We start from the raw sequence: 138,528 nt of genomic DNA on the forward strand, positions 1-138,528 counted from the left end.
AAGCGGGCCCGGAGCTCTGGATGGCTCTGCCAGACCTCGCAGGCGGTCACGGAAAGAGGCCCAACACCACCGCGGGGATTCACATGGTTCAAGGCACAACGTGCCCCAGTGATCACAAAAGGGCTAAGGGGTTGCTCTGTTTCTTTCCAGAGGCAGAGGACTTCTCCAGAGAAGTTTGCGTGGGCTGTGCAGCGCCAGGAAGAGCAAGCTGCCCCGGCGGAGTCCTTCAGGCACTCAGAGATAGCGCGAGGGGAATTCCTGCGAAGGGACCGCAGCCTCGCTGTTCTCCGGGGCTCTAATCTTCGTTTGCCAAGCACAGGAAGAAACAGACACAGATGAGAAAGCACTGGGCTCAGCATTTTAAACAAGGGTACGAACATTGTTCAGTCTGCACTTCCTCGACAGCCGCCTTTGAGGTGGCAGGGTGCGTCCCTGGGGAGCGGGACGGCCTCCGGCTTTCCCGGTGATGTGGGGCACATCTCCCTGGGGTGACAGGGGTGGGGGCAAGCCCTGGTTTCGAGATACTGATAACTAAGAGCCTCTGGCTACAAAACCGGCTCCAGCGCTCCAAAGAGGAACTGCTGTCACACCCCGAATGCAGGTGGCACCAAGGAGAGGTCACGGTTCGTGCGGCACCCGGCTCAGCCACAGTCTCCCTGCTGCAGGGGCTGGTCTACACAGGGCCCCGAGGAGGTTTGGGTTTCTCCTCCACAAACATGCCCACTTGAGGGCTACTGAAGAGAGAGACGCACCCAGCTCAGGAAGACCCTGGCCCACAAGTGGCTGGAAATCAGCAAAACGACTTAGAAAACTGGTGCTGGAGTTACTGGGGTCTTGCATCCTTCCCAGGGGTAGGGGATCCTTTGGTGTAACTCATCACATCCCACTGCATTCTCTTGCTGCTTGCCCGCACAGGAGCAGCCTCGGCATCTGTGTCTTTCTAGCACAAAACCCACCCCGAGTTAACAAAGTTGAGCAGACAAGCTTTGTAACTGGTGTGCTGGTAGCTCAGAGCGAAGGGACATCTTCCCTCTAGCGGCTGTACAGCACAGTGTCTCACGGTTACCCAGGCTACGACCAAAAGATTTATTTCAGCAGCTCTTAGGCTCATCACACACCCTAAGAACAAGTGTCCGACAAACCCTACGCGAGTTTTAGTGGCTTAGACCTGGAGTAGCTGCCATGCACCGAGCTGCAGAGGGGCAGGGGGTCTATGCCTGTGGCCAGCCCCTGCCAAGGCTGCATCAGTGGAAGAGCTGGGAATATCTCCCAGGTCGTGCAACTTTCAGCTCTGTAAGCCTTTGGCAGTCTTCCTACCACTGTACACACATGCACATACAAACCTAGTGAGCTCTTGGCTCTTCTAGTTTGTATAGACACAACGCAACACCAGGTCATCAGCACAAAGTCAGTAATGTCTGTGCCAACTGGTCTCACCCTGACAAAAGGAAGGAACAGGTAATGAGGTACACTCCAAGGCACATGAAAATACCTGAAGAAAAGCACTTGCTCTCTCCATCAGTTAATTCCGTCTCTTCTAGGGCCAGAAAACGCACTCACCCCATTCTCTTCGCAAAATGGGTGCAAGTGGTATGATCAACTTTGCCTTTTCAGGTAGGGTCTTATTCAAAAGTACATCCAGTGCATGCAATGCACAGTGTTTCCTCCTCTATATTGTACCATTTTTGTCTGTCTTAAACCCCTGGAGAAGGTATTAGCTTGTGACTAATCACCCCAAGGCTTGAAAAAAAAAAAAAAACACTCAAATTACAGGTAGTGACTGCTCACAGCCTTATACTGGAGACTTTGGTCTTTTAAGCTCAGAAAGAGGCTCAGGTGTAGATCTGAAGGCCTTGGATTTCACTCCTGTTAGCAATTACTCATCCAGGGATGTTGTATTATAGCTATATTAAAAATGAATACAGCAACTTTGACTTCTTCAAAGCAAGAAGTGAGTAATGAATCAAAACTGCCCTTATTTCAGCCAAAGGAAAATTATAAATGGAGCACGAATGCTGTAAAATAGAAGTAGAAAGGCTCTTTAATAAAGGTGATGGGCTGTTCAGCTTGTAACAGCCCTATCCACACCTCCCCTGATTAGTGCCCTGCTGTGCACACTTTCTCAGACCCAACCCAATCAGAAACAAAGGCAATACCAGAGAACAAAACCATCTCCTTGCAGCACAGCCCCAGAAGATGGACCTCTCCTAGAAACATCTTTTAACGGACAAGAGTTCATACCTAACACACAAAAATCACCGTTAAACAGATCTCATCAATAAAACCTTATTATCTGCCTTTAGTGCTTAGCTGAACATTGTTCATGTCCAAGGAAGGGGCTCAGAAAGTATGGTGTGAGAGTACTACAGCAACAGGGTCCTGCAATTACACTAGCAAACAGATTGTGTAAGGGTACTTTGTAACTAAGCAAACCTGTATCAGGTCACGGTTAAGGATAGCATAAAAATAAAACTATTACCAGGCCTGCCCCCAGGACTGGTCTTTTTCTGACAGACAAGTTGCTTCCCCTTGTCCCTGTTTCTTTGGCAAAGAAGGAAATGCTTACCAGCTTGAGCAGGCTGGTGGAAAGGTGTAACGTGGTCTGGACATGACGGATAACTGGTGCTAACGCCAGGTTTGTGTCAGTGATGTGATGTGGATAGGGAAGGTATTTCAGCATTGCTCCTGGTTGTCTTCTGTTTATTTACCTACTTGGGCAGTGGTGGCACGCTGATGGTCCCTGCACAGCCTGCCCTTGCCCACAGAGGCCTGTTTGCCTCTGCTGGGAAGGAAAACAAGAGGAGCTCAAAGCACAAATTGTTTGGGATTCTTCTGCTGAAAGCAGGTTAAAAAACAAAAAAAACACCCCACTGCAGTCTGTAAAGCCAGGTTCCTACAAACACTGCTACAAAACATGTCAAAGTGGCTGTGCATACTCACACTAATGCATTTTTTCCATGAGTTGTCATTTAGCAATTGAAGAACTGGTCGGTGGCTCTAGCTCTGTTATTAGACCATTTCATCTTGCTTTTATTATAGGTAGTGCTGTTCCTGATACAGAAACAGGAGCTATTTTTGTCCCTTTAAACACCATTTGTAGAACGCTGAGTAGATGCCAGTCTGAGGAAAAAGCATGCTATAAAGCACACAACAACTCCTCTATGCTACTCAAAAATATACAAAAATAAAATCATGTTTATAATACCCTATTCCTCAAGAAAAACAACTCTAAGATAGAAACCCAGCAACAGGATGAAATGGATATATGAATTAAGAAGCACAACATTCCCAGAACAAATCTAAGTCATTCTGTTCTTTAGTCCTGAAAAACCACGCAGGCCACATTATACATCTGCATGCGGAACCTCACACACAAGGTAACAAAGAGGAATCTGTTTTAGACCATCAGACCCATTCTCTTTTCTTGACAGACAAGTCTGTATAAATTCCACACAAATTAAAAAGCACTAGACCATGCAATTATAATGGCAGAGGGCACTTAAAATGCCTTTATTGAGAAGAAACACCGATTGTTATCTCTCTGGTGATGTCAATACACTCCACGACACAGCTCCCATTCTGACATTTTATTTCAGATCTCAAAAACACAGCGTGCAGCAGCTAAGTTACAGGAAGGGAAAACAGCTCCTTCTGACAACGTTACACTGAAGTGCAGTGCTCCAGTTGGGCAACTCGTTACCGCTGCTCAAGTGACCCACGTCCTCAGCTTGTATCGGTGCCAGGCGGGCTTGACAATCACGCTCCCAGGATGTCTCCAGATCCCTCCTGTAGCCAGTCCAACTCCACGGAATGGTAGAGACAGGAACCAGCTAAGAAACCCTTTGCTCCTGGTTTGCTTCACATGCAGTCTCTATGACTTGTCAGAAACCTGACTAGGTCTCAGTGCTTTCCCAAGTCCGCTTTGCTCAAGCTCTGCTATAACTGACATGTATTTAAATTCGTTAGATCTGTGGTTGAAGGTCTCCACTAATTCATAGGTCTCAGAACGATCCGTTGCATAGAAAAGCTGCACCTGATTCGCCAAGCACTGGGCTTCGTGGACCACCTGCAAGTGTAAATAAAGGATTTGTTAACACTGGGTTTTGTTGTTTCCCATTGAAAAAGACTATTTAGGGGCTGAAAGTCAGCCTCGTTTTGCAGATCTCTTCACAAAACCATCTCCCTTTTGTTCCTGACCTACTCAGGCACCTGAGCACCGTGCCTACAAACTATTCTCCTGCTGAGCATACACCTCAGAGGTCAAAGATACCCTATCTGTCATGACTCCTACCCACTCTAAGGCACTGGAGATTTACCAAAGTCACATCTTTCTCCTCCCTCCTATGGAGGACTCGCGTTGCAAAATTTGATTGTCTGCTCCGAGATACAACAGGGCAAATGCATTACCACATAGTTTCGGAAGTGGTGTAAGCGGGTCAATTAGAGGTGGGATGTTTTAATTATCATCTTGTTCCACCGGTATAATCCCCAGTGCCATTAGTCCTAGCACTATACTATTACAGATATGCAAATAACAGTACACCCACACGCAGGGAAAAGAGCAAAGACACACGGAAACTTAACACAAAGCTCTGGATGTCTCTTGCTTTGCCTGTCAGTATTAAGTTTCAAAACACTGTTTCAACTAGTTGGCAGGTAGCAACCACTTTCATTTAAATTTGCTTCCATTAGCAAGAAGACCAGAAGCATTTCTAAATTTTGCTTATGCTTTATAACAATAAACTATAATACAAAGAATAAGAAAAAAAGTATGTACGAGCTGCAAACAGCAGACAGTCAGACTGCTGATTTCCTTCTAGCTTTCCCTAGATTACTAAATAGATTAAATTAAAGAAATCTAACATGATCACTGTTTGGGAAAGCTTCTTCTCGAGACATAGTTTTTAATTCAAAACTATAAGAGGAACTGCAGCATAAAATGAAGGAAGCCAATGATTAGATTTCTCTCACCAAGAACTTGGAGTCCATTTCTGCTGTCATTAGTACTATTCCTTTTTCCTTCTGCAGCTCAGGATAATGGTACAAGACCAGCTGGCTCGGAGCAGATTCACCTTGGGTCTGAAGGACGTAAAGAAATCTGTTGGTATCCCATACAGAACTTCAGCTTTATTGCAGATTTTGAGGCTTAATTATAAAACTTTTCAGTATTAACTGCTACGGAGACAACTATTTTTCAGGGCTTAAGGGTCAGTTCTAATTAATAGTTTGTTATTCCTGGTATTTACAGAAAACAAGTGATTTGCAGGGTCAGGTTGGAGTTCTTAACTAGAATCCATTTTACATTTAAAATAACCTGCAACTTCTAGAAAGAGATTTCATTTCATAGCATCTACTGGTATTCTAAGTAGTTTGTGCAAACAGCTCTAAAACATTTGGCTCTTCTATTTTGAGACTGCTTGAATTCTACCTTATTCTTCTTTAAAGAGACATTTAGTACTCATAAACTTACTGAATGCCCATAATTCAGGGCAGATTTTCACTGAGAATTATTTTCAAGTTAAGCTAGAAAATCTGTTCATTAAATTATTTAGCAATTATATATTGTAACATTCTGACATTATATATTTTTGGATCCTAATCCATTTTCAACTTTTTTATAATTACTTACCTGAACATTTATTAGAGAAGTAAAGTGCAATTCCGCTCCTGACCACTGCCCCACAAAGAACTCATAGCCTTCTTTTCTTGGCAAAGCGTACAGAAACTGCAGAGAAGCGATAAATAATTCTCCTTTTCATAAAATAATGAACAAGAATACCCCTGTCATACTGGCCTCCAGCATAAACTCCTTAGTGAGGAACGCCAACAGAAAAAAGGGTCTCTGCTTTACTAAGAATGATAGGACAGCAGGAACCAGACTTCATGACCCGGGAGAGTGTCTCCAGTCTGATAACCACTGCCCCAAGGCTCAAATTTCACATCAGACCAACACAGAAAAGCCTGCACTGCTGCTTTGTGGATGAGCAGAGGTCATTAATCTTCAGAGCAGGCATTACCTTATTGGCATTATTTCATTAGGAAATCCTCAACGTTGGGACATATTTTTATAGTGTTATATGAAACTAAGGAAAGGACTGTAGAGAATATTCAGACTCTGATCTGTTAGCTCACTTCTAAAATAAATTAACAACAGAAATGGTCAAACGTAAGATGAGGAACATTCAGAGTTTTCAGTCCTGTACAGGACTTGCTCTCACACCATCTTCCCACACCAGGAAGGAGGACAATGTGGGAGCAGAAAAACAAGCAGAACACCTGACTAAATGCCGATGGACTGCACAGAAATGCACTTAAAACTATAAACAACTTCCCAAGCTCCAAGTAGCTTAGGAAGCCAGACATATTTGAGCTTGGCAAATGGAATACCCAGGATCAAGTCATCAATCTGGTGAAGTCTCCCATTTAGATGTAAAAAAAGCACTCCTCAACACCATGACGTCTAGCTACCTTTTGATTTTATAAAGCAGTGAAGGATTTGTCTTAGCAATGTGCAATTTGCACAGAGCCCATGCTTCAGTGCACAAATTACTCTAAAAGCACACTACTTTCAACAAGAAACAATACTAATCCAGCAGCATGTGGAACAAACCAGCAGAAACGTGTTCTTCATCTTGTTAGCTGTTCTTGTCTTTTGCAGTTTAACTTCTTTAAAGCAACAGCATGCTCATTCACACATTTTCTAATTGAAATTCAATTTTCCAATTAAAGTTTACCACAAATCCACCCGAGCCCCATGAGAAACTGTGAACCTCAGCCTTAGGAATCCTCAGTATTTTATGCACTTCAACCGTAAGACAAGAGAACTCACTTTGTCCACACACACGCAACGTAACGCAATGGTGACACATAGCTTATAGCTCACAACGATTCCTCCAGGTTAAAACGAGGATGCTTTAAGCAACAATGAAAGATATACAGGAACATTAGTGAAGCTGGCCTAAAAGGTCTGGCTCTTCACAACGCTGCATGGAAGAGACTTAACCACAAGACATCAATTGAAGGAAACTGGAGGGACGTAGCTAAATCATTCCCTGGGAGATTCCGTGCTCACCTATGTGAGCTCTACACCTCTTATATCTAGATATCTGATCTCTAGATCAACCTGTTCGATACACCTGAATAGCCGTTGCTTTTATCTGAACACTAAGACAAATATTTCAACACTTGCATTTTACTAATTGAGCTGATACAATGCATCTGAACACAGGAGGGTCATAAGTTTATGAATTAGGCTTCAGACAGGAGAAATGCATTACAGCTATACATCAAGGCACCGTGAATCTCCGCCGTACGTACCGATGGACATTTCTGGGCTCTCTTCCATATCAAATCGAACTTCTCTGCCTTTGGGGAAGGAGAGAGAAATTCATGTTTCACAACACAAACGCGGATGCAGTTATTCAGAATTGTCTCATTAACCTTTACAGGGCACAACTTCTCCTTACAGGAGGTCTCACTGTGGGAACAGGCAACAATGAAGGCACAGCAGATTATATTAGTTCTCGGCTACCTAAATGTCATGGGTACCCCATTTTAACAATGCTTTCTCCAGGAGGCAGCAGGAAACTCCTTGGATACAAAGCTTTCCTCGTTGGAGGTGGGGGCCCACACTTCAGGCTTACATTAAAACCTCTTTCAGTAATAGCTCTACTGCATCATTTGGCATCAACAGCTGAATGAGATGACACATCCCTGGCCACAAATTATGGATTTTACATCACAGTCATCTGTTCTTCAGTATTAAAATGCAGTGGGATATTTATCCAAATAACATACTTACTGAATAGTTTTATGTGAAAACCACAAACATATTTAAGTCATCCCTGACGAAACCTGGCGATCTCATTCACATGTCCTCTCCATGTTCCCCTACATCTTTTGCCTGTTCTTTTCTTGCCAGCACCATATATTAATACCTACTCTGTGGTGTTCAGGAAATAAAGCATACGTCATTTACCAACACAAAATTCCTTCATGTATGCTTTTGAGCGTTTGAGAATTATGCAAAGCCTTTCTTCCAGCCAACAAAAAACTTCTGGCTGGAGCCAGCTTTTTCCCCCCTCGATAACACCACAAACTACCTCCCAGCGTGCCTAGAATCTGGTTTGCATTAAAGCTTTAAAAAACTTCCAAAGCTTCCCTAAAACAGCACACCAAAGAACAATGCCAGCCCTGCTAATGAAAGGCCCACACCACCTTAACTCAAAACCCAGTTGTGAAAAGCCAGATCTAAAAATCAGGATCACATAAAGATTCTGAAGAGAAGAATAAAAAGAAATCCCAATCCAGGCTAAGGTTTCATGCAGAATAACAGCAATTAACATCTGGTAAATTTATCAGGGATAAGAAATATGATCTTATCACAGGAAGCACCACGCAACCTCAGTGAAAGAGTGCTGCCAATAATTTTAAATGTAAGGAACTAAATCAAAGAATTAACCAAGTGCAAGCTTGTTAGACAAGCGCTCTCACACTGCCACATTAAACATACAAGTTAGCTGCCTGTACTGCAAGGAAGAGGGCAAAGAAAAGACCAATTTTGAGAAAAAAATCTGAAAATACAAATGCTACATTAACAGATACTAGGCCCCTGCAACAAATATTGGATATTCTAAATAAAAAGTGTCTGGAAATTCAGGGCGGGTGTGCAGAAAGAAGCACTAGCTTTGAGACCAACTGATGGGAGGAAAAAAAAAAAAAAAATGTTAAACATTTTTGGATCAAAAGCCTTTATTCCAGGCACTAAGATCCCTCATCCTGGAAAGAAAGTTTTTTCTTGAACTCCCATTTTCTTTCAACGATTCCTTCATTCAACGATTGTGATCAGAATCGCAATTAGAAATTGTCCTGGTTTTGGCTAGGACAGAGCTGGTGTGGTGCTGTGTTTTGGATTTAGGATGAGAATGCTGATACCACACCGATGCTTCAGTCGTTGCAGAGCAGTGCTTGCACAGAGCCAAGGCCTTCCCAGCTTCTCACAGCGCCCTGCCAGCGAGGGGCTGGGGGTGCCCAAGGAGCTGGGAGGGGACACAGCTGGGACAGCTGGCCCAGGCTGGCCAGAGGGATGTCCCATACCGTGTGTGCCATGTGGAACATTACAAGTGGGGAGGGAACAACTGCTGCTTAGGGACTGGCAGGGCATTGTGTAGTAAGCAACTGCATTGTGCATTACTTGCTTTGTATGTATTATTATGATTTTGCTTCCCTTTCTGTCCTAGTAATCTGTCTTTATCTCAACCCATAAAGCTTTTACTTTTTTTTCCCCTGATTCTCTCCCCCATCCCACTGGGCGGGGGGTGTGAGCAAATGGCTGTGTGGTGCTGAGCTGCCTCCTGCGTTAAACCACAACAGAAAGGAAAGCTTTGCAAGCTGACCTTCAGAGAGTGTAACTACAGAGAAACTACTTACAGGAATAACAGCATAAACTGTATCTTTTGCAGAAAAGTACTGATTCCAAATCTGTAGGAAACAAAGGAAATCTACCATTAAAAATCAAGCATCCACCAGTAACGTTAAATGCTTTAAGAAGAATTCCATTTGCGAACAAATCTTTGTACGCACTTTGAGGGATCATTTTTCAGTTAAGCCTGAGTGACTTTGCTGCTAATGCAACACACTTCTAACATTGCAGAGTACTTGCACCAAATGACAGATTTCAATTAGATAACAGAAAAAAGCAGCGCACTCAGAGGTGGCTCAAGATTTACAAGCTATAAGAACCGCTTCTTATATTCTTCACAACAATCATGCCAACAACGTCTGCAGGTTTTTTGGTTTTCTTTTGAACAAAGAACATGCAAAGCATTTTTAACAGCAGACAGTCTTTCAACACGGCTGGATGGCAATACCTACATAAAAGCTCATATGAAGTCCTGAATAAATTGACTAGTCCTACACGACTAATGAGAATTATCAATAAAATGTTTAAACAATGAAATGGGGAAACTCAAAAGAAATAAGTTATTGAATCCACTCCCTGCTACAACTGGTCCCACGTCATTCCCTGCAGAACACAATCGCTTCTACAATGTTCTCAAGCTATCAGGAAAACATCCAAGGCTTTTGCTCTAAGTCCTGCCAGAAGGCTCCTTTGTATGTGTTGCTGCCCGTAAAGGAGCATGCCTACATAAAGTTTCTTGGCATACAATTTGATTAGGAAAAAACTACCAGACCCAACTCAAGCAACATCAGAACTATGGAACAGAAATTATTTATAACCAGACAAAAGGGAATGCAGTACAAAACAAAAAGATATTAGGGAGAATAACTTGATTCACATCGTCCTTGAAACAAACACACCCACCTCCTCCTAACCCTAACTATCTTTAGTATGAGTACAAAGGCTCCTGAATGACAGATAATACAAACGAAGATAGACTGAAAAAGCATTGTTTTAATTCCTGCAAAATAGACACAGCAAAATCCATGAGAGCTACTGCCAGGATTTCCCTCTACCTGTCTTCAAACCTGACAGGATCTTGCTGACGCCAATTAAACAGCTACACATCAAACGGCAGCAATAAGTTACAGCAGAGAGTTTTTGAGTGATCAAGTACAAATGTAAACTGACTATTATCATGGGGGTACGTTCTAGGTGGACTTCCCTATACAGAGAAAAATACCTTCTACTTTTGACATGCATGTGAATGTGGTTCTTATACTGCCATAGCCATGTTTTATTTTTCAGTCTTATTTTAAGTAAAATTTCTATTCTCCCACATAAATTACTATTAAGCATAGATATAGAACAAAGTTCAGTCTATTTAAATCCGTCACCTGTTTTATTTCCTCTGCTGATTTTTCTTTCACCATCTCCACATTAAGAATCGAATCAAGTGTCTGCAAGAGAGAGCATAAGGAGTCTGGCATGGTGACAGTTCTCTGATTCAAGTGAGAATTCAGAATGAATGGATGGATGCAACTACAGAGAACAAAATCAAGCTAGAGGAACTTAATTCAATTTACAATGCATCTTAGTTCTCTTAATTGCCATAGAAACTAGTAAATAGTTAAGTAGTAACACACTGCAAAGTGGATTCATACATTGAAGCAGAATATAAAAGATTCTGTCAGGACATAGAACACACTTTGCTCCAGTTCTGCAGGTCTCTACTGCAGCTGAAAGATGAGCTGTAAGCTTTTCCTCTTCGACCATCTCAAACACATGTTCTATTGGCAGCTTTACAAAGATTGCTAAAATACAGGAATGTTGAAGAGAATAAAACCATCCTCTTGTCCCTCTACTGGCTGAATGCTGGAAATATATTTAAACATTGCAGAGGCAGCTTAACCCTTTTGATGTATTACTGCAAGCTTTCAGATTCTCTAACTAGCAGGAACTTCCAGTATATCTGAGAGAGTATATCTGAAAGTACTTCATAATAAAAACCCAGAGTGCAAAGAGGTTTAAGACTTGAACGTAATCCCAACAGTAAATGAAAATATTATTATGAAGTGCAGCATAAGAAACATTACTTGTATGTCAAAAAGCTCTTGGGCAAAGTACTGATGGTAACACTACAAATTAACATCCATCCTTTATTTGCTAGCACATCCTCTAACGCTTTGGTTCATTTCCGTTACCTTATCCCGTGTGAATCCTCCCTTTGATGTCTTTGTGCCCAAGCCTTCTGCCTAGAAAAAAACATCCTTCTTTAATTTTTATAGCTGACGCTTTAGTAACATTTATTTGCCTTTCCTGCCACGCATATCATGCCTGCTGACAAAATCTTCCACGTAGAAGCTCAAATTTAAGATACTTAAACATTGCTGCAGTGCATTTTACTATAGTAAGTTATTGATGAGGAAAGGTAAGTAGTAACAATGTGAATTATGAATTACAAGGTCAGAAAGGATTAGTTAAAGGAAATTATTATTCATTTGGGATCTGATATTGTTGAATTTTATTTCTTTTAAATTCACTACAGAATGATAAATGCAAGCTGACGTCACTCCATCTGGCCAAACTAATCTGGAATGAATTAAACACTTAAATAAAGCCCTCAAGCTCCGAGTCTACTGCATGGAAAAATAGCTAAATAACACGCTGGAATACAGAATTATGTTTTTAGCCACTAGAGAGTAAAATTCTGGGGCTCCATACCAGCAAGAATGCTGTATGTTTGTAGCTTTATGCTGATACTACATAAATGACAGAATTATAGCTCCAGTGTGTGCAAATTACAAAGAAAAATTGGCCTTGCCTTTTCTTCCATACATCTGACAAACTCGGCTTGCTTGGAGTATCCCACTGGCTGCTTTTTCACTTCATTTCTTTTTTCCATACGGGATTCAAATACATCTGGACTGGCTCTGAATCAGAGAAGAGACTATTAATAGTGCCAAGTGATTAACGCCATTTGGCCTTTTAAAGCGTTTCCTGTGGTACTGACCATACCGTTAACCTGTTTTAGTTTCTTCTGCTGCCGTGTTAGCAAAATCGTCCCTTAGCAAATTGATTACCTTGCAGTAGGACCCTCTCATCTACTTGGTGGCAACGACGTAAGGGAATTTCAAGGCAGCATTTGGCCTGAAGTTATTTTGTTTAGTTAGCGGGGCACAAGGCTAAACTAAACGACTTTCAGCCTACCCCTACCGCCACACTAAGGGCACGAAGGTGCCCCAAGGCAGACAGACAGCAGCCTCCAGGCATGTAGAGACTGTGGGGCCCGACAAAACACAGGTGACAAGGGGATGGCAGGGCAGGTTCTAACTTAACCTGGCTCTTAGGGCACCGAGCCCCTTCAGGCCAGGCTCCCCCTGCACCCTTCGACGGCCACAACCTCCCTCGCGTCTCCCACCTCCACCCGCAGCCTCCCTCTCCTCACAGACCACGGACCCCAGACCCCCATCCTCCCCCAGCACCTCTATTCTTCCTTTTTCTCCCCCCAAACCCGCCGCCCCCTGCCCCCAGCCACCTGCGCAGCTCCTGGATCTTGTGGCGATACTTCCCGTAGAAGGGGTTCTCCTCCAACGCCGCCTCCCCGGGGCCATCCCGGGGCCCCGTCCCCGCCACGTCCCGGCTCGGCGGAGCCAGCAGCCCGAGGGGCCGGAGGGCAGCACGGCTCCTCAGGGCCGCCCCCCGGCCCAGCCCCAGCCCCCAGGCCTGCAGCAGCGGCCCCGCCATGGCTCCCCGGCCCGGCCCGGTCCGCCCGCCGCACGGCTCCGCCCGCCCCGCCATGCCGCGCCGCGCCGTTCCGGTCCGCCGAGGAGCAGCGCCACAGAAGCCGGGAGAGACACACGCAGGCTAAAAATGAGCTTTTATTGAGGTAAATTAAAGCCGCGGCACACGGTAACGGGTGTGGGGGTTCAGCCAGCTCGCGCGGACCGGTGAAGCCGCTACACGTTTCCGAAACGGGTACAGGGCAGCAGCGAAACTTGGCAAAGTGAAGGTACAAAGTGGTCCCGACACAGGAGTGACCGAAAATATAGAAAGAATACAAGCTGGAAATGAGACCGAACACCACAGAGCGTCTCTGGAGCGTCACCGTGCTCCTGCTGTCACCTGGGAGCAGCCTGTCCCTCAGCACCGCGCCGGCCTCGTCCCTCGCCATGCCCTGTGCCAGGGACAGGGACACGCTTGTCACAGCATCGTGAGCCTCTCAGACCATCCGACACCGAGTCACGTCTCCTGCTCACCCCCCCGAGTCCTAAATTATCCCTAACGTGCCCACTGCCATCACGTCACCTCTTGATTTCAGACCTTGTCCCTCCAGCACTTGCTACCCAAGGGCAGGCCAAAGGTTTTGGGGCTCCTAGGACCACAACGTGAAGCCACAAGCGTCCCACCAGCTCCTCACTGCCAGCACAGATCCAGACAGGTGCGTTCTTTGTCCCTGCCACCTGCAGCACAAACACACGAGAGCAGAGAATCCTGCAGCGAGAAGCATGCGGGATGGAGACTGGAGGGATGGCAGAAAACCTGAAGGGATCACGGCACCACGCTCTGAGGCTGCAACAAAGAGCTGCCGGCTAGTCTAGGTCGAGCAAAAGCTACTGCTGCACTCCCGGATGGTCATGGTTCATTAAACTCAAAGCACAAGTCCACCCTACACTGCAGTGACTACAGCAATTAGCAACTGACCATGCTCTTGACATGCAAGTTAAGCAGCACCACTGAACAGCTGTGCCTGAATGCCAATCGCTTATCAATTGCGACTCAGTTCCCTGGCCACGTACACAAGACACCAGTGTCTGGAGCAGCACACGCTATTCTCAAGACAAGCTCAGCTGACAAATTTCACTATTGCTGTTGAAAAGCCTTCCAAAAGTAAAGCAGACTGTATCAAAACAAAACACTGGTAGATTCGCATGGCAGCACAATAATCCCTTATAATTTAAGGTAGTTTTCATACAAATCAAATTTCCAAAAATATTTTGCAAACTCTGGCATATGGCTATGATACACTATGTACAAATAAAATACCAGAACGGTTACATTTTATTGCTTTTTTTTTTTTATTATTTGGTTAAGGAATTATATATAAGTGTATAAAAGAGTATGGGAAGCTGCAAGAAGCAGATATTAGCTTCTTGTCCTCATAAAGCCAAGGTTGGTTGGTTTTAATTTGTTTTTAAATACTGTGTTTTAAAATGTCACATCAAAAGCATCTCCTTAGCAGGTCACGTCTGCATTACCCAAATAGGACAGAAGAGCAACAGTGAAAGAAGCCTAAGCAATGAATAAAAGGGTTTCATTTTGCGCATTCCTTCACTGATACACACTTCCAGAATACAATTATTAATAAAACTATAAACATCCAATCCAAAGTTACACAAAATTCAACAGTTATCAACTGACTTCCACATAAACTGATGTTTCTGTGAGGTGGGTAATTTCCATTCACTAATCATGCAAAAAAGACTCCCAACAAGATCAGTGATACTGTGAACAAAATCACCTGATGTGGCTCTGACCTGGCCTGCAAAAGAATCCCTTCTCCATTTTATTTTAATTTTTTTTTTTTTACATTCAAGAAGGTTATAAACACAGTGTTTACATCCACTACTATAAACACACCCTGAAATTCCTCTACCCTAGTGAAACCTCATTTAAAAAGCACTCATCAGTAGAGAGCATTGATGTGATTATACAATCCTGTCCTGCCTTGTACATCCTTCTTTGACAAAGACAAAAGTTAGGTACCAAGAAGCAATCTCATGCACGTTAGACAGAAAACAACCCACAAGTTCTACTCCAGGCCACTCCCACCTACTCACAATCCTACTGACAAGGAGCCTTACTCAGGGCTCTTCATCAGTGACCCCACCAACAGGGGGTGGAAGAAGCCAGCAGCACTGGCAACCTCATTCACAAGATCTCTGGTGACCACCAGTCAGCGAGACTCAACACACCTCTGACTGCTCCCTGCACAGCGTGCAGGGGTATGAACTATCCAGGTGCTACTCAGCAGGCTGCATCGCAGACTTTTACCTCTTAGGTATCTGTTATTCAGTAGCTTTTTTTTTAAAAACAAAAAAAGATAGGCTCATCTCACAAAATGTAATCTGGACGCAATACAGCAAAGCTAAAAGAATGCTGAAGTGAAAACCCAAGCACTTGGTAGGCAATTGCTCCTGTAGGCTCATGATAGAAAAACACATTCAACTCTTCCCTCTAAAAGTAAGTCCTGCTATAGATGGACATAGTTTACCACTCCTTCCTTCCTCTGCCTGAGTCCAAACTCATTCATGGATATACTTAGTCAAAACTAGAATTTTAGTTGAAGCTCTCAACTATGCCTTTTAGCCAAATCTCTCATTATAAAGTTTACTACCAACGCAGCCCCTGACGCAAACCTCCCCTTAAATATGCATAATTTACTCTATTTCAAATATTTACAAGCAGAGAAAGCCCATCTTTACAAGACAGATCTCTTTCTGCTTTACATAAAGTGCAACTCTCTAATTTAAGGCAAATTTCAGTGAAATATAAAACCATAGTTTTATTTTTGTATTTTAAATTAAAAACAAGAACTCCCTCAGAAAGAATGACCAAGAAATGCATCTAAACAAGTGTGGGAATTTTCTGGATTTTAACAGTCCCAATATTATGTCCTGTCGACATCTAAACTTGTAATTTGTTTTCAATAAAATAAAAAAAAGGTGGCAATGTGTACAGTAATTTCACTCCAAAGATCAGTAAAACACTGGGAAAGTGCAGACAGTTTTTTCATATCCCGTAGTTTCCTTTAGCTACAGTAGCGTCCATCAATATCACATTTCTAAATATATGTATCTCCTATATACCTAAAGCTAATCTCAGTTCTTGTAATGAGTATTTCTCATCTCCATCTGTGTCAAATTTCTTCAAGATCTCTGAATCCTGGGCTATAGAGCCAAGCAGCTTTTGAAGATCTTCAAAAGACAGTTTTCCATCAGCATCTTCAGGTGCTTTTTCAAACAAATTCTGAAGATCTGCAAAGAGAACAATGATTTAGAAGTAATTCTTTGAAGTACACGGGAATACTGTGCAAGTTACTCTTCAGTTTCACTGCATTGTGTGTTACTACCTAGTAATTGAGTAAAGCATCCCCAAATACACAGCTTGCCTTCTGTATTGTCATAAGCTGTCAGTAACAGTTCAGAAGTAAAAAGCATAAACATCAACATTTCTGAATTAAATTACAATAAGTCTTTAAAAAAAATCCCTATTTCTAGCCACATCTAATAGCCTATTCTACCACTACCCACTGCACAGAGATGCAGTTATCTTCCACAAAAGCAAGTTCTGAATGACTGTTGCTATACCAACAGCACAGATCATATAAAGGGAAAAGTGTCTATTCATTTCCTGAAGCAAAGCAATGCCCTTTCAGTAGCTGAAGAGATTGAACAGCGAGATCCAGAAGCCATTCATTCCACCAGGCAGCATTCTCTTAAAGTGAGGAAAAAAAAAGAATCGAAGAGGAAAGAGAAAACAACGTGCACATTCACACCTACTTCGTTTTCCTTCAGCACCCTAGCTCTGCCCTTGACTACTCTCCCAATCTGTTGGGCACTTGGCACAATACTTTGGCACTCAGAACACATCCCTGACCTTAATGCACGCGCCTGTTTAAATCCCTATTTCTTTTATATGCTATTCTTTTCTCTCTGTTAAATCTGTGGTTTTCAACCTTTTCAACTTGACCGAACTTCTCACAGACTGCCCAGACACTAACATAATTCCAGCTACGCTTAATGTCTCCTGAACATTCGCATGAAACATTTACAAAAAGAAAAGGTCAGCCTAGAAAGGACACACCTTCTATGCTGGAAATTTCTGGCAAGGACAGATGTCTCAGCTGTCCGTTCTTCTCTGTGTTGTCATCAGCTGACCTTGAAGTCAGCCTTGAAAGGTCTGTGGGCTTTGCCGTAGTACTCAAACTACTTTCAACTGTTGCAAAACAATTTCTGTTAGTCTTATTATTTCCACAGAATTAGTCAGCAGAAACAAACAGGAACAAGCCAGTAGAACTAATTCAAAGATTTTTTACATCACACATGCTATATGGGCTAAGAATAGTGCAAAATTGTTTCAGGATATAGTAGTGTTATCCACTTTTACCAAAAGTGGAAGAACAGAAGGAATGAAGGCTTATTTTTGGACAGTTATACAGCTTTAACCTTTCACGCTGTACTTGTGGATGTATATTTGTAAACCTCAAACACAGAATGACTGGTTGGCAAGTGCTTTCTACTTCCTATTCTGAAAGCAATGAACAAACTTCAGTAATTTAATCTATATCAGCCCACCTGAGCTGCTTTTACCATCTCCTCCCTTCTCTGGGGATGTATCATTGTCTACTTCCATAATAGCAACCGCTGGAAAGTTGCTAAGGAAACTTTTGTATTCACGTGTCATTTTCTACGTCTTAGACCCGTTTTCTGCCCGACTGAACTCATCTTCAACAAAAATCTTAAGAAAGCTGTATAACTTATTCACCTTCATTACTTATTCTTTTAATTACACTGGGAACCTTAACCTTTATGGATTACTCTTGCACAACATTCTTACCATTCTTTGATGCCTCAATGGGACGGTCATCTTCTGGTTTGCTTGTGAGAGCACTGATCAGCTGAAGCTTCTCTCTTAGTTTTAATACCTGAGAATCTCTGGTTCCTGGTTCCTGCACATGTTGAAAATAATTTTCTTAAGAAGCACCCTCTTCAATAGACAGAGGAGATCAGAACAAGAATTCACCTAAAATATCCAAGTACTTTTGAATGACCTAATCATTTAAAAACTTGATCGCTATCATTTTCAAAAAAAGCCGTGGAAAAATTTCAGGAGTAAATTCACAAGTTCTATAAAAAGAAATAGACTCAGTACCCCAACCCAAAAAGTAGGCAAGTATTTTGCAGACAGCAATTTCAAAATAATGTCACATTTCTATATTTCTTATACAGATGAGTAAGATACTCACAAATGATAATATGGAAAGTCAACAAATGTACTTGGAATGAACATTTATACATTAATTGAATTACATAATTGTTTCAAATGTTTGTTTGCAGCATTGACTACTTTCAGGTAGGGATTACTATATCACTGTCAACCATCGCATTTTTTAGTCTGGATCTCTTCTGCTCTTTTACAATAAAATTCCAGATTACAGGTTGCGTTCACATCAGTCCAAGCCTGACATGACAGCGTAGTCAGTTCACTCATCTGCCTTCTTGCCAGAATGTGGAAAGTAACTTTAGCACTACCCTTCATCCCTAACCCACAACTTGGCCGTTCAGTTAAGTCTGTTAAACTTGCTCACAGTCAGTTATTCAATCATCACTGAGAGAAGACTTTCATCAATATGTGGACTCCACTAGTACAAAGTTTCTCTAAGTCAAATTTTGGCTGTTAGCTCCTGAGGCTACAGCTCTGAAGTCAGAGGACAAACAGGGACTATGCAGGCCTGGGCAGCACTGCACTGTCTTCTTGAGTTCCGTCCTCTCACCCTTTCATGATTTCCCCTATGATGCACTATGTTTATTAAGGATAAACATAGCCCAAGAAAGTTTTTACGGGTGGAAAAATGTCATAACACCATTTACAGAGTGAACCTAGAATAGCTGGGACAGCTTTGCTGAGGGCATGACAATGGGAACTCAAACTGAGCCAGCTGCCAGAGTCCCTCACTGCACTGGACCATGGTCTGAAAGACTTTCAGCTGCACGAAAGGATATTACAGCAGCTCTGCTGTGTTATCCCATAGTCAGAACAACAAAACTTTATCACAATTTTTCTTCCATCCTAATTCACTTCCTGTCCCCAAAATGGGGTGGGTAAACTGTCCTTCTACACTGCACTTTTAAAAGAAACTGGGTCAGATAAGCCTACTTGCAGATCTTTTCTCAAGTCTCATTTAAAACATGATTTTAAGACAATGACAGGGTCTACTAACCCAGTATAGTTTGCGTTTCCTTACTTTACCTTCAGTTCTTTATTTGAATGTGTTTCATTATCTAGTTGATCTTCATTTTCCACTTTTAGAGAGGTAGTTGTATCATTCCCCTAGAGTGAAAATGGAGGAGAGCTGAGTGTACGCACGTACTTATTTTTAATTTACATTAATTTTCTATAATAAAGTTTCTTTCCTTCAAATATGCCAGGCACAAAGCAGGATAAAAACAGGACAAGTACAAGCTAGAATAAATATCAAGACAGTGAATTGTATAAATTTACCACAGCAGTGTCAGCATGTTTCTTGCTGTTCAGTATACAAAACATGTTCATAGAGTCTGGACTCGGCACAGCCTACAGAAAGGACTGGAAAGATCTGTGAACATATTTAAATGCTTTTTTGAGCATTTAAGTACTGCTGAACAATCCAGAAGCCCACCTAACTTCCTGGTGGTCTTGACAGATGCCCTATATGCCGGAGAGGCTTGCCCAAACATCGTTAAAGAGGTTTGGAAACCCCATCCCATTAAGCAACTAATTCTTAAACATCACAATGTTTAGGACATTCTTCTGCAGATTCTGAAGGGAAGAAGATAGGAGTTTCTTTGAAGCGGTCATTAAGTTACATATTTCTGATCAGATAATCAAATTCCAGCTTTTTTAAATGAAATCCTAAGCCTCTCAAGTTTTACTCTCGCTTCTTTAGTTGGGTCATAAAAAGCTACAAATGCACTGTGTAGAAAGAACTGAAATTAGCAGACGCCCCCAGTCACGCTTACCGCACTGGTAGACAAGTTGTCTCTTTTGTCCAGTTTATTCACAGCAACGGGAGAGTTTTCCAACAGCGTAACCCTCCGGCTGAGGTTACCAATGGCTGAATCCACATTTAGAAGCTTGATATCATTCAACTTCTGGTACGCCACTACAGAATTATTTAGCTCCTCCAAAGCTGCATGGAGTGACTGGCTTTCCTGAAATATAAAAAAGCCAGAACATGGCAGTTTACTTCGCTTCTGCAGCGCTCTTGCTATTAACAACATGGTGACTGACCCAGTTTAACCGGGAAGGCTTCAGACTGGCTCTCCACAGAAATGCTGAAAACATTCAACTGGAAGCTTCCAGAAAGTTATTCCAGCTTTCAAAGTTTGAAACTGAGATTTTCCTCAGGGCTAACCGCTTTGTTGCTAATGTAATCAATTCAGCTGTGCCAGCAAACACACAAAGCCTATTCATCCAGTTTTCCAGAGCAAGCCTGGTAACTACACCAATTATTTCTGGATATGCTCTGGGTAGCCAGAGGGTCACTCTAAGAAGCTGGTATTTATACATAAGATTCAGTTTGAGGAATATAATAATTGTATTAAATACAAATAAATGCACTAATTCCATTACAGGCCATTTTGGCTAATCACCTTTTTATTTTTTTAATCCCCACTTTCCACACTTCATTACATTGAGGGTGACTCAACACGTGCCACTCCCAGATTTGCTCAGATTGGCAAGTACCTGCCATAAAATCCATTCAATAAAAAGCCTTTAAATCATTTAAATTTACATGAGCAAAGTACACAGTAACTTGTTTGATATTCCATTTCAGACGTTCTACTCCTCACCCAGTTAAAACACACCAAAAGAAAAAAAAGGTACTCTCAGGCTAGAATACTTTCATGTTTGCACATGCACAGGAACAAACTACAGTAAAATTATCTTACGCTTGGTTTTGAATTATGCCATCTGTATTTTGCCTTCATAAAGCCATACTTTTTTACATTATAATATTGTAAAACACACAAAAAAGTTAAGTACCACTTGTACCAATACCCAATACGCAAGGGAGAAAAATACCTGTTTGCAATTTTCTGTCTGATTTCTCTCAGTCCTTGGCAGAACAGTGGAAGGAAATGAAGTTAGCTGTTTCAGTTCCTTCTAAGGAAAGGAGCAGAAAATTATGTTACCAAAAGCTCATCGAAAATACAAAGCTTTTAAGAACTGGCAGAATGTAGGTAAGGATGTTTTATTATAATTAGTGTCACTCATGCAAGCAGTATCTTAACCAGACTAATACAGTTTTCTCTTTCAAACACTGAGGATCCAAGTATGGGTTTGGGGTTGTTTTTGTTTGTTATTAAATACTCCAATTAGGTATTCTCCTTTAACACAGTCTTATGATACACATTTCACCACTTCTACACAGGCTACACCTATAAAGTTTCTGCAGTACCCACTAACTAAATTAAGTTTCAAAAGGTGTCTAATGAGAGTATTTGCAGGAGAAAAAGAAATTATTCAAAGTAATGCTGTATTGCATTCTAACTGAAAAAATATTTGTTGACTCTTTTTCCACTAGATTAACCCCAAGCAAGAGAGGTCAGTGTAAATACAGCGAACAGTTTCTGGTAAAGATGGTCAGTAATTTTATTCTAACACACATCCTTAATTCAATTGTCTCGACACTTTCACCATACCATTCTTAAGACATGGTGCAGAGAGTTACACCATAAGCAGTACTCTGTATCACACAGCAGGAAAGATTCCCAAGGCTCCACATTTGTGTAGCAGCAAGTAAAAATCTGCAGGACAGAAAATACAGTAGGAAGCAACTATTCTGGCTCTAGAAAAACACATACTTGGGACCACATAGGAGATGCTACGCAGGATAACAAGGTCAGTATATTAATGTATCAGGCTGCACCTACTGAGACCTAGAAAGTGTTTCAAAGATGTAGAACAAGAACTTAGAGTTCTTAGGCCTGTTTTATATTAGGCAGGTAAACTTTACACAGAGATAAATCAGTGCATTTTCTTACCACTTCATTCTGGAGTATTTCTATGGATTTCTTGTATTCTTCAATAGCTGTCTGTATGTTTTCAACATCATGAGAAACGCTGGTAAGAGTGCTACCTATGTTCGCCACAGTCTGGAAGAAAAGAGTATGACAAAAATCTCAGCCTGCCTCAACTGCATTGTTCCAACGTTTCCATTTGCTAAACACAGTGTTTTGTTAATGAAACAGCAGGCAGGCTGCCACAAAAACAGGCAGTCGATTTTGGAGGATGCAGAACTTCCTTCCCAGGCAAAACAGCAAACCATACCCAGGGCATCTCAGGGCCAATAAAATGCACACACCCCCCTATACCGTGACAGCTTAAGCTAGACGACCAAAATTACAGGCTTACTACTCCCAGAGCAATGCAAAAGTTCTGGCATTAAAAAAGTCCCGAGATGAAGAAATCTGTCTTCCTCTCGGCATGGAGTATTTGTATTAAACACAAGGATGCTGACATCATCTATTTACCCTACCTTAATTGACTTTGAGGCCTACCTGTCAGACACTTCATGCGCTGCAAAACTGGTCTGCCAAAGGCTGTTGTCTAGATTTCCAAGTATTGCTTTTTTTAAAATGAAAGAACAGCTCTGAAGCATCAGGAAAGCCCCCATGAATTTCACAGGTACAGCCAGTGTGCTGTGACAGCCACCTCTGCTTCTGACTACTGCACTCTCATTCCCCGTCACCTATTTGCACTCCCCCTACATCCAGACTTCAGAAACTATTCTGAAAAGCTGCACTGGCGTTTTACTAGCTGATGGCATAGCTCCATAGCAGAGTCAAAGTGTCAGATAGGACACAAACACTGATGTAATAGGACAGAGCTCTCCCCTATGCTTCTCATTCCATTTTGAATACTTTCTTCAATGATCAAAACAAGTAAAACGCATCTAAAAATCCCCTCTCCCTACGAGCCCATCACATTCACAAGTTCTTATGGCACATGAGTGACACCACGGCTACCCAGAGTATATCCAAATGATATCCACACAAACCATCCTCCACTTCTTTCTTTTTGCAAGTCTGAACAATCTCCCTGCCTTGGAGGACCTCAGAACACTCTTAGCACCTTTCTTCAGCCAGAACACAAGCCCCTGCGCAAGAGCAACTCCCTCAGTAACCCTTCAGGACTAACTCAGCAGGCAGCTCCCTGTTTGCAGGATGATTTGATGAAAGAGGGCTTAAAAAAATAAATTCAATTCCAATAGCAGCCCTTCCTTCAAAAAAAAAAAAAAGGCAGGTGATTCCAAATACAGTGGATTGCAACAGATAGTTGAGCAAGACATTTTCTCTAGACCTATCAAAAACCAGGCCACCCACCTATACCCACTGAAGTTCTCCTGTCTGACAGAAGGTACTGCAGCACGCACACAGCCAGAGGTCTAAAAGAAGCCTGAGCTTTGAAAATTATTGCTCTTCATTAACATGACACTGAAAAAAAAACATTAAAATTCCTGTATTTAAACTTCAGAATAGTTTTTCTATGCTCAAAACCATACTTCCTAGAAGGATTCCAGCTCTGTTTTTATAACATCAACCTTCTGAAATGTACATGCAAGCAAAGATGGCACCAAGAGAGAAGAGAAAACAGATGCCACATCTAGCACCTTACTTCAACTCAACAGAAGAGACTGAAACAAACCCTGAAAGTTCTTTGATTTTCCACAAAGTGTGACCAAACGCGGGCTTATTTCAACAAGAAGCCCTGCTGTTCGGCAGCTCACTGCAAGCTGAAACTTGTTGGCCCTAACAGTTTGTCCTGACAGTACTGTAGTAAAGGCAGCAAGATCACACCAAGGTTATTACATAAATAAATTAGGTGTGGGTTCTAGACTCTAAGTACTTCTTTACGACTTCTGACATAACGCAGTGAAAATCCAGCATGCTCCTACCAGTAGGTTAGAAACAGCTTTATATTCCCCCCAGAAAAAGAACTCCTAGCAGATCTGACCAGCCAAACCACACTAATTATTTTGCATATGACCAGCTTGTTGATTATGCATGAATTTTGTAGGGATAGGAAATGAGGAGAAGTGGAAACCCGTAAAAGCTACAAGGAGAACTGGACTGACATTAGGCGTTAGCCCGATATAAATATTTATTTCTAAATAACAGAACTGCCATGGAAGACCTGGGAAAGTTTCAACAAACCTTTCTTTTTACCAAAATGAACAGGCCAGTTCTTTGGAAAAGAGGGCTCAGCTAAGGCAGACAGTAAGACACTGTATTAACGAAGTCACTCCATAAGTAAGCCTGTGCCACCCATTTGGGCACATCTTCCAAGGAATTGTCAAAAAAAACCATCTCAGTACAATGTATGTTTTACTGCGCAAGCACTGAACTGCTGAACACCAAGACAGCTTCCACACTACTGTTCCAGGCACACTGCTCCCTTCTGCCTGCCTCAGGACCACAAACACAGAGACAGATGTAGTACTGTATTGCTCATTATCAGGATTGTTTCCAGAAAGCAATGAATTTCTATTTCTTATTTAAAAAAAAAAGTCAAACTAACTTCCTATTTGCAACCACCACCGTAAAGCTGCAGACAGACTTTTTGCAAGCGTCTTAAACAAGATTAGGAAGATTAGCAACCTGAAGGAAAGCAACCTCCAAGGTAAAGAAATGAGAACATAACACAACCAGAAACACGTGAATCTCCAAAAAGGGAGAGCCAAATCCTTCTTTATTTAAAAAATAACAATAAAAAAGTCTGCCATACATTACCTTAACACCATACTCTCTCTAAAGTATGCGAACCACAATTTAAAAACAACAGAGAAGCCACTATTTCACACACGCAATTCACGTAGCTCCCGTTGTTACCGCTGTCCCCAGCAGCCCTGCTGCAGCACAGCACTACACAACGCATTCAGCGATAGCCAGATGTACAGTACTTGCCTTCTGAAGTTTCTCTACCGTGACAGGAAGATAAATCAGATCAGAAGCGGACTTTATGTTGGTTTTGAGATGATTTACTGTTGAGGTCAATAGGGAAATCTAAAAACAAAGAGGAATATTTACAATCAGCCAACATAATCCTGATTCTGACCTTTCCCAATACTAATGGCTTAATTTGTAACACCAAAACATAAGACAAGAAAAAGATACGTACACATACACACACAAAAACACCCTTGTCTCTAGGATAGAGGTCCTGCTTAGGCTATATTAAAAAAGTCTCCTGCCTCTTGCAACAGAAGCAATTTTTTTTAAACTGAATGAAAAACACAGGGTACCGCCTGCCCATTTTATACTCATCCCCTTATGGACAGGTTGTTGCCCACGGAAGTTTTTTTGTTGTTGTTATCTTGCACAAGAAACCTTTACGCAGAGGAAGCAGACATCTAGTTCTGCATTTAGCAATCACAAACCCGCCCAGCAAAACCCAGTAAAGCCATGCAACTTCTCCAAATGAGCGACAGGCAAAGAATTTGCACGTATCACTCAAACCTTCTGCTGCAGAAGTGGTTTCTGTCAACTCTCTTACCCAAATTACAAGTGATTTTACAAGTCTTAATTTTTCATCCCACACAAGAGGCTGTCAAATTACGAACACCTACAAGCCGGTCATTAATTACTAATAGCACTTTAAGATCAGTTTGCAGCCAACAATAGTTGAAACAAATGAAGAATCATTCTTCCCTTACTTGACAATGAGAAAGTAGAACAGATAAAACACACTTTCTTCTAGTTAAAAATTAAAGTTGTCTTGCAAGCTGAGAAAAGGGGCAAGATCCTAGTTTTATAACAGGCCAACCTTGACCAGCTGGCCTACAGAGTCTCTAGCTCCACAGCTGTGAATATTGGCTGAAATAATTCCCAGCAGTGTATCCCAACAATTCACGGAAAAAACAATAACTGAGTTCTGGCTGAGACTGGAACCAGACCCTGAAGTAACTTGAGGGCCAGCAGGAACCATGTCCCGAGTGGTTTTAACATCCAGGTGCAGATAATAATTGCCTTTTTGAAAGTCCAATGAGGCACCTAAACAACTGTGAGTAACATATATTGTGCTAAAGAAAGCAAGTCAAGTTTTCAAATGTATTTAAGGGCACTCAACATAAGCACTCAACCACTGCATGGGACTGCAAATAAACCAATCCAAGCAGGCACCTCAACCGTCTTTAAAACTTAATCCAAAGTCCCAACATCAGAGAGGGCCACCCCACACGTATCTCTGGATACCACTAACTGTGAGCAGGTATGAATTTTTACCCTCCAAGACAAGAATTTCAGTAAGAGCCTTGCTGCATGCTTTGTTTGAAGCATGAGCTAATACATCAGCTGAGGAAACAGCTTTCCATTAAGCGGCTTAGTTCTATCACAGTAAACAGAGCTAAGATTTACACCAGCTCAGGTTCCAAGTGTATATTAGCAGATTTTACATTCACGAGACATCAGTACTTCCTTTGTAGCAGCATGAACTCGCACTGATTCGGGCTAACTTCACTCCGTGCACATGAAACGTTTGCAGATACTCTCCTTAGATTTGAAGTGTCAAATCTCTCTTCGTAAACATCACGGTTATTTGGCAAGAAAATAAGAACTGCACAGTTCTTAGGTTTCCTGAAATTCCTCCTCAAGCCTTCCCACCAGTTGCATAATTCTTCCTTTTTGCAACAAGTCTCCAGTCCAACTGGATGTTCTACCTTCTTTTGTTTAAGAAGAATACGTTATTTTGACTTTCAAAACAACATTTGGCATCTGGTCACAGAAGTCCTTGGAGAACGGCTCACCGCTGCACTTAGTAACATAGGCACCCAAGCTTTTTTTCTGCTTGCAGGTTTACTTTTTCTGTAAAGATGAAATTGAAGTGATTCTTCTCACCTGTTTATTGATCTCCGTGATATTTATCCAAATTTTACTTAGCCCCAGTTCTCCAGTCTCAATTTGTTCTAGCTGCTTTTGCTTCTGCACCAAATCTTCATTGAGTTTAGGAATTTCTTGGAATGACGTCTTTTGATTAGATTCCACTAAACAAAGAAAAAGAATTAAATTTAATCAACAGAAGTCCAGGGAAACAATGTTGAATAAGCAAGAAGCAAATTACAAGCAACAAGGTCTAAAACAGCCAAAGGCAGCATTAACAGTTTCTGCAGGAGCTTATTGCCACTTCTGATTTCAGCATTTGTTGGGAACAACTCATTTTTGTTTTTAGGAGTACAAACGTCTGCAGACAGAATCCAGAAAGACCGTACTAAATTTAACACTTTGCAAGAGCACCGTCACTCTAGCAAGCCTCAGCAGGTCTTTTTTTAGTGCAGTTACTTTGCATTACTTTCACAGGGGGGACACAAGGTAGTAACAGAAACGTAAATAAGAAGTGCCAAAAGTACCAGGGCAAATTGGGCATGCGAAACGAACCTCGATGCCCTTTTCAAGCTTACAAAGAGGCTGCTGACGATGAAGTGAAGTCCAAAGAGATTAACGTGATTACAGTTCTTCCATGTGACAGAAAGACAACTGAAAGAAATGCGTATGCTCACACGCTAACATCTGTTGGTAAACAAATCGATAAACAAGTGCCTTGGAAATAAAGTCAGTTCTTACTGCACTTGGTACTACAGAAGGGGGAAAACGTGGCTCTCCCCAGCTCCCGTGAGCCTGAGAAATGCAGCTCTTCCAGGTCTGCAGTGACTAAGCTGTTCAGCTGCAAGTGCTATTAAGCAATCCTAAATCCCTAGGTGTGAGGAACAGGTGAGCAAAGGTTTTGAGATGGAGGTGACAGGGCTCTCCAAAGCCCGCACCTCTGCTCTGCGAAGGAACGCTGCAGTGCTCCCCAACAAACTGCCGACTTTCAGACCCCACGCTGCCGAGAGCAGCGCTACCTACATGGTGTGCATCCGGCAGCTCCAACAATCAATTCCCACGTATGACCCACGGGGCCAGAGGAGTTGCCCTTCAGAAGTGCTTTTGGCCCATGCAGGAGTTGACTAAAGGGACACAACTGGAAACCCATGTGTTTTCTAAAAGCCACTTCACTTAAAACAAATTCTAAAGTCACTTACAGGTATGCAGTAATCTGTACCGATCACTCAAGACCCAAGTAACACTTCTGGTTAAATAAGACCCTAAAAAGTACATTTCATCCAAAACAGACTCAGAGCTGATCATGCATTTGCATACCTTCACGTATGCACTCGGTCTGATGCCTTCTCCCCAGACTTCAGAGCCTCCCGCAGACAGATTACTGCCTGTTTTGCCACTCACGGCGTACAGCAAGACTCCACTTAAGAGTTTTCTACAGTGCTAGAGGGTTACATACTAGGTGCGTTCTCAGCACCCTTACTAAGTGGCAACACTACAATGACTTCTCCCCGCCCCGAACGTACTAGAGACACACCTAAGTCTTGTTTTTAAAAATGCTCTCATACCATAGTTGGTTCAAAGGATGGCAGAACAAGTACCACCACGGGAATCTGCTCTTCCAGGGAAAAAAAGACAAAAAACAATGAACCTTCAGAGGAGGAAGACTTTTTCCAGAGCAGCCGAAGGACTGATCCTTGTACGTTTGTTCCTCCTTCCACCCACCTGTTCCACCAAAGTAGAATTTACCTTTTGGGACCAGGTTATCCTTGCTGTCTGTTTTTGGTTGCTGTCGATACTGTTTTTAAAGCTGTCTCTCGCAACGTGACTCTCGTCCAGCTCCTAGGCATGCCATTGCAGTAACAAGGAAGGAGGGGACTATTTTATCATTTTATATTTATTTAATCAGAGGATTAGACGCACTGGTTTTCTATCACAGCTAGTAAGGAGACAACAAGTCCATCTGTGGTTGTCAGAGAGCGCGCTCCAAGCAAACAACTCTTTAACAAAGAAGTCTGTAGAACAGGAGTGATGAAACTTAACTGCACCAAAGCCAACAAGTGTCATCACACCGGACTTTTCAGTGCCAGTAGATACTATTGCTTAAATTAGATCAGTCCATGAAGAGCAGCAGGTGGCTTGCCCAGAACAAGACGAAAACAGGCACTGCAGAGCTGTTCAGCAAGTTCAGAGCCACATCGCAGCGCCTGTTAACTGGGCACTCCAGTTAAGCCTAGTTTTAGGGGTTCGGTGTCAGTCAATCTAAAAAGCTCACCTAACAAGCAGCGCCTTCTCTTGTAGCCTGCCAGAAGGTTTCAACTCAGCAGACAGCTGGTTAGCAGCTCCTCCCCACCTGGCAGCAACGTTACACACCCTAACAGGAAGCCCAGGACACCAACAGCAGAGAGCTCCTCAAAGAGGAGCAAACACTTCCTCAGTGTCTCCTTCCACTATTAGCGGATCAAGCCCTCTGCCTACCTCCAGCCCTAGCACCCTCATACTTTTCAAATCAATTTCAAGAACTCTCTGGCCTTATTTTTAATGTCTTTTTCACGTCCTAAGCAAAAAAAAAAAGATATATATATATATATATATCTCTCCAAAATTAAGGCCAAAGCCACAAGACAAAATCTGCAGTCAACAACGATGCTCTTCAAGCAAACCATACCTACTTAACCCACCTGAAGTGTCCACAGATTACAGGAAAGTTCAGGATTCACTATCATCTGTTCCCTTCACACAGCTCCTCAGCTTATCCTTGCCTTTTTCAATATACAGGATTTTAAACACTGCTAAAATAAGTCACCAAAATGTACCCTGTATCCAGAGGTATGCTATAGAGACCCAAAAGCACGTTACACGCGAGTCCTATTATTTGTCACACCTCTGCACTGCAGCAGTTGTTTTAGGACTAAAATCTTACATGCACAGAGGAAACCTGAGACCTCCAAGCAAAATGCTTCACGCTAACTCTGTATTTCAAAGTATTCAACGTGATACAACCCCACGCCACATCCAACAAGACAAAAAAGTTGAACAAAGCTTGGCCAATGAAAGCCAGATAAACATTCCAAAGATATACAAGAAAAAACATAATACCTAAAAAACATTTAAATCGCAGTAGCACAACCGCAAGTATTAGAGGCTTTTAAACAAGCTCAGGACGGGAATATCACTTTCCATTAATATTATTTGGAAAGAAGCATCAAAACTCCCCAGACTACTTTTACAGGGCTTTTCAGAACTTTGTATTTCTTTTTAAACTGCGGCTTTGGAAGGGAGCACTCCCAAGCCCAAAGTCTAGAATTTCAGAAGTGTACGTACAAGCAAAGTCCCTCCGAATCCAGCATTCCTGCTCCTCAGGAGGTCCTGAACAGGCAGGAATACATAATGCCTGCCTTAGATTTGCTCAGCCTCGTTATTTTTGGTTCAGAGGACTCTTCAAAGTCACAGAGGGTTTGTCTTAGTGCCTTCCCGCTCTGAATAAGCGGGCAGGCGACTACAGCTCTTCCTACTGCCCAAAGCAAATGTGAGATAGCATACGAACGCATACTTACTAGTTCGAAATTTCTCTTTTATCACATCCAGATCCTCCTTGAGAGCTACCTGCATCCAGACCAAGCCAACACAAGCCACCACGCAGGCAGCAAGAATGACAAAAGCGCATAACGGGTAACAGAGTTTGCAGCATCGCAGATAGTCTCCCCTGGGTAAGAGAAAGAAAACAGACGGTGAGTATTCAAGAGTGCCTAGAAAAGTTTTACTTAAAATGCTGACCTGTCAGAGGAGGGGAAGGGTACACAGGCTTTGCCTGACAGGAGTTAAGGGGGAGATTTTCTAAGTGAGGGTGCAGAGGGAGACAGGCAGCACCCCCAGCGCATTTAACTTCACCAACCTCGCTGAAACGCCCCCCCTGCTGCCACCCCTCACACCACACACCCCGACCCCACAAGGGCAGACCGGGGAGAGCCCCCCACCCCCCCAGCCCTCACTTGGCGAAGCGGCCCCGCGCCCCCCCCAGCTCCTCCTCCTCCTCCTCCTCGGGGGAGCTCGACTCCGAGTCGGAAGCGGGGGGCTCGGTGCGCAGCAGCCGGTGCCCGGAGCCCTTCTTGGCGGCCTTCTTGCGGCGCCCGTCGGCGGCCAGCCCCAGCAGGGCGTTCAGCTCCTTGCGCTTCTTCATCCTCTTGGGCGGCGGGGCGGCCACCGCCTGCTGAGCCCCCCCGCCGCCGCCGCCGCCGCCTGCCGCCGCCGAGCCCCGGCTCGCCAGCTCCGCGGGGCCCCCGCCGCGGCTACAGGAGCTGTGCGGGGCGGCTGGTGGCGGTGCTACTGGCGCTACTGGTGCTACTGGTGCCGCCGGGGCTGCCCCGCCGCGCCGCCGCCGCCCGCCCCGCCCGCGCCATGGCTGCTCGCTCTGCCGCCCCGCCGCGCCCCCCACCCGCCAGCAAGACGCGCTCCCATTGGGCGGCGCGGGGCCGCCCCGCCCGCCGCTCAGAGGGGAGCCCGCTGAGGGAGGGACGCGGGTTCGAGACCCGCCGCTGACAGGGCGGCGCTGCTGAGGGAGGCCGCCTCTTCTTTCCCCTACGAGTGGGGGCTCCCGTACATGTGGGGGTCTCCCTATAAGTGGGGGATCCCCTACATGCGTGACATCCTCTGCAAGTGGGGCTTGTGGTCACCCTTAAGTGTTGACCCGGTTCAACGGAAAACCTCTGCCCTCTGCAGGAGCGGGTCTGAGAAACAGTTGAGGTGAATAGAAGTGGTTTAATCGAAGGGCACGGTTGAGGAGATGATTAAAAGTGGTTTCATCGAGGAGCACAAAGCAGGTGGCGTCTCCATGGCTCCTCCTGCAGCTCGCACCCGGCCTCAGCCCCAGTTTCAAGGTCACACGTGCTAAACCCGTCTGCAGCCCCAGTCTGACAGTAACACCTGCCATAGAAACATTAAGGTTGGAAAAGACCTCCAAGATCATCTGGTCCAACCATCCCTCTACCACCAATATAACCCACTAAACCATGTCCCTAAGCACCAGGTCCAACCTTTCCTTGAATACCCCCAGGGACGGTGCCTTCACCACTACCCCAGGCAACCCGTCCCAATGCCTGACTACTCTTTCTGAGAAGAAATTTCTCCAAATTTCCAACCTAAACCTCATCCCTGCACAGTAGGGAGGCAAAGAGATGTCTGAGAACCCCAGGGCAGAACGAGGAAGGACCTCATGTCCCCAGAGTGTGTGCTGGCTTCCTTGAGCCTGCCCCTACAAGCCCTCAGGAGCAGCCCCGTGGTCTTCACCATGCCCAACACTGTGCAGCTGCATGGCACAGGAGAGCCTGGGGCTCCCCAAACACCTCCTGTGCAGCCATCGGCCAGCACCCGGTGCCATGGATTTGTCCCCATGAAGGGACACACTTTCTGTCCCCACAGCCTGGTTGCACCAGTCCCCCTGCCCCTCGCTTCGGGGAACACCCAGCCACCCAGCCTCGCACATCCCACAAGCTGAGGCTTTTGGGGCTGTTTTATGCCCAGTACCAGTCCCATGGCCGGACTCCCGGCTTGCTGTGGAGGCCGCATCTTCAAATTTTGTCCCAGCCAGCTTTAGGCTGTACCTTCATAGCGTGCCTCTGCTCACACAGCACTCAAGCGCATCTCCGCGGAGCGAAACCCTGAATCCCACCCCCCACCCCCCCCCCGCCTCAATTTTTGCCAGACACACCCCCTGCATTTCCCTGGCACAAACCCGACTGCGCGTGGACGTTTAGCCCCACATCCCTTTATTTTATGCCCCCACATCCCAGCGGCTCCCCGCAGCAGCGCGGCACCTGCGGGCACCCCCCAGCCCCGCTCCCTCCCAGCCCAGCCCGGGGCTCGCCGCCGGTACCGGCGGGTGGGGGGGCTCGGGGCGGGCGGCATCTCCCGGGGCTGGCAGCATCTCCCGGGGCTGGCAGCTCCGTTCCCAACAAGCTGTGCCGTGATTTGGCCTCCACTCGGCCTCCCGGCCCTGCCTCCCCGCCCTGCATTGGCTGCCGGCGGGGACGAGCACTCCGGTACCCTCCCGGAGCCGCGGCGAGCGGCTTGCGTGGGTTTCGGGGCGGCGGGGGATGAAGGCGACCTGGCTGGGCGTGGATGTGGCCCGGGTGCTGCACTTGGCCGCCGTTTTCTGCCTGACCTGCGTGCTGCTGAAGGCCATCCAGCTCTACCACCGGCGGAGGGAGCTGCTCCGGGCTCTGGCCGCCTTCCCCGGGCACCCCACGCACTGGCTGCTCGGGCACGTCCACGAGGTGGGGGGAAAACGCGGGTGGGCGCCGGCCCCCCGGGGGAACGGGGGGAGGCAGGGGGCCGCGGGAGGAACGGGGGGCAGCCGGGAGGTGACCCCGCGTGGGGACGGGGGGGACGCGCGTGGGGAGCGCAGGGAGAGGCGCCCGGGGAGAGCCGCACGCTGCGGTGCCTGCAAAACGCGGGGGGAAGGAGGCAGTAACGCCAGGTGTCCTCGTAAGGGAGAGTTAAACCCACGGCTGGACACGCCCGTGGGCACAAAAAGTGCCGTTATAAGCGCCTGTGGCGTGCGCGAGTGATCCCAAGATGCGAGCTTCCTGCACGGATCAGCGCGCGAGCACGGTGCAGCTTCCCGGCAGCTCCGCGACGTGCGGCGGGGCTGCCCAATATGAAAAGGTTTTTAATTCATGATAAGGTGGAAGAGCTTTTTAATTCTTGCCGGAAGTCTTCAGGGCCAGGCTGGACGAGGCTTTGGGCAAGTGGATCTGGTGGGTGGCATCCCTGCCCGCGGCAGGGGGCTGGAAGCAGGGGGTCTTTAAGGTCCCTTCCACCCCAACCCGTTCTGTGATTCTGTAATTGATTCTGCATTTCTACAATCACCTTGACCTCTCCTGGCCTCTGCCGATTCCCCACCCTGACCCAATCTATGGCACGTTAAATAACTGACACCCCAAAAAAATAGTTGGAAAATGTGGCGAAGTTCTGCCGGAGGCAGGACCTCCGAGAGACCACGTCCGCGCCGCGGCAGCCCCAGTTTTGCTGTGCTGGACAGGACAGTTAGGCTTTTGGCAACGTGAATGTGAAGACAGGCCAGTTCGGGGTTTTGTTGTGCTGCCAATTAGACTTTAAAACTGCAGTTAATGAAGTGTGTTCACCAGTTTCTCAGCTGTGCCAATTTATACTGAGATGGGACTTGACTCCCTTGTGCTGATCACTCTCTCCTGTCATTGCTAGGTTGTTCACAGTTCAACTTTACCTTGGACTAAAGTAACCTTTTACCTTTGACAAGCTTCTACTTTGTTGAGGAAGAATTCCTGTTAGTTTTACTGATTAAGTGCCGCTAAATTCACTAAAAACCAACAGTTCACTGAGCCAGTGAGGAAGCTGTAAATGCCCTAGGCACATGCTGAGTACAAAATCTACAGACACCTAGAGGAGGAGCTAACGGTATGTCTGGCAGTTGCATTCAGGGAGAACACTGAAATTTCCTATTCCATCGATTTAAAGTAATGAAGTGCCAGTTTTGGTTCAGTTTAGTATCTCAAATATACTTACGGTGCCTCAGGTAGTTCTCCTGGGAATGCATCGCTGTTTGTTTTGAAGCATTCTCAGGTGTTAGCCTCTGCTTATCCAAGTCACTTGGTAGAAATTAGTGTCAGGAGAGGTGGCGCAGAGCCCTTCTGTCTCGCTGAAGTGGCATGACCTGGTGAAAACCCAGAGTACCAGGGCCTGGCTGCACTTCCCCATGGTCACAATTTTTGGGAACCGCAGGGGAGCTGCCCACGGTCCAGGAGGGCTGTCAGTCCCTCGGCAGCCTTCTGTGTGCATCTCGCCTGTTTTAGCACCCGCTGGAGGAGAGCAAGCCTATTTTTGATTAAGCTGTGTTAGTGCAGCTTAGTGGTCAGATTTCAGCTCCTGTATTTCCTGTGCTTCATTCGCTATCAGCATGTGGTCATTAAAAATGCCTTTAGGCGCCTCTTCCCAGATGCTTTTAACGTTGGATCCGTTCCAAATCTTGCATTTCGGCGTGAGATCGGGCTATTACCTTTCTTCCTTAGAACCAAGCAGGGTTTATACTTGTCTTTTAAAGCACCCAAGGGAGGAAGAAATAGAAGTGCTGTTGCGTTTTGTTTTTTGTTGTTTTTTTTTTTTTTTTTTTTAAAAGCACACCAAACATGCATGCCTCATATCTGGTTAAGAAGCAGGAGCTGACGGTTGACGTTCCTCTGCAACCTGCAGGACTTTAACCCCCTCTGCACGGCCGGCAGAGGTGGTTCACCTTGGGGGCAATCTCTCCTTTCACAGAACTTGCTCCACTCTCTGCCAGCGCAAGGATTTGTCGCAGTAGCGTGGATCAAACAGGGTGCTGACGCCCCAGACAGTAGGCTAGGTGCAAAGACTTGCGGCGTTAGGACTTCTGCCACCCCTGGAAAGCTGAGCACAGTGAGGCTTACTGCTGTCCCGGTTACTGCCAGCATGTTTATGCTTTCTCTGATTGCACGACAGGAGGAAACCCAAGCAGCTGTGTCCAAGGGACTGTCACTTGCTCAGGTGTCTGAAGGCACCGTGCCAAGTCCCCTTGCTGATGTTGCCTAAGGTATAGGCTGGCGGGTGGGTGCTGGGGAGGACTGCTGCCTTTAGGAGGAAAACTGGCCCCCTGAAACAGGAGAAATGTACGATTCTCTTTAATAAGTCCTAAATCTTGAGCTGGGGTTTGGCTGGGGGTGAGCTGGGACTGGCCCCATAGAGCAGACGCCCGCTGTGTCTCCCCGGGACGAGGCTGGGTGGGCGGCTAACCGAGCACCAACCACCACGGCCTGAGAAATGCTCGTTGAACAAAAAGCTGAGCCAAGATAAGTCAGCACTAAAGTAATTGAGCAAACATTCCCTTGACTCAGTAAATAAGGTGACATTGTGGCTAATTTCTACACCAGATCAAATTCTTTGCACGGCAGGTGTAAGTAAACTTTCAGCTTGGTCAACGCAGCAGCTGCTGTTTCAGCCCTAGCTCACCAAAACCCTTCCCTCTGCATAGCGTCACAGCCGGACTAGGTCTGTGGGTGGACTGACAAGATTGTCAGAGCAGCTTTTGTTTAAAGAAACTTGTGCATGTTTTTGCTTCTTTGATCTTTTTCTTCCCTGCCTGCGACTCTGGACATTTCCACCAAGCCATCTAACCAGTTCATTGGTTGTTGCCTGTTCAATGTACAACACAACCGGCTGTAAAAAGCAATAAAACAATGATCACTTCGAAAGAATGAACCGTCCAGTGCCACTGCTATAGGTGATAGTGTTCACGTGTTGCTCATCAGAGTCTTTTCTGGGAGCACTGGCTTTCCATTGCAGATTAAATTAAATCCGTGGTAATCAATGAAATCTTGATTGGACATTAACGACCAGCATCCCCTCCTTTACACACTCCCTTGTTGACTTTGGACTCATTCTTTGGGTTTTACCTGGACACTGGCCTTCTCCCCGTGACTGGCTGGGGGAAGCAGAATGCAGCTTTCCCGGTGAGAAGGCATTGCTGCCCCAGAGCAGGCACAGCAGCAATGCAGTTGGCTGCCGTAAAAGTGCTGCTGTATTTTCTCATTACTCCTGGGTGCTAATTGCTCAGCGATATGCAAGCAAGAATGTCCTTTCCTGCCACAAAACCCAGGTGCTGTCTGGGGTAAATCTTTGGAGCGGCCATGGAAAAAGCGCACTGAACATGCATGTGCAGATAGGCAGCGCGCACCTGCCCATAAGGGTGTTCCCCGTGGCTAGGATTAATTGATAAGGAAGAATTACTTTATAAGATGTTTGAAAGTAACAAGCACGACTGCTTCTCATGCTGGGCAAGCCTGGAGGGAGAACCACCCCTTGCTGGTGATAGTTTTGTGGTGCAGGAAAACCTTGAGCTTTTTAAGACGGTGGCTTAGGAGATTTTATTTTTTTCACCGAATCTGGGCATTCTTTCTCTTTTCACTTTTCCACAACTGCAGTTTCTCAAAGAGGAAGAGGCGCTGGACAAGGTAGAGGTCTGGTCACAGAAGTACCTGTATGCCCACCCTCTCTGGTTTGGGAGCTTCTCGGCATTCCTGGTTGTCACCGATCCCGACTATGCCAAGGCCCTGTTTGCCAGAGGAGGTAAGAGGCGATGCACCCAGCTGTGGGGCAGCAGTCACGGACTGCAGCTGTCCCGTGCCAGGATGACAATTCACAGCAAGGCAGGATTTCACAAATAAGTTGCTTTGCAGAAATCATCCAAAGGCACGGAGATATTTGGCTCCTGCGTGCCCTGTCCTGCATGCTCCAGGCACACAGCTATGTGTCCCACCAAGGGCTGCAAGGGACCAGGGGCCCTCAAAACCACCTGAAACATGCCAACAAATCTAACTTCCTCAAGTGCTCCTTAAAAAGTCATCTTCTTGGTGCCTGATCACAGCAAGGAGAGGACAACTCGGAGCTTTGGTGTTGGCTCAGACCCACGGTCAGCCTGCGGAGCCGTTGGTTTGGTGCATCTGGAGAGAGAGAGGTGCTAGACAGCGCTGTCTGGGAGGGTTAATCATTTATCCTACAGCGTAACTGTTTGACTTTGGACTACCAATATTCTTGTTTATTCCACTCCGAGCATCTGCTTTTGTACAGTTTTTCATAACTGGGCCCAACAGTGTTGTTTTGCCATGAAACAGCGATCAGTTCTGCAAGGCTGCCACCAGTTCTGTCTCACACCCAACCAGAAGTGGTACCCCAGGGCCAGCCTTCAGGTGCGAACTGGTAGATTGATGCTGGTGAAATGCTTACCATTTTCTTTCCTCTTTCTTTCCTTTTTCTCTCTTTTTTTTACAGATCCCAAGGATAACATCAGCTATAAACACCTTATCCCATGGATTGGTAAGTATTCCCAGGGCTTTGCCTTCCAGGAATGATCCTGAAGTTAGTTGAGAACACATTATAAATCAGCAGCACTGCACTTGTTCCTTGATGCAGTTATGGCAAAAAGCTTTCTGAAATTATTACTTTTTAGCACGTTTAGCTGGGCTGTGTCCATAGACAGGTGAAACCGTTCTGTTTGTGCCTATGGAAACATGTGCTGCCTGTGTTTCCCCAGGGGAAGGGTTGCTGATCCTACATGGGCCAAAATGGCATCAACATCGAAAGCTCCTGACACCGGGGTTTCATTACGACGTCCTGAAGCCTTACGTAGTCCTGATGGCAGAGTCTACCGACGTGATGCTGGTAGGGATGATGTCGAAGGCACTTTTGTAAATGAAAAACCAAAGTAAATAAAGTTTCACAACAAATCCCTAAAATATAATGGTTGAGGCATAGCTACACTGTGACCTGAGGTTAAAGGCTGTGATTTGTTGTCATCCTACCCTCGGCCAGACTGCAGTCCCTGGCTTGCCCAATGCACAGCGATGCAGTGTCCTTTCATCCCTCAGTGCTGGGCACGATAGAAACCAGGGTGAGTTAGAGGTGAGGGGTTGGAGGCTTTGTGCGCAGCTGCCCCTGGACAGGCAGGATCTGGTGCAGCTCTGCTCCTTCTCCTCGTCCCCCTCCACCCAGCCTCCCCAGAGCAGCTCACGGGGCTTTGCCCAGGCTCTCCCCCAGCAGCTCAGTGCGGCTCCCTGCTGTCCTCCCTCCTGCCAGCCCAGGGAACAGCCAGGGCTCGGGGGCTGCAGAGCCAGGAAAGCTTTTGCAACCCACTGTGGTGCAGTTCGTGCAGTTTTTGCACTTGCAGGCAGTGCAAAGTGCCGTCTCAGGCCACGCCACCAGGTGGCAATCTTTACCAAAGACATAAAACTATATGCAAGCCCTATTGCCCAGCCTGGTTTCACACTGAGAGCTCAAGTGCATCTGTGCTCCCCTCTCTCCTCCTTTTCTCAGCTTTTGGGTCCATCAGATCCGTGGGTAGCAGCTTGAGATAAATCAGGCCAGGTGCTGTCTTCCCCTTGCTGGGATTTTGACAGCAGTTTTTCTCTTTTCCATTCCTCTGGGACATACCCAAGGCCAAGCACTCGCCTAATGGGAGGGTGCGTGCAGACCTTGCAGGACTGCCCCTTGTCTTCTCATTCTTGTCTCCTTTGCACCCTAGGATAAATGGGAAAAGCTGGTCACAGATGGGAAACCAGTGGAGCTCTTCGAGCATGTCAGCTTGATGACTCTTGATAGCATCATGAAATGTGCCTTCAGCTATCACAGCAACTGCCAGACCAACAGGTCAGTGCTGGCTGCCCCGAGCCCTGGCGGAAAGTCTGCAGCTCAAAGGGGAAGCAGGCAAATTCCTTGTTCTGATTCTCCCAGATCCACTTTGACCACTCAGACTCAAGTCACTTGGGCAAGCACTTGCAAAGTAGAAGTGCAGCAGCCTTCTGGGCTTCAAGAAGTCTTTCTGATGCCATTATCCCTTGAATACTTGGTTAGTCACTGCTCATGAACCCCGGGGAGGCTGCGGATGGCGAGGGCTTCAGGCTGGTATTATTGCCCATCCCAGTACATGCAGCAGTGTAATTCTCTTCCCCTCTTCCCAGGAAAAACACCTACATCCAGGCCGTCTACGACCTGTGCCAGATGGTGCACCAGCGACTCCGCATCTTCCCCTACCACAACGACTTCATTTACTGGCTCAGCCCCCACGGATTCCGGTTCAGGAAGGTCTGCCAGCTCGCTCATGACCACACAGGTATGCCCCGTCTTTATCAGCTCCCAAAGCTTTTGTGCAGGGCAGGTGGTGGCTGGAAGAGCTTTCCAGGTAGCAGGCATGGCACAGGCTCTGCATCTGCCACATCTACTGGCACTGCTCCGGCCTCTGGCCCAAAAAACCCGTGCAGAGCTGAGAATTAGGTACCCCCATGAGTCCCTGGGTGAGTTACCTCCTTGCCCATGCAGTGATCCTGTGAGCATCCACTGAGAGCAGCAGCTTGCAGCAATGGCTTGTGTTCAGCATGAAGCAAGGGGTCTGACAGCTCCTGGGTTATTAAACTGGGCTAAGAGAGGGCTCCGAGGGATTCTCCTCTGGGAACACTCCTGTTACATGACCAGAGACTGGCGAGATGGAGGGATGAGCACTGCAGGCAACACTGCTGGCAGGAATGATTTTCCTCTCCAGGCCAGGCATGATTTCAGTGCAGGAGGGGTGGGTAGGACAGACCAAGGGGTCTGTGGTGGGCAAAGAATTGTGCAGAAAAGGATCTGCTGCTGTGGCTGATGGCAATGTGCATGTCATTTGTTGTCATGCTCCTGAAAAAGCAAAACAATGTGGGATGCAGAAATACATGTGTCAAATGCATCAGGAACTGGGAGGAGACATCCCCTCGGGCGAGCTTTGCGTTCAGGAGGTGATTTCCAGGCTCGGCATCTCCTGCCCCTGCTGAATCTTCCACTCTTCCTTGCTCAGACAAGGTGATCCACGAGCGGAAGGAGTCCCTTAAAGATGAACGGGAATTTGAGAAGATCCAGAAGAAGAGGCATTTGGACTTCCTGGACATTCTGCTCTGTGCCAAGGTGAGTGGTGATGGCTGCACAGCTCATCTTGGCTGAGGAGGACATGCAGCAGCAGGCAGGGCCACAGAGTGCAAAATCCAGTCCCTGTGGGGGTGCCACAAACCCCCAGAGGTACTCAGGGCCACATGAGCCATTAGATCAGCTGAAAACACCATACCTGGTCCTGCCCAGCTGAGGAGGGGCTGAGGTGACCCGGCACTCAGCCACTGAGATGTTGGCAGTGCCTGCTGGGGAGCTCAACCCCAAGAGGGATTTCACAGTCTTAATATAAGGGGGACAAAGGGATTTACAGATGAAAAGGGGCCCTGATTCAGTCTAAACAGAGATTTATTTGGGCATGCGTATCCCAAAGCCATCATCACTCATGCATCAACAGCTGAAAGATTGCAATGTCCCCTCCTGGGGGGCCACTGAAGCTCTCTCTGGGCTGCTAGGACGAGAATGGAGCTAGCCTGTCTGATGAGGACCTGCGTGCTGAGGTGGACACGTTCATGTTCGAGGGGCATGACACGACGGCCAGCGGGATCTCCTGGCTCTTGTACTGCATGGCACTGCACCCCGAGCACCAGGCGCGCTGCAGGGAGGAGATCCAGGGCATCCTGGGTGACCGGGAGACACTTCAGTGGTAAGGCTGAACATTTCCCCATCTGGTGACATTTTCCCCATTACGGTCATTCTTACATCCCTGGAATGCAAAGGGACTGATTTTTCATGTTCCTGAATGCCCGTTGCAGTCATGGCTTTTTGTGTCTCACTGTCATGTTGTGCTTAAGCTTGTTGAAAGCTTAAAGTTGTTCAGAGGTGGTGAGGTCCCCAGCTTGCAGCAGCCCGTGGCTGGATGCTGTGCACCCCATCCATTGCAAGGGGGCAGTGGGAGGGAGCAAGCGGCTCTAATTACCCTGTCTCTGCAGGGAGGACCTGGGGAAGATGACTTACAGCACCATGTGCATCAAGGAGAGCCTTCGCCTTTACCCGCCGGTCCCCGGCGTGTCCCGGCAGCTCAACAAACCCATCACCTTCCACGACGGACGCACCTTGCCAGAAGGTTTGTGTGTCCCATGTCCGCTTGACATCACAGCAGTAAAATCATTTGGCCTTTGCCACTGAGCCCTTTTCTCCTCCTCGACTGCTTTACAGGCTGCGTCGTCGCGATTAGCATTTATGCCATTCACCGAAACCCCATGGTATGGAAAGATCCTTTGGTAAGTCTTGGAGTGCCTTTCTAATAACTTTTCCACCGTATGCTGCACGTCTTTGAACTCCCGCTCTTTGTGTTAGGACAGCAGGGCACTCTTGCTGCTGCACGTCTTTGCTCAGCACCTTTGGGATGCTGAGAAGCAGCTGCCATGTTTCAGGCTCTGGTGGTCGTCGCACGGCGTGGTCACACAGCAGCGTTAGCACCTCTTCACAGGGTGCAGCACCACCAGGAAGATGGAAGTGCTCCAGAAAGCTTCTCGCGTTAACAGACAAAAAGATGGTTTTGCTCGGCTTGTAGGTGGTGAATTGAATCACACCCATGCATCACAGCTCCTTGGCTGTAATCATTGCTGTGTGTGATTGGTCTCGGCAACACCATTGCACAGCTCTGTGGAAACCATGGGGGTCTGGTGTATGAGTGTCAGTCCATCTTGAAATGCATCCTCTCTCCAATGGGGTTGTTCAGAAATTATGGGGTGTAGCATTTCCAAGGATACCAGTCAGTACGTTTGCTCCTTAAATAACTGATTTTTTCTTGCTGTCAATACTTCACATCCAGGTGTTTGACCCTTTGCGGTTTTCTCCGGAGAACACGTCTGGCAGGCACTCTCATGCCTTTCTGCCTTTTGCTGCTGGAATCAGGTAAAGTACTGGACTTTGGAAGAGAAGTGGGGAGAGGAAGCGTGCATCCCTGGGGGTGGCTCAGCCCAACGGAGCCTGTGCCAGGGGCCCCTCTCTCCGGTCCCCCCAGCTGTCCCCTGCTCACGTCCCCTGGGTGCTTGCTGTGCCCGGAGGCTGAGCTGCACCGCTTTATCCCAGGAACTGCATCGGGCAGCAGTTTGCCATGAACGAGTTGAAAGTGGCCCTGGCCCTGACCCTGCTCCGCTTCGAGCTGTCCCCTGACCCAGCCAATCCCCCCGTGAAGATACCTCAGATCATCCTTCGCTCCAAGAACGGCATTCACCTGCACTTAAAGAAAATCCACTGATGCTGGGAAATGGCCTGAGAGGCAGCAGGAGGGACCGAGTGGAGAAGAAAACAATGCTTCCCTGGGACAAAAGGTGCACAGCAGGCTTTGGGGATGAGGATTCCTCATTCCTGCGCTGCTGCCAGCAGCTGAACGTGTCCCCATGGTCACCTCGGTGCCCGCACCTCCCCAGTGCCTGCAGGTCAGCTTGGGGCAGACCTCGCCTCTCTTTTCCTGCTCAGTGCCTGATTACACTCAATGCACTGATTATAGTTTGGGCCCCGAACTTCTGCTCAAACTGCAAAATAGGCTGTAATTTTTGCATTAATAAACCAGTAATTCCTGTACCAGCCACTGCATTGGTTTGTATTGCTGATGCTCACCAGCTCGGTCACACCAGCCGCCCCACAATCTCCTCCCATGGGCCCCACAGAATAAACCACCTCTGGTGCGAAAACTGCCAAAGTGACTAAAACAAGATTTTTCCCAGTAGTTCAGAAAACAGATGTGGTATTAGGATTCAGAATTATCTTGATAAATTGGAAAAACTGCTCAAATGATCAGGATGTGGCTCTGTAAGGACACACAAAGCAGAAGAGCAGGCATAGCTACTGCACAAAACCATGAAGGGAAACAACTGATGGGGCTGCAGCCTCTCCAAAAAGGTATTTTGAAGACATAGAAGACTATAAAGGTAACATGAATCAATAATATCCAGCTGTTGCAATCAACACAGACATCAAACTTGGATACATAAATACAAATATTTCTCTAAAAATTTTCCCTTGCGCCTCCTTTCACTAGATGAAATAAGACACTGTCCTTCAACTCTATTCAAGCATAAAGGCAACTACATTTACTCCAAAATATACCTTGCCTTCATATTCTAAAGTGTAATATGAGAAAATTTTTTTTATCAAAATAGGTCACCAGAAGCAAACAACATACATCTCTTTATTGGATTCAGTTTTGTTTCATGATAAGATCTTTTAAAAATATCATCACGTGGAAGAACCTTGGCATGCAGAAGTGAAAAATGAAAGCAAGAACATCAGATTAGCAAGAGCATGAGGCTGAACTCACAGTGCACCCGCTGAATGGGAGTAGGTAAATGGGGATCAATTAGGAGACGTTGTCACAGTGGTCCTCACGTAAATAAATGTCCTCTGCTAAATTGCATTTGGTTACACACACATTACATATCACAAAGCAATCTCTGAAGTTTCTTGAGCACTGACATAGGTTGCCTGGAAATCCCCATTTTCAGAGCTTTTAAGAGCAGGTCACCATTTTTGCAGCAGTCTGAATGCCCAAAGAGAGCAATGGATGTGATGTGGTGTAGGGCCGCAGCAGGACAACTCTGGTCTGCCTGTCTTTTGGGCGTGGGCTGAACTGGGGGTAGAGGAAAGGCTGCTCTGCTGCGTTCCCAGCTGACATACATGTTCGTGGCCAGCCTGCTCCTGCCTTCGCCCTGTTCAGTCACTCGGGACTTTTAGGACTCACTAGAAATCTGCCTCTCCCTATCTGAAGAGGAAGAGGAAAGGTGTTATGCAGCATTGCCGCCTTTCTCCCTGCCTTGTGCCCATAGCTTCTTGGCATGGTGTCCTGGTTTCAGCTGGGCTAGAGTAAATTTTCCTCCTAGTAGTTGGTATGGTGCTGTGTTTTGGATTTAGCATGAGAATAATGTTGACAGCACACTGATGTTTCAGTAGTTGCAGAGTTGTGCTTGCACAGAACCAAGGCCTTTCCAGCTTCTCACACTGCCCTGCATCCCACATCCCTCATCCCACATCCCATATCCTGCATCCGACATCTTCAGTGGCTGCCCTGCTTTGGAACTGGAGACTCGGGCTGAGGCTGCTGGGACAACTCGGTCCTGGTGCCAGATCTTTCCCGAATGCCATTTCTGAGGGTGTCTCTCCTCCCAGTTACCTTTTCTCTGCTAGGTATTAAGACACTTTAGAGTAAAGAAAAAAACTGGTCACATGGGATGTGCAACCCAGACCGATAAAGACAGTTAAGTACTAGATGCAGAGAGGTTACTTCATTTTTTAATCCTTCTCTACTTGCTGCCAAAAGGGTAATTGCAAAGATGATGGACCTGGGCCACCTGATTCAGACCTTCAGATAACTAATTTATCAAGAGTTCATAAAGGGGCTCTGCTGGGTGCAGCAGGGTAAGTATTCATTTTGGTTAAAAAGATCTTGGATTTCTTTCATTGCCACAGCTAAACAGGAGCAGTCCCGGCTTTTCAATAACTCACAGCAGTCTGGTGGTGTCACCTTCTCGCTCCCTGCCAAGCACACCAGGGCTGGCAGATCCAGCAGTGACAGTGGCTTGCTTACATCGCTGGGGAACACAATCCCTGCACAGGACACATGCTGCTCACTGGGCAAACCCATTATCAGGTGCTACCAGCAATCAACATCTAAACCCCACTGGGATATTGCACTGGGAGCAACCTGTAAATTAAATAAGTATTGCAACATACTGGTAAGACAGCTGCATTAAATGCTTCCAGATATAAATTCACTCTGTAGATGTGTGTGGTCAGATGGGATCCAGGCAGCTCACATTACTCTGCGGCACTTGCTGGGCTCTTGCCATGATTTCCTCATATATCATGTGTTAGGAAGCCTGAAACATTATTTTTTTGGCATTACAACCACATTTCATCTCTCAGCACTAAGCGTTGCAGGAACACACAGGGACAGATGGCTTGGACTCTTCTTCCTTCCCAAATAAACACAGGCACACCCAGGAAAGCAGCTGCTGCAAGGTCGAGCTCTGGAGCAAAGTACCAATTTGCCACCTAAATTTCATCTGCTTGGCAAACCAGTCCTTCTGCAATGACTGCTAACAGTATGTGTCCAGCCCTTGAGAAAGACTCTCTCTTTCCTCTCTTTAGGTGTCTAAATTAAGTGGGCAGACTCCCAAGACCCTGAAAACAACTTTTTGATGTGTCAATGGCCGTGGTACAGGATGGTATATCCTTGGTGTAACATTATTTTTTTAAGTTTATGGCATGACCTGTCTTGGTATACACTGCCATTAAGCAGGCATACACAGCACAAAGCTAAAAGTAGAGAGGCTCTTTGCAAATGCTTGACAACCTCCCAAGCACCCTTTAGCAACCAGCTGTAGCTTTGCTAGCCTCAGATGCCCAGAAGGTGAAGCCAAGCCCCTGTTCACCTTGCCAACCCACCCAGACCTCTCGGGCTATCAGGAGGCTCCTGCAGGTGCTTTTCCAGCTGAGATTTTCTTTCTGAGGTCCCTCACTTCAGCTGGGACGTGTGGCAGCAGCAGGGCTGTAGGCCGTGCTGGTGTTAAGCAGGCCATGGCTGGCCTTGCCTCAGTCCTTGACGATGACCAGGCCTGCGCTGTCCCCTTTCACTTCTCTCTGCCTGTTGCTCCTTGGCCACCTCACTTTCCCTTTTGAACTTCCACAGTTTCTTACCCTGCAAAAACTCCCTGTGTTATCTTCCCCAGGATGTGCTGAAGAGTATCAGACCAAACATTCAAAGCAGGCCCCAAACCTCTGAAGTCTGTGATGAAAGTGTTTTACACGCCTCCACTGGTGAAACAAAAAATGCAGAGGCTGGGTTAGGCCAGCCCCCTGCAGAGGTGGGCTTTTGCTGTCACCCAAGCTCAGATTCTTCTTCCTAATCCCCCCAAATGTGGCTTTAGCCACTCTTCTCCCAGGCCCTTTATTCCTTCCCTATCAGCTCAAAGCACTACATCTCACTTGACCAACCCATATATCCTTGACTCCATGCCCAGAAGTTGATACTAGTTATTAAATAACTACCGGGGAGCCAGATGGGTAAAAATCCACCCTGCCTGGCAACCCATAATGAAACCTATTGTCCGGGGACTTTGTCAGCAATGAGAATGTCTGTGAAGTTATACAAGTGTAGAGACTCTCCAGCCAGGCCCCTCCACCTGTGGGTCTTGGGGGATTTCTGCTCCATTTTGTGGGTGATTGCTGAAATCTGCCGGGCAGGTCCAGATCTGTCAGTCTGGTAATGGGGTAGGGCACCCCAAAACAGCTCCATTGGTGCGAGCCAAAAGCTCAGCCCCCATCTCTCCCTCTGTCCTTTATGTGGCCCTGGCAAGGCACCCAGCTTATATGAGCAGTATATGAGCGTGTTGAGGTCTTCAGTACAAAAGACCCACAGAAGCCACTGTCCCCAAGTCCTCAGCCCCATGGAGCTCTCCTTCTCCTCCCTCCTATCCATAGTCACAGGCAAGGCCAGAGGAGAGGCTCATTGGTGGTGGACTGTTCCCTAGAGGGGCTCTCTGAACAAATATGAAAACCTTTTTAGGGCTCGGTGAGAGTTTAAAACATCTGGAGGAAAGAAGGACAGCTGTCAAACAGAGTGCATAACACAGTGTACATTGGCAATGGGGTCTCTTGCAGCATGCACCACTTGAACTTCAAGGTTAATCCCAAGCATGATGACAGACCTGTCTTCACCTCTCTGTGATCCCATCTGATAATGCGAGAAGCTCATGGTAACATTACTCTCCTCACATCCTTCAGACCCACATTTGAAGGCAGCTTGCAGAGCCATTGATGTGGCTCAGACATCCCAAAAGTGACTCCACGTGCTGCCTTTTCCTCCTTTTTCACCTCCTTGGTAGTCAAGAAGCATCAGCAGGAGCCCCCAATGAACTGCAACCTGCCTGCTTCCCAGCCAGCTGGACAACCAGCCCATGCTGCCTCCTCACCTAATTGCCTATTAATCACACCACTGCAGATGGTGGAGGATGATCATAGGAAGAACTAGGGGTGCTGTGCAGAAAAGGGAAGAAGATGTGTCTCCTACATCTTCCATAGCCATGAGGTCCCTGGAGTCGGGAAATCCTGCTCAGGAGTGTAAAGTTGTCAAGGCAAACTGGGTCTCTCCTGCTAGGGCTGCAGACAAATCATTCCCTAAGGAATCCTTCCCTAATGCTTGGTCTGACAGACTCCAATCTCCTGCCTCCTGAACAACTTTTCACTCTGCTCTGAACTTTTGCATGGATTCAGCCAGCTTGGCATAACAAGATGCACTCAGCATCAGGAAGCTGGCCAAGTATGTGAAAAATTAACTCTATTCTGTGCCTGCCAGGGGAGTTCTCCAAGACAATAGCTTAATCCACAGCTTTGCCTTACAAGGAGTCCCTGTGTCGTCTTTAAATTTCAAAATTGTTGGCTGATGTGGTTCTAATGATTTACTAGGCTCTGGGCCAAACGATGCAGCATGTTAGCAATGGTGTGGGAAAGAAGTCAGGGTGACAAAAGCCAGCCAGGGGATATACCCCCATCTTCCTCTTCCTCCTAGCCTGAACAACCAGAGGCACCATCTTAGTGTGGGTTATGGGGGTCCAGTTCAGGGGGACGGTCACAGTGGGGGGCTGAAGCAATGTGGTAGGACAGTGCTCAAGCAGTAGAAGCACCCAAGTCTGCAGAGGTACAAAAGATTATCAGCTGTTATCATCGTCTCTTTGCAACGCATCTTCCTGCCGTGCTAACAAAAGCCCAGTGCCATGTGGAGAGCTGTAATGTTGGCTTGGTCATCCTATCCCAGCTGAGGAACTCACGCCATCAATTTTTCTACAAAGACCAGCAGGGAGTTAGGCTGAGTCTTCCTGCTCTGTGCACTAGTTTACCCGTCCATGAAAAGAAAAGAAAGAAAAAAAAAAAAAGGATCATCACATAGGATGAGTCCAGCTTTCATGGCCGGGCACTTTCCCATGCTACACCCAAACGAGCACATGGTGAACTTCAGCCTGCTTTCATGTGCAACAGCCGAGCAACATACCCACCAGCCCTCGCTTGGGTTCACAGCTGCTGGACACTTCAAATCTGCCCAGGACTGTAATATAAAAGCCTGTACCCAGGGCTCTGTCTTTGCAATCATTAATTAACAAATATGCCACAAGCCAGCTGAGTTTCTCAGTTCACTAACCTTTAGTCACTGTCACAGGGTCAGGTAATTCATGGGTCTTGTAAGGTATTTCCATATAAACTTTCCATCTAAAGAGTTTAAATGTTTTCACTGGGGTTGTGCAGATTCATTTCAGCCAATGATCTCCAGGTCTCTGCCACTATAAAAAGGACACGTCTGGACAATGAACACCGGACAAACAGGAGTTTTTTTGCAGTAAAAACACTCTACCAGCAGAAAACACGGGCTTCAATTGGCTGTGGTCTAATTTAGACTGAAAGCTAAAGGAAAGTGTCCACGCTTCAGAAGACCCTGGTCTTTAGAGATCCAGGCACCCAAGTGGGAAATGATTTCAGCCCATCTTGGGATCCTTCTCTTTGCAATATGCCTGAAAACCAGCCACACGTGGTGGGCTTCCAGCCCAAGTCCCCCACCTGCCCTGCAGACAGAAGGAGGACCCACCAGGACAGGAGTGAACATCACCATACCATCACCCCTTCCTATCAGGTTAGATGTCCCTCAGTCTCGCTGCAGCCCTTTTCACTGCTCTGCTGCTCTCTAACTCCTTGTCTTACCTATTGAGTGATAATTCTTCTGAGCAATAATTTTGTATCCTGGCTTCTCTGTGACTGGGCCCCTTGGAGAACAGGGCCACGAAGCCTTGTGTGCTGGTCGGGTTTTGCCCATTCCCCTGCCTATAGTCCAGCAGTGCTGTGTGATGTTACAGTCACTAAGGGCACTGTTTTTACAGCTGAATGTGGCTGGATCAGTCCAGCATGTGTGTGTTGGACAGAAGTGGCCTGTTTGCTCCTCACTTCATGTAGTCAGAGGAAGGGCTATCAGACCTGAACGTGGCTTTGGCCAACTGGGCGTGGGCAAACGCAGCAGAGGTGGAGCCCTGTGCTGGCTGCAAGCACTTTCACTCACTGCTGGGATGTAACAGACTTCAGAAAAAGTAAATATTTATGGGATGTTTGCTAGCAAGCCACAGGTTGTTGGAAGCAGGTAAAAGGGTGAATAGGAAAAGCAGGAAGTTTGGTTATGGGCCAAGATGACGCATCACTTACCAGGACACTTCTGATGCTATAAATCTCACCCAGACTTCACACCAGCAGCACTTTGCCAGGCTCAGCTCCAGCAGAGGCAGAGGGAGAGGGCTTTTCCTGCACCTAGCCCCCCATGAGGCCCAGGCACAGGAGGAGCAGAAGAATAGGGAGAGGAGGGCAGTGTCAACACCTTGGATGCTGAGCCAGCATGGTGTCTCTGCTGGACAGCATAGCCAGACCTTCTGCTGTTGTTTTGCAGCTGCTTGTGGTGTTAGGTGTCATCTTCGTGCTACCGAAGGTGCTCAGGATCTACCGGGAGAGGAAGAAGCTCATCAAAGCCCTGGAGGCATTCCCTGGTCCCCCCAGACACTGGCTATATGGCCACAACCATCTGGTAAGGACAGAGCTGGGCTCAGCCGGGGTGGCTTTGTCCCAAAAACTGCACAAGGCATCTGTTAGGATGCGAGTGGGGGTGAAGGTGGCGTGTGCCATGTCCCCTGCTCACACCCCTTCCTAAGGAGAGGACCTCTTTGTACAGGGAGTGACAAGACTTTTGCAGGGCAGGCAGAAAATGTGACTAGATGTGAAATATGCATTATTATTATTCAAAAAAAAAACAAAGAGAGAGAGAGACATGTTGGTTTTGATCACGTACTTAAACATGTCATTAGATGATGTCTGGGACTTCCAAGAAGTTACTTAAGAGTGAGCAACCATGTCTCTTTTCTGCATTAAATCTTCTACCAACAAGAGTTTCGCCCCCCATACCCACTTAAGAGGAAATGGCCGTGTGAGCAGGGCATTTTATCACAGCCACTTTCATCCTTCTGAGGAGGTTTCTGCTTTCACCTTGCATGCCCAGCTTGCACAGCCAGATTGAGGAACAGGTCTGTAGCAGTAGCAGCGTTGGGCCCCCTGAACAGACACTGGGCACCCTCGCATTGCCCATGCCAGCTGTAGCTCCCCAGCGTGACACCAAGTCACTCCAACACCAGGCTGTCCTAACACAGCTCGGCTACAGCTGGGTCCCACCTTGGCACCATGGAGCGTGGCCATCTCAACACTTCCCCTTGCCACAGCCAACCTCTCCTCCACCTGCAGCGCGGAAAGCCCCCATGTCACGTCCACCACTCTCTGCTTCCCAGGAGAGGACACCTGGCATGTGCTTTCTGTGGGAGGGCAGGTTTTGCCTCTGCTCTCCCAGGCATGCCCCTCTTTTTCTGCCTAATTAACTGTCATTGCAGATAAACGGCAAAAAAATATTACCTTTGATGGTGTCATGGAGACAACAATACCCCTACGCCTTTCCCAGATGGTTTGGAATGGTGCTGCCTATCCTGGTAATCCACCATCCTGAATATGCCAAGAACATACTCGTCCGAGGGGGTAAGTGTCTTCACCTGGTTTGGGGAAGTCCTGTCCCATCCTTCACACTTCCCTACCAACAAAATCATGGGAAACTTGCCGGGAGCCATCCCTTCTGCTGGCTTCCTTCACAGCTATTGGAATTCCTTCTTTGCTCACCTTCTCAAACCACCAGCCCATCCCAGGTTTCTACATTGTGACTAAGAGGAGGGACTCTAGTGGCAATTTATCCTGAAATTATTTTTGTTATAATGCATTCATTAGATGCTTATACTGCTCTGGTCTTTATTTTGTTTCACAGATCCAAAGTCTAATATACTCTATAAATACTTAGCTGCCTGGATTTGTAAGTAATTTTCTTCCATTATCCCTTTCAACCAAGCTGCTCCTTTCATTATTCTCCTTCATCTTCCTTCATTTCACTTTCTTCCATCCTAAAACCAGAGCTCCCAAACGGGAGGGTTGGTTTGTGCAAGCACTAGCACCGGAGTTGCCCGCATTGCATATCGTCTGGCTTTGCCTCAGATCATACACCCTGGCCTGTGCAAGCCCGTGTGTCCAGCAAAATCTGGGGCAGAAAAACCAAGCGAGCAAGCCCTGTGCCTTCGCTACCACGGCTTTGGCAGAGAGCCAGTTTCAGAGCAAATTGGGCGTGCACAGCTGTTGGTGCAGGACACACGGACACGCTTCTCCTCCATCCAAAGAGCTCACAGCCTCAGGGAGGCTGTAGAAAAGGTTCCACCACCAAATCCTTCTCCTTCCGGACTCTTCATGTTAGCCTGCTCCTCAAACAAAAGAGTCACGTTCGAAGTCTGGAGTAGCTGACTGACACTTTTGGTGTCTCCAGGGCAGGGGCTGTTGACCCTGAATGGAACCAAGTGGTCTCAGCATCAGAAGCTGCTCGCTCCTGCGTTTCATTATGACATGCTGAAATCTTACGTGGCCCTGAGGTCCAACTCAGTCAAAGTGATGCTGGTGAGAATCATCATTCCTGACACTTTTAGCTTCTAACTGTACACCAGTGAAAATAATCAGGTGTGGGAATGAAGGAAGGAAAGAGACTGGACTTCGATTGTTCCTAGAATTTTGTTGAATTTTGGGGGGATTTTTGAAGTTCTGAAATTCCTCCCTCCACCTTCCTCTGGCAGTTGCACTTATTCTCTCTTTCATCTGCTTTCCAGTAAAATCAACTGCTAGAATATCCCTTCCTAGCCCAGGAACAGTAAACTTGGAAAAAGAAACGCACAGAATAGCTTGATTAAATTCACAGAATATGCATTGAACTAGGCCCTTTGTTGGAGAAAATAAAGTAATTAGCTTAGCAGTGTGGATCTGGGAAGAGGCAGGGATAGTGAAATATGACCTGATCGTACTGTGGCTGAGTCCGCTGTGGAAGTCCGTCCCTCTGTGTGCTTTCTCCACCACTAGGATAAATGGGAAAAGACCGGCACACAGAGGAAGTCAGTGGAGCTCTTTCAAGACATCAGCTTGATGACGCTAGACAACATCATGAAGTGTGCCTTCAGCTCTAACACCGACTGCCAGACTCAGAGGTCAGTGCATGAACCTCCAAATTCTGGGAGAACAAGTGCTCCTGTTTGCCCCACTCAATTGCCAACACCAACTTTAACTTTGGTCTCTCACAGCAACTCAGACTATTATATCAGAGCTGTTTATGAACTGAGCTGCCTCGTAAGCAAGAGAATACAGGCTTTACCTTACAGAGATGCCTTCTATGGCTGGACTCGCCAAGGCCGCAAGTTTCAGCATGCCTGCAAGCTGGCCTATGCCCACACAGGTATTTCTCCCTCTTTCTCTCCCAGCTAAACTTCTCACCCACTTGCAGCTGGAGCTCAGAGGGGGCCTTAGGCAGGCACTCACCAGAGAGTTAGGCATTAAACAGGGTCTAAGCCACTGACCCAGTATGGTACATGCTCTCTCCGGACGGCAGGATGCATCTAATGGATTGCTCATTCTTCTGTGCAGATAAAGTAATAAAAGAAAGAAAGTTACTGCTCTCCAGTGACAAGGAACTTCACAACATCCAGAAGAAGAGACACCTGGATTTTCTGGACATTCTTCTTTGTACCAAGGTGAATGTTTGAAATAATCCTGTCAGACACCAAGGACCTCATTTCTGCGGCACCAGGGATGCATCAGCAGGGAGCTCACCAGTTTGGGCTGGAGTTACTGGCAACAGCTCCCCCGCTCCCCATTTCCTAGCTTGGGAAAAGTCAGATTGAAAGGAAAGGTAACACCAATGTGTGAGGTGCGGTGACTGAGCATAAATAGCTCAGAATTTCATCTTCATTCTTCATTGTCATTGAGCACACTAACATTTTAAATGATGTGGGCTGTCAGAAACCTGAGAAGAGAGATCTTTGGAAAGGTTACAGGAAGGCCACCTTGGCTGTAGTCCTCTCAAGAGGTTTTGTTTGTTGCCATCTGTAGTTATGCCTCCACAGACATCTTCAGGTGCTCTGGACGGGAGCTGCCATTTGGTGTCCAGGAGACCCACTCTGTGCTCACTCTTCTTTCTGGAGCTACTGCTTTCTCTTGTGCTTAAACTAAAGTCAAACAAAGCAAATTACTGAAAAATGTAGCAGGGACCCTGGCAGGAGAACAAATATGGCATCCTGAAGGGCTGGGATCTGGTATCCCACCAAAGTCCAGCACTGTTGCTCTAATGATTGCAGAGTTGGCAGCCAGCAGCTCTGTTCTCACATTTATGGGATATATTTTCTGCTGGTTTAGTTCTTGATGTACAGGGAGATACAGGAGAAGCCAAATCAGGCCCTTCTTCATCAACATCCAGGATTGTTTCTATATCCAAATGAGCAAGTCCAATTAATGAGAGCTTGAGGATGATATATTCTTCTCTTTGTTAGGACGTGAATGGCGTTGGGCTATCCGATGAGGACCTGCGTGCCGAGGTGGACACGTTCATGTTTGAGGGTCATGACACCACAGCCAGTGGGATCTCCTGGCTCTTGTACTGCCTGGCGTTGCATCCGCAGTACCAGCAACAGTGCCGGGAGGAGATCCAGGGGATCCTGGGGGACCGAGACACCATTGAGTGGTGAGCTAGTACTCCTGGTTTCTTTGCTCTGAGCTCTTTCCACTTATTCTGAGAAGAAATCTCACTAATATCCACGTTATACTGTATCTGCACTGGCGCATTCTGCTTCCCACATAGCAAAGCTGGCAGCAAATGGAGGAATAGGGAAAGGAGAAATTCCAGTGGGAGATGGAAGACACAAAAGTCCAGACCACCCGGTGTGCAGGACAAGCCACGGCCACTGGTGTCCCCAGTGGTGCCACCCAAACACAGCCTGACCCCGTGGTTTGCTTGCAGGGAGGACCTGGGGAAGATGACATACACCACGATGTGCATCAAGGAGAGCCTGTGCCTCTTCCCACCGGTTCCTGTCTTGTCCCGACAGCTCTCTACACCTGTCACATTCTCTGATGGGCGCAGCTTACCTGCAGGTCCGCTGGATTTGTTCATCCTTCATGCTGCTGTCTATCACAAGAGGCTTCCAGCCTCTCTTCTCTCTCCAGGAGGCCTTGCAGGGCCACCACAGCTCACAGCCACAGTGAGCCTGGAAGGGTGGCTGGAAAAGGTCCGAGCACCTGCTCCAGGGAGTTCACAGAGTTCCAGGGGACGTGCAGAGTGCTGATCCTGGCCAAGAGTAAAAGTAAATCCACTGGTACCAGAGTGGGGCTCAGCTTTGAGGCCATTATTTCTTCCATGGGAGGGTTTCAGGGTTTGATCCACCTGAACGGGCTGGGAAATGTCTCTGCCAGATCTCCTGCCACAGCCCCTGCAGAGTCCGGGAAGGGAGGGAATCTCACAAACACTTCCCTGTGTCTTTGCTCTGAGGTGGTGAGAGTTTTTTATCGCTTCCAGGCTGCCAAGTTGTGTTGGACATATTTGCTATTCACAGGAACCAGGACGTGTGGGAAGACCCTGAGGTATGTTACCTTTATAGCAGGAAGAGGAGGTGATCTCTGAGCCCAGACATCCACTCCTCTTGAACAAGGCAGCCTGTGCCTTCCTGCCAATTGTAGTTGTTGTTTTGTTGGGGTTTTTGTTTTGTTTTGTTTGCCTCTAATTCCAACAGTCCATATCTAAATGCAAAGTTGGGGACCAGGGAGAACTTGGTGCTGCTCGTGCTAGGGCCAATGCTGACCACGCGGCCCTTGTTGCTCCCGCAGGTGTACGATCCCCTGAGGTTTTCTCCTGAGAACTCAGCACAGAGGCACTCCCACGCCTTCCTGCCCTTCTCTGCTGGATACAGGTGTGAAAACCTCAACCTTCATCCCGCTCCTTCCCCACAGGCTGCTTTGTATGGGACACCTCACCCAGAGCTCTGCCCCTCAGGCTAATCCCCCAGCACCCATGAGCCAGGTCAGCTTGGCCAACTCCGTAACAGTATCTCCACCAAGCTCCACCAGTTCCAGAGCATTTCCCACACCTGAGGCTCTGTGGTCACTGTAGGGCTTCACACACTTCTGTGGATTTGTGGAGGTATTTACAGTTCCTGTTGTCTGCACTGGGAAGAGGGGCTCTTAGGGGTTTAGGGGTAAATACCCAGCACACATCAAAGCCAAGCTGGATCTCCAAGTCGTTGTGGTTCCCCTGCCATTTCAAGAGATAGGTCTCCGTAACTTGCAAGAGGAGATACTTCACACAGAGCCAAAAATGACCTGTCTGAGGTCTCTGGGTTTTGAGCTGGATCCATACAGCTCTTTCTAGTAGAGAAAGCCCCAATTCTCTAATCTCATAACTTTTTCAATGCTTATTAATAAAAACCAGCAATACCCCACCCCAGAGCTGGATGCATTTTGGTGTGGCACAAGGGGGTTCCTAGATAAGATGTGTCACTGGACCCTCAGCAGATGGATACCCCAAAGGCACCACCCCAAGAACCTCACACCGGGGATGAGCCCAGTTCGGGGCTGGTCAGGGATGAAGGCCTCACCCGGAGCCTTTGTCGTCCTCTCCCCAGGAACTGCATCGGGCAGCAGTTTGCCATGAGCGAGATGAAGGTGGCCCTGGCCCTGACCCTGCTCTGCTTCGAGCTGCTCCCCAACCTGTCCAGGCCTCCTGTACTGAAAGCACAGCTCGTCCTCAAGTCCAGCAGTGGCATCCACCTGCACCTGAAGAAGATTCGCTGACCCTCTGGGGTACCACCAGCAGTTTCTTAAGGACCACCCTCCACCTGGAGACGTCCCCTGGCCGACCATGCCACCCTGCGGCCTTCCTGACCCCCAGGGACCCCCCCCACAGACCCTCCCTGGCCACCGTGTTCCTCACCCACACCGACCCCAACACTTAACCCCTTGCACCCAGCGGGTTCAGGTCCTCTCTTTGCACGGGGAACAGCGCTGCTGAGGGGGTTTTGCATCATGGCTGAGTTAGCCTTCATCTCCCCAAGGATCCTCTGTGTCCTCCTCATTTCCTTGCCTTCTCCTTGCGGTTTCCATCACCCACCCACGTGTCTGCACTGTTGCCTGCTACCCACTGGAACGGGGTGGATGCTCACGTCCCTAAAGCCTGCCTGCTGCCCCAGCACCATGTCCTCCCCCAGCCTGGGTGTGCTGGGAAGCAGAGCTCCTCCCTGCAGCCCAGGATCACTCCAGATGAAGCTCAGGGAGAAACCATCCCCTGACGGGCTGCGGGCTGGCGTTGTGCCGGGCACCGCAGACACGCAGGCCAGCAGGTTTTTCTGACCGCACGCTGAACTTCCTGGAGCTGAGGGTGCTCAGGAGCCGGATAACCTGGAGAAAACACTCAAATCTGTGTGTGCTTAGCCTTGTCCGCCCCCAAACGAGAAGAAAGCCGTGCGGAGGTGCTCCCTTTACACCTGGGGGTAGGACGAGGCCGGCAGACAGAGGCGGGGCTGTGCCCCTTGCTCTGCCCCTGCCCCACAGCCCGGGAGGGTGCAGCCCTGCCATTGTGTTTTCCCAAGCCACAAAGGCTGCCGAGGAGGTTTCTCGTCCCCGAGAAGGCCGCTCACACCCATCCCACACCACGGGTCACCAAGCCCTCGCCCTGGAGCATGTCAGTGTCTTGCGGTAAGGAAATAACCGCAACAACCTGGCTTTGAATGCAGCTGAACGAAAATTCCCCCCCAAACAGTGATGGCGATGACCAAATGGGCTTGCAAAATCCATCCCAGGTGGGAGAAGGGTCGGTCCCAAACCCTTTCCTGCAGAGGCTGAGAACTGGCGGCTGGGCGCACGAGTGAAAGACAAAAAGGTGGCACCAGGGAGCCGTGCTGCTGAGCCCGGAGGGGTGGAGGTGGTGGCGAGCTGGAGCAAGGGGACAGACGGATGTCCCCGCCGTGGGGACACGGGGCAGCGGCTGGGCAGGGGCCGTGCCCAGCTCCTGGGGAGCTGCGGGGCCGCGCTGCATCGCTAGGTGGCAGTGGGAGATGCGGAAACCCCAAATCCTCCTTTTTTCTTCCACCTTGGCTTCGGATGCGCCGCCTGTGCCCTCTGGGGGCTCGGGGGGGTGGGGGTGGGGGGCGGAGGATTAGGGCTGGGGGTCAGGGAGAGCTGCCACTGCCCCACACTCAGCAGGCAGTGGGGGAAACTGAGGCACGGGGGGGCTCAAGGGCAGGATCCGGACCTTCGTTGGGACATCGTCTGAAGGGCTGGGATGCTGCGCATCCCCTCGCAAGGAGTGGCTGGTATTTATTGTGCAAGGCAGCTGGAGGCAGGGTTCCTCTCCCCTACTAGATGCCCTACTAAGCAGCTGTTTGAAAGGATAAAATCCCCTGATCCTCGAGGGTCTGACTGCTGGAGCTGGGCGGTTGTTTGCAGGGCACACATGGTTTGTTTGCATGGGAACAATTTGCTGGTTTTGCTCTGCCACCTTCCTTGCACGTCAGACAATTCAGTCACAGATGAGGGAACAAGAAATGTGCCTCGCAGCTCTGCTGGCCTGCTGGCAATCCAGGCAGTGAGCCTGGGGAGCAGCTGGCCAGAGAGACCCGGCCCAGCCTCCTTGGTTGGGAAGGAAACTAGCTGGCACTCCAGGATGTCCCTGCAGCACCCCTACAAAGGTGACGAGCTGCCCAGGATCACCCCACTGACCGCCTGTTTGGCTTGCCAGGCTCCTTCTGGCTCTTCTGAACGGCTGAACCCCAACCACGTCCATCAGACGCCTTCCCTGGAAGAAAAGCTGTAGGAAATCTGCTCAGGAAAGAGGCAGAATTAATTCAACTTTTGATGCAAAACCCAAGTCATTGCTCCAGGCGGTGCTGACAATAATTGAAGGAGCCAGAACCACACATTTCAGAGTCCCAGCCTGGACAGAAGCACGCTTAACCTAGGTGTGCTATTTGACCCAGGCTCTGGGGGAAGGTGTCACCCTGCCACCACATCACAGGGCTGTCACAACCGGCAGGAAATCCTAAATTTCAGCTTATCCCGATCAAACCAGGTGACTCAAACATCCCTCCTGCCCTTAAATGCTCGCAGCATCTGGACAGCAGTGTGTCAAGCAGTGTGAGATAACCTCCGCTGCGGAGCCTGAACGGCTCCGAGGGCACCAAAAGCACCACGAGGAGCCGGCAGCGCTGGGTGATGGGGACCTCATCACCAAGCCTTGGCCCCAAAACACCTCCCTGCCAGGCAGTGACATTTCTGCACTGCCTCATCTCGCTCCCTCCATCACCATAGCTACAGCAGCCGCCAATGGCCGGGCGATTCCTTGCAGGGTACTACAAACCCTTGGGGAGATGCCTCCAGAGCCAGCCCCTTTGGCACGGAGACGATTCGGAGACCCCAGGCTGCGCACGCAGCACCTAAAATCCCTCTTTTCTTCTTTCCCTTTTTCTTTCTTTTTTTTTTTTTTTCTCTTTTTTTTTTTTCTTGAAGAACAAACAATGGAGCTAAAAGGTTGGGTATCAGGCCGATAATCATGAATGACGTGTCGTTATTACACGCCGCACATTCATTATCTCCCACTCCAGCCATGTCACAGACGGCTGGAGGAGGGCAGATAACGGGGTGCCTTCATGCAGATGGCTTATTATCAGGATGTTCCAGGAGGGGCTTTAAGACAGTTAGTGATGCTGTTTGCCAGTTAAAGATTAGAGACCCCAGAGAATAATTAACAATCCTAAAACCCGGTTTTTCTGCTGGATTCTTCTGCTTTCTCCCCCCTCCCCCGTCCTCTTTAATCTATTCACTCTAGCAGGTGTAATAAAGTGATAAGGACCGGCTCCGGGGATGTTTGTTTGGCTACTACGGGTGTATAAACCAACAATGGATGGTATTTTACTTCTGGCTTTCAGGGGCTTGAATCGAGACCAAAAACTTCGCAGCCCCCTTGCCCACACACATCCATCCTGCTCTCCCAGCTCCACCTGGACCAGCCACTCCGGTGCCACTGGGCTCCATCCCAAGGGGCCGTGACAGTCCCCTCCGCATGCCCACAGCCTCTGCCAGCATCCCCCCACTCCCCTGGGGGGTGCTAGGCTCCCTTTTTGCTTCTGCAGGTCCGAATCCCATCGCCTGGGTGCTGGGGAGCCCAGTAGCAGCATGTAAGCCCCAGGCTGTGCTGCATGGGGTCAGGGCTGGAGCTGACCTTCCTTCCAGCAGCCGTTCACCTGCACACAGCAAGTCCTTAATGAAACCACCTTGGAATAATTTGCATATCCTCCGGATTAAGCAAAACTAACCTTCCTTTGCGGGTGGTTTCGTGCATCTCTCCCCATCGGGCTGTGCGTGGGCATCAAGGGACGGGGTGGGTCTCCACCTGCCCACGCTGCTCCAGGGTTGTGGTCACTGCTGGAGCAGAAACATCTTAAACCTGTGCAGGCGGAGAGCCTCGCTAACCTCAGGGAGATCAGGGAATCACCTGGGGCACGTCGGGTGCTGCTGGTGGCCCTGGAGGGCAGCCCCAGCTCACGGGGTCAATGGGGTGGGTGCTGGGACACCTGGAGAAGTTGTCTTCCCAAACATGCTCTTCCGCCGGGGAGGGACGAGGCAGCGTTGCGCTTTAAGCAGCATCCCCTGCCCTATCAGCGAGAGATGAGATATCCTAATTATGGCAGTACAGGCGAGGATCCAGGCCGTATCAGCCAGCACAGAAAGGTAAACAAGAAATCCAACAATAGACCCTTAACACTCATTAGCAGTGTCAGATAATACCTCACTTTTCTACCTTTGGGGCTTAAAATCTAATTAAGATTTTTCCAACAATAAATTTCATTTCTGCTCATTCCCTTTTTGTTCTTTTGAGGCTGCTCGGCCTTGTTCGAAAGCCCCATCCCTCTCCTGGAGCACCCACGGCCACGAGGGGCAGGGGATGCTGAGCAGCTGAGCACCAGCCCCGCATCACCTGCCCCAAACCGGGGGATGGCTCATTCAGGGTGTGCACGAGGCAGGGAATGAGCTCGTTACTCATTATAAGGATGCTGTTTATAACTTCTTTTGCAACCAGGAGGTAAAAATTAATGGGTGCCCATCTTCTCGCCACACCCCCCAGCCGCAAGCCGGAGTGCTGACGCAGCGGGCAGGCAAAATGACTAATCCTCGGCAAATTCTGCTGAGCAAATCATTACCGGTGAACCCTGGGGATCTTGTTTGTCAAAGCCACGCAGTTTGGCACCCATGAATGAAAAGCCAGGGGAGCAGCCTTGACCAGGGGGCGAGCTGGGGGGGCTCACTTCCAGCCCCGTATCTGTTCCCCCAGGCAAGTCCCTAGGCACGGGGCAGTGCCTGGTTTTTCAATGCCCAGAGCCTTCCCCAGCCCCTGGGACATGAAAGCAGTGGGTCTGGCACACCCCAAAATCCCAGGACCCAGCCCCTAGCTGCCACCAGAAGGCTGCACCGTGGGGTTTGCCCCCCTGCAGCTCATCTGCCCGATTTTCCACCCCGCGTCGTTTCTTAATGCGAGCTGTGATTTCTCAACGCCGGCTCCGGAGGGCATTTTTCGAAAGGTTTCTCTGCATGATGTTCTGCGGGGAGATTCCTCTAGGGGTGGGCCTGTCACGAGGGTGCTCCCGGTTTGTACCATGCCTGGATTTCTGTGTCCCCACCCAGCAGGGACATCAAGTGTCACCTGTGGGAAGCCTCGGCCATAGGGCAGGAGCTTGCAGTGCTCAGCAGCACACGCATGGCATCACCAGCTCCAGCCCTGCTCCATCCCATGGTGCTCCCAGGGGACCTTTCTGGGCTGAGCTCCCCATTGGGACTCTTCAGGTTCGCTTTGGGGAAGAGCCAGCAGGTTTTGGTGCTGCAGGAAAACAGGGCGTTTTGCAAGCCCCTGCCTAGCAGGGAAACCTGCCTGTGCTGAAGGGCAGCTGCACCGGGAGGGTTTGGGGCTGTTAAGGTCACCAGCAGGTGTGGAGGAGCAGGGGACAGCCCTCGGAGCAGGACAGCCTGGCTGGCCTTAAGGACAGAGCCTCTTAACCCTTTCCCCATTGATCAGAGGGAGCATCCTGCAAGCTGCTGGCACAAGTGATTTCCCATTGAAGGCCAAGATGTTAACGGGTCCCGGCATCAACCTGTAAATGCCAACGCCTGGAAGCGATGGCACCCCCGTGAGCGCTTCCCAGACGCCATCCCTTCGGCAGAAAACCCCATCCCTTCGGCAGGAGGGAGCCAGGTTAATGAACAAACAGCCCCCGGGGGGAGAGGCTGGGTAGCCCAGAGCAGCCCCACAGCCACTGCCTGGCAACGCAGGGGAAGCGATTGCTTTGTGCTCAGCCTTCAGCCCTGGAAATGGCTCCCAGTTTGCTGCAGGTCTGCACCCTGTGGACGGTGGGATTCAGGGAGTGCTGCTCTCCTCCTGCCAAGCAGCGTTGGGAAGTGCGGGGCTGGAGCCGTGCCTCAGTTTCCCCACCTAGGGAATAACGGGGTGATGCTTGCCTCCCCTGCAGCCCTTCTCCACTTGGGGTGGCACAAACACCGAGCAAAATAAAAGTCCATCTCCTTTTTCTCTCCTCTGTTGACACATCAGCACAGGAAAAAGCGTTTTTGGCTTCATCTCAGCTAGGATATAAGGAACAGATCCTACCTGGGGGATCACGGGGGTGCTGACCCCTGTCTGAGCACCCTTCCCACCCTGCACCTCCTTCCCCGAACTGCCCGAAGGCTGGGAGCGCTGCGAGATGCCAGAAAGTCCTCCGGGTGATCAGGGAAATGACCCCGTATGCACAGCAATCCTCTTTATTGCTGGCAGGGAAGATATGTACAGGGGAAGAGATTTGTTCTGAAATGAAAACGCGTGCTGTAGGGCCTTTGCTCGTATAAAGGAGGGTGAGATGGTGAGATGAGAGCGGGTTTTCGATCAGCAACTTCCCAGAGGGCAGCTGGGGATGTGCGGGGGGAAAAAGGGGGGTCCCACACATCCCACAAGGACCCCCCGCGCATGTCCGGATCAGGTCAGCGTCCCCGTGGTGCAGGGGATGGGGGACATCAGCCTGGCCGAGCAGGGCTGGGGAGGCGACAGCCCCGCAGCGCTCCGGTGGGGCTGGCAGGGGGGCAGAGCAGCAGGTCCTGCAGCCGGGACGGGGGGGACGAGAAAGGCCTGGAGATGGCGGGGCTGGGGCAGGCTCCGTGCGGGGGGACGTCGGGGCGGAGGGTCCCGGTCACACCAGCGGGAGGCAGGGCGAGGGGTGGAGAAAGGAGGGGACAGAGGGACAGCCGGTGCTACATGGCGGTGGTCACCACCCTCTCCTCCGGCTCCAGCGTGTTCTCGTAGGCGTGCTTGCTCTCCTTGGACCTGGGTTGGGGGGAGAAGCACAGGCTGTTAGCTCGCCCCAGGGCTATGGCCAGCACCTCCAAAACCATGGCTGGGTGAGGCTGTGCTGCAGCAGCCCCAGGAGATGGTGCCCAGGACGTGCACTGCTGTCCTTCACCACCTTCTGCTTCCCCCTGCAGAGGATAAAAGCCCCAACAACCAGGTGCATGGGGCGGGAGACCCGGAGCAGGACAGAGGCCGTGGCTCTGTGTGAGCCCACGAGCCACAGCGAGGGGTCCCGAGCACGTCCCTCACCTGAAGTCGTTTGCGGTGCTCACGTATCTCCCGTCGTGGCTGTTGGATGTGACAGCCTCCTCCTTGCCCCCTGTGGTCACCCCTGACTCAACGTTATCCCTGCAGGGGGAGAGGAAAGAGCCTGTTAGCAGGGCAAGGGGAGAGCGGCTCGTAGTGGCGATGGCAGAGAGGAGGGCACAACTGTGACCCCCTTTCTCTTGCAGCTCAGAGGCCATGGGGATGTGGGACCTTCAGCCAAACCCATGGCCCTGGGTGGCTCTGACGGCATCCCAGAAGGATGTGGGACAGCAGAGGCTGAGCCACCCAGGTGGATTTGCAGGGCTGTGCCTATACCCTGAGTGCCAAGAGATGCTGCTCACGTTTGCCTCTCGGGGTGGAAGCACTGCTGGGGAACCCCAGCCACAAGCCCTACTGGGTGCTCCCAGCACCGGGGTCACAGTATCTGACACACGGGGTTGTTTTCTCCTGCCGACTGGTTTTTCCAGTTGCCTTCTGTGTAATCCGTTGCAAAATAATCACCCGCGGTCAGAAGCGACACAGGCAGATAAGCGGGGGCCGTGCCTCCGCCCGAGCCCTGGCGCAGAAGGGCGTGTGCATGCGTGCGTGCACGTCCCCGTGTGTGCACGTCCCCGTGTGTGCACGTCCCCGTGTGTGCACGGCTGAGCGTCTTCCTCCTGGCTGTGAGGCTGCACGGCTCCCTGAAGGAGCCATCCCACAGCAAATGGGTGCTCAACCTCAGCCTGGAGGCTGCGGGTTCACCCCTTGCTGCCTCCCTGGTGCCTGCCCATGGGCGATTCCCCAGCCTTTCCCAAGGAACAGCCTTGAGCAGGCGGTAGCTCGAGCCCGTAGCTGCTGCCAAGGCGGCAGTGCAGAGCTGGCAGCGCACCCAGCCACTGCGTTGCTGCTGTCCCTTCGGAAGAGAGGCCGGATTCAAGAATCTGCCACCCCCAGCTGTCCCCAGCCCTGCCACTGGGCCCTCCAGGCTGGGAAGGAGCAGCCTGGCGTGGGCTGACGGGCACAGGGGGGACGCAGGGCGGCAGGGACTGGTGCCAAGTCCACTGAGACGCAGGCTGCAGGGCACGTTCAGTCCTTGTCCCTTGTCGACTTTGGGCTCGGGTTCAAGATCGAGTTCCTGCAGCCGAGCAAGGCACGGGGCAGCTGAGCGAGCTCAGCATGCAGCGAGCAAGAGGTGCCAGCCCCGCGCCGCCGGCTCCACCACGGGTCAAGTCCACATCGCTGCCCCGGGGCTGGGGCTGCTCGGCCGCCTCGCTCTGCTGCCGGCTCCTCTCCTGCCTTGGCTCAGTCTGCTTCACTAATTGAAATGTTTTGGGCTTGTTTTCACCCCCAAAAATGCTTGGCTTTGTGCCATGATCACAGTGCTGCCAGCACCAGCACTGTGTGACAGAGGCGCTGGGTGCATCCCCTGCCAGCCCGAGCATCCCTGGCCCCAGCACTCACCTCTTCTTATTACACCAGAACCTGTTGACCACAAAGACGATCGCCACCAGGACCAGGAACACCACCACTGCGATGACACCTTGCGCCCACGGCTGGAGTTTACCCCTGGCTGCAGGGAAAAAAAAAAAAAAAAAGGACAAAAGTGATAAGAAATGTATTCGTGTGCTTTGCCTTCTGAGCTGAGCTTCTCCATCAATGTCCAGCCATGAGTTCAGCCCTACAAAGCTGAGCAGAGCACGTTGCTGCTTACGTGTCTGCCTGTGCTGACATGACGCACACAGATCTGGGAGCTGCTGTGTGTGCCCATGCGTGTACAGAGAGCAAAGGGGGGATGCAGATGCCCCTGGGACTGGTGGCACAGCGCAGTAGGAGGGTATTCGCCCAAAATAGTGGGGGAAAGCGGGCAGAGGGGTTCCAACAAACGGCTCAGAGCACACATGCCGCAGGCATTGCTCCCGGCTTGTTTTCCAAACGCCGCACAGGGTGATAAGTGACAGCAGTGAGGTTGTAAAATTCCGCTGTCACTCTCGCAGCAAACCGCTGCCACCGTGGATTTGGGTAAAATCCGCCCTTCAGCAAGTTTCCAGAGCAGCAAACTGATTTACGACGGGAAATTGAAGGCCGAGCGGTTCAGAGCAACAGCCAACGGCACAAAAGCCAGGCGGGGCTGGCGGCGGGGAGCTGCGGCATCCCTGTCACCCTGGGGGACATAGCCGAGCCCCCCTGCCTCCAGTCTCTTTCATGGGGTAACGCTGCCTTTGCCCGAGCTGCCTGCGGGCACACGGAGCTCCTGGAGGAGGACCAGGAGCAGCTGAAGTGCTGACCTGCAGCGCCTCGTCTCACGCTGGTGCTGCTCACGTGGAGTCTGGCTCAACACGTGTGCTCGCAGGAGCGTCGGGAGAACAAGGGCTCATTTTTCTGTAGCCATGCCCGAGCGGTGACTTGGCCGCGGGTGGGACGGCTGTGAGACGTGTTCCTGCAAACAGGAGAAACTCCAGGGCAGGACAGAAAGAGGAGGAACCCTTGTCTCAGCGCTTCCTGGGACGGCTGCTCCTTGCTTCTCCACAACGGAGCACCCAGACATTCCCGAACCCGCCCTGAGCACCGTCCTGGGTATCAGCACCACCACCAAAAGCAGAGCTCGTCAGCGCAGACACATCCCTTGAGGACTTAATTACTGCTTCAATCAAGCAAGGCTTTCCTTCTTCCTCAGCTCCTTGCCCACGAAGGAAGCCCTGGCATGTGCGGATGGGGCTGCTGGAGGCAGCCAGCCCCAAGCGCTCCCCCCAGGTCACAGCCTCTGCCACCGCGTCCCCAGCCCCAGCACAGCCGCTTCAGCCTGACACCGGAGCTTCATGCTGGCTGAACACTTTGTCCAGACAAATCTCTGCTCTAAGCTGCAAACAGCCCTCACCAGAGGCAATAAAGGCGCACTGTGCAACCTGTGTTTGCAAACCAATCATCCAGGCAGCTACACGCCGCCTCTGCTGCCGGCTGCCATCTCACCTGCCGGCTCTGCTCTGGGGGAGACGGTGACAAAGACCCCCACCTCCTTGAATACTTATCACAAGGGGCTTTTATTTAAATAAGAAAAGTAATATAAATACAGACCCAAACTCTCCCGCCTCTCCTGTGTTTCGGGAGGCCGCTGGCTCACCGCCGGCAGGTTTTGGGGAGCGGTGACCCCGCGGCGGAGCAGGAGGTGACAGCAGCCCCAGCAGCGGCTCTCGGCCGCCTCCCTCCCCGCACAGCCACCGCAGCGTGTTTACTGCAAGGTCCCGGGGCCAAAACTCAGCTGGGAGGAATTCAGGCGGAAATTCCCTCTTGTGTCAGCAGCATGCTTTGCCTGCAGCCCCCTCAAATCCCTGGGCTGCTGGTGCCAGTGGCGTGGGGATGGCGGCGGGGGGAAGGGCAGGGCTCAGTCCTCACCTGCATGGTCTGGTGGGCAGGAGATGCTCCTGCCCTGTCAAACAGCCCCAAAGATACCTTTTACCCCCACCCCGAGGCCTGACCAGCTTTGTTTCCTCCCTCGCTCTGTCCTTGGCTGTTTTCTCGGCCAGATTTATTTATTATTTGTGTTTTATTTTTCCTGCTGAGGCCATGGTTTCCAGTCCGAGCCCAGGAAGGGAGGTCCAGGTCCAGCCCAGGATGAGTTTGCTGCTGGGGTTAAGGAAGTTCAAGGTCAGCCTGGGTTTGAATTTCCATCTGACCATCAAGAAACTCTTCTGTGCTGGGCAGGTGAGGCTGCCCAGAGAGGTCGTGGGGTCTCCTCCTTGGCGATCTTCAAACCTGGACCTGGTCCTGGGCACCCTGCTCTGGGTGGCCCTGCCTGAGCAGGGGTTGGAGCAGGTGACCCCCAGAGGCCTCTTCCCACCTCAGCTATTCTGAGATTTTATGAATTCAGCAGTGACCCAGATCTCCAAGTTTCCTTCTCACAGTCTTCTAGCAGAGAAGGTGAGAAGATAAAACATTGGAAACATCTTCCAATCAGCTATGTTCAGGAATTAGAGCTTTTCCAAGCAAAATCTCACTCAGACAGCTGTTTCCGTGAGATTTCAGAGCATCCAAAGCTGAAGGGACAAACAGCAAACCAAAATCAAACTATTCTGGCTTCGAGCAGCCTGGTGGAGCCCGGCTGCCAGGGGAGGTGAGGAGCCAGGGCGTAAACCTGAGCAGGGGATGCACAGAGCTGGGGCAACAGAGGCTGGGACGGGCCCCTGACCTTGCTCCTTCTTGAGCCTAAACCAAAGCAGAGGCAGAGAGCCCGGCAATGTGGGTGAGCCCTGGGGCCATGCAGCACGTGCTGCTCGCCTGTGGCCCCTCCAAGGGGACCAAAACCAAGCAGGGCTGGCAGTGGGAAGGGCAGGCACCGCTGCTGCAGGCTGAAATATCCCCGTGGGACAGGGGCTGCACTCATCCATACAGAAGAAGGGTTGGGAATAGGGCAGAGACAAGTGTCTGCACCCAGGGGTTGGTGAGATCTTATCAGGGAGTGAGTGCATAGACGGCAGCCCTGCCTGGCACCGCCACGGGCTGGAGCACACACTTTGGCCTGGGAGGGATGGCAGGCAGGGCGGGTGACTCTCACTTGTCTTCCCTGACAATTTTTTAAGAGGGACATCCCTCCCAGAACAGCCACACAGCCTCCTCTCTCTTCTGCCCTGTGGCAATGGTGGGTTGTCCCGCAGTGAGCAAGAACTCCCCAGCCAACTAACCAACGTGGGGCGCAGCCTCTGCGCTCCCTGACAGGCGTGTGCCCATCCCTCTGCAGCTCCAGCTGAGATCGAGGAAAGCATCGATGCCAAAATAAGCCCTGGTGCACACTGTAACTCCATTTCCATTCTCAAAGTCTCGTCTTTAGACACACAGACAACTTCTGGTGCATCTTCCCTGAGTGCTTGGAAAGCATCGGCTGTTCTCCGAGTTTTGCTATGTCTGAGAAAGTTGTGCCAGGCTCTGAGTCCTCATTAAAGGCTTTTTTTCCTCTCAAAGCAACAGCAAAACTTTCAATCCTGCTGACGGTGGAGACCCCACGCTGTTAAATCCTTCGCAAGTTGGTAAACAAATACAGGAAGAGCGGTCAAGGCTGGGGCATCAGGAGGAGAAAGGGGGACGGAATTTTCCAGCGCTTTGGCGGGGCCAGATGGGTTTTAATTACTCCTGATTATTTGTAGTGTCAGACAAGTCCTTCCCTGCATTTCATGAAAATAATGTCATAGCAATAGGAAGTTTCTCTCTAAAGCCTTCAGGAAGGGAACGGAAGCCCAATTTGCGGAGGGAAATATCTCCCCCCTGCCACCTCACCAGCGATCAAAAGTACAGGAAAACCTGCGAGCCCTCGGAATGAGAAGGAAAAGCAACCCAGCGCAATGCTTTCCTGGGGCCGAGAGCGAGAAGAAAGGAAAAATAAATAAATAAATAAAATAAGCCTTAAGGCAACACGCTGCTCGTCTCAGAGCGCACGGTGCTGCGGGGATAAATCAGAGCCGCTCTATCGCCGCCTAACCCTGCGAGCTGAGCTCCTATCGGCACCTCCAGAGACAGGTGAAGCGAGCAGCGAGCCCATGAACCCTCTAAAGGGATTTTTCCTATTCCTGAGGCGCTTTTCCCATTCCCAGGAAGCTCTCCCGGGGCTGCCCCCTGCCCCGGAACCTCCCCAGCGCGCCCCCCGCTCCCCGTGCCTCAGTTTCCCCGGGCGCGGGGCAGCAGCGGGGGCTGCCGGCTCTTACCTTCCTGGCAGCTTGCGGGCTCCAGCGCCAGGAGGAGCCCGAGGGCGACGAGCCCCAGGGCCGGCATGGTGCGGGGACGGTGCGGGGACGGTGCGGGGCTGCGGTGCGGGGCGGTGCGGAGCGGCCCCTGCTCGCCGGGGAAGAGCCGCGCTGCGCTCGGCGCCCTCCCTCCCGCAGGAATGAGCCGGGTAAATTATCAAACTCATTAACAGGGAGGCTGATGCTCACACCTGGCTATTCAAACCCCTGCCCCGGGAAGGGGAGGGCTGGGGGGGGGGCGGAGGAGGTGGCTCCTTTTTTTTTTTTTTTTTTTTTTTCGCTGCCAAGGCTGCCGGGGAATCTGGGGGCAAGGCGACTTGAACCTGACGTTCCCTTCGGGGCTTGGAAGGGAGCCGAGCCTCCCAGCTGACATTTGCATGGGCGCAGGAGGAAGCAGCACCTCCCCGAGCCGCGCAAATCTCTGCCGATCACGCCTGGGGCATGCGGGCTGAGAGCTGCAAGCTGGGAGCTGGGACCCCCCCACACCCAGCTCCCCTCTCCCCCAGCGCCCCCTTCCCACCCTGCCACCGAGCAGGGCCCTGCCTGGGACCCCCAACCACCCTCCTGGGGCTGGGAGGCCGGGGGAGCCACCGCATCCCGACGTGGACCCCCGCGTTTTGCTGCTCAGCCCGAGAAAGAGGGGTGCAAAGAGAGAGAAACGCTTCTGTTCTTTTCATCAAGCGCCATAAACAACCTAGGAAAACACATTTACAGTTTAGAAACCTCCCTTTATTAAAGCAGCTGATTGCTGCCTCCCCTATCCCACGCCTTGTTAAACGGGGAGGCTGTCAAACACCACGAACACAGCGCTCGTTTTATTGAGCCTTTGGGACTCTTCCCAAATTTCTTCTGACACCAGAAGAGAGAGAAACACCCAATGAAGCGCGGCATGGCTGCTGCTGCGGGTGGGAAGGCGTGGTGCTGGGGCTGGGGCTGGGGCTGGGGCAGGAGCCCAGCAGCTCCCCAGCACATCAGGCTTTGGACAGCTGACGGGTCAGCGTGCAGAAGAGCTGAAGCTGCTTGGCTTCGTGGCTGCTCAACCTCGGTTACACCCCAAGGGAATTTTGGAACTGGGAGCCAGCGGTGTCGTCGTCGTTCCCCTCGCTGCATCTCCCAGCCCTCCCACGAGCAGGGTGTGAGCATCCCGCTCCGTGCCTGCACACCTCCCCGTGCAGGATTTCCCCTCTCCATTCCTCCTCTTCCCCCTGGACCTAAAATCAACGTTATTTATGCTGGAAATGGGCCGGAGCTGGCCTGCAGGCCAGCTCCCAGCTCTCTCACCGTTCCTTTGGGCACCTTGCCATGCCCCGATCCCCGCGTGCAGCGTGGGTGAGCCTCCTCCTAACCCCGCTGACTATTCTTGCAACCAGCAAGGGAGGGACTCCCCGAGGCGGGGACCGTCCCCGCGCACCTGGGAAGGACGTGGGATAACCGGGACCTGCCCATAGCAAGGTCCTGCGAAAACAATCCTGCTGTGAAGCGAAAGGGATGAGTTGGCTTACAAAGAAATAATAACGAGAGTGAACTTTGGTTTCCCAAGGACTCGCTGGTGTGTCTCCCATTCCGGGGAAACGTGCAGAGACTGTGATCACTGCTGACTGCTTGTCACTTGTCTCTTAGCAAAACCCGGGGGGGGGGGGGGGGAGGGGAAAAAAGGCTTCTCCAGGCTTCTGTCTGGAGCAGAAGCCCTTACCAGCAGAAGCCCTAGAGCACCCAGTCCTGCCGCTGCCTTTAGAAAATTCAGTGCCTGAGACACCCCCTGCTAATTGCTACCCACCCTGCAGTCACAGCAGAGCTGGTGGGGTTTCCCTATCCCTCCTCCACCCTTACTCCAGGACATCTTCTCATCACCCCTGCCCAGCCCAGCCCCAGGGATTTCAGGGGGATTTTCCAAGGGTAGGGATGTCTCCTAAGCTGGGGGGCATGGCAGACCAAGAGGTGAAGGCAGGGCTGCTAGGCAGGGGTCTTGCTATCAGCTCCCTCCTTAGGAGCAAAACCCACTTTACCATCACACGTTCCCCCATGTATAAGAAACTTAAGGAAGTGTTCTTGTTCTGTCCTTGGTCATGAGGCCAGGGAATCATTCCTTTGCTTATCTCAAAGCTTACCTATGCTCCAAGGCATCTGCTTAACCCATGGCAGCCATTAGGGAGGTATGCACTATTGTGGCCAGAGGTGCACGATTGTGGCTCAAAGCACCGTGGCACCTGCGGGGTTGCATATCGCTCAGTCTGCCCCGGGGGGATGAGAAACTGCAAGCAGCTTTAGCGGTGGTGGGCTTAGTGCAGGGGCCAAGTCAGAAATTTCAGCAAATAATTTCCCACCTGCTTTGTCCCTCTATGATTCTGGCAGTGGAAGCACACGATGTGCAGAGACAAGGAGCTGCGAGTTCCCACGGCAGCACTTTGGGAATCTCACCAGCCCTCACATTTATGCTCTCGGCAGCACATAGATGTGGTTGGTCAAACCCCTATGGGCCCATTTTACAGATGGGGGAAACTGAGGCACAGAAGGAGCAATCCCTTCGGCAGTGCTCAGCCAAAGCCTGGCTGGAGCCAGCCCCAGCCCAGCTCTCTCCGAGGGCCTCCTGTGAGCCGCTGCCCATACAACAAGCCTCCTGCAAAGCCAGGTCTTGGTGTCTCGGGATTTGTGCTGACATCCTCCAAAATTTGATTTTTTTTTTTTTCCCCAAAGAAATAACGTCTTTTTTTTAAGCCAAAATTAACATTTGCTCAGAGCGCATTCCTGAGCCTAAAACGTGTTCCTGGGTGATATGGCTCAGAGCGCAGATGCCAGTTCCTCTTCAAAAACGTTTGTGGGGCTCCGCGTTTGGATGGAGGTTATTTGTCTTTCTCCTTCACTTCCTTCCTCCCTCCCTCCTTCCTTCCCTCCTTCATCCTCCCCATCTCCTCCCACTTCATCAGAAAGAGACAAACAAATTAAGAAACAAAATAGGTAAGAGCAAGCCTGAACAGCCCCTTTTCTTTAGAAAAGACCCCTTTTTCCTTTAAAAAACAAAACAATAAATTTATGCTTAAGTGGTTGCTCCAAAAAGAAAAGGAAAACAAGCAAACAAACAAACCCCCAATTTTTTAATTGTTTGGTAATTTTTTGACATTTTCCATCAAAAAATATTCCCAGCCTGCCCCAGAACTCCCCCATTTCCCATCGCCACTGACTTCCAGATCTCAGGTGGAGCACCTGGTGCAAACCCTGCTGCAGACGGCATGGCTCCAAGTGCAAGCCTTCAGTGAGGGGGGGCGAGACCGACGCTTGCATGGGGGTTTTGTGGATTTCCCCCCCTCCTTCTGTGCTGCCTGGCCTCCTGGGCAGGGTCAGGCAAGGCGCTGTTGGCAGGACTCGCCTCCCGCAATGAGTGAGCTATTTCATCGGCCGGTTACTCAGTGGCGGACCAACCTGGCGGCCAGCTTGTGCAAGCAGAGCCAGGCAGACCCCGATGTCTGCCCTTAAAGCCCATCCACTCCTCCCCACTGCCATGGGCAGGGATGTCTCCCACCACACCAGGGTGCTCCAAGCCCCATCCGACCCAGCGCTGAACACTTCTTGTGATGGGGCATCCGCAGCTTCTCTGGGCAGCTGTTCCAGTGCCTCGCCACCCTCATCATGAAAAATTTCTCCCTTATATCCAATACAAATCTGGCTCCCTCCTCTCCCCAGCTGCCTGTTTGCACACAGCTGCCAGGATTTGCCCTCTGAGAGCTCCTGGACCCACAGAGTAAAGGAGGCTCAGTGCCTGCTGGGGCTCTGAAAACACATCCCCAGTAAACTCATCCCTTCAAGCTGGAGACATTAGGCTAAGAAAACAACCGCCCAATCCACCCCTCCGTGCCTCTGGTCTTCCATACTGCTGCTGGAAGGGCCCACATTATCGATTCCCCCTCGTCTTTGTGCACCCCTGATAATTTCAGAGCGCGGCTGCCGCGCTGCCGGGGCAGCAGATAGCCGGGATCCCGCCACGAGGTGCTCAGGGAGGGAGAAGGGAGCTGGGTCGTGCTTGGATATTCCCTCCTGCCCAGCGATATCAAGTGGAATGAATAATTCACTATCTGATCATCTCTAATCTTCGTCCCATAAAATCAGCAGCAAGCTGGGAGGGTTTTTGAAGCCTCCAGCTGCATTGGCTGATAAGGCATGAGGCAGGAAAGATTGGAAACCCATAAAAATGATAATCTCGGGCTCCAGTGTAACTTGGTGGAAGGGTTTTCTCCTGTCCTTTCATTAAGGATGGATTTCATGATCTTCCTTAAATAACAACAAGCCTCCTCACGAGGAATCTCCCATCTGAAAGCTGATTGCATCATCATTAGGAAACGGGAGGCCAATCGGCCAGAAAAAAGGAGCAGGACCATGGCTTATTGCAAGGGCCAAGTCCCGCAGACCAAACGGCACCTGCCTTTGTAAGCTGGGGAGAAATTGGATGATCAGAGGCATTTTCTGAGTGCAGAAATGTATCCCTCAAAGGACACCTTCCCTCTTTATTTGCCAGATGAAGAGGGGAGGGTGTGAACCTGTGCTCCCTCCCCAGGGTTCCCCATAAGCTTTCCAAGTCACACCATTTTGCAGCCGGGAGTGCCAGGCCCCAGCCCCATGCCATGCTGCTGGCCACCATCCTCCCCATTGAGCAAAGCCCCATCCTCCGTGTCCTGCACCTCCTCAGCGTGAAGAGGAACATCGTATCTCCTTCCAGCCTGGCTTGCACAGCAGCCCCCCTCCATCCCCGAATTCCAGGAGTCCGGCCATTGACTGGGAGAAGAGCAGAAAGAGAAAACCCAACTCCTCAGCCATTCCCATGTCACTCGCAACCAAGACGACCACGAGGAGGAGAAGGAAAGAGTTGGCTGGCTTGGTGGGTGCGGGTGGCTTCAGGAAATAATTATCCCAGATGCCAGACTGGGAGAAAATTAGAAGTGTAAACTATAATCAGATGTTAAGTTGCTTTTCTTCTGCTAATTGAAATAATGTTTTCTCTGCTACCCACCACTCTACCCCTTTCAGATGCTAATCCCTATCAAACACGGACTTACAATTACAAATTCCAAGGCATCTTTCCTGGGAGCAGAAATTGCTTTGCCCTGTAACCTCTAAGATGAGGTCTTAATAGGAATTCACGAGCAGTCTCTGGTAAAGCTTCATTAGCCGGAGAGAATAGACAAGGGCAAGTTGCAGTGCTCCCTAACCACTCTAGGGAAAAATTAATTTAAATTACTTTGTAAAGTAACAAGGCCAGATAATGTGTTTCCTTCTTGGATTATTGTTTTCTGACACCCTAATGCACTCGTAGATTAGGTTGCTTCTCCTGTTTTGATGGTGGTCCATACTAAGTTGTGGTGCCTGGCGAGCAGCACCCTTCGGAAGGAGATCACCGGCCCCCGTGGCCAGAGCTGGGAGGAGACGAGGTGAAGGTCTGGCTGCTCCTCACCATGATCGGTGGCTAGGAGGCTGCTGGGAACACTGGGGCAGGCGGAAACCATCCCCAGCAAATCTTCAGTGCAGCCTAAGAGAGAGACCTGCCTGTTGAAGGGGACACTTCAGCATTTCTCTGGTTGAGAACCAGTCCAAGCTGGTGGAAGGAGTGCTCCTGGGTTTGGACAGAGCTCTGTTTGCTTCCAGGAGGCCAGATCCTGAGCAGCACTGAGCCCCACGCTCCCAAGGGCTGGGCCAGCACAGGAAACCTCTGCCAAAAGCCAGCATTCCTCAGCAGAGATACCACCTGGGTACCCAGGATGTCTGGGTCCTTTTCAGCTAAAAATGACAATGCACTAAAATGCTCTGAAGATGATCCCTGCATCCAGGGGGACTTGTTGTGATTTTTCCCACCCCACCCCCTGTTGAGGCTCCCCAAAAGTTTTACTTTTCTTCTCCCGGCACCAGGCAGGCCTTTCCCCGGGATGCCCTTCGTGCTGGCTCCAAGCCCTCCTCGCTGGCCGTGCCATTTTGTGTCTTTTCATGGAAATGTGCAGCGCGTGGGAGCGCCCAGCCAGGAGGCATGGGAAGATGCGGCGATAAGCGGCTTGGCAGAGGGGCAGCGATGCTCCCCATCCCTCTGCGCTTGCAGTGAGACTTTGGTGGGTTATTAACCCGGGAGGCAGCGTGCAGAATAGGCCAGCCTGGTTAAATCGTCAGGGGATGCGGGGATAATTCAATAAAGACACAAAGGGTTCAAAGGGCCTTTCGGCAATCGGAGAGCGACAAACCGCGCTGATCGTCCAGGCTGATTAAATAGGTTCCCGACTGCCCCAGGAGTCCTAGGAGACCGGGCTGAAGCTGGGAAGATTTATGAGGAGCTACCTGAATTGGGGAGAGAAGATATTTGTTTTATTCCTCGCTTCTGAAGGGGATCGCTGCCTTTTTTCAGACCAGAGGGAGGGGGCTGGAGAGATGTGCATCGAGACAGAGAGGGAGATAGTGGGGCAGATAGTGGGATGGATGGACAGACACACAACCCATCTGATCATTTTCCTGTCCTCAGTTACCCTGGGGAAGATAGAGCATCCTTGAAACATGGGGTCCGAGCTGCCAGAGCCCTGCCAGCTGCCACCAGCCCAATTTATTTCCCCCATTATCTTCAAAAGAAGCACGTTTTCAGGTGGCATCTCTCTCCTCCTCCTTCCCAGCACCAGAGCCTCCTCCTGGCATCCGAAGGGAAAAAATAACGGGGCCATCGGCAGCGAGCGAAACGCATCTAATAACCTCCACTTCTTTTCAACGAGCTCCAGTTGTTGCTCGACAAGTGTACTCCAACCCCGGCAAGTGCCAGACAAAAGCTCCCCTCTCCTCCTCCGTGTCTGCTGAACAGCCTTATTATTTCAGCAGCCCGCATCTGCTGGGTGGCAGCCGCGATTACCATAACACAGGGGCAGGATTTGGCCTGGCTGATCCACCCTGGGTTCTGCAGCAGGCAGGAGCATTTGGCTGGCTGCAAAATCAAGCAAAAAAAAAAAAAAAATCAAACATATGAAGTCAGTTTTCTGGCTGCGACCCAAGCAAACAGGTGCAGGTAGTGGAGATGGGGAAAATCACGTCACCTTCTGCTCCCAGTGCTGGGAACAGCCCTGCCCTCTAACGCAGCCCCAAAGAGGCTCAAGGACAAAAGGTGAAGGCTCCTGGGAGATGCCTTCGCCTGGGATGGAGGAGAAGAGGCCATTTCCACGGCTGGGAGGGAGATTAATTAAAGTGGGTTAATAGCAGGGCATTGACACAGCCACTGCAGCTTCCACCTGGAAGCACGACAAGCCTTCACAAGGTGCTGCCAAAAGCACAGTGGAGAGGAGAGGAGGGAAAGGGAAGGGAAGAGAGAATAGGGAAGGAAAAAGGGAGGGGAAAATGGAAAAGGGAAAGGGAAGGGAAAAGGGAAAGGAAAAGGGAAAGGAAAAGGGAATGGAAGGGAAGGGAAAATGGGGGGAAAAAAGGAAGGGAAAAAGGGAATGGAAATGGGAAAGGGGAGAACAGGGGAAATAGGAAAAAGGGAGAACAGTGGAAATAGGAAAAAAGGAAAATAGGTTAAATAGGTAAAAGGGAAAAGGGAAAACAGAAAAGGGAAAATAAGAAAAATGGAAAATAAGGTAAATAGGGAAAAGGGAAAATAGGGAAAAGGGAAAATAAGAACAAGGGAAAATAAGGTAAATAGGTAAAAGGGAAAAGGAAAAATAGGGTAAATAGGAAAAAGGTAAAGGGGAAAATAGGGAAAATGGAAAATAGGCGGAAAGGGATGAGGAGATATAGGAAAAGGGAAAATAATAGGGAAATGAGGAAAGGGAAAATAGGGGAAAAGATCAAGGGAAAAGAAAAGGGGGGAAAGAAGGCGGCAATGGCAAAAGGGGAAGGGGCAGGGGCCGGGAGGAGGCAGCCCGCAGGAGGAGCCCGGCAGCCCCGTGCCGGCCCCGCAGCGCTCCCTGCCGGCGGGCGGGGGGGGGGGTCCGCGGGCAGCGCCGTGCGGCCGGGTCCGTCCCCTTGCTCGCGTGGTGCGACGTGGTGAGGGCTTGGCTGCTCCCTCTGGTTAATTACAGAGGCTCTAGATCTGGTTTCGGGGGCCTTCAGGCCAGCCCCGAGCAGCTTGGTGCCCCCCAGCCCCTCTGCAGCCATGACACGGGGCAGCCGGGGCAGTTTTGAGGCACCCACCCGCCCAGCCCACCTCAGGGTGCTGCGTTTTGGTGGCTCCCAGCTCGGCTGCACCATGCACGTGGCCTCATTGCCTCCACGTCTCACACAGCACCATCAGGGATGCTCAGCACCAGCAGCCCCGTCCCCGTGCCTCGTGCCTCTGCCACGGCCTTCCTGGCAAAGCCCCGCGCCTCTCGCAGGCCCGTCTGGAAGTAACCTCCTCCCATTGTTCCAGCAGCCACCTCACAAGGCGATGCCATGCTCCTTTCGCTTTCCACCGCTCACGCGCTGTCCGCCCACCACCACTTCTCCGGCCTCTTTCTGCCAAAACCCCTCCGTGGCACGGCCTGGGCCCATCTCCCGTAGCGCCGCCACTGCTCCCAACGCCGTGCGGGGCCGGACAGAGGGAGGGGAGCAAAACCCTCTTGGGGTCTCGCAGCCCCGGCTCGGGTCTAACCCTGGTCCCGGCACTTCAAAGGGCCCGAGCAGATTTCCCTGCGCTCCAGACGCTCCCTCCCATTTCCTGCTGGATTCCCGTCTCGCTCCCTTCGCCCGCATCAGCAAAACAGAGTGTAAAAATAGAGGCCGGGCTTCACCCAAACACAATAGTAAATTGTTCCCCGGAAAGGTCACTGGGGCGTCTCAGAATAGCTCCGGGAGCAGGGGAAAATGAATGTGTGCAAGGGGGGATGAATCTGAAGGTGACGGCTGGACCCCTGCTGCAAGGTCCCCCCTGTGTGTCTTGGAGCATCCCCACCTATCCCCAGCCACCTCCAGCCCTTTTGGGGTTGGCCATCACCCTGAGCCTTGTCCTACGTGGGGGAAACTCAGCAAACACAAAGCAATATTTAGGTGTAAAAGTGGAAAAACTGGGAAGCAAGCAGCAGGAGGAGAGGCAGGACAACCGGGGATGCAGAAAAGGGATGGGAGGAGGACGAACACCCTCGCCGCATATGCCGGGCTCATCTCCGAGCCACCCGTGACAGCACCGTGTCCCCTGGGCACCTGCAGCCTTTGTGCAGTGGTGGGAATGCCGGGCCCGAGCCGGTCGCCGGTGGGGCCGAGCCCTGGCAGCCCCACGGGAGGAGCAGCGCATTGAGCAGCCCCGCCGGCCATAAATTACTGCCTCCTCTTGTCGATGCCCGCAGTGATGAAGGGGCGAAGCTTTCTCATCGCCTGCACGGGTGGGAACATGTGGGTCCCGGCGTTCCTGTGAGCATATTTTAATTGACTAACGTGGGAAGCCACTTCATAAAGCAGGTGCTTGCTCTTTTTTTGGCGGTGCTGTTCCCTTTTCGGGCTGCCCTGGTGCATGGCTTTTCCAAAAAAGGCTGTAATTAAAACCAGATAACGAGGCTGGAAAATAAAAGCTCAAATTTTTGGTGACAAAAGGCACAAATTTTCATGTCTCACTGGCTGTAAAAAGCATGACTCTCCCACCTTCTCTCTCTCTTTCTCTCAATTTTAATTCGATTTTATCTAAGTGGTGCCACTTTCCCATCCTTTCTCTCTCCCCAGTTTCATCTGTGCCCCAGCCACCTCATGAGCGCAGTGTCAGGGGGATTTTCTGCCACTGGGAGCTCACACATCACGTTAGAAATGTGCCTGAGCACAATGTCTTCAAATGCACTTGCTTCTGGTTTATGAGGAAACCACTTTTTGCCTGAAAATTCCCCACGGCATGAGGCAGACCAAAATCCCCATCACTTCTGAAGCAGTGTGTAACCAGCTAGCTGCATCTGGTGGCCAAAGCAATGAGCCCCAGGCTCGTCCACATGCCCCAACCAGCTGGGGGCAGTCACCCACAAAATCACCCCCATCTCTGCAGACATCATTTTTGTGCAAGACTTGGCCCTAAAACCAAAAACAAACAAAGAACAACAACAAAAAAAAAAACAGAGGATAAAACCAGGTTGTTTTCTTTTTCCTTATATTTGAACACGCGGGACTGTGCGGTTCCAACACCAAACCCATGCAGGGGGTGGGGAGACCCAGGTCATTTTGGAAAATATTGGAGGCAGGGCAGTGCTCATCACCACTTGCAAAACAACACCTTTGTAAAACAAAAATTACCGATTGATGGAAAAAGAATTACATTTTCCATCAGAAGACAGGAGCAAAAGCGGCTTTCAGAGGGGGTCCATCAGGAGCAACACACGTTGGTGAGTGGGTGGCATCACCCCCCCCCCCCCCCAGCCCTTTTTGTAGAGCCCTATATTAAATGTATGTGTGCAAGGGGTGGTTTTAAACCCTCACCTTGAGTGTGTGCATCCCGAGCTAAACAGCATGCTGCCGGCAAGGGCTGCGTGACCCAGCAGGCTGTTTTCATTTAAAAAAATAAGCAGAAGGCAGAGGTGGAGGGAGACCTGTCCTGGCGGCAGAAGGGAGGGAGCAGGCTGGGACGTGGGAGGGAGAGATAAACGGCGTGAGGGCTATCGGCTCCTTGTGGGATGGGGGTTAACACATCTGTGCAGCAGTGATGGGACGACAGCAGATAAACACCCTGCTGCAGCCCAACGCCCGTCCCCGTGCCCACCAAGGGGCTGTGCTGAGCCTGCCGGGCTTTGTAGCAGCTCGGCTCTGGGGGATGCTTTGAAAAAGTGAAGGATGCTCTAAAAGAGCACGTGGAAATAGTTCATGACTCCAGAAGTCATGGAAGTTAAAGCCAAGAAATACCAGCACTGGTTTTGTTCACCTGCTCCTTGTCACAGGAGCTGTGTTGGCCACGGCGTGCTGCAGCTGCACATGCATCTTCAATGCACCAGGTAGCCCTATAAATATTATATATATATATATATGATTAATGTCACCAGCTCACCAGTTTTTTAGCATTTCTGCACATGGCCGTGACAAGCACTTCTTGTTTTCTGTTTTGTTTTTGTTTGTTTCTTTGAAAAAGAGGAATTGCTGTCACCACCTATTAAGACATGGCCAAACACTGCTGGGGGCTGAAAAATCAGCATTGCCCCCAGCAGCCCCAGCCCCAAAAGAGGGACAAGGCCACCAGCTGGGGACCTTTGGGGACCTGCAAATAACTCGCAGCAGTCCCAGTGCGCCCGCTCGGCCCACGGCAGGGGATTGCTCCACAGTGCGTCTTCCTTCCTGCCGCCCGCCCCGGCCTCCCGCCCTGTTGGGACGGGTAAATTGTTTTGCAAGGGCTTTGCTGGCCACAGATGGCTTTTGGTGGCCGGGCATGGGCTGTCCTGTAACGCACAGAGCTGAAGTACTGGTGGGTGAGAGCAAGGAGCAGGGAGAGAGGAGAGCAAGTGGAGGCTGCTTTGTAAAACTTTATTTAGAAATATTCTCGATATATTCATTATATATATATATTTATATATACAGACACATTACAACAAATGTGTTTTCTAAATAGCACATCCACAGTGGGTTGAGAATCAGGGTACCAGGTCTGGTCACTTCGTTTCTGCAGAAAAAATGCAGAAACCCAAGGGGAGGGTGGCAGAGAGAGGGACGGGGCTGGAAGAAAAATCATGGTAAGGAGAGAATTCAATCACACGGTACGACATTGACCGAAAGTGCTGTCTCAAACAGAAACGTGGCGATGTTCCACACACCAAGACATGAAGCAGGCAGGAGGGGAGATGGGTGGAGGAAATGTACCATTCAAATCACAATTAAAGTACGACTGTACATAACCCGATTGGACTACGGCGCGCCCTGCTATGAGGCTGGAGGCAGGCGTGCGTGCGGGTGTCAAGGAGGTTGTACCATTTTGTCAACTGTTCGGCTACCGAAAAGGGAAAAAAAATAAAATAAAATTGTGGGGAATGAAGAATTTCGGTGCGTTGGTGATTTTTCTTGTAACAGTTCAAGAAAAAGTAAGACCCAGGGTTATTTTAAAGGCTGAAAACTGAGAACAACTGCTTGACCCGTGTGACAGCATCCCTCTCCCTTCCCAGGGGGCTGGTGCTGGTGGCAGTGTCCCAGGGGACCTTTGCCAGCCCCTGGGCCCCCTGTCCATCCCCGCTGCCCTCCTCTCCTGCCCCAGTACCAGGGACACTGGTAACTGCTCAGCATTGCTCCAGCACCCCCTGGCATGGGTGGTCTGGACACAGGAGGGCATTTTCCTCCTTTTCCCCAATATAAGAGGTGGGAAACTGCCAGTTTCTGAGGATTTGGGGCTATGCTGGAAACCTCTTTTTGAGCTTGGAGCCCTTGGTGGGGAACACATCCCACCTAATGTGCTTGCCCCACGCTGGGAAAAGTCAGCCTGATGCTTATTATTTACAAAGAGACCCTAAAAACAAGCAGGGATAGAAACAACCAGGCTACGATGTGAGCATGCTGGCAAGCACACGCACAAATCCTGTGTTCCCTTGTACCTCAGCACCTCTGAGAAGGAATTAGTGTGATGGAAAGCATCCCTGCTCAAAGGGCTGTTTCCCGTACAGAGGATGTGTGTGTTTGTTTTACTGTAACGTGGCAGCTTCTGGGCCTTGGAGCACAGGGAGAGATTGGGCTGAGAGGGGGGCACCCCGCAGCACCGGTGCCTGGCCTCTGCTTCCCAAGTACCCACCCGGGGCAGGGATCAGAGGATCGGGTCCATCACGACCCACAGTTCTGCAGCCACCCAAGCTTGGGATGTAGCCTAACCCCAACGGTGCTGTTAGCACTCACCCTATGCAAGGAAATTCGGGGAGGCTGCGGCCTCCTAACAGCCTCACCCAGGCAAAGGCCTCCTAATGCCTCCTTGCGCCCAGCCTGCGGGCACCAGCACGGGCGCACGACCATCACTTTCACACAACAAAACCAAAAAATTCAAAGCATACCATACCACCAAAACCCTTTTACAACCCTATGTACATGCACGCTGCTGGTGCATCATTGATTCCCTTGGCTTTTTTCAATTCAGAAAAGTCCCTGGTTCAATGGGATGTTTTCTCTCCTTACCAATCCTGAAATTCATCTTCCTCGAGAGGAGCTCTGCCCTACAAAAAGCGCCGGGGAAGCTCAAGGAGACCACCTTGGGACCTCGCCTGCTGCGTTACCAGCACAGGGATCGGGGACGCGGAGGGCGGTGGAAAGCAGAGAACACCTATGTACCTTTTGTTCAGTGGATACTGCATGGCGGCATTAAACAGAAGTAATCCCACGTCATAAATACAACACCCCAAACAATCCAGAGTTGGGCAGAAGGGAAAGGAAGAGGAAAAAAAATAAAAAGAAGAAGAAGAGGAGAAAAATAAAAAGTCTCAATCCTTTTAATAGTTCTTTTGCTGAGGGCATTTTTCACCTCTAAAAAGGTACAGTCAAAGCTCTCGGACAAGAGGCCCCCGTGGCCCCGGCTCCGAGAAGCCGCACGCGCTCCTGGGGAAAGGCGGCAGTGCCCACAGCTCCCTGTGGCCTCCAGAGCCACGTCCGTGGCCTCGGCTGGAGAGAAAGAGGAGTTCGGTGTCTCCTGTCCCAGCTGGGTGACTGCTTAAGTGGCCACCAAGCGGTCTGAAAAACCCTCGAAGTGCTGGAGAGGCACTGGCCGCGTCACCCTCCCCTCCTGAGTCACGCCGTGAGCGATATGTACAACGAAGACGACTTCAATGCTTTGCTTCTTCGTACGGTCCCGTACCTAAACGCCGAGCGTCCGTCCCGTTGGGTCTTGCTCTCGGCCAACGCGCCGCCCACCCCGTCCTGGGCCGGGAGGACGGGGAGCCCGAGCCCCGGGGCAGAGCGTCCCGAATCCCACCCGCCTGGGTCTCGCCTCCCCCTTCGCTCTCGGGGAACGCCGTGGGGGTCATCACCGCTGCGCGTTGCCTTCTACGGGGAGGATGGCGTGGTGCAGGCCCCGCGCGTGCTTCGAGTCCAGCGCCTCGTGCTCTTCCGTGAAGCTGTCCGGGCTCGCCGCGCCATCTAAAGAACTTCCGCAGCTGGAGTTAGGAGACAACATATCCTGCAGGAGGTCTTCCTGGACTATCCCCGAGTCTTTGTTCCCTTTGCCCCTTTGGTTTCCTTCTTCCTCCTGGTCGTTGAGCAGCTTGGCCAGGAAGTTGATGTATTTCATGGCCAGGCGCAGAATCTCGTTCTTGCTCAGTTTTTTGTCGGGCGGGTGAGTGGGGATGAGCTTGCGAAGCTCGGCGAAGGCTCCGTTCACGTTCTGCTGTCTCCACCTCTCCCGGCTGTTGGTAAAGATGCGGCGAACCACTTTCGTGTGAGGACCTGCAATCGCAGCGGTGCAGAATTAGGACTGACCCTTACCAAGTCATTAAATACTTCAGTGAATAAGTTGCTGTTTCCCAAATTAACCAATTTATTTTAGTCACATCGGCAAGGCAGCAAGGCAGGAGTTTCCAGCTAACTGGCAGCCACCTGAGGAGGCACAATAGCCATAACTTTGTTTGGTCCAGTGGAAGGGAAAAGTTGAGTCGCATCTTTTTAGATGCCTTCTGAGAAGCCTAAATTTAGCTCTCCAAGGAGAAAGGCTCAGGCCATGACCTGCGCAGAAAGCTGGTGTATTTTTAGGGTATTTCAGCAACAAAAGCCCTATTAAAAGGCTAAGTCACCAGATGGTTTTATTTTCCATCTCAAAAGTCTCTTAAGGACATGCTGGTGGGACAGAGGGATCAGCAGGAGCAGGGGCTTTAACAGGACTAAGATCCAGAGATTTCCCTCCTGCCCCTGATACCACCAGGACCCAGGGCTGGCAGAGACCATGGAGATGCCACCAGCCCTCCGCCTGGTTCGTGCAGTGGGGTGGCAGGATTCGACCCAATGTCACACAGTGAAAGCAGTGCCCTTGCTGCAAGGGTGATGCGAAGGTGGAAGACGAAGAGTTTTACAGTGGACCCGAGGACCACCTGCTGTCTCAGCACAGCTGCACCGCAGGGTGAGGGCTCCCTATCAGACACTAATTGGAGAAGGGACCCTCGATTGCCAGGGGTGACCATTTGGCTCGGTTACATATGAATTTCACTGCCATATTCCTGAAGGAACATGTAACACAGGATGGATGCACAAAACGTCAATTCTCCTTTCAGCTCAGGGGGGTAATTCCTGCTGGCATGACCTAGGCATTGCCTCCACGCTAGGGGAAACCCAAAGCCAAAATCAGCCCAACAGTATGGTGCTACAGGAGTAGCAATGCCATAACTCAGGACTGCAGATCCTTGGGTCCACATAAACCAGCACATGTAAGAGAAACTACCATAATCCATCTCCATCCTCACCTCCAGGGCACGCTGACAGTGGAAGGACACAGCAATCTCTACAAACTACAGAAGAAAGACCAAGGCAGAAGCCACCGTAGGAGTAGGAAGCATGACAGACAAAGAAAATCATCCCAAAGTATGAAGCAAAGGCTTGCAAACAACCAATTGACGGCCGTGCCCTAAGGTCTCTGCCCTGTAGCCCTTTGAGACACTTGTCCAGCTGCTCCCCTCCAGTCACACGAAATGCTCCTGGCCATAGGGTTTGCATGGGGACACTCATCCAAGAAGGCTAAAGCTGTCAGCTTCTCCAGCATGCAGGCACCCAAAGGACTCCCTTCTCCTTGCTGCCTGCTCAGGAGGAGCAGGGAAGTCCCCACGGACTGCAGAGGCAGGCGGCAGGGAGAAACTCGTCTCCAGCCGCTAGGATTCCAGTCTCATGCCTTAGTAAAGCCAGTTTTCCCCTCTCAAGCAGCACGCAAATGTCTTTCAAATGAATTAACGTGCAAGAGCTCAAGGAAGGGAGAAGTCTCTTGCCCTCTGTGCCCCAGGGTGATGGGGAAGGTGATGGGGAGCGAGGGGACCTTGACCACCTGCAGCACCCAGCTCGACTTGCTGCCATCTCCTACTGTGATGCAACAATGCCTACACTTCAACGTTCTTCCCAGACAAAACCAAGCAAACAGCCTTGGATCTAGAAGGAGATGCAGCTTAAAATATTTTTAGGCACATAGAATATAAGAAAAAAAATGTGGTATTGTTAATTTTCTAAAAATCTCAGTCTTCGCAGGCATCAAACCTGCATCTCATTCACTGAAAGCTGCCTGCTAAGAGGCTTCTGTTAATAAAATTTTGAAGTGAGGCAGAAGACCTGTTCATTTTCATCCGGGGGCACTCAGAACAAGCTCGAGACTCTAACAGAAATTCCGACACCACCTCCATTTTTGATCCCACATCAAGGCCAATAACTGAATTAAACATGTATTTTAAAAAGAGCCCAGACTTTGGTCAAAGCATGTCAAGCAGTGCAGAAATTTAAAATGCCCCATAGCTGTAATAATATGGAAGAGATTCATTTCTCATGAAGGAGCTTGCCTCATAATTAATCCAAGCAGTTGGCTGAGAATTTCTGCTTGGATTTTGTTCCAATTGATTGATCGATCGATGCTTTTTTAATTGCAATTACAAATCTGAGAAAAATAGCAGAAAGATGAGCTTCCAAAGCTACAGAATATTCTTGCAAATAGGGTTTTTTTTTTTTTTTTATGCCTCTGCATAGATCCATTTTGTAAGAGTGGCACAGTCACTGCACACTGTCCCCATTCCCCACATGCTCAGCACCAAAACCTCCTCGCTGCAAATCCACGAGCCAGAATCTGCAGGATTGGGCCCAAACTATAGACCTACATTACCTGGTGAGCACAGAGGCAACAACTCGGTTACAACCAAACATCTCCGCAGTACTTAACACCTTATTTAATAACGGCACCGAAGGGCGAAACAGGCACCGGGATTTGAGGGACCTCACCGCAAGCACTCAGCCTCTGCCCAAACCCAGACAAAACGAGGTTGTGGTGCGGGGCTGAGCGCCCACCTGGGGACACAGCCCCTGCCCTGGGATGGGTGGACTGTGTTCCTGACAGATGGAAGAGGGAGGAAGGCGGGAAGGGGACAGAAGCAGCGACGAATGCAGATAACGCAATGAGCCCATCATTCCACACCATGTTATTTTCGAGCGACGTGGATTGTATGTCTGATTTGGGATTGGGAAGAAGGGGACAGGGAGCTGGAGGGAAGGACAGGGAGTTGTCTGGCTGCCGACACGCAGCATTTACATTTGCTAGAGAGAAGGCGACCCGCAGGCAGGTGGACGTGTCAGCCTCCCACGCTCAGCCCGTTTGTGCAAGCACCCTGGTGTGCGTGCATCCTCCCGCTCCGCGTGGGCTACTGCAAGCCCCGCTGGCTGCCCAGCCCAGACGGCCAGATCCTGCCCTGCCTTTCCCCTGCTGCCTTCCCCCCAGCACAAAGGGGATCCCCACTCCTTGGGACCACCCAGGACCGGGCAGGGGAGCGCAGCGGGCTGCAGCACGGTGCCGGCAGCTACGGGACAGACGCGGTGCTGACCCTGCGCCCCTTACCCCTCTGCTCCCCGGCAGTTTCGGGGCGGCTCAGACCTCGCTGAGCTCTGCCTTTTGAAGGCTGGTGGCTGCAAGGCTTTGCAAGCAGAGCCCGGCGCTGCGATGGCCTGATCCAGCCCCCGCACTCCAACAAAGACAAGCGCAGCGGCTCCCTTCGGATTTGAGCCTCAAAGCGATCTGCGGGGCAGGGGGGTAATTAACCAGGGTAATTAACCACAGGCTGGACCTCTTTGCTGAATGAAACCCCCGCGGCACGCGCTGCTGCCGGGTCGCCGCCCCCCGGGCTCTGCGCGGAGCCTTACCCGGGGTAGGGGGCACCCTGCGGGGTCCCCCCCCCCCGGTCCAGCCGCTGCCCCCCAGCCAGGAGCGGCCCCCCCCCGGTGCTCACCGTCGGTGATCTCCATCTCGTAGGGCGAGGGCCTCCTCTTCACCCGGTTGCTGCCGTACATGGAGAAGGAGTCCGGCTCGCCGAAAAACCCGCTGCAAACGAGAGGCAGAGAAGGCGGTGGAGAAACCAGCAGCCCCCTGTCCCCGGGGGATGCCCGAGGCTCACGAAGCCCAGCCCGGGGCGTGAGGAGCCAGGAGGGGGCTGCACGGAGCCGCACGGCCCCGGGACACGCAGCCGGGCAGGGGGCTCGCTGCTCAGAGCCCCCCAGCAGCCGGGGCCGTAAGCCCCGTCGGGGCGCACCCGCGTGTCGCCGGGTGGCGGGGGGGGGAAAAGGGGGCTCCCCTGTGACCCCATACCCCTGGGACAAGTCTCTGTGCCCCGCATTTATCCCCGGGGGGCACCCCAGTTCTTGAAAGCAGCGGCAGACCCCTTTCCTCCCGCCCCCCCGAATATCTGCTCTGCCTGCGGTATTTCTGCCGTGGGTTTTTTTTTTTTTTTTTCTTTTCTAGGAACGACAGTTTTTCGTTTAGATTTTTTTTTCCCCCCTTTCTTGCGAAGTTACCAGCATGCAAACCCGCGATGACTAAGCCGAGCCCCCCCCCTTCCCTTTCTCCATCCCTCCCTCCCCAGCCCCACGGCCCTGGGGGGGTTCCCCTCGGGGAACCGCTGCGTGGGACCCCCCCAGAGGGGAAACAGGGGTGCAAGCAGGGGGGGGGGGCACGGACCTGCCGATGGCTCCCAGCGGCTGCCCCAGGTTGTAGAGCATGGCCCTGCCGGGGGGCTGCAGCGGGAGCGCGGGGGGGCTCAGCTGCACCATGCGGGCTTCGCAGGCGGCTTCGGCGGCTCGGCACGGCTCGGAGCCCGGCGCTCTCTGCATCGCCTCCCCCGCCGCCTCCCGGCTTTTTATGTCCAGGGAGCCCCCCCGGCGCACCAGCTCGATGACGGGCACGGCGGCGGCGGCGGGGGGCCCGGGGGAGGGCCGGCCCGCCTCCTTGGCCGCCCCGTTGAGCAGCAGCTGGGGCTCCGGCGGCGCCTCCATGCCCCCCCGGCTGCCGTCGGGCTCGGTCGTGGGCTCCGCTTCCGAGTCGTGCCGCCGGGGGGGGCGGGCATCGCGGGGGTCACTGGGGGGCGGCGGCGGGGCGGGCGGCCTGTCCATCGTCCTGCGGGGAGAGGCGGCGGTGAGAGCGGCCCCGAGGGGGGGGGCAAGGGGAAAAGGGGGGGGGGGGGGGACTTGGGGAAAAAGGAGGGGCAAGGGGAAAGGGGGGGGGTCAAGGGAAAAAGGGAGGGAGGCAAGGGAAAAAAAAGGAGGGCGGCAAGGGGAAAGGGGAGCACAAGGGGAAAAGGGAAGGGAAAAAAGGGGGGAGGATAGGGGAAAAAGGGGGGTACCCCAATCCCGCCCCGACGGCGCGCAAGGATGCTGTGCTCTGACGTCACGGAGCGCCCCGGCCCCACGCAGCGATGCACGGCTCTGACGTCACGGAGCGCCCCGGCCCCGCACGCACCCCAAGACCCCCCCTTTGCCCCCTAAAAACCCCATAATCGGGTCCCGTCACCCCCCCCCCCCCGCCTCGCAGATCCGCGCCGCTCCGCGCAGAGGGGGCCCCGCCCGGGGGGGGGGGGGGGTGCGGGGCTGGGGAGCTGCGCGGCCAAACCGGGCGGTGGGAGGCTCGGCCCCTCCGTTTTGGGGGGATTTCTGCCTTTTTGGGGGATTTCTGCCCGCAGGCTCTGCCTCTAGGGCCGGACAAACCGCGGCCCGGCCTGCGCGGCGGCATCTCCTTATTTATTTTTTTTCCCCGTCTCTCTTTATTATTATTATTATTATTTTAAATAATCGTTCATTTTGAAGACGGAAACAAAGCTGGCGTGGCGATTTGGGGGGGGGAGCGAATCCCCCCTGGCCGGGGAGGCAGGAAGGAGGAAGGGGCCAGGCGCCCTGCGAGGCGCTGCCTTCCCCCCCCGGCATTGTCTGCTGCCGCCCCTCCAACGACTCCTATCGCGACAGGGCACCCCGAGCCGAGGGCGGGGAGCCATATCGCGACCGGTTCCGCGCTGCTCCCCCCCCCCCCCCCCCCCGTTGCCTTTTTCCCCCATAAATAACGGGCTTCGCCGGGCTGCGGCACCGCGCGTCCCGTCCCCGACCTCCCTGCAGCTTTGGCGTGGGGCATTATTATTTTTTCGTTTCTTTTGGGCTGATTCAACCCCAATTGAGAGAGAAAGCCTTATTATTTCCCCCCCCCCCCCCTCCATCTCTCTCCATCTCCAAAAAAATAAATAGCAACCCAAAGCACGAGCTTTCTGCCTTCCCTCCAGCCCCCTCCCCGCCAGCCCTCTCGAAAGAAAATCTAATTGCCTATTCCGATATTGTATGGGAAGAGATTACTCACATGTGTCATATTTAAGTAGGGACACCGCAAGTCTCTCCTGTTTCAACAAAAGCGCTCTCGGTGTCAGGCTGAATTTACTCCTCCCACCTCAAGGTACTTACGACTTTACAGAGAGGAAGGACACCCGCATCGGGATAAAACTGCTAAATCCTGGGAGGAAGAGAAAGGAAGGGGGGGGGGGGGGGGGAGAAAAAGAGGAGAGGGTGGATCTCGTGGGGTCGGGGGAGCGCCGGAGCCCGGCGGGGAGAGGGGTGTAGGGAGGGGACGGCACCCCCGGGCGGGCACCCGCACCCGGCCTCGGCGGGGAAAAATAAGAAGTAAAATTAAGAAAAATAAAACACATATAATGTAAAAAGGGAGGAAAAATAAGCACGATATTTGGGATGAACTGGGTGGGTTTTTGGACACGTTGAGAGCCCGCTTTCCCCAGGAGGAAATCCCAAAGGGGGCCGGGGGTGGTTTTATGCCGGTGGGCTCGCAAGGAGCGGCGGGTGGCAGGTGCCGGGACCGGGACCGCGATAAGGACCGGGATAAGGACCGGGAGCGGCCGCGCTCCCCGCCCGGCCCGGCCCCGTTCCCCGCTGCGGATCAACAGGAAGGCGAGCGCCGTTCCCCCCCCCCCCCGGCACCGGGATGGCGAGCAGAGAGCTTTGCCTTTCGTTAAGCAACGAAATAAAACAAGCCCGGTGGCCTCTCCTCCCGTTTTCGTTAAAAACGAAATCGGAAAAAAAAGCAAAAAATAAATAAAAGATAAAAATAACGGTAAAAAAATCCAGTGTTTTGCGTTCGTTTGGGTGGAATTGCATCGAGAAAATGGAGCCGGGCGGGGGGGGGGGGGGGCATTAATTCCCCGCCCGCTCGTTTCTGCTCTTCAAACTCCTTTTGTTTTCCAGCCGCGGATCGGCAGGAAATTTCCAGCCCCGCGACGCACCTCTCCCTCTGCCCTTTGGGGGAAATCACCCCAAAACGGAGGGGAAAAGGGAACGGGGTGGGGGGGGGGGAAGGGAAAGGCCCCATCCGTCGGCCGGGCCCCCCCGAGAGGCCGGGGGCAGCGGGCCCGGGGGGTGCGGAGCCCCCGCTCCCTGTTGCGACACCCGGGGGGGCGCGGGGGGGCTCGCACCCCAATTTCACAGGGACGGCGTGCTGCTCTCCTCACCCACCCGCATCAAAGAAGAACAAAACGATAAAAAAAAAAAAATACAACCGCGGAAAAGCCGAGCTTTTCTTTTTTTTTTTTCCTCCCCCCTCGCCTGTCCTCGGCGCAGTGCAGAAGCCCCCAAGCACCCCAAAAAATAAATCCCCCCAAAACCCCAACCCTTCCCAACCGGCCCCAGCCCCGCTGTAGGGCCGGATCCCTCCCCACTCACCATTTGCTTTTCATTGGGAAAAGTGAGTGGAGCCATTTTGTGGCCTACGCGTCGCGGCTATATTTGTAGTAAGTGTTGGGTGGCTTCAGCTGGGTAGGCTCTAATTCCACATCACGTCCAGTTTCCTATTTAGTATGGAGAGCGGAACACTACTGCAATGTGGCCGAGAGAGATAAAACCCCAGCAGTGGCCCGCCTGCCCTGATAAGCTTCTAAACCCATTATTTATGAAATGATTCATTATTATTTGGCAATTTTATCGAAGGAAAGCGGAAAATTATTGCAGGGATATGCATAGGAATAACTCCGGAATGCATGCCTTCTAGCTTTTTATGTGTGTGTGCTTAGATGCTCTTAAAAAGACACTGGGAAAAAAAAAAAAAAAAGGAGTAATAAAAAATTGCACTGTGCCTGCCCGCATCTGAATAGCAATTCTTTATTTTAGTCCTCTTGGAGGTTATTATGCCCCTGCATATTTTTTTTTTTGATTAAATATGGAACACCTACTCCGTTCTTAATTAAATTTAATGAGCCAAAATAAATTGTTGGAGATGCTGAGAGAGAGAGGGAAGGGGTGTGGGCTGCTCTGGGACAAGAGGAGGTAAATAAAGCACGCGGAGAGGAGATGTTTTGGAGAGCAGTGGCCCCGTCCCCACCTTCCTCCCCTCGGTGTCTTCGCAAAAATTGGGGCCGGCTCCTTCTTAATGCTGGGGAGGAGGGGACGGGGAAGCCGGGGGGAGCTCGGCCTTGGGAAATTTGGGATGTGAGCGGCGGGAGCTGTGCCAAGCCCGGAGGAGAAGGGCTCGGGCAAGGGGGAAAGGAGCCCTGGGGGCGCGCCGGGCTCGGCACCGGCAGCGCGCCCCGTCGGGGACGGGCGGCTCTCGATGCGCCGGGGGAGGCGGGCGGCGGAAAATCAACGAAATCGCTGAAAATGAGAAACGGGGGGGCCGGGACCGGGGACTGAGGCGTAACGGGAAGGGTCCCGATCCCTTCTGCGGGGACCCCGGGGCCGGAGCCCGGAGCGGCCGCACCTGCCGGCGGCCGGCGAAGGGGGCGGCGGGGCCGGGGGCGGCGGGGCCGCTATTGTGTGCCCGCCACCTGCACGGCCCCGGCCGGGGGGGTGCGGGAAATCGCGGGGCTGTTTTTCTTCCTTTCACTCCTTCCCCTCAGCCTCCCGCTCTGGATGCGGCCGTGGGAGAGGTTTCGCCCCGGCACCCCCCCTTGGGAAGAGCTCGGGTAGCGGCCCCCGGGGGCAGCCGTCACGATATGTGGGGGGGGGGGGGGGGGGGGAGCTGTCACGATATACGGGGGAGCCGGCACGCTGCCGGCACGGTGCGTGAGGCGGCCGGGCAGGGTCGGTCACGACAGCCGGGGAGCCCGCCGTGCCTCCAGCCAGGAAACACGAGCATTTGCAAGCCGGCTCCTCTAACCAACAGGAAGTGTTAAAGATAGAACAGCCGGGGCTGGGCCGCGCAGATTAGGAAGCCGAGCATCTTCTGGGCCCCCAGACCCGGGGGGCCATCCCCTCCTCCGGCCCGGCTGCGAGCGGAGCCCCCCCCGGATCCCCCCCCGAGCCCCCCGGCACCTGCCGAGCTCCGAGCAGGGCCAGGAGCCGTGGAGCGAGAGCTGGAGAGGTTTTGCTTTCGTTGTGATGAAGGGGAGCTGGAAACAACAGGGAAAAGGCCGGCGAGGCAGCTATAAGGGGCTGCCCCCTCCCCGCTGCATCTCCCAAGGCTCAGAGCAAACCCAGACCCGACTCTCCAGGTATTTACCCCCGGAGCTGCAGCGGGTGCTTTGGGAAGAAGGCATCAGGCATCCCCAAATCTCCCAGCCCTACACCACGAAAGGCAAAGCAGTTTTAGGGAAGGGTGGTTTATTTTTTTTCGGTCAGTAGCTGAACGTTTCAATGGCTCGGCTCGCTGTCCAGGATCACACATGATTTGCGTAACTTCATTTAACACCACACCCTCGTCCCGAGCTGCGTGCAAGCAGTTAGGCTTTTGTTTTCAAATTGCTCCTAGCCCGCAAGCATTTGAAGAAAGTCTTCAAAATATTAACCAATACAACTGTCATCTTCCTGTGTTTCCAGACATTTTACAATAGGAAACAAAGAACAAAACCCTACAACAATAGCTCAGAGGTATGAATTGCCTCATTCATCCCAGTGGAATGTCCAAAAACATTAACTATTTTTTGGCTACTTCAGCAGAAACCAGGCTGCCAGATTGTAAGCTCGTGCCCGACCCGCTAGCACTTCGGAGTGGGAAAGTCTCTCTTCTTCCCGGCACGGAAAAGCAGTAGCAGCTTTCCTGAAAGGAAGCGAATATTCTTGGTGATGGAAGAGGCTGCTGTGAGGAGAGAAATTCTGACACAGCGTGAAGCTGCCGCCTTCCTCTAGACCCAGGCAGCTCAGCTTTGCTCCAAAAAAAAAAAAAAAAAAAATAGTAGCTTAATTCAAGCCTGATTCTTAGCCCACAAAGGCCCATGAGGTGGTAGATGCCGGAACTCTTACTGTAATAAATTAATTAGCAGTTAGTCTATAATCAAACATACCGTAAGCTAACAGAGCCACCCCAGTCCTTCAGCTCTGAAAGGGAAAAGCCTGGGACTTTGGCGGGGGTTGCTTTAACTTCTGCTTTAACACCCTTTGAGCAGGAAAGACGAGGTCAGCACCGTAGGCTGAACTTGTGTTGAGACAATGCCATCATTAAAACAAAGTTTGTTCAGACTCCCATTAAGCCCGAAGCGTGTTGATGCACCGCAGCCAGGGAGAAAACAGATGGCACTATGTCATTCGGCTCCGTCCTCCCCGTTACGGATGGTGGGAACTGGAATAAATTGCAACTTCCACCGCCAGGGCCTCATTTCCAAGACCAGGAGGTCAGAAGGGAGCCGCGTTTCGCTGCAGTGACGCTGGTGGAGCCACGTCCTTAGGACTTGCCAGAGGAAGCCGAGCTGTCAAAGCCAGCGCTGGGCACCTGGGGCTTCCTGCACCAGTAGGAACGCAACCGACACCACAATCCCAGAAGCATCTACTACACCTAAAAATTTGTACAAAAGGCCAAGTCTGAACAGAAAATCAATAGCTGAACTCCTCAGTTTCCATCGTCCCATAACAGCAATCCCAATAATACACTGTAAAGCTTTCAGACTAATCTGTGTGTTAATGAGGAACAATTTATTTATTTATTTGCTTACCCTCCCATCTAATATTGGGATTCCTGAAGAGTTATTGCCAGGTGACATCCTCATACTTTGTTAGTCATTCTGAACAGTGACTAAGAATTAGCAAATGTCTTAAATGAAGGCTGCACCAAATAACTGGAGATTTTTTATTTTTTTAATGAAATCTTTGACCTTTACGAACAATACATAGTTATTAAATAAATAGAAAACATTCATTCAGAAAAAAAAAACACAAAAGTTATGAAAGTGCTAGTTTTTCCCCGATTTCCTTATAAGATTTCATGATACAGAGCCTGTTACATGTGCCTCCCTGCCTGAATTCAAAAGAACTTTATGCAAAGTAAAACCATGGTTATATTTCCCTTCCCACCCAGCGCAACCCCCACACAGTAATCCGAACGTTTCAGCAGACTTCTAGAAGTTAGTGCTTTAGCCCTGCTGCCCCTGCTCTGCCATACCATAGCGATGGCTCACAGTCGGCACAAACACGTAGAAGTCAGTATTTAAAAAATTCAACAAAAGAGCATTTAAATAAGCATCATTATTAAAGCTTCCTTAAGGCTTCAAGTCGATTCACCTCCTGGATACTTTAAAATTATGCTTAACTGTAAGCAGGAGTGCAAACACACTTCAATGCTGACTGGCACTGACTCGCCCAGGCATCTAGAGGTGGCTCTCAAACTGGACCGAAAGCTCAGTTCTGCACATTTTAATGTTGCTACAACAAAGCGACCTCATAAAAGATAGCTTAATCCTTGGTTTCCTGTAGTCTTTTACAGAGGGTTCCCACTTAAGATTTGAAACAGCATCTGCCAGCTATCTCTGGAGATGTTCAGAACAACTTTGGCAGTTGCCTGAGTTGTTTTACATCAAGAATGGTGCCAACAGAGTTCATGCTGTGCGACTGGTTTAATGTTCCAAGGGCTGAAGTATGCAGATTTCCAGGGAAAACTTTAATATCTCCTTCATATTTCCTGCCAGGTCGTTCAGTGAATTCAACCTTCCCAGGTAACAATTTGTGGTTTGATTTTAATTCCTTCAAAATCTCAACTGAGTTTTCATTTGCTTGTTCTGCTCTAGGAGGAAAAAAATCGTTTGTAACGTTTCTTAACATAGGACTGTTTAATTCTGGCAGAGGAGCATTAGCAGTCAACTCTCTGCTGCGGCTTCTCAGATGAGCAGGGAGTCCTTCATCTATTCTTTTGGATAATTCAGCCCAGTGGTTGAAGCCATCCAACACAGGGGTACAGTTGTTGTGCAGCACGTTTTCACTTTTGTCAGTGCCACAGCTGCCACCTTGAACGTGCAATTCCTCTTCATCTTCACTACTGTCATTGCCCTGTATCAGTCCGTATCGTTTCATGTACTTCTTGGTCGCAAAGGACATGTTGTTTGGTGAAATTAGGCTAAGGCCCACCATGCTCTTGTCCGTATTTGAATGCGAGAGGTCTTGGAAAGAGAAATCAGCAGGAGGATTTGGGCCTGAGCGACTGAGAGAAAGTCTAGACAACTGATTTTCACTGAGATACTTGAGTGCTATAGCGTTTGCTTCCATGCTCAGATCAACCACGTTAGGAGTTAAGCCATACATGCTGACGTTGGCAAATGACATGTAATTTAGTCCAGGAATCACCGCTTCGGGATTTATGCATGCTAGGATGCTGAAATAAAGCAGCAAAAAGTTAGTTTAGTGTTACAGGGAAAGAAGTATGCATTTCACAGTACAACCTGGTAATTTCATTTTGCTCTCTGCCTTGATTTCTCCTTCCTCCTGGGCAACACAGCTTGAGCAGACTGCTCAGCGCTGAGGCCAGACATTCTGCACGTCCTGCAGAGCAGCTCTCCAGCCAGTCACGCTGACAGCGCTCAGACACCGTCTTGGAGAACTGATGATATTCCCTTCTGATTCAATACCGACCACAACCCTGCTACCAGGAAGAACCAACCTCTAGCTGATTTCAGAGCTGATTTTGTTTTTTAAAGCAGATTTGAGCTATTGTCAACTTTCATCAGTGAATGAGAAATTACAAGCCTCTGACCCTAAGACTACATGCTACCATCTAACCCCAAATTTTTATCTCAATATAAGATAAGCCCAGTACCAGAGACACCAAGGACATCTTGTCTTTTCCAAAGCACGACAAGGTTCTAGCTTTTGAAGACGTCCTTCAGTAAGAGACATGTTCATTCATCCCCTTGCTTCGATAATTCCTTATACGCATTAAGTGTTTAGTTTAAAGACAGGACAGGCTCTAGCACACTGGTAGTGGTTATAAACTAGTCCATTTAGTACATGCTTCATAGAGGAAGTTAATATATCCACATTTCTCACATTAAGAATCTTGCTATTTCACTGAGCACTAATTATGAAGTTTGCTTAGGGAGAGTAAATTCTTGACCCAAATGCACCACCACAAATCTGGCTATGGAGTTTCACTGTTGTTTCTTTCTCTGTTGAGCTGGAGACCTTTCCTCAGAATTATCAGCCATGAACATGGCAGAAAGAAGAATCCCACTCCCTGCCCCAGCTTTGAAAAAAAAATATCAAGAATTCTCATTTTGTCTTACAGGTTCACTTCTCAGCATATTATTGACATTAAAAGGACACCAACAGACTCTGCAGCCAAGAAGGTTGCACAGAAATTCTGGAGAAGCATCTGATGAAATTAAAGTGATAATGAGAGAAAAGCGCTCAGAAACTGTATGACTGGAAATAGCTTTTGATACACAGCTGAAGAGAAGATTAATTAGGAGAGAGTTTTGGTTTACCTAACACTTGTATACTAGTATCAAGAAGACAATAAGGATGAAACTGAAGGCGTATCAGGCAGTCAGCCCTATCCATAAACAGCTACATGAACAAGATCCATGCCTCAAACACACTTCAGAAATAATGTTCTTAATGACGTTTTAACTTTGGGTCAGCCCTGACGTAACCTGACAGTTGGATTCAATCTTGGAAGGTCTGTTCTAACTAAAACTATTCTGTTCTGTTCTATTTTGTTCCTCCTTCTGTTTCACGAAGGCTGTTTCCCCGGCCAGCCACAGCAGCCTCCCTGTGTTTCAATTCAAAGTGCTTACAAAAGTGATTAGGACAGAACCAGTTTTGATTATATAAGGAAGTGAAATTGCTATCATAACTTATAATGGTGAAATGCAAGACAAGGGTTAAGAAGTAGTGACAAAAAATAACTATAGCTGCTAACCATTCCGCCTCCCAAGTTTAACCTCCCAATGTCTCTCTGTAATACTCTAGTGTGTGCTACTGCATGCACGGCTAGAGCTACTTGAGTTACACGTAGCTAAACTGAATTTGCTAACAGACCTCTTAAAGCTATCCGAAATACCCATAGCATGAGTTAGTGTTTCATCTTTGTGCAGGAAATGCAGATCAAGCTTGCAAACAAATCCCCATTGGCAGTGAACACAGTCCCTTCTTCACTCACTAAGCCAATCTTCATTTGTGGTTGGATCTAGAAGCCACTACTCAAAATAACCGGTATTTTACCTGGCATTCTCCACTTTGTGTGTGTTTTTCTTCATTTTGCTGGGTGATTCAATTGTCACTCCAAGACTCCTCAGTTGCTTGAGCGTAGCACTAATCACGCTCTCTTTATCCACCACTCCCATGTCAGCCTCGGAGTCCTGTTCTGTTGCATCATCAACACTCTGATACTTAGGACCATCACTAACAAATCCTGTTTTTACTGGCAAGTGATCTTGCTCTTCTGAGGACTTTAAGAGATGGTTTACTTGGCCCTAGAGAAAAAAGGGAGCAAGGAAGGGACCACATTGCCAAAATTATCATGACATGCTGGAGCTGTCACGAAAGAAAATTGTTTTGTTCTTTTGTAACTTACCATACAACTAGATGGGTTAACAGCTTGTTCTGACAGACAAGCCAAACTCAGATTCAGTTCAGATGCAATCACGTAAACCCACATCGGTGTACAGGAACACTGTGCTACCTTACATTTCAAGCTTTCTGTGAGAGTCTGTACTGAATTTAAACACGACATTCTGCTTCAAGATTAAAGCCTCCATCCTTTAAGAGACTTGTAGGTAAAGTGCTGTGCTATTTTAAAGGGTGCTAATTGGGGAAAGTTAACTGATACCATCTTACAACTACAGAATTATTTATTAGGCAGTAGACAGTACTCCATGTATGCACAGAAGAATGAGAAATAGCCATTTAGGTCTTAAAAGGAAGACCTGCAAACTTGGAACTTTTCTGTAGAGCATATCATATGAACTTGAAAACTGCATGTGGTTTTCAGTCATGCCAATACCACGTCGTGACTTCAGCAGTGTGTTGTTGCAACTGTTGCATTCAGATCTGAATATGAAATTTAAATGAATTACCAGCAAGTCCTGGTAGAGCTTCTGATCCTCTGATGGATGCCGGGGCAACAAGGAGGTGGGTGGCTCTAGGTTTTGCTCACTTGTTACCACCACATGGTTGCTGGCTCCCTCTGTTGGCTCTTCCTGTAAGCACACGCCAGCACTTTCTTGTAAGGATGAATTGTGAACAAGTGCTTGGGAAACATTTTCGTTTCTGAAAGAGACCATTGACAGAAGTAGATATATTTATTTGAAAAGAAAAACAAAAGGCATCGCTACTGGTGCCTATCCATGAATAGCAGAAAAGGAGAAAACAGACCACTGGAGATTGAGTCTAACATTTCTTGGTTGTCTTCTGCCTGAGACTCTGAAATAAAATGACTGCAGAAAGGAGCAGAGGCCTTTTGAGGACTGAAGAAACACAGCCTGCAGGGTAAGACTACAACAGCCTCAATAGTTTTTCAAATGATGATTTTGCAGACAGCATTGGCTTCTCTGGATTTGTTAAAACTCAATGACACTCTGACTTAACCTTAAAGCAGATAAAATAAGTCACTAAAATTTTGGCGTTAGTCTTACATTTTCAATATCTTTGTGGACACTTAAAGCCGTTATGAGTCATATTTTCCATATGTTCTGAAACATGACTTATTCAGAAGGTATCTTTTGTTACCATTTACTCACCTTGGTTTTAAAAAGAAGCCCTGTTGAAGTTTAAAGACCACATTGGAAGAACTTCTCAAAGACAGTTACAAGTACACACATACAGAATGCAGACCAAATATCACAAACTGAAAACAACCCCCTAGTTGAAATGTTTCTCTATAACAAATGTGAAAGAAATCATAATCTGCCCCGAAGTTTTCAGATAAAAAGGGTAAATATTCTAAAATGAGTTAAACGATGCTCTGCATCCTCTGCTATCTGGTGTGTACGTTGCGTAAAGCTTTGGAGACCAGACACATCAATAGTACTATCATCCCAAAGAGATCGTTAAGTGATCCTCCTTCCCCTTCCCGTCCCTCCTCAAGAGACAAGTGTAAGATAATGGAATTTCAGAACCCGAACAATCAATTGCCTGTGTTGAAAGCGATAAGATTTAAATCACGTGACATACCAGATAGTCAATGTAGGTTATCAGTTACTGTTATACTAACAATTATTTGTCAGTCCCCAAAATGTCCCCCTCCTCTTCAGAGAGATCTGAGTGATACTTTGTGTTCTTACTATAAGACACTTACACAACAATTTCCCAGGTTTATGTAGCGAAGTTGAAGAGAAACGTCAGATGGCATTTCTTTAAAATATGATATTCAAAAGAGCGATTCGAATCAGTAACATTACTGGTAGTGTTACATATTTGTAGATAATATTGTATTCAAGGACTACAAATATTTAAATTTTGGCCTAATTATCATCCATCTTTCCCAATACGATTATTTTAGAAACCTAATTTAACTGGAAGGATATTCCCCCTCCCTTGACTTTTTATACTCAGGGAACGTTAGATTATTAAGTGTCAAATTGTTGAGCTGTTCCCTGTGTAAAAATAACATCCGTATAGATAACCAAAAATATTTCTAAAATCTCTTTCCAAATTAGACTGAGATTAGTTATTGCTACTTGAAGAATCTGACCTTAAAAATAATGTAGTTAATATCAATGAACGTGGCACTTGCATACGCAATGTAATTAGCTGCACAACGTAGAAAAATTCAGAGGACATATCGTAATCAGTCATATAATCATAAGCCCCTCAGAACTGAAGTGGTTCTGAATGCTGAAAAGGAAAAGTCACTGTAGGAAAGCAAATAACTACAGCAGTGTCCGCTTTCTGCTCAGGAGTTAAGGTAAGAAAGGGAACGCTGCCAGCACCGTACGTGCTTTTCCAAGCTAAAGGCTTTTGCCATCAGCTCCTGCTGACAGGTAAGCCAGCTAAATGTGTATGACTGATAAATGCAAACTCTAAAGACAACTGTTTTGGCAAGCTGTACAATTCCAAGCATAATTAAAAAAACAAAGAAGGTAAAGAACACAACTGAAGTCAGGTGACCATTTTCATAATCCTCACAAAAGAATTATGAAAAATTATAAAAAGTAGTAACTTCTGCAAGGTAGTTCAGCTTACGTGAACATGAGATATTTCTGGTTACTTACTGGAGAGTATTCTGATTAGCTCCTTCTTCCACGAGATGAATACTGTCTACAAAGCTGGGCATGTCAACTACCTTTAAAGAAGAAGCAATACTTGTGTTACTTGCATCTTGCTCAGCATTAATTGAAATATTTATGTCTTCCTTAGAAATCTCTGCATCCTCTTTCTTTCCTTGTGGTATGGAGTCATCCTGTTTTTCTGAGGGTGCATCCCAAAATAAGCTAGCACCTAGAAGAGAAGAATAAGATTTTTACCCATTTAGGAAAGTCATTACTATCTCTTGAAACCGTTTGGTTTTGTAAAGCTAGAGGAATCATTTGCTCACATTGAGTTTTTTTCGCCATTTTAAAAGTGATTTAAGGTTTAGAACAGCTAGGAGTTGCCAAAGCATTGTTCAAGTGCTACGTTACAACGTATGCTCCTAAAGCATACCTGAAGAAAATAAATGGTTGTATTAAAGTGTTTTAATGTACTGCCCTTGAACCTGTTTGAAAATTTACCAAATTACCACAATAACCGATTTTTTTTCTATGGATTAAACTGGAACCAATACATTAATATGGAACCTTACAGTTACACCTGCGTAATTTGCTAAAATTAAAAAGAATGCAGTCTCCCTTCCATGCGTAGACCTGCATGAGTTACAGAAAGCATGGTATCAATACTATATTTAATAGAACAGCAGATAGGATAATAGTTACTACTTTTCAGAATACTGTATTAATATTAAAAAAAAAGACGCGGATATTTTCTTACAAGTCATAATTAAAAATACAAGACCTTGCTAAAGCTGTTGGAAAAATAACTCCTCCAGTGATGGAAATCACTGCCTTTGCAGCCCAAAGACTAAAGTAACTCCAGCCTAAACTCACAAACACAAACAAAACAAAACAAACTCGGCTGGCTTTGGTATCTAGGTGTATGTTTGCCAACGTTCAACATTTCTGCAATACGTTCCCTTCTCTGTACAGAGAAAAATCACAGAAACATCCAGAAAGCAACGCCAGTCTGTTCTTAAGGAATAAAGTGTTACCTGTGCTCACAGCAATGCTCACACTTTTTCTCATGGGCAAACCTGGTGAGGGCTGAGTTTCCATAGTAACAAGTTCCCCTTGCTTCTCAGGCTGCTGAGCATTGCTAGACGCGGCTGTTTCGGAGGAACAAGCCTGACGAGCCTGTGCTTCCAATAAGCGTTGGATCTGTAACAGTTATCAGAATGGTATCATTTGTACAGGAAAATATAATAAAGTGGCAGAAATGAATTATTAAACCTGGATCCTCTAAGGTCTGGATTCAAATCCAGGCTGCGTTGCCACAGAAGTCTGATTAACATCCCAGTTCTCAGCCGTGCATGCAGCATAAATCAAAACATCATTTTTGACACTGGCAGCGCTAGCAAATAAGAGGTTTTATGCATGCTGGCAGACCTACACCAAGAAAACTTGAGGAAAGCTTATTTACAGCACACTTGTTGGAAGTATTTTCAGTCCCCTTCATTCATATACAAAGCCTATTACTCACTTAGCAGCCAAGCTTTTAATATGCCAACTGTCCCTATACTGGGTTAAACCAGCTTTGTATTAAATCACAAATACGAGCACTTAAATGATAAAATTAGGGTTGCCCAGGCAATCTTTACTCTAGTATTTCTATCCACCCTGTTGATTAATTCACAGCTCCAAGGTATTTATACCATATGGAGTGTTTTCCCTCCTTCACGCACAATCCATGCTTTGAGAGCTTGATTTTACAAGCAGGAACTATACCTATAGCAGATTTCAGTTTCAATTTTCTAGTTTAAGCAGGAAAAATGCATATTGCCTAGAATTGTACTATTCCCATCATTCATCACCAGCAGAATTCAAATATTGGCTCTTCAGTCCTAAATCACACCCCGCAGAAGTGTAACTCGAGGTAGGTACTTTCAAGGAACTTGACCTGGTATCAAAACAAAACTTAGTGAGTCCAGTAAAACCCAATTTTCCAGCCCAGCAACAAACACCTGATGAATCCTGCCAGTTTGCTGCAAACAGACTATTAAAGTTTTCTAATCAAGGGCCTCAACAACTCAGGAAGCTGTAGGCTTGAAAGGTGGGTAAAGTAACACATGACAATGTTCTCTGTTTCACCTGTATGCTTACATTCATGCCAAAGTCTACAGTCTGTCTCTAGCCTGGATACACACACATATATACACAAATTTTTAATATAGAAAAGCGTATATATATATATAAAAATAAAAGTATTTATATAGAAGTCATATCCATTTGCATCGTAAAAGTCTGCTGAAAGGGAAACAAACCTTCGTGTTTTGGAATTATGATAAAAATAAATACAAAGCTTAATTAGCAAAGTCAAAAGTTTCCATTGTTTTAAGTGACATCAATTAGCAGAGCTAATTCCACCCCCAAACTGGACATGGTATGACAAGCTTTCTCGTCCTCACGAGGACATTTAGTTTAATTCCTCTGGCAGGGGAACTATCAAAGCATAACCACTCAAAGGGCAGAGGAGAAGGCAGCCATTTCAACAAACCTGAGCTTGAAGTAATTTGAGTTGTCTGTCTTGTTCTGTAAGAACCCGGTAAGCATCTGGAGATAATCCCATCATCCCATTATCTGATCCTGCTTTAGAAGCAGGCACGTGTAGGCATGGTGAGTGGGCTCCACAAAACTGTGGACTGGAGGGGCTTGCACTTGAAGGCGGTCTTATCCCATGTGACAAGCTATTCTCAAGAGAACAGTTCCCCATTTTCCCATGATATCCCATGCTTATGGGGTTACTTGTGGTATATCCTGGATTGCAGCAAATATTTGGACAAATGATATTTTGATGGAGCACTGTACATGGATTTTGCTGAGCCATTTCCGACGGGACTTCTGCTCCATGCTTGGGGCTCATTTTACCAATTCCTTGCCATGAGTTTATTGGATTATATTGGACAGAAGCAGGAAACTGACAGTTGCATGCGCTGGTCGGACAGCAAGGTGGAACTTGAACTGGCATCTGCAGTTCTGGTGGTCTTCTGCAGCTCTGCGGTGGAAAAACAGAGTTGTAGAGGACTGGCTGTGTAATAGCAGGAAGTTGCCTGGAACTGGACACCGAGGTTCTTCGAACTGGAGGCTCTCCCTGTTGTGCAACTCCATCGGGATTTAATGCAAGCCTTTGTGGTGGCCTTCTGGGTTGGTGCTCAGATGCATCTGGGGAAGGCCCACTACAAGGAGTCGAAGGAGAAGATCCAGAACTTTTTCTTGATTGAGGACAGGCACTCTTACAGTGCAACTGCTGCTGTAGCTGAGCTTGCTTTCCCCTGGAAGGCCTTGAAGGTGGAATTTTCTGATTTAAATGGTTTGGTAATTGTCTCGAAGAGGGATCTCCTATATTATCAGGCAAGTTTTGTTTGTCATCAGAGTACTGGGTGGGGTAATACATAGATCCCAAGCACCATTTCTTTTTAATAGGCTGATGTAGCGCTCGAGGTAGACTTTTAGCACTTGAAGTCCCCGCAGGCTTAGGCAACTGTCCTGATTCCATGAAGCTCCCATCCAAAACAAGGGACAGTTCAGGAACTGAAGGAAAGATCCTGGTAACCTGAAGACAATTACACAGGCAAGTTTAAGACAGCATTTTAAAGTGAGCTTCCTGCTCTTCGCTTGCAGAATTTTCCTAGTGTTTCTCCAAGATGGTGTTTCCATTTAGAACCAGCATTTGACTGTTACTAGCTCCAAATCAACTACATATGAAATACCTTTTTAAAGATTAGAGAATCCAGATATAGAAAAAAGAAAGATATCCAGGATCATTCTCATACAACAGTATTGCTTTCATATGGCATAACAGCCGTGTCTACGAAACAAAAGCTCTGTATCAATCTGGAGTATGAATCCTTCCCCTTCCAGAGACAGGCTACATATTCCCTCTTATTATTGTTAGACTCAGTATATAACAGCCCCCACTAGGAGGTCAAGAAGGACATGGCAGTTGTGGATTACCAGATATGTTCTGTTGCAGGTATTTCATTATATTTGTACACACTCGAGTTAATTTTTTTTGTATGTGTTTTTTTACCCAGAAATATACAAGAAAGGGAGTTTGCAGCACCCTTCTTTACCTCAGACACCATGGCTATTCCATATAATATTAGAGAGACTCCTTGAGTAGAACCTACTATCTTTGTTCCCAAATGCTAGCATATGCAGGAATTGGTGTCTCTAGCCCTGGCACAAAGGCAGGTTGACTACAGCCAGAGCTAAGACTCTCAGTCCACTTCTTCAGTTCTGTTTTCCCCCTGCTAGCAATCTGAGGCAGAAGCTTTACATTCTCTGACCCCCTTACAACTAGCTTCAGTGCTTAAAGTATCACATCTTCTAAAATCTGAGAAGCCTAGATAAATTGTTTACTTAGTTACCTGTTGACTCACTGGGTGTGGACTTGGAATGGGTCTCGGGGATAAATCCTCATCTTCTACACCGGAGTCGTGATCGCTTGCTGACAGCTTACTGGGTGAACAACCGTGGGGAGGACTAACAAACACCATTAGTCAAACAGAAAACCTTTGCTTGTCTGATATGGCAGCGCTAATATGAATCTTCATATTTGTTATTGTGCAGTCTACAGTGAAATATCAGCATCATTTTTTCCTAGAAATAGTTATACGCCTCCCTGGTTAGCCAGGGAGTTCATATGGAAAACAGAAAACAGCTCTGGGACCAAGCAATGAAAATACATTTGCTGCTTTTGGGCAATTAAAAAAAAAAAAAAAGATACTAATCCTCTCTCTCCACATCTCTCCACAGTATTTAAGTGACATTCTAACAGTGAAGCACTGATTTATGTTAGAAAGACAGAAAGTGCTAAAGCAAAGATTGTTTAAAGGAGATTGAAGGCTGTCTTACAGCCACAGATAACCAAAAATTTGATGGATAAGTCAGGTTCCCAAAAATCTAAGTTTCAACCTATCTAGGTTTCAGCTCTGAAAAGTCAGAAGCAAAACCAAATTTTTACCAACTTAAGTAGATTTCAGCTAGAGATTTGGATCAAAGGACACAGAAAACTTAACACAGTGAAAATACTAAGCTCCATCAGTAAAGAAACATTTGTAGAAATATCCACTGTATTAATTACAACCTCTAGTAAGAAGAGTAGCACTATTAGTATTTTTCTCTGGCTATAGGGTCAGCTTAACCATCTTACTTGAAGATGAACTCTAGGAATAAACACAAGCCTATTCAGATTTTAATGCAAGATGATCACTGTAGTCAGAGCTAGCCTGCCATCCTGCACAGCAGAGATCAAAAAATCTCATCTGAAAAATACCTCATTTTTGTGCATAGCTGCCATCTGAAAGATTTACCTTCTAACAGGAAGTTTCTTGCAGATTCTGCTGAAGAACTCAGTTTCTGCATTTTGGTTTTCTGCACTCAACTCAAACTGGATAGGGATCTTGTCCGAAGGTTCAACACTCTGAAATGGAATTTTATGTATTTGTGAAGCATGCAAATTTCAACTTTTGATTACTGAGGTACTGCTCCCAAAGACGTAGTTTTAAGGAAGTTTATATCTGATTATTTGTTGCTTGGCCTTTACTTTCATTTCTCAATTCTTTTACCACTACAAGGAGGCAGGCAGCTTCCCTTCCTGTTTAACACTGTTCCCCCTGCTACTCTGTAAAGTAGTTGGCCTAATTATAGCCATGAGCAGATGCTTCCTTGCTGTAACTGCTTAGATGCTCTTCCACAGGCCTTCACCATCATAAGAAACAGTAACTGTTCTATGCTTATTCACATACAGCTAGGAAAATCCTGGAGACAACTGAAGCAAGGCTCTGTTACTAAAGCTTTGCCATCTGCAGAAAGCTTTTTCTGGAGAAAGCACACAGTAGAACAGCACAGGACACGTTACATTAACAGCTTCTCTACCAGAGCCCAGGAGCACATACTGAGCAAATGAACAACTCAGCTTCAGGTTCTGCACGCACCCAGGAAAACATTTAAAGAAATGAGATTCCTAGGATTTCTGCAAACCTTTTAAATATCCCCCAGGCTCTGTATCACATTCTTTCAAACAGTTACTTTGCAAAAAGATGGAATTGCTTCTGCTTTGTTACTGCATCACAGGAAGAGCTCTGCAGGTTAGCAGCCACTGAACTCCATTTTGCATTCCTAGCTTTGCTCTCCAGAAAGGAAATACAAATATGCATCACCCATAGCAGTCAGTGGAAGCATCCAGCACAGCGTACCAGATTAACAAATGCTATAGGAAATCAGAATCATAATAAGAAAGAACACTAGCAAATTCCAACACAGCATGCTATATTTTAAAAGACAGACTCTTAAATGCCACTGGAAAAGTGAGCAGTCCCTGACTTGGGTGGTGCTTTCACTCTGAGACACAAATTACAATAAATCATTGAAAAAAAAAAAAAACCCACATCTAACTTTAAACAGCTACATCATTTTTAAACACTGCAGTTTCATTTGGGTCACATTATAGTGACTCCTCCTTTAAGTACTTACACTAAAGTTGATTTTTTTTAAACTACCATGATGCAGTAAGAAGCCAAGCCACTTACTTTAAAGAGGTGTACGGTTTCACTGCAAGTTAAGAGCTGAAACCCTAATTCAGTCTGTCCACGGCATGGAACACACTCATAAAACTCTGGGTCTTTGTGTGTCAATGAATAAAGCACAACAAGAAACCTCCCAGATTCTGAGAAAACCCTAAAACAGAAAAAAGTACATATTTAAAAAAAACAAACCGGAAGATGACCATTAGTTTCTCAATATATTGGGCAAATAATTGAACAATTAACCAGTGTGGTGACTTACTGTATTTTGGGTGGTACTGAGCCACAGACAGAACAGCGGGACTTACGACTGATGCCGTATGCAAGAATTAAAGCAAAGTACAGAAATAGTGGGAATAATTTTTCTACTTTCTAGTTCAACCCTTCAGGATCACTTAGTACTTTAAATGAACTCCTAGAAGACTTCAATAATAGTATAGAAAAAAAACATAAAAATTATAGTAATTTTTTTTCATAATTCCATAGAAGAGATTATAAAGACATATAGCATGCATTATTCCTCAGAATTCCAAAAATGCTCATTAATATTAAAAACAGATTTTTTTGAAGAAAAGGTATACTGAAGGTGTTTTTTTTGTTTTTGTTTTTATATAGATAGGGAACAGTGAGACACAACAGTCAATATTAGCATAGAAGTAAGATTAAGGATAAAGAAAACAATGTGCATTTCCAGGAAAAGGAACTACTGCTTTCAGAACAATTTTTTTTTCCTTTTATCTGGGATAGAGAAAGCAGTAAGAACAAGATGCTCAAAAAGCACATTCACATACAACTTTAAAACGATTCTTTTAACTTAAGAGTTAAAAATATATGACGTACAGATTGAACAGTTAGCCTACAGAGGTTAATTCTCTTTGCATGGTTCATCAAATCAACCTAATCCACTTCCAAGATAGAATCAGTGAAAGTTAATGAGAGTCAAGTATCTAACTTGACTACCAAATCTAATAATCTAATTGGGGTCTTATCTGCATTTGTGTGTATTTAGATTGCTTAAGGAAAAAAAGTCTATTCTGTAATTACAAACATCTGTTCACCAAACGTGTTTTCATTTTGTAATTTAAAAGCAACTATGAATAAAAGCATAAGAAATTCTTACACATATACTGCTTGTTCCAAAGTTTTATTTACCAGAAGAGCATTTTAAAACTATAAAGACCTGAACTCCCTCCTTCCAGCTTCCATATAAATAGAACTTGGCGAATATTACAGGTGAGAAGATTTAGAAAATGAGGGATGATTATTTACTAACATGACACTGGAAAAAATTAGAATGCAAAAAACTACAAAAATAGACTACTTAGCAGGAAGTCATTACAAGACAGAACTAGCTGCAAATCTGTGTGCTTCAATGTGTTGGTTAGATACAAGCGGGGAGAAACCACATGCCAAAAAGCACCCATAAGAAAAGTTCAAAAACAACCCAACGACTAAACACACCACTCCTTATGTAAGTGTTTCCTGCTTGCCAGATCTTATTTAAACTGAAAAATGCAGTGACCTTAATGACAGTAAATATTTACCTTCTTCTTTCTTGGGGATATTGGCCCAGCTCACTAACGCTTCAGTTATAGCTTTCAAGAGATTTGAGGCAGAAGTCAAAACCAGGAAGAACAACTAAAGCAGACAGACCCACCTCCTATACAACACACACATCACAGAATTCCCCATCACAGAATTCCCCCAAATATCCTTGAGCCCATTTACCACACATTTCTGGGGGATACATTTTTAGGCAGCCCATAGTTTCCATGTTTTGCAGACAAGTGACTTGCCTTTCTTGAATTGAAGAACTGAATAAATATCGCAGGCAGCATGCCCAAACTTGAGGACTACCGATATGAGTAACTCCACTCAGCCAACTAAAAGTAAGAAGAAATATCCGATTAGAGACTGCTACACTAGCAAGTTTCCGCTGTGTATTCCCTCAAATACCTCCCAAACTATTATGTGTATTAATATATTAATAGATGCGTATATATTTATTAACACACATCTATGCTTATTAATCAACACTTACACTCCAACTAATGGCAGAGCGTATGCCTTCGGATCAGACTCAAGCAGCAAAAGTAGTTTTCTTGTCTGGTCCATAGTAAGGTAGCTGAAACAAAGCAGAAGTTGTGTTTGTCGTTGTTGTTTGTTTTATTATCATCACCATTAGTAGTATTAATACTGTGCAAGTCAGTCTTTCAGAAAAATCCTGAAAAGAACGATGAAAGTTTAGAAAGTGTTGCAAGAAGGAAGTCTGAGAAAAAAATAAAGAAATAAACCCACTCTTTCTCCATACATACTGCTTTTTACTAATTCCCCGCGTCAATCAAAAAGTTATCAAGCACATTTACTTAATATTCTGGTAATGAATCTAGAAGTGCAAGTCATGTTAAATCTGAGCAACTTTCAGAAAGGCATTCATAAGGTCTCTCACCAAATAAAACGGCATTCAGTTGCTTCAGATTATTTTCCTGTTCTGTGCTTAGTTCATCCTATTAAAGCAGTTACCAGTCAGAACGACAATTCCCCAACACCATCTTTACAAGCATGGTTAACAGAAAGAGCTTTTGTTCACATTCATCTGATGTGCATTCTAGGGCCAGCACTGATATCGTTCCACAAGCTGGATGCTGTTTGTAGCTGGTTTGTTGACTGGACATGCCTCAGCCTGCCTCAGCAGGAAGGTGCTACTACTGAGGTCCAAAGCAAGAACTCCTACTTGGACGACTTAAGGTTTTTACCCGATCCCATTCCCTGCTTGTTTTTAATGTACTGTTTTTCTAGGTACCAGAAATCGTGTTCTTTTCACATCAGTTACTTTATTAAAATGCAAAGCACTAAGATGTCTCCTACCTCCCTGTTTTAAGGCATACAACAACCAGGCAGGCCACTTAAGGAGTTTGAGCATCACCCTTCACTTACCCGCATTTGTAAGTTCCTTGCACTTGTGCAATATTCATAGGACCATTCAAATTTCTTGCTAGGGCTGTGGGAATAATTGGGACAGACTTCACAGGGGTGTATTCCAAGATATTTGCTGCGGTAATAGAAGCCCAGTGAAAACTAAAATTTAGATCATCCAGGTTTTCCGTGAAAACAATGTGAGCTCTAATAGTGAGCAGTTTAGACAGATCCAGTGAATCTTTACTGCACAGGCTGTGCTGCAGCTCCTACAAATAGGGGAAAGAAAAAAAAATTAAGGTACACAAAGTTGTCTTCATATTACTACAATGATTCCATTTTTACTGCAGTAAGAACTCAAATTATTCACCATAGCTAGCGCTGCAGTAGGCACCATATAAAAAAAGATAAGCCATGCCTCTGAAGCTCATGGCTATACTGAATCCAATGAATAATAATGTAAAATATATTTGAAATTAAACACATCTTAAATGCATTTGCTAGCATTGCTTTATAATATATTCAGAAACCTGGGGTTACTTAAATTGTATAAAAATTAATAAATTAACAGCAACTAGAAGGCTCAAATTGGACCATTGAAGCTTTCCTACTTGCATTCAAGAAATTTGTATTTTAACACGTGGATGTATCACTGTGAGAAAACTGATGTAAAGTACTATTTGTATGATAAAATACATCGTTGAATGGATGTATCACTGCAATAACTCCAGGCAAATGATTACAGAAATGGAAGGTGTATTTGCCGGATTATCTATCCACAGAACACAGAATAGTTTACACATTTCAGCTGTACCTACCAGCCTACACAGACTTCACAGGTTTTCTTTCAAGTCACTTGCTTAGCAATACTTTTAATGAACTTTAATGCAAGTACCGCAACTCACTCGTGACAGATTTGAAAGAAAAAACTGTTCTTTCTTGTTTAAGCAAGCGTGTTGCTATCACAGTCATCTTGCTCTTTTTCATGGTCAGACCAGCTGAAAACTTACGGTGAGACAGCAAGATTTTAGTTGAAGATAAAAGAGAGCATAATCCCTGAACTTCTGTGAAGACCACTGATTCTGAGCAGTTTTCAATGCGCTTTTCAATGACACTCAGGTAGCTCTTTTCACACCACCAACTAAGTAGTCTTCCTCCAGGCAATACTTTTCCAGTTTTGTTTTAAATTGGTGGAAATTAAGCCCTGTGCGTAGTCCAATCTCCTGCCTAGATGGCAGTTTATTAAGAAATCCAAAAGCTGCCAGCAGCTGCCTACCTTAAAAGCCAAGCTGATATCTTCAGCGCTATGGACTATGATGCTGTCTGAAGAAGGTCCCCAGGCATTAACTGTACACCGAATCAAAAAGTCTCCAGGAAGAGACGCAGTTGGAACTTTGCCCAATCCACCAGCAACTTCTCGGCCAGGATCAAAACGGTCTATTGTTAGCTTTATGCCTTCCCCATCTTGAAAATAAACAAAAAGTTAGAGTCCAAGAGCAACAACTCAGGCTCCTTGATAAAGGCTTATTCAACCAACTGCTATTGGCTGTCTACTTGATATTTAAAGTTACCTTCATCTACTGCAAGAGTCCCGAGTAAAAAACAGGCAAATAATTTCTTTTCACTCTGCTTAGCGTGGCGATAGGCAAGTCGCAAGGTTTTCTCCATCAGAAATAATTTTGGATTTCTAAAGAGAGACAACAAGCAAGTTTAAGGCACAAATTATTTTAACGTGCTTTATTGCACTAGCTTACAGATCTTTTATCCTCCTTTAAAAAGGAAAATATACAGCAGCAGCCCAAAGCTCTAAACAGCAAAAAGATAAAAGTTAGTAATATTACATAAAATATTCATGGGATTTTATCTCTTGTTCTGTGCATCGCCCCAATCATTCACGTTCAAGAACACACTTTAACTGGAGCAGATTCACAGAATGCTTTATATGATTATCTTAAAAATATTTTGGCTTGATTAATCCTGCAAACTAAGGTCAGAGTGGAAACAATTTTTTCCCCTGGAGAATAAATAACAAGAAGAGAGAAGAGCCTTTTCAGCTGAAGAGCAACACTGTTATAGAACTAAGATGCACGCAAGTGAATTATTTTAATATAAGGCGTACAAGTTAGAAACATTAAGGCTAAAACATAGAACTCAAGTTTCATAAATTTAAAGAGTAAATAAACAACGTAGCTTAACTAACTTCGACAGGGTGTCCTATCCTTTTAGCCCAGTATTTAACGTGGATGCTAAAAGCAGTAGCAGCCTGAGCTCGAAGACACAGCAATGTAAGGAGAAGAATCAGGTAACTATAAAATCACTGTTCATTAAAAAAAGGTAAAACAGTAAAAAGTTTGGAATCTGGGTTAGTAAATACAGCAACATTATTCTAACTCATCATAGCTTATCTGATATTGACTTGGAGAAAGTTCAAAGAGAAGCTACTGATTTATGTGAACACTTTGAAGATGACTCACATCCTCTTATCGAGATTAGCTAAGTAAAGTGCTGTCATAAAAATTAAAGTAATTAATTTTAAAATTTGCTAAAACTTGGAGATTTTAATTTAAACTCATGAAGCACTATGTGGAAAGGAGATGTGGAGGCTGCTCTGACCTGTGTGTAAGCGCTGCCCACCTTTTTATCAAGATTACCCATATATAAAGTAAATGTTTTATGTCCTTCTCCGGTCACAATGATCTTCATATACTTGCGTGAATATTGAAAATCTTACTGTAGATATATCTGTATGAAAATTATCCTAGGTAATAAAGACCAATTTTTGCTCTCTGTTAAATTTAAAAGTCAGGTTTGGAATATCCTGCCCTACAAATTCACAAGTGCTTCAGATTTGCCTCCAGACTCATTCTAGCCAAAAAAACATCAAAACTTTTGGTATTTGAACCCTGATTTCTGAAGCAAGCAAAACGCTTAGCGTTTTTTCCAGTTTTACTTGAAGCATGCTATCTGCATTCGGTTTGCCAAAAAATACTTTCCTTTGGATATTTAGAGATAATGAAAAGCAGGTTAAATAAAGCTACAAGTATGCAGTTACTTCTACACCTTTCCATGTAGGAAGCGAACAGAAAGCAATTGTAGGTTAGTTTAGGCAAAGGTACCTCCAACCCGCCTGACTGCAATTACCCCACAGAAAGAGAAACACTTAAATCTTTCCAAAGAAAAATCCTATAAGCTTATTACAAACACACTGATCGTTTCTTTCTCCTTTGTGTCTTTTATACGCTAGACTCAGAAGCTAAGATGAAGCTTTGAATCACATAATTCTTACGTAAGCCACCTGACGCCTCAAAAGGCCTGTTCATACCTGTAATAGGCAATATGCGAACCCATGGTGTCACCCATGGGGACCGGGTCCCAAAGCGCGTACTTCGACAGAGGGAAGCTGAAGGGGACCATCCTTTCTGCGACAAAGCTGAGAAGATGGCAAAGACAAAAAGGAAAGTACCAAGTTTAATCCCATTTTCAAATAGTATTTTTCAGACGCAGCAAATGAGTAACTTGTTAAGAAAAAGAACAAATTGGATACATAAGCTTTTTTTTTTTTTTTCTCTGTCAGGCCCAAATCAGAGTGCAAACCTTGCCCTAGGAAGTTATCAAGGATGCGAACTACAAAGTCAACACAGAACTTTTGTTTCCCGTTGGACAGTTCCTTCGTGTAATCTTAGAAAGAAGGCAAAACACAAGTTCGCAGATAAAGGTCAGGAAACAAATCTGCTGTAGGTACAGCGTAGGGAAGGAAAGGGGTAAGTTGTTAGAAACTTCCGTGGCACACAGAAAGCACTTTAGCAAATTTAGCACTAGATCAGCTTCCAAATACGCTGCTTTGCTCAGTGTTTAAAGTCAGCACCCAAACCGATTAAGCTATGGAGGCTTCTGAAAATAAAAAAGCATTATTCAGAAAAAAAGCCCCGGCCGAGGGCTTCCTCAGGGGGCGACCTTCCCCACTCCGGGGCAGCCCCTCAGCACACACCCTCCCGCCCTCCCACGGGGGCGCTTCCCCGGAGCCCCCCGCTGTTTACCCGGGGGAGCGGGGCGCAGAGGCCCGTCCCCGCGGGGCTCCCCGCGGTACCTGGGGGCCGGGGTCCGCCGGCGGCCCTGAGGGCGCTGCCTGAGGGGAGACGCCGCCGCTCCCGCCGCTCGCCCCGCGCCCGCCCCGCCCCGCCGCCAGCCAATCGGGAGGCAGAACCGGCCGCAATCCCGCCCCCGCCGCCCTCAAGCGAGCCAATGGGACGGCGCCGTCTCCCTCCCAATCGCGGCTCGCCCCCTGCGGAGCCAACCGCCAGCGCGCGCGCGCAGGGAGGGGGGGATTTAAAAAACGGGCTAAGAAACGGTCGGGGCGGGCGCGCATGCGCGGTGCGGCGCGGCGGCGTTGCCATGGCGACGAGGGGCGGGCGCCATGTTGGGGGCCGGGCCTAGCGGAGCGCGGCCTGCTGCCCCCACCGGCGGCTACCGGCAGCTCGGGCCGCGCGGGGCACGCCGGGTGCTGCGGGGCGGTGAGGCGCCCGGAAGCGCTTTCCCCGCGGCGGGGCCACCTCAGCGCCGGCTCCGCCTCAGCCTCACACCGCCCGCAACCCGCCCCCGGCCGCCCCCGGTCTCGGCTGCCGCCGCTCTCCGCTCGGTCGCCGCCCCGCCGCCGCTGTCCTGCTGCTGCTCCGCCGCCGCCGCCTCCTCCTCCTCATGAAGCCCGTCGTCGTCTTCGTCCTCGGCGGGCCCGGGGCGGGCAAGGGGACGCAGTGCGCTCGCATCGTGGAGGTGAGGGCGGTGGGCTCGGGGGGAGGGGGGACTACACTTCCCAGCGTGCCCCGGGGCGCGGCCGCGGGGGGCTCCTGCGGCTTCGGCCGCGGGGCATGCTGGGGGTTGTAGGCTGTCCCCCCCACACCCGAGGGCGGGCTGGGCTGGCTGCTGAGGCCGGGGCTGTGGTGCTGGGCTCGGCGAGACGTGGCTGGGGGTTGGCCTTGTGTCCCTCTGCCACCTCCGGTAGCTCCCGAGGAACGGCGTTAGGCTGAAGTTTTGTTCAGTACTACACTATGGTAGAGGTCAGAACGCGTCCTGGCTCCCCAGAAGTTAACCTCGTTCTCCTTTTATTTCAAAGAGCCCAGAGCTGGTGGCACGGGATGATGAGGCGTTCGGCTCTGCTCTGCACGCTTCCGTTTTTCCAAATAGGTTTTTACAGTCCTTTGAGGTAGAGCAAATACTGAAGAGGAAAGGGTGACTCTTGCACAGTGCAATATTCTCCTCCTAAAAAACAAACAATCAGACTGTAATTGCGTAGCGTTCAGGTGGGTAATTACAGAAGTAGTTAGTGCTTCCGGACGTGTGCCTGTTGGCTGTGAGACATTTTTGTTCCCTCAGCACTTGTATTTTATTTTTTTTCATGGAAAGCCTTGAAGGATCAATGTCTATCTGTGCCCCAACGAAAACAAAACGAGTGAGAACTGTAGTAATGCCCATGTTTCTGAATCTGTTGACTGGGGAGGGAAAAAGGACAAAGCACCCAACCACAAGTCCTGGCACAGGCACATTTAATGCGTCTTCAGTTCTGGCGATGCCCTGGCAGTGCTGTTGCAGTTTCTTCATGCTGCTGTCACATCCCAGTCCTTGGTGCATATAACTCGGTTAGGCAAATTTGGTGCAGACTGAAAAATGCCATTATGACTTTAGTTCTGAAGGATTTTAACCTCAAATTATAGGCTCTTCAAACTGGCTTATTCCTTAAATTAAGTGGTGGGATGAAAGGTTCGTAGCGCTCATAAAGCCGTTTTGGTAAGGTCAAATTCAGTCCCTGGTACGCAGCAAACAAATGAGTTTAAACTGTAGGGAAATTTTGTAGGCTGTCATTAATGGCTTTTGCCAAACCATTAGCGTAGCTTCAGGGCTGAAGAACCTCCTGTGGCTTCTGCCCTGTGTTCAGAAGTATAAATGCCTTCGGCTTGATAGGCTAACGTAATTGGATAAAGACCGCTTCAGGAGGAAGGATTCAAATGAATCACTGCTACTCTAACTCTAGTTGCAGCTAAAATGGAAAATTAATTTTGCTTGTACGTTTGCAGCACATTTAATTGTGCTGTATTTATTTTCTTTCTAAGCCTAGAAAGAGAAGTCCAAAAGCTAATAAATGGGAACTCGCTTTAATTCTGCTAATCCTGCTTGCTGCGTGGAAAGAAGTTACTGACGGCCTTGCAGCGGGCTGACTGCACGAAGCACGAGGGGCTGCTGACAGCGATGTCTGGCTCTCCCACTCCCTTGAGCAACTTTGCGGGAGTCGCTGGCTAAGCCTTGAGGGAGGGAAGGTCTGAGGTGGCTCCGGTGAGGGCTGGGCTCGGGGGAGCCTGCTGGAAAACTTCAGAAAGAGAGAGCGTGAACAGGGAAGTATGGATGAAACGCAATCGAGGTACTGTTGAGAACCAGATTTTATTTTTTTAAGTTCACACCCTTGGCCTGGCCCTCACAGCCCCCCAGAGAGCCCTAACGCAGGCAGTTGAATGGCCTTTATGCACTCAGTGCTGCCTTTAGGCTGAAAGTGTATTTTTGTTTGGATTTTAAACCCCGTTGGCAGCTTGCCGCAGAGAAAAGGGGCCGCAGCTAAGTAATAATAAACCTCATTCATCCTTGTTGTATAAATGGACTGGTTAATATTAGTTTACACTAGGAACGGATCCGATCCCGTATCTTGCTCTAAACCTGACGTTTGTGCTCAACAAAAAGTCAGTATGAGCTATAAATACTTCTCAGTTGCTACATGTGCTGGAGATCTGGGACGGAGCGCGTCACGTGGAGAAGCCTCACTTTGCTGAGGCGCGACCCTGTATGATTTTAGCTTCGAATGACTTTATTCAAAACCGCAAGCAACTGTAGGTGGTTTGTGGAGCTGGCATTATGCGCTGCCTGGGAACGATTTCTCCAAAAAGTGTCGTAATTGTTTTGCTGACTGTTTTACCTTCCCAGAGAAGGGAGATAGCCATCAGTCGTTACAGGTCAAATGCGTATTTCCAAAGTACCCGCCTGAATCATGACTGCTCAGGTTGCAGTCCCTCGTTATGGACCAGGCGTGTATTCGTATCAAGTTTGGACTAAAACGGGGAAGTCATTTGGGGGGAGAATTTGTAACAACAAGTGAAAATGGGAATTGACACAGCGTACAAAAGGGAACAGCGGGTAGGTGATTAGGTTTCTTTATCTTTGCAGATAAGGTTTGAAGAGACAGCTGAACGAGGCTGGTTTCCTCCGATACGGAGGGAAGAGTTGCGTGTCTATTCCCTAGGCTCGCAGAGTTGTCACCGAAATGTAAATTGGGTGGAAATGCTGCTCTGGGCCGATTCCTCCTATGTAGGAGGGATGAAGCAGAATTCCCTCTTAAGTTCCTGCTCTCTCCCCGCCGTGCAGATTAACTCCTGCAGCCTTCCACAGCTGGGCGAGGTGGCGTTCGGCATCGCCCGGGCCGTCGCAGAGCTCTCTGTGCGGGGCAGGATGTTGGGGCAGGGAGCTGGATGATGGCATCTGGGTGCGCGTTCTTGAGATATAACCTTCACGCTTTCCACAGTGTTTATCTTTTGTGATTGTGAGCTTATTATGTGGGTATAGGACAAAATGAACGCTTTATTACTGACTTTTGTATTTTGCTACTGAAATAGTTACGGTACAGTCAAGGGAAAATACCACAATCCTCAGATCTGCACAGAATATGATTTCATCAACGTAAACTTTAAATCTTTACAACCTTTGCCTGAAACATAAAGATCTTTTGGGAGGGGGGGGGAAAGAATAACTAAATAATCTTGCTTTATTTCAAGCAAGACGTCGGCCGTTTTTGTTGTTGTTTCTTTGTTTTTTTGGCAAGGTGACTCCGCAGGGATTTGGGGTATGCAAGACAGCCCTGCCTGCGTACGCAAAATGTAATTAATTTCCACCGCAGCCCTAAGCTGGATATTTGTGTTTAAAATTCAGCCCACAAGGTGGGATGCTGAGCCTCTTCTTTCTGTAAGATCATAAATTAGTATCCAAGAGGAAAAAGGTGCTAAGTTGTTTTGGGATATATGATAGGGATTCTCCGGGGAGAAGAAAACTGCAAAGAAGAACTCAGTGTATCACAAACGCTCCTCTGGAAGCAGCAGATTTAGTTTTTGCTGTCATGTGTTAATTGTCCTCTGGAAGTCTGCTGAGAGACAGCATTAACTTTCTTGGGATAAAAGCGTTTTCAAAGTTGTTTGCTTTAAACTCAGTTTCTGAAATCTCTTCCAAGAGCGCCAAGTACTGGTAGTCCAGTTAGCTCTGAGTTCTCATAATTGTTTGCTGGAATGTCAGTTCATATTTCTGAACTGTGGCGCTGTTGTGAAACATGGTGAGAGATCACTTAATCCCCCCCTCAGAAAAATAAAATATTATTCCCTATATGCTTCCATTTTACAGAACCCAGGCTCGCTCGCTGGGCACTGAATTTAGGACTTTCCCAGACATCCTGGGTGTCTTTTGTTAAGCTCCGCGTTCCTGAAGCACTGGGGTGTTCTGTTTGCCCCCCGCTCCCCCGGAGGCGCTATCAGTGGGATCTCCTTTGTCTGTTTTGTTTTGTTAGTGTGGGTTTTGTGCTTTTTGTTTTGTTTCGCCTTGTGTTTTGTTTTGTTTTCCCCAGAAGCAAGAACATATCTCTAACTAGGGACTTTTTTTTTTTACTGGAATATGCAGACAGAAGGGCTGCTACTGCGTTATGATTTATACCTCAAAGTTCTGTTTCTATGTGCGGATTGCCAACGGGGCAGACAAAACTTTTTTAGGTTTAAACAAAACAAACAAGCACTAAACCCCAGACCATGAAGGCCGCATGCTTCACGCGGTTCTATTTTTATTTCTTTACTAGTCCTTGAAGAGTATATCTGAGAAAATGAGCAACCTTACGAAGCAACCGAAAGTTGCTAGAAGATCTGACAGGCCAGAAGTAGGGCAATAAAAGTTTGTATTTTATTTGTTCAGCCCTTTGACTTTCATTTGCAGATTAACAACGATAAGCCAAGATAGGATTCAAGGCCGAAGCAGTAATTTGTGTTGCTCTTGCTTTTTTCTTGGCTTCTGCGTACTCAAGGAACTCTCAGACTGCGTAGCGGAGAGGTGTGTTGCTGGACCGCACGGGGCTGAATCGGAGGCAAACCTCGTGCCCCAGCAGCAGCTGATGCACGCTGCCGGCCCTTTCCTCCTGCGCCGAGGGAACGGCCGGGCTGAACTCCGCCGTATTCAGGCGTGGCGCGGATATGAGTCCTCTGCTCTCGTTTGCAGTTCGTGCGAATCTGCTTCCAGCAAACACAATACGTAAGGCTTGTGCTGGCTGCAGGCGGAAGTTGCAGATCCTGGCTGGCAGACGGACGACCAGGGGGCGGTGGTACAGGGAAGAGAAGGGCCTTCTGGAGAGGCGGCAGGCTTGGGGTTTAATTCGGAGATGTGGCACATCCAGATTGCGCGTCCCAGTTTGCCCTGCTGAGTGGGGCCTGATTGCCCAGGCCTTTGTATGACGAACGAGCAAGCTGTCTGTGCTCTGCTCTCTTACAGAGCACTGGTAAGAGCTGTTCTAAGTAACACCTCTCAGGTGGGGTTGCTAGAAACTTGAACTTGCCTTTCCACTTCACTCTGCTTTTTGAAAGCAAAGGAGGAAGGTATCTACACTGAAAACAGATTTTCTGTTAAGAGACTGGGATTGTGGTTCTCCAAATGTGAAAACGGTTTCGAAAACAATGAGAGCAACTTGTATGGTAGCTGTTTGCTGATTTCTTTTTTCCTTCTAGAAAAGCGTGCCTGTCAGCTAGCATAGTGGGAAACTATCTGTGAAATATGTTTTAGAATAGTTAATTGTGTATCTTCTTTTTTGTACTCCACGGTCTAGAAATCTGTTTGGATCTTAGGTGCATGGCATCCAGGTATTTTACTTATTTTTTTGTTTGTTCAACCTGTTTGATGTTTTAAGGTGACCTTTCAGCCATCAGCTAATGTTATGGATCTATTCTAAGAGAAGGTATTCATTCTTCTGGGAGAATTGGAGGGACTGCTTTTTCATTGTTCGGAAGTCAGTCCTCGTTCTGATTTCAGAGAAGTGCTTGCAACAGGTTCCATCCTGGGGATTGCATCGCGATGGACTCGGCGCTGCTGGAAAGTCGTGCTGGCACAAGGCAAACTTGCAAGGCGTGAGAGCGTTTAGCCTGGTGGAGCAGGAACATTACAGTCTCTTTTGCGAGCTCTTGGGGAAGTTAAGGTTTTGTCTGCTTCAGGACGCTTGCTGAGGGTTTGTCTCGCTGAAGATGAAGGAAAACTTTGTGTCCTGGGCACATGGCTTAATTAAAACCGGCAAGAGCAGCATGAGCACCACGTCCCCGAAGCCTGCTGCGTATAGACTCGCAGTCAGGCCTTTCTCCGCTCCTGTTTGCGCTGTTTAAACTGACATGTTGTCTTTGGCTCTTGCGCTCGGTGCGGTTAACAAATAGATGTTTTGCCACTGAAGGAGAAGTTTGTTTTCCTTATTGCCCGGTTAATCCGTTCTGAAGGTTACTCCAGAATACAATTTACTATTATCTAAAACAACTCTATTTATACAACAGCACTTTAAAACACTTCTATCTTTTGCTTTCCTGTTCAGCCGTTAAAAAATAATTTAGTTTGCTGCTGCAAAGGACGGAGAATTCCAAAAATTGTCTGACTCAAGTTTCTTTTCATGCATGAAAAGGGACATGCCAAGGAAAATTAAATGGTTTGGTAATCCTCTAAAACAGAAGGGATTATATTTTTCGTCCTGTTTTCTTCTTCGTAGAAACTTAATGTGAAAAACATCATCGTTCTTTAACTTTACCGAGAACTGCGTGTTAATTTGGGGTTCAGCAGAGTAAGGTTTCCTGCTTAAGAGAAAAGATTTTCTCGGGTTTACGGCTTCTGTAGTCCCTAGTTAATATGTAGATTTGCAGTTAAATAGGCATGTCCAAATGCAATGCACATGAAAGCAGGAGTACAGAGAGCTTACAGAAGATATTTGTGGAGGTTTTTCTTCACAGTTACTTAAAGCGAAATCTTGTTTCCTTTTCTTTCCAGATGTGTAGAGTTTTGGAGATTTAGGTAATTATATCCCTTCTTAAATTATGACTATGCAGAACTAACTTTCCACGCTTTTGTGGGTGAAACTGGAAAGCAACTGAAATGTTTTTAAAGCCACTTAGTGGGTTGTGTAATATTTCTGTTGTACTTAGTCCAGTAGCCAAGTTTTTAAATCCCAAGTTCACAGCCTGAAAAAGCATTTAGTCACATTATTATGCTGCTCAGGCACCATTTTTGAAATTTGCTTCAGATGTTGCTGCAGCCGAGCTGATAACCCTGAAGTAATTTGCTGCTGCTTTTGTTTTGTAGCAAAAACTTCAGGACAAGGATGTATAGGTGTACTCTGTCTTGGGTGTATAGATAGCTTAGGTAATCGCCAAGGAGGTGTCTTTATTGCCTGTTTAGCTTAAGTATTCATTAAGGAGATGTCTTTACATCTGTTTTTAAGGACTGTATTTGTTCAAGGAGTACACTTGGTTAGCTTTCTTGTGATGTTAAATGAGCTGAGCAAATGATTGTTTTGTGATCTGAATTTTCCCTTATAACATCATCTTTCTCTTTGGTAAGATCTCCCGTGGACTGATGAATCTGCTCACAGCCCGCATCTGAGCCTCCCCCAAGGACAGCCCTCTGAGTTTTGGTCACCTCCTTCCAGGGGAAGGATGAACACGGGGCAGGTGTGCAGGGCTGGGTTTGGAGCAGCGTGTGGGTAGGACTGTTTGCTTGCAGCAGTGGTTTCTGTTGGTTCAAGGGATCTGTGCACCTGCGCTGTTGGTTATAAGTGGGCCAACCAAGGCAGAGGAAGTTGCTGTCAGAACTGCAGCTAGAAAATAAGGACACTGCTGTGCTTAAAGCATGCCTCCAGCTGCAGAGAAGCAGGAATTGGTTCATGTGTTTGTTTTTTGTTTTACCTGTTGTGTGAACCTGGCAATGGAAGACACTGTCTTAAAATTTTGAAGAGGCTGTCAGTCAGTAGGTCAAGTCTGGCTTTACTGAGTGGAGAAGTGAGGTACTGGAATTGCGTAGGATGGGGTGTAGCTTCTATCAAGTCTCATGCTTGTTAAATGTCTCATGCACAGTGTAATGTTTCAAGAAGTGCCTCAGGCACTTTGAGACTTTCTCATTTCCAAACGGGAACCTTTGAAAGCAGGATGCGAATATCTGACCGAGGCCCTCTTGACCATTTAGCCCAAGAATCTCTCTTGCTGTGCTTTCAGTGCATCCTGAAGATGGAATAGATCTGCCACTAGCAAGCTGCTATTTCCGATATTTTTCTGTTGTAATACAAGGATAAATGTGGCTGATACTGTTGAGTGATGTAACTTTGCATGTGTACTAATTCAAGGGAATCTGCCTGTTTTTTGCATGTTTCAGAAATATGGCTACACGCACCTTTCTGCCGGCGACCTCCTTCGAGACGAACGAAAAAGGCCGGGCTCACAGTATGGAGAACTCATTGAGAACTACATTAAGGAGGGGGAAATCGTACCGGTTGAAATAACTATCAGCTTGTTGAAGAGGGTAAGGAAAGGGCTACTTCCTTTCTAGCTCGCTCTTGCAGACAAAGTGACAAAGCAGTGGCAGTATTCTTAAAGAGTTGCCCATTTTCCAGTGTAGTATGAGCAGTATGGAATAGCAGACACGCAGGTGCACATTGCGTGCTGTGCTTCTCTCAGCAATTACTCGTGCTGCTGGCTGGCTGGAAGGCAGTAGGTGATGGCCTCTGGTACCTAGGGATCTGTGAGAGTTTAAATTTTCTTTTTGGGTTCTTCTAGGGAAATGAATGAAGGTCTGTATTTCTCACTTCCCTGAGCACGCTTTAGGACTTACTGGTCAGATCAGTCATATGAGAGCGTAGGGTGAAGGCATTAAAGGTATTAAGTTTCTGTAAGTTTTACCAAAATAGACAGCCAGGTGAAGGAAAGGAGAAGAGCACCTGCTAGTGTTCCTGTGTAAGGAAAAGCTCCAGTGTTCATCCTTATTAGATGTCCAGGAAAATAATCAGAGTATCTCCTTTGTGACAGAAAAAGCTTCTGTTGCTCATGCAACTATATTTCTCTGGAGTTTTTTCCATCAGACTTAATTCTAGACCAGGGACAGTTTGGCATCTTACACTGGTATGTGCTGTTACACAATATTGCAGAATATAACAAACAAGCCCAGCTTTAAAAGTTTGAGATCTTGAGCTTTATGAAATGGTGTATTCAGTTTGAAAGGAGGCTCTATTGTTGTATCAGCAAAATAAATAGAACACATTGAAGGTGGAACAAAAAAATACTCTGTAAATCTACAATAATTCTAAGAGAAATACTTATTAATTTGCCATATGAACACTTTGGGGATGGTTGAGCAAGTTGATAAATAATTGCACGTGCAGGGGATGTTGAATTGAATTCTCTTCTGGCAGGCTATGGATCAAACAATGGCTGCTAATTCCCAGAAGAACAAGTTCCTGATTGATGGGTTTCCCAGAAATGAAGATAATCTTCAAGGCTGGAATAAGACTATGGATGGAAAGGCGGATGTTTCTTTTGTTCTGTTTTTTGATTGCGACAACGAGGTAATGAAGTGTGTTAGCCTAACTTCTTTTCTTGCTATATTGTGAGGTTCGCTGAAGAAGAACGATAAAACTCAGTTGGGTAGTGAATCTTTCAATACTAAGGGACTAGTGTTGGAGTAGAAGGAAAACTTGATTTGTGAGTTTCAAGCATTTTTGGCAACTTGTTTCTGCAGATGAAGAACTGCAGGCTTTTGCAATAGCAAGTGAATAATTACACTCGGTATAATTGTGTGCAAATAAATTTTATTGAAGAAGCGCTTCAAAGAATTGCATTCTTGAGAGTTTATAAAAGCTTTAAATACATTAAACAATCATTTGATTCATGTTCAGAAAACGTTGCTCTGTTTACTCTTAAAGATTTCAGACTACTTGTTTGGTAGCAATGTTTGATGTAATTCTAAAGTGCTGACAGCATAAGTCTTAATTTTCATAGTTGTGAGCTGTGCTGTAGGATACCTCATAATCAAAATTTTATTCAGCAAGTCATTAGATTATAAGGGCATTTTGACAATGATACATTATATTAATTTAACAAATGCCAAGATATGCTGTCTTTTTAATATGACAGTGCCCTTGAGGGATAAAAACTGATAGTAAAATAACATCTTAATCTGGCTTCCCACCTTTTCCCCAATTTTCTGAGAAATGTTATTAATTTTTTTCTTAGTTGCAAAGTTTTTTAGTCTCAACAAGTGTGGGTCTATTTTTCTGCTTAATAAAGAAAATAAAAGGTTAAGTGAAAGCTTTCACTGGGGGTGTGTTAATTTTGAGGTTCTAATTTTTACTATAGATGTACTTTGTAGGGGAAAAAAATCACTTAACTGTTGTCCTCTTGCGTGCGTAAGGTAAATATACTCATGAGGTGTACACGTGTCAGCATTGCTTACTTAACTTTAGGCTTCAAAGCTTACAGTTCAACGGGCAGCTTTTAAGTATAGTTTTATAATTTTTACTTAGACTTTGCTTTTTAAAAAAACTTATTATGGAAATACCAAATAAGAATAGTATAACTTTGAATAAATTAATGTGTCATCTTACATAAATTCTTGAGAGAATACACAGTTTTCAGTACAAGCATATATCCATAGTCTAGTTTGACACTCTGCATCTCAGATCAGAACACATCCTTGAAAATCAGATCACTTCTTTAAATGTCTCAAGTTGGAGGCTTAGTCACACCACAGAACTTGATGTTGCTTTTGCTTCTACTGACCCTAATTCCATTTTAAGAACTCCCATCTTAATAAACTGGTGAAGCGTAAAGCTGTCATCCTTTTTCTATGGAATAATCTTGACTCCTTATGTGAAGTCTGGCTTACATAATCAGATCTGGATAGTGTTTTGTGTCTGGACTATCTAGATTTGTTACTAATTCATGATTTTTTTTTGCTCCTGCTTTTCAGGTAAGCACATTGTGTTCACAGTTATGATCGTCCTTTTGATGTCTTTTGTAGATATGTATTGGTCGCTGTCTTGAAAGAGGCAAGAGCAGTGGTAGAAGTGATGATAATCGGGAGAGTCTGGAAAAAAGGTACTATATTCAAACTTTTCAGTTTTCTTCTGTTTTAATTTTATTATGTAAATAAATACCTTCTTTGCTTTCTCCTAGAATTCATACATATCTGCAGTCTACTAAGCCTATAATAGACTTATATGAGAGAATGGGAAAAGTCAGAAAAGTGGATGCCTCTAAATCTGTTGATGAAGTAAGTATATAAGCCTGAAAACATGGGGATGGCAGTAGCAGGCTACATATTTATGGCATTCTTCTTGGATGTATGTGTGGTTAGTAAAGCTAATTAGACAGCAATGTTTATTACTGAAAGAGGTTGTGGAACTTTCATTTTGACTCATAAAGAACTGATTGAGATAGGAATAACTAAGAAATCAATTTGTTCTGCTTGAACATGAGCTGGACTAAAATGATTTTCATTGTTTCTGTGTTCAGCAGTTTCTTGTCTTTAGCACTTTCATGAGATTTTGCTTTTCTGAACTATTTATTATTGTTCTTATGTCCCACTTTCCTGGAGTTGATGCCATTTTTTCTATTGAAGAATCACTGAAAATTCTAAGAAAAACATCTTTAACTAGTATCAATTATTGTGTGCTGGATTGACTCGAAGTGACTGTTTACCTAACACTTCATAAACGTAATAATGTTTTAATCTCTCTCTTTTTAGGTTTTTGAGAAAGTTGTACAAATTTTTGACAAAGAAGGCTAATTCCCAGCTTGAAAGTTCATTTAAACTTGTGCTTGAATCTTGCTTGAATAGCTGCTACTGCAGTCCACTCTTTGTAATTGTTTTAAAAGGTTTTTTATTGTTTTTCACATATTGAATGATGATTGAAGAAGCAGTTAATTACAAATGGATCTTTTTTTTAATAGGAAGTAATTTCTTGTGGCTATAGTATACCAGTTTCAGGATTCTCCATTAGTATAAGTTCAGTTGCTCATGTGGCAAAATCATAGTTAAAACATCTCTGAAGAGACTATTCTGTCACAGTTCTGTGTCTGTCGTGGGCGGCCCTTCTTATTCCTTATTGTCATGCACCTATTTTTGTTAAGGATCAACTAAACAGCAGTATTTAGCAATGAGGGACCTGTGTGCCCTTGTTTATTTTGGATGCTTGGACCAATTTGAGGAGACATTTTTTCAGAGTATGATTTTTGTCACAGAGTTCCCTGTTGCCCCCAAACGTGTATTCTGTAAGTAAAACTACAGTTATTATGAGAATCTGTTTTAGCAGTTCTCACAAAACTATTTAATATGCTGTTCAGCAATAGACTTACAGAGTAGCTTATGGAAAGTGGTGTTGTCTTATGATTCTGGGTGTAAACTGTCTTGTAAGTTCTTAACTGTCTGGATGACATGGCCCTGGGCTTTGCCTTGTCTTCGTTTCCAAAAAGTTGAGAATATCATTTCAAAGTCAGATCAGTTTTCCATTCTCATTTATTTTGAATGATAGTTTAGTTCTTAATTATGGCATGACCTTCACAAGGTGCAAACCTCTTAAATAGTGTACATTAAGCAAAATCTTCTAATAGTTCTGTCTTTTGTAACAAGTGGAAGGGATTTCCTGTATTATAATTACTGAAATACTGTGTTACTGAATGCTTTAAGGTTTATTACTTGGGGAAATATTTTTATGGTTAAACTTATGAATTTGTTTCCCTAAAATTATGTAATTTTAATAGCTGTTGTTTTGAAAAGATTGTAAATGATTGCACTTTTGTTCTTACATGGTCAGCTGAAGGGAAAATATCTGCAGAAAAAGTCCCATTCTCTTAAACAGATTGGGTCCTGCTTTATCACATTCTCTTGCATTAGTATAGTCAGCAGCAATAATAGTTGGGAGAAGCAGATAACTAGCTGAAAAAACGGTATTTTAAGTGTTTGTACAGATGTGGTGTAATTCTACCTTTTGTTTAAAGTAACCTCCCCCCATAAGACTAGCATGCGTAGGGGCCCAGCCATGCATTCCTTGCACACCCTAAGCTTTCACTGAAGAAGCCCCAAGAAGGCTTGAGGATGGGTGATTTAACTAATTCTAGTGATAGGATTCTTCTTGCTACGTTAACTGACATTGTCACTGGTTTGTGATGTGCTGCAAATTACAGGGAATTGCAGTTTGAAAATCTGGGGATTCAGCTTTTCTTTACTGATGACTTTCTATATTTAAAGAAAGCTTTAAATGAAGCCTAGCTTCTAATTAGAATCCGTTTTGTTGGTCCTCATCCTGTGATCTGATGTGTGCAGGCAGGTTTGTATTTGCATGAATGCTCATTTTACTGAGGTTCTTGCTACTGTTGGACTGGGAAGAGGTGGATACAGAAATAAAGGGTAAGCTACAGGATCTCTTCCAGTATGGTGATAGTTCAAATAAAGGACTGAGCACAAATACCTGTTTACTATTGCAGAATATATGGACCACGATTACTTTTGTTAGTATGGGAGGCTAATGCTTTTGCTTTATGAATTTTCCTTTAAAATAAGTAAGTAAATCATGGAACGTAATTCTTATTGTATAAGTATGCTGACATAGGATAGGACCCAGTGAAACTACACTTCTGATGTGAAGGCTAAAATCAGGACTTTTTTCAAGACTTCAAGCAGGATTCTTTAACCTCCTTAGAGATTTAGTTATCTTTCGTTTCTAAGTTACTGGCTCTTAAAAGTTCTGCTGAGGACAGAATATCTGTTTTCTCTCATCATATACTTTTCTATGTATTTAAGTGCTAAAACAAACAAAAAACCCTTTAGAACAAGTTGTTTTTTGTTCTTTTTTTTAAAGACAAATAATGTTTTGGCAGTACTGGATTTGGAGTGGATTGTAATGTGTCTGTACAAAGACTAGATATTTTTGTCCTTTTATTTATTGAAGATGCCATTAAATGTTACGAAATCTTTCAAGTTGGATTTAAAATTGAAATGAAGATTAAAGGTAATATGCCAATGTGTTGTGCCCACTTAGCAGCAAAACTGTACACAGAATTTGAGAAGATCGAATAAACTTTGTTCTGTGGCTTAATAGGAGTGCTTGGCTTAATTTCACTGTACATATTTATGAAAAGCATCCCTTATAACAATGCTAAAATATGTGTACACTTCATACAGCTTGCATGGACAAACACACAGATACATCTATAAAGGTTCAGCTTTCAGCATCAAAACTGAAGTCCTGAAGACACGAGAACTCTGCAGGCATTTGCCTAATCTTTCTTGATTTCTTGACCTTTTCTTGATTATGTAGGTTTGTCAAGTTACTCTGTTCTTACAGTTCTGCAGTAGCAATTCGTTTGGAACATCTGTGAAAGAAATGGGACTTGAGAAGTGGACCAGGAAGCATGATCCTATTGTGTAGCTACTGTTAGAGATGAATTTCTTGATTTCCCATGCTTCCTTGCTCAATCACTGACTTCTTGGATGCTTTTCTGCTCCTCTGCTTCACAAGTCTATGTGCTTTGCTAGAGATTGTGTTCTTAAAGGAGCTTTTCTTCGATTTAGGGTACTTTAGTCTAGATGCATCAGTTGAGAACTTGCTTTTGGACATTGGTCATGATTGCCCTTCAGGACAGACAAAACTGAAAACCGATTTGGATATCGGTGGAAGCAGGATTAGCGCAGCATACTGTTTTTTTTTTTTTTTTTAGAAGACAAACACAAAAAAATGGAGAGGTTGCCAGGCTTATTTAAGTCTTCATATTTCACAGAGAAGTTTGTCACAAATGAGTTGTTTATTCACATGTAGGTTTCCAGTAAATAACATGTTGAACTTGAAACCTTACTCTGGAAAGATCTGCACAGCTGGCCTGAAAGGAAAGGGAAAAGCGGGGAATTTTCCAGCGGTGTAGGTATCTTTCTGCCGGTAAAACTGTGTAACCAAATGTTATTTTAAAAACTGCTGCTGAAAGCTTACTCTGAGGATGTGGAGTCTCCTAGGGGACAGACCGACAAGGGTAAGACTCTGGTAGCTTGTCCCAAAGCAAGCTTTCCTCTCCCATAGGTAGGAGAGTTGAACTGAAAATCCCTACCAGAAAGGTGCTGATTTGTCAGGGGGGTGGGGCAGAAGAGACTGGTGTAGAGAAGACTGCAAGCATGGAGTAGAGGATTGCCGCAGTATAAGATGTTCCCCACTGACAACATTTGTCCTTAATAAAAAGAGGTGGTTTGGGAGGGAATTCCAAGATCTTATGCAAAACAGCAGGGAAAGCCGTGTGCTGCTGCCCAGGCTGAATTGAGGAGAATGGGAGAGTTAAAATGGAAAAAAAAAAAAAAATCAGTTCAGGCTGGAGCTGCCAACTGTTGTTATCTGTTGGCAGTTTTGAAGCTGCCAGCAGTTAGGAAAGTTACAGCTTAGTGGGTTACTTTCCTGCTTAGTTTGAAGTTCAGTACCAGTTCGGTCGCTGTTGTGATGAAGCAGATGTCTTTGAAAGCTGCGGTCTGGGGCTGCTCGGTTGGCCTGCTGCTCAGGTGGGGCTGACACCCCGAAGAAGAGCAGAGCAGATTACTCCTTCGAGGTGCAGCGCTTAGAGGCTGTGTGCTTGCTGTAGTCCGAAGATCCCCGGAGTAACGGCTGGCTAATAGTGAAAACTGCAAGACAATGCAAAGATGATTCAGCTAATCGGGTAACAAAGGAGACAGCAACAAAAATATTAAGACTTTGGATTTCATAGAGCAGCAGCTCTCGCCCTCTTTTGATCTGCAGACCTTTACAAATCTTCCAGCGGAGATATGGGAGCATAGATGAATTTAGTCCTGCTGCTCTCAGCTATTTTTCATGGATTGCTTAGTTTAAGATGGTGGTTTTCAGCCTGTGGTCTGTAGAGTATTTGTTGGTGACAATAGATGTCTTTATTGAGTCTGTTAATCTGCTCAGCTGAAGTATTCTCTATCCTCTTTGCTTTCTGCCTTTTAATGTCTTTTCCTTACCTTTCTGAATTGCAGATACTCTTTGGGATGGCGAAAGGGTGCTCTTACCAATCTCTGTTCCTTGCAAAAGAAGCAAAATCTTTAAGTACCGTCAGGCTACTGCTGTTTCTGCCAGTGAGCTTGGTACATAATCTGTTAAAAAACTGATAATAAAGCACGTCGTGCTATTTTTTAACTATAGAAAATCTTTGTAGTCCCTGTGTTCTTTTCTCCCGTGAGATCAGATGTGCCCGTCTTGCTTCAGCACAGTGCTTAGCAGCAGTTGCATGAAAAAAAACCTCAATCAGTAGACAGTGAACAGCAGTGACCTGTCATGCTTCGATGGGAGCAAGTGAGATGATTGAGGAGGGGAGTAAAGACACTTAAGGAAGCTCAGTCAATTCTGCTTCACTAATCAGACTTTGGCTTTAGATACCTATCTGTTCTGCGCGGCAGCGATGCTTGGATTTACTCTCACTCATCTTTTCACAGTTATGCTGGATAGAAGTTCATACAAATGCACTCACTGCCTAGAAGTTGGCTGTCTCCGCTTGTTCTCTGCCACCTTGAATTTCAGGAGTTACAGGGGCAGGAATTTGCCCTTGGAGTAAAGCTGTAGAAACTAAAATGGGTAGAACAAAGATAAACTGAGCCATTCTCGTGAAGAGCTAGATGCACAGTTCGTTTCACTGCGAGCAGCGGTGCCAGGCTATTTTGTCATCCTGGTTTATAACTGTATTCAGACAGCAGAAGAGAAATTTTCTCTTCCCCCTCAAATATTTGGCAGAAAGCTTGCTTTTGTCTAAAATGCTCCTTAAGTACTGTGCAAAACATTCAATACTAAACCAAATAACATTTTGAGTTGTGCTTTTTCTTTCTAATTTACAAATAGGAGGGTTTGGTTTAGTTTCATGTAATAGCCTGCTGCAGCGAGACAACTCCTGGAAAATGCAAGGCGCCATCCCAAAAGATATTATCTGTTTTATTCTGGAGGGCTTTTTAGCACAATGCAGTTCCTTTATGGTAAGAAACAGCAAAGACTGCGGGATTGCTGGGCAACTCTCAGGGTAAGTATGATGATACACGATGGTATATGGAAATGGTATCTTATGAAGCGGATCCGCTTGCACAAAGCTAAACTTCTGTGCTCAGCACACATTTTCATTTAGTGGTGCGAGACGTGAAAAGGTGTTTTGGGATAACTTCTCAGTTGGATCAGGTTTTAGGAATGAAGCTCAATCTATCATGGGGGTCTTCAGGGACTACCAGAAACCATCAGCGTACTTGGAGGATCTATGTAACGCGTGGTGGCCTCTTCGTGGAGCTGTCTCTTCAGGTTGCTGCTTGGGGCATTGCCACCGTTGTCTTCGAAGCGAGATCCAGCTGAAATCCCCCGCTGTGATTACTAAATATTCCAGTGATATGTTCTAACCCAAATACCTCTTGTCATCTGAATACCTCCTGTGGTTGTTTGCTATGATGGAAATCATCAGTGTCTTTTTTTTTCAGGGGAGGACTGGCACAGAACAAAGTTCAGCTGCTGGCCCCACCTTGTACTCCACACACACACATTTCCTTTGGGAGGGAGATGTTCTCTGGGTGTTGTAGTGGGTTGTCTACTTCCATTTTTCTTTCCAGGCCGTTCATCCTAGATGGATAAATTTTCCCAACAGCAAAGTACCTCCCTACCCCAAGAGGGGAGATGGTTGCTGGACCGTTAGAGGAGCCCTTGGGCACAGGAGACAACGATGTCATGAAACATCCTGGATGCATTTCTCAAATGAAAGTGTAATCAGCAGCCACATTTTTGCTGGCTAATCAGAATGTCCATGGAAAATAGACACAGGGATAATTTTACCGTATTCTTTTTCATTTAAAATTTTCTGCGGAAAGAAAGTGCATTCGACCGCTTCCTTGTGACACAGAGCTCGGCATTTGAAATGCTGTTCCTGAAGCAAGCACTGCATTTGGCTCACCATGTGCAACTTCTTGTGAAGCTTCCCTGGGCTCTTGGATGCTGTTCCTGCCAGCAAGAGCAGATTGCTTCCAGCAATAAACATCCCACAAAATTATGTATGTTCTTTAAGAGAAGTACCAAGATTTTCTGCTAATTGCAAAAATACATAATGGATGCCTTCAGCATCTGTTATTTATTCTATAACCAGCTTTCATCCAAAAGTAACCTTTAAACAAACATTAAGATTGGGTAGTTTAACTGTTCCAATGTGTCACACACATCTACACCCTCCAGTTTAATTATGTTTGAAACATGCTTATATTTGACTCTTAGTGAGAGGGAGAGTTGTTTATATCTCCAGCTCGTAGACATTCACAACCTGGAGAAGACGATGCTTGGAGCCAGACGTGAAAGCCTGTCTCGGGCGTTTAGCTTCGCTTTCTTGGGAAGCGGCCCCGCAGCCTCCTGGAGGTAGGATTTTGCTCGCAAGGCAATTGCTTAAATGTGCCACAAGGAGGGGTGCAAGGTTCACCGAGAAGAGGACGCGGATTGCAAGTGGCGTTCATAGGCTGCGCAGTATTTCCCGTGCACTGAAAGATCTAGTTTTATTTAAAAGCTTTTTTTTTTTTTTTTTCCTAATAGTGTAACTTAAAAAAAAAATCCCATAAGGAAACATATTTTGGGATATCTTTTTGTTGCCGAGAGATCTGCTATATTGGTAACTTGGCAACAATGAACATCAGGCTTTTTTGTCAGTTTATTTAATTGCATCTAATGAGAAAAACTAGATGGTGCCAATTTAATTATTGCGGATGTTCTGTGCCACTACGTTCGTGACAGGTTTGTCATTCCAGTCCTGAACCAACTAGGCAACTTCTCGAGCTTGGCTTGGGTGAGATCTTTCCATGAGCGAAGGAGTCGCATACCTGGTGCCCCGGGAGCTGTGTGTTCCTGGTGTCTCCATCCCGGGGTGATGGAGAGACTTCTCTCCAAAGCGAGAGCTGGCCTGGGCTGGCACGGGGAGCACCAGAGGTGAAGCTGCTGGGAAAAGCTGAGTGCTGAGCACCTGGTTCCCTTCCACAGGGCAACTTGAGAGGAAAATGTCAAGCTACACAGCCAAAACCTGCACTGTTTTGGCTGTTGATTGGTAGTTCGTGGCCAAGTCTAGATACCCTTCCGTTCTGTCGTTCCTTCCAAAGGGCTCTGATGGGGATGTGCAGGCTAGTTTGCTCCTTTAAAGAATAGCTCAGGACCTGCTGACCATCCTGCCATCGCTGCCCCCCACGCTGCCGTTTCAGGATGAGCCTGCTTTAGGACCCGTCAGTGCGGTTGTCTTAGGGCACTGCTTTGTGTTGGAAGAGAATTGCCTCGAGAACAAGTTGACACAATTGCAGGCAGGGTCAGGACCAAAACCAGCTTGGGATTCTCCTTCCCCTTGTGGGATGTGACATCCCGCAGTACTTGTGTCCGGCTCTGCTGCAGAATAAAAAGCTAGATAATTATGCTTCAGATAACACGTGTTTTTAGAAGTTAATAAGAACATCACTTAATTAAAATAAGGCACAAATGACCTTAATAATAATAATAAGAAAAGGTGATAACCTTCGTTTTGAAAATTAGTTGAAAAATGACTCATCCATTAACTGTCAGTGTGACAGAAATTACTGAGGGGAAGGGAGATTTTGAGTCCTGGGGGGAGAGCAGGTAGGTTTCTGCCTTCTGAGCATGCACGGGGTCAACACAGCAGCTAACCACGGTAGACAGGAGGCATATTAAGAGCCTTAATTAGCTTTGTTGTCACTTTTCCATCACGAGCAATTAATTAACTCCTTCCTTATCTATCCTGCTGTCCCCTCTCTGAACTGCACGGTCCCATAAAAATATGAGCTCTGGGGAAAAGAAAGGGATAAAAGTGGGGAGGTGAGAGCCCCCCCAAAACAGCCAAGGAGATGCTGAAGGGCCCCAAAAGAGTGAGATCTTTGGGAAAAGCCCACAGGTAACAGTCCTTGGTGCAAAGGCAGGGTAACCCTGATGAGCTACTAATTGCTGTAATTGGTTCCAGCAGGGAAACCAGCCCAGGTGCCCAGGGCTCTGTGGTGAGGACAGGGACTTGCTAACAGGGTTCCCTGGAGGTGGTGTGAAATTGCAAACAGGAGGCCAGGATTTGGTGTCCTGGTAGGGCAGCACTGTTCCTGTAGCCCGTGCTTTAGGATCTAGGGAAGGAGCAGAGGTGAGCGCTCTGGGTTTGGTTATCACTGCTTTGCTTTGTTTTGCTTGTGGGCGAAGCTCTCGGTGCCACTGGGCTGTGCAGAGGCAAGGTGCCTGGGGGGTATGCAGTGCCAGGAAGGCATGGCCGAGTTCTTTCCTTGTGTTTTGTTGGGTGTCGTGGGAGTGTAAAACTTGGGTCCGTTAGGGCAGAAATCTGCAGCGGGTATGGGCTGCCTGTGCTGCCTGGGGCTCCCCTTTCCCACGCAGCGAGCGCCCCAAAGGCCCCGGCTGGCCGAGGAGCTTGGTAGCACTCGAGGGGACTCCAGTGCCACAAAGTCTGCGTGACTGAGAAGCCTGCCAGGCGCTGTGAGAACACAAAATTAGGTTAGAAATCAGTTGGGGCTTGGTTTTGTCTTTGCTTTCTGATTCCCCCTCTCCCCCCCCCCCCCCCCCCCCCCTTTTTTTTTTTGGTTTGTTTGTCTCTGTCCAATAACCACAAGGAGTAGAAAAGTTTTTTATTATTTTTTATTTTTTAATTATTATTTTTAAAGCAGACTCAGATTTCCATGTCATCTCCTATTTTTAGGGGGAGAGGGGACCCAAAACCAGCACAACACAAAACCAACCCAACTCCCTCCAGCTCCGGCCCCCTCACTGTGCCCTACCTGGGAACGTTTCCCAGGACACCATTAGGTGTCCCCCCAAAGGTGCCTGTGGCAGGCAGGAACAGCAAGAGGAAAGGAGGGGTAAACATGGGGACAGGGCACCAGCAGACTGGCAGTACTGGGCTGTGCATTGTAGGGGTGAGCCCCTGTTTGGGGGACAGGTTCCCTGGGGACGTGGGACCGTCTTCTGGGCCCTGCACAACTCTGCCTGCATGTATAGACACCAGCAGTCCCCCAACCTGCTCCTTTAGGGGTGATGCTAGAGGCATCCCATGAGGTCTTCAGGGGTGAAGCACAGCCAAAATAAATAAAAAAATGTTTCCAAAGGTGAAAAAAGCCCCAAGCTGTCCTATTATTTAAAGGAGCTGCTGCCCCTGTGTGACCTTTGGGTGCGTGCTGATGGGTACCTGCTGCAAGGATTTAGTCTGGATCCAAATCCCCTCTCCCTCTGCCTTTCTCCCCTGAAATGGGAGCTGTCATCATGCTGCTCAATCTTTTAAGTCGGCCTGAATGCTGCCTGTCTCTCTTGCTCAATAAAAGCAAAAAGTCTCTGGGAATCTGCATGAGGTCATTGCTCTATTTTAAGGTGTGTTCTCTCCCACTGTCTTTAGTATTGGCCTGGTCTCCTCTGCTTTATGGTTCAGGTGAAGGCACGTTCCCCACGAGAGGGTTGTTGTAGTGGAAGCAGGCGAGGTAGGAGAGGCTGTATGTCTGTGAACATGCCCATTGAGACCACTGCAGTCTCTTAAAATGGGCACCCTTTGGCAGGAAGGGGTGGAACAATGGGCACTGGGGTGGCTGCGGGTCCCCTCTTGCTCTGTGGGCAGGAGGAGCCCCAAGGTTACCCCTCATTGCTGCAGGATGGATGGTGGTGGAAAGTGGTCTCTTGCTGCTCTCTGATAGGAAGCACAGCTGTGAAACTGCTCGAAATACTCATCGCAATTAATAAAAGCTCAGCTGCTAGGAAGATTGTGGGGGTGGACCAGCAGTGGCGTGTCCGAGAGCATTGGGTTGCTGTGATGCAAGCCGTGCATCTCAGGTGGGGTAAGCCCTCTGCCAGGGATGAAATAAACTCTTGCAGCTGGGACCTCTACCTGCTAAGCTGTGCTGGTCTTTTTTGGCCTCAGACCATGGCCCACTTGACGTCTTTAAGCAAATCAATCAAAGGGCAGCGGTGGGGAAGAAAACACAAACAGGAAGGGCAGGATGGAAGAGCAGGTTTCAGAGTGAGCTGATGCCATAAGGAGGGGGGTAAATCCCTGGAGGGTGTGTGAAACGGATGGCTCCAGTATTGCTGTGGTCAGGATTTGGGTGAAAATGGGGGCGGGGGGGACTCTTTGGCTCCGGACAATACCTGGCGACTTGCGGAGAGGAAGAGCAATGAGGCTGATGAGAGGTGACCTGGGCAGGTCACTCAGAAAATCTGGTTTGCTGGCCTGGGGAGAACAGGGCAGCCTTGGCCTGATGTTATCTGGGGCTGCGTGCCAGGGAGGAGGCAGCGATGTGGGTGGGAGTCTCTAGGATGGCGTCCCGAGGAGTGGTGATATCTGTCAGGAAAGGAGATTTCAGCAAAACCTGTGATTTTTAAGAAAAACTTCATTATTTTTTTTATCTGTATATGCTCACCTGGCTGGGTGAGCAGAGGGCTCCAGACCTTGCTGTGCGGTGAGGTGGTCCCAAAGCCCACAAGATCCCAAATATTGCATCTCTGTAGGACTTTGGCATCCGGCTCCTGCTGGTTGAGCTGAAGTGACTTTCCCAAGGGCACCCAGTTGTCCTGGGGCATGAAAGAGAGGGGACCCCAAATCTCTCAGTTAACCTTGAACTACCACAGCACCCTGTCTCCTCCTTAGTCTTCTTAACAGGCAACAGCTCAGGGTACCTGTCAGTGCAAAGCCTGCTCATCAACACGTATTTGTATTGGTTTAACACTGAAGTTGGTGTATTTCTGGAATAATCACAAAAATGCATTGGTTTATTATTTCTCTCAATGACACTCTTATTTTAAGATGGCGATGTCATGACTAGAAGGGACCTGCTGAATAAACAGCCATTGCTTCTCTTTGTGAAAAGATTGTTTTGTTGTGCTTGCAGAAAGGACTTCTGCTGCCACGTGTTGCCTTTTAAAAGCAAAAGGAATAATAAGCAACAAAAAAGTCTTTAGATATGGTGCCTATTTGGAAGGAAAAATCAGGTTTGCTATTGTGTGCGTCGTTCAATTTACTTTATATTAATTTGATCTTTTCTTTTCAGCGCGACCTGATTAGTTCCATATGTTTTTCCCCATGGCTTGGCCAGTAAAACTGCTTGTCTGAGTCATCAACTAGATAAATAATTGGCAGCTCCGAGGGCCTATCTCCTAAATCATTCCACAGTCGCTTGTGGCCCGAGCAGATCCCGGTTGCTTGTGCATTTGAGTCAGCTGTAAAGTCTAATCTGGTCTTTCACTGGCCCCAGGGGACCAACAAACCACCGATTACGGAGCCTCACGTCGGCTTGTCTTGGCACGGCCGCTGGAAGAACGCAGCGAGCCGCTGGGGACCGCGCGGTTGGGGCTGGTATTTATGGTTGGGGCCGAGGAGCCGTCCCAGAACGGGCACCCCGGGGTGCACACCTGGCAGCCCTGTGGTTTCTGTGTGGGGACCTGGAACGGGGCCTGGGCTTCCCAGGGGCTGAGTTGCTTCGTGGGGACTCTGTGCTGGCATCTGCCCTTGAACGGGCCGGTCTGGCCTCGGGCTGTCCTGGCATCTTTCTCTTCTCCAAATGCAGCTCTTGGTCCCAGGTGCAGCTGGCTGAAAGGCGGTCCCCAGCCGTGTGGCAGGGACTGAGAAGCACAGCTACGTGGGCTGCATGAATACAGCCCTGTGTGGCCTCCGCCTCCCCACAGCTCAGCCCTGTGCCAGGAGCAATAAAGTGGGCACGGGCCTGCTCCTTCACCCATGCTTGTCTTCTGGGAGACTCGATTCCCTCTGCTCATTCCCTCCGCTTAAATAAGAGAAACGCTGGACATCAGCTCTCCTGTCCCAGCTAGTTATTTCTGGCTTGGTTTATTTTTTTTTTTTTAAGGGTGCCATGTGGGTTTTGTGGAAATCAGATCCAAGCAGTAAGCCCGCCTTTGTCAGGGAAGTTGTGCTGCTGTCCTGAGATTGCAAAGGGAGCTGAACTGGATGCTCCCTTCCCTGGATGTGGGGTTTGGAGGGTATGACTGCAGCTTAAAATACAACAAGGTGCCAAAAGCTGGATGAGAGCTCGGCAGCAATCTCTGAGCTTGAGGAAAAACAGTGTAAATCTGGAACAGGCCCACGGTCTTCAGAGCTGGCTCCAGGCGTCTCAGCAGGGGAGGCACAGCTTCTGCTGGGTTGGAAAAATAAAGTGTGCCTCTTGTGAGATGTCCTGGCCCCTTGGCTTGTGTTAGGCGTGTTTGGGGCAAGCCTGGTGCCTCAGAGAGGTGCCCCTGAGCCCCAGGGCAGGTGGTGGGCATGGGGAGGGGGCAGAGCCCTCCTGCCCTTCGGCTGGCGTTGAGGGGTTCCAGGTAAGTGAAGTTAAAGGAGAATGAAATGATTGCACTGGGCTGGGATAAAGGCCACATTATCGTACTGCAGCATGTGGCGGTGGCATCCAGCAGCGTCAAAATGAGCTTCAGGGAACTGAAACCAAGCAAATCGATGGGTTCTTATGTGCACGTCTCTGCCACAACGCGAGCCAACATGGCTCCTGCCGTGGCAGTGCTGGGCCCGGGCCTCTGAGGCCTGCTCAGGTCCTTGTTTGACTGGTGCCTGCTTTGGGCTCTGTGGGGCTCCCAGGAGCTCAGCGGCCTTTCTGTGCAAGGGGAAGGGTGCCGGGTGAGCCCTTTGGTGAATGGGGCCAACAGGTGACTGTTTCCCAAGCACATGGTTAGCTCCCCTGAGCAGCCTGTGCAAAGATGGGCGTCTCTTCTTCCCTAACCTTCCTCTCATGACTTCTTCCTTCTCTCTGTCCTCTTGAATGTTTTGATGTGGATCTAGATTGATGTTTTGCAAAAAAAACAGCTCTCTTCCATGGCAGCCCAGTGCCTTCTCCTCCTCTTCCAGCCCAGAAAGGACCAGCACTGGCTCCTAACCTCTCCGTGGGACTGGGTCCCTCTGTGCCCCCAGCACACACAGACTTGCTGGGAGAGAGGGGTG

The 138,528-nt window shown here is 48.0% G+C and overlaps 8 protein-coding genes across 10 annotated transcripts; 3 read left to right on the forward strand and 5 right to left on the reverse strand.

Annotated features, from left to right (window-relative positions):
* Positions 1-3,572: 3,572 nt before the first annotated feature.
* ATPAF1 (ATP synthase mitochondrial F1 complex assembly factor 1) lies at positions 3,573-13,196 on the reverse strand. The gene is made up of 9 exons (XM_035537731.2): positions 12,939-13,196; positions 12,225-12,333; positions 11,605-11,655; positions 10,798-10,860; positions 9,430-9,480; positions 7,318-7,365; positions 5,630-5,725; positions 4,972-5,079; positions 3,573-4,066 (listed from the first exon to the last, which is right to left on the reverse strand). The coding sequence occupies exons 1-9, from the start codon at positions 13,145-13,147 to the stop codon at positions 3,872-3,874; spliced, it is 930 nt and encodes a 309-aa protein (XP_035393624.1). The 5' UTR covers positions 13,148-13,196; the 3' UTR covers positions 3,573-3,871.
* A 55-nt stretch (positions 13,197-13,251) lies between these two features.
* On the reverse strand, positions 13,252-31,454 carry EFCAB14 (EF-hand calcium binding domain 14). Of its 3 annotated transcripts, none has more exons than XM_035537960.2 (11): positions 31,032-31,454; positions 30,597-30,745; positions 27,061-27,206; positions 25,132-25,230; positions 22,210-22,320; positions 21,248-21,328; positions 20,182-20,373; positions 19,433-19,513; positions 18,020-18,131; positions 17,267-17,398; positions 13,252-16,437 (listed from the first exon to the last, which is right to left on the reverse strand). In XM_035537960.2, the coding sequence occupies exons 1-11, from the start codon at positions 31,217-31,219 to the stop codon at positions 16,262-16,264; spliced, it is 1,467 nt and encodes a 488-aa protein (XP_035393853.1). In that variant the 5' UTR covers positions 31,220-31,454; the 3' UTR covers positions 13,252-16,261. The 3 variants fall into 3 exon arrangements, with proteins under 3 accessions (XP_035393853.1, XP_035393854.1, XP_035393855.1); XM_035537961.2 differs by having other exon boundaries at positions 21,248-21,325; positions 31,032-31,444; XM_035537962.2 differs by lacking the exon at positions 17,267-17,398 and having other exon boundaries at positions 31,032-31,446.
* A 1,604-nt stretch (positions 31,455-33,058) lies between these two features.
* On the forward strand, positions 33,059-43,032 carry LOC118243515 (cytochrome P450 4B1-like). Its single transcript, XM_035537636.1, has 12 exons — positions 33,059-33,311; positions 37,011-37,155; positions 37,858-37,902; positions 38,120-38,247; positions 39,107-39,231; positions 39,543-39,694; positions 40,409-40,515; positions 40,950-41,140; positions 41,427-41,560; positions 41,653-41,717; positions 42,272-42,354; positions 42,532-43,032. Exons 1-12 carry the CDS (start codon positions 33,132-33,134, stop codon positions 42,698-42,700), a joined length of 1,524 nt encoding a protein of 507 aa, XP_035393529.1. The 5' UTR covers positions 33,059-33,131; the 3' UTR covers positions 42,701-43,032.
* A 6,835-nt stretch (positions 43,033-49,867) lies between these two features.
* On the forward strand, positions 49,868-56,205 carry LOC118243566 (cytochrome P450 4B1-like). The gene is made up of 12 exons (XM_035537726.1): positions 49,868-50,053; positions 50,904-51,045; positions 51,326-51,370; positions 51,872-51,999; positions 52,453-52,577; positions 52,671-52,822; positions 53,011-53,117; positions 53,913-54,103; positions 54,380-54,513; positions 54,935-54,999; positions 55,243-55,325; positions 56,037-56,205. The coding sequence occupies exons 1-12, from the start codon at positions 49,868-49,870 to the stop codon at positions 56,203-56,205; spliced, it is 1,527 nt and encodes a 508-aa protein (XP_035393619.1).
* Positions 56,206-62,697: 6,492 nt separating this feature from the next.
* PDZK1IP1 (PDZK1 interacting protein 1) lies at positions 62,698-68,797 on the reverse strand. The gene is made up of 4 exons (XM_035537677.2): positions 68,731-68,797; positions 64,502-64,610; positions 63,044-63,142; positions 62,698-62,770 (listed from the first exon to the last, which is right to left on the reverse strand). The coding sequence occupies exons 1-4, from the start codon at positions 68,795-68,797 to the stop codon at positions 62,698-62,700; spliced, it is 348 nt and encodes a 115-aa protein (XP_035393570.1).
* Positions 68,798-82,642: 13,845 nt separating this feature from the next.
* Positions 82,643-87,729, reverse strand: TAL1 (TAL bHLH transcription factor 1, erythroid differentiation factor). Its single transcript, XM_035537675.2, has 3 exons — positions 87,299-87,729; positions 86,574-86,665; positions 82,643-83,061 (listed from the first exon to the last, which is right to left on the reverse strand). The coding sequence occupies exons 1-3, from the start codon at positions 87,727-87,729 to the stop codon at positions 82,643-82,645; spliced, it is 942 nt and encodes a 313-aa protein (XP_035393568.2).
* A 5,920-nt stretch (positions 87,730-93,649) lies between these two features.
* On the reverse strand, positions 93,650-113,642 carry STIL (STIL centriolar assembly protein). Its single transcript, XM_035537486.2, has 16 exons — positions 113,574-113,642; positions 112,809-112,916; positions 111,058-111,173; positions 110,763-110,950; positions 109,508-109,755; positions 108,612-108,695; positions 108,367-108,453; positions 106,577-106,724; positions 105,359-105,468; positions 104,414-104,528; positions 102,541-103,596; positions 101,039-101,204; positions 100,008-100,233; positions 97,872-98,064; positions 97,018-97,268; positions 93,650-95,170 (listed from the first exon to the last, which is right to left on the reverse strand). Exons 2-16 carry the CDS (start codon positions 112,898-112,900, stop codon positions 94,342-94,344), a joined length of 3,909 nt encoding a protein of 1,302 aa, XP_035393379.1. The 5' UTR covers positions 112,901-112,916; positions 113,574-113,642; the 3' UTR covers positions 93,650-94,341.
* A 230-nt stretch (positions 113,643-113,872) lies between these two features.
* Positions 113,873-127,655, forward strand: CMPK1 (cytidine/uridine monophosphate kinase 1). The gene is made up of 6 exons (XM_035537852.1): positions 113,873-114,256; positions 121,940-122,086; positions 122,973-123,125; positions 124,580-124,656; positions 124,735-124,831; positions 125,306-127,655. Exons 1-6 carry the CDS (start codon positions 114,182-114,184, stop codon positions 125,345-125,347), a joined length of 591 nt encoding a protein of 196 aa, XP_035393745.1. The 5' UTR covers positions 113,873-114,181; the 3' UTR covers positions 125,348-127,655.
* The last annotated feature ends 10,873 nt before the right edge of the window (positions 127,656-138,528 follow it).

The sequence above is a fragment of the Cygnus atratus genome, chromosome 8 (assembly GCF_013377495.2).
Source record: "Cygnus atratus isolate AKBS03 ecotype Queensland, Australia chromosome 8, CAtr_DNAZoo_HiC_assembly, whole genome shotgun sequence".
NCBI lineage: Eukaryota > Metazoa > Chordata > Aves > Anseriformes > Anatidae > Cygnus > Cygnus atratus.

What these genes read in the sequence shown, in the direction of transcription:
- ATPAF1 (XM_035537731.2), bottom strand. Translation starts at nt 13,147, where the DNA reads ATGGCGGGGCCGCTGCTGCAGGCCTGGGGGCTGGGGCTGGGCCGGGGG. An exon ending in CAGCAGAGGAAATAAAACAG is followed by an intron (nt 9,481 to 10,797) that starts GTGACGGATTTA and finishes TGTTTCCTACAG; the next exon opens with ATTTGGAATCAGTACTTTTC. An exon ending in CAGTTTATGCTGTTATTCCT is followed by an intron (nt 7,366 to 9,429) that starts GTAAGTAGTTTC and finishes CCTTCCCCAAAG; the next exon opens with GCAGAGAAGTTCGATTTGAT.
- EFCAB14 (XM_035537960.2), bottom strand. Translation starts at nt 31,219, where the DNA reads ATGAAGAAGCGCAAGGAGCTGAACGCCCTGCTGGGGCTGGCCGCCGAC. An exon ending in TCACGGAGATCAATAAACAG is followed by an intron (nt 25,231 to 27,060) that starts GTGAGAAGAATC and finishes CTTTGTTTTTAG; the next exon opens with ATTTCCCTATTGACCTCAAC. An exon ending in AGAAATTTCCAGCATAGAAG is followed by an intron (nt 16,438 to 17,266) that starts GTGTGTCCTTTC and finishes TTCTCTTTGCAG; the next exon opens with ATCTTCAGAATTTGTTTGAA.
- LOC118243515 (XM_035537636.1), top strand. Translation starts at nt 33,132, where the DNA reads ATGAAGGCGACCTGGCTGGGCGTGGATGTGGCCCGGGTGCTGCACTTG. An exon ending in TGCTCGGGCACGTCCACGAG is followed by an intron (nt 33,312 to 37,010) that starts GTGGGGGGAAAA and finishes CCACAACTGCAG; the next exon opens with TTTCTCAAAGAGGAAGAGGC. An exon ending in ACATTCTGCTCTGTGCCAAG is followed by an intron (nt 40,516 to 40,949) that starts GTGAGTGGTGAT and finishes CTGGGCTGCTAG; the next exon opens with GACGAGAATGGAGCTAGCCT.
- LOC118243566 (XM_035537726.1), top strand. Translation starts at nt 49,868, where the DNA reads ATGGTGTCTCTGCTGGACAGCATAGCCAGACCTTCTGCTGTTGTTTTG. An exon ending in ATACTTAGCTGCCTGGATTT is followed by an intron (nt 51,371 to 51,871) that starts GTAAGTAATTTT and finishes TGGTGTCTCCAG; the next exon opens with GGCAGGGGCTGTTGACCCTG. An exon ending in TGGGCGCAGCTTACCTGCAG is followed by an intron (nt 54,514 to 54,934) that starts GTCCGCTGGATT and finishes TATCGCTTCCAG; the next exon opens with GCTGCCAAGTTGTGTTGGAC.
- PDZK1IP1 (XM_035537677.2), bottom strand. Translation starts at nt 68,797, where the DNA reads ATGCCGGCCCTGGGGCTCGTCGCCCTCGGGCTCCTCCTGGCGCTGGAG. An exon ending in GCCCGCAAGCTGCCAGGAAG is followed by an intron (nt 64,611 to 68,730) that starts GTAAGAGCCGGC and finishes TTTTCCCTGCAG; the next exon opens with CCAGGGGTAAACTCCAGCCG. An exon ending in AGCACCGCAAACGACTTCAG is followed by an intron (nt 62,771 to 63,043) that starts GTGAGGGACGTG and finishes CCCCCAACCCAG; the next exon opens with GTCCAAGGAGAGCAAGCACG.
- TAL1 (XM_035537675.2), bottom strand. Translation starts at nt 87,729, where the DNA reads ATGGACAGGCCGCCCGCCCCGCCGCCGCCCCCCAGTGACCCCCGCGAT. An exon ending in CCGCTGGGAGCCATCGGCAG is followed by an intron (nt 86,666 to 87,298) that starts GTCCGTGCCCCC and finishes TCTCGTTTGCAG; the next exon opens with CGGGTTTTTCGGCGAGCCGG. An exon ending in CGAGATGGAGATCACCGACG is followed by an intron (nt 83,062 to 86,573) that starts GTGAGCACCGGG and finishes CTGCGATTGCAG; the next exon opens with GTCCTCACACGAAAGTGGTT.
- STIL (XM_035537486.2), bottom strand. Translation starts at nt 112,900, where the DNA reads ATGGTCCCCTTCAGCTTCCCTCTGTCGAAGTACGCGCTTTGGGACCCG. An exon ending in AAACCGTACACCTCTTTAAA is followed by an intron (nt 105,469 to 106,576) that starts GTAAGTGGCTTG and finishes ATTCCATTTCAG; the next exon opens with AGTGTTGAACCTTCGGACAA. An exon ending in AAGAAACTTCCTGTTAGAAG is followed by an intron (nt 104,529 to 105,358) that starts GTAAATCTTTCA and finishes GGTGTTTGTTAG; the next exon opens with TCCTCCCCACGGTTGTTCAC.
- CMPK1 (XM_035537852.1), top strand. Translation starts at nt 114,182, where the DNA reads ATGAAGCCCGTCGTCGTCTTCGTCCTCGGCGGGCCCGGGGCGGGCAAG. An exon ending in AGTGCGCTCGCATCGTGGAG is followed by an intron (nt 114,257 to 121,939) that starts GTGAGGGCGGTG and finishes TGCATGTTTCAG; the next exon opens with AAATATGGCTACACGCACCT. An exon ending in CCTCTAAATCTGTTGATGAA is followed by an intron (nt 124,832 to 125,305) that starts GTAAGTATATAA and finishes CTCTCTTTTTAG; the next exon opens with GTTTTTGAGAAAGTTGTACA.